At 39.9% G+C, this 113,112-nt stretch overlaps 2 protein-coding genes, 1 non-coding gene and 2 pseudogenes across 3 annotated transcripts in view; 3 read left to right on the forward strand and 2 right to left on the reverse strand.

Annotated features, from left to right (window-relative positions):
• Positions 1–21,058: 21,058 nt before the first annotated feature.
• On the reverse strand, positions 21,059–94,644 carry Chsy1 (chondroitin sulfate synthase 1). Its single transcript, XM_076848855.2, has 3 exons — positions 94,310–94,644; positions 77,579–78,074; positions 21,059–24,027 (listed from the first exon to the last, which is right to left on the reverse strand). The coding sequence occupies exons 1-3, from the start codon at positions 94,642–94,644 to the stop codon at positions 22,438–22,440; spliced, it is 2,421 nt and encodes an 806-aa protein (XP_076704970.2). The 3' UTR covers positions 21,059–22,437.
• Positions 56,728–57,077, forward strand: LOC143393507 (H/ACA ribonucleoprotein complex subunit 3-like; annotated as a pseudogene).
• Positions 81,824–81,942, forward strand: LOC143396151 (small nucleolar RNA SNORA32). The gene has a single exon (XR_013091026.2). It is a non-coding gene; the product is annotated as a small nucleolar RNA SNORA32 (small nucleolar RNA).
• A 516-nt stretch (positions 94,645–95,160) lies between the features above and the next one.
• Positions 95,161–108,322, forward strand: LOC143641537 (mitotic-spindle organizing protein 1 pseudogene; annotated as a pseudogene).
• Positions 108,323–112,780: 4,458 nt separating this feature from the next.
• The window catches only part of Selenos (selenoprotein S), a 10,531-nt gene continuing 10,199 nt past the window's right edge, over positions 112,781–113,112 (reverse strand). The window contains exon 6 of the mRNA XM_076848856.1: positions 112,781–113,112. This exon is cut by the window's right edge and continues 282 nt beyond it. The gene's annotated coding sequence lies outside the window, so the exon portion shown is untranslated.

The raw sequence follows: 113,112 nt of genomic DNA on the forward strand, positions 1-113,112 counted from the left end.
AGGGATTCCTCAGCACACGGTGCTGGTATCTGATATTATAATCTTGGGTGTCCCCAAGAGACTGTGAGCCTTGGGGGCAGAGGCTGGGCCTTCTCCATCTTTATTTCCCAGTGCTGAGCACAGAGAAGTGCTCAGGAGGGATGGACCTGGAGTGAGCCAGGCGTGTGAGTGACAGTGGGATGAAAGAGGGACCCTATCCAGGTCCCTAAGGCATGGGGAGTCTCCAGTGCCAAGTGTGTCCCAGTGCCGAGCACAGCAATGGCTGAGGCTGAGGCGGAGGCTGGGGCCTTCCAATCTTACTCCCCACCAGCAGAGGGAAAGAAAGGGCTGATACAGCCCAAACTGAAAGATGTGACATTGATCCAGCCCCAGACACAAGGCTCTCTCCTTACAAGCTCATTCATTCTTCCTAACTATAAAGTCTAACTCTTTCCATTTTACAGATGGGAAAACTGAGACTCAGAGAAATGAAGCAGGTGTACAACTCTCATCTCTGACTCGGGTCTACCTGGAGTGCGAGCTCCTCCCCACCTCATAGAACGTCACCACAGGTGGAATCAACAAATATGGAGGTGGTCAGTGTTGGGCTGTACCATCTCCACTTGCAGATGGAAAAGTGGAGGCCCCGTGGCAAGTTACAAGTCGCGATCATAGTTGGTTGGGCGGCAGCCACCTCCAGACTGGCACCAGCTTCCCACCTCTAACCCAGCTTGCCACTCTGAACTGTTCCTTGTATCATCTGCTTTCATAACCCTCACCCATGACATAGGAATCATAACAGCTTTTAACTCATGCAGTTGTTGAGATGAAATGAAACATTGTTCAAGAGCTTAGATCTGCCATTCCTCCCCACCTCTCTATAAAAGTGAGCTGTTACTTAGTTTCATTTGGAGCCTCCCTTGGGCTGAGCTCTGATGCAATTCAAAGAAGCAAAAGTGGGACTCTAAAAGCATGACTGGGGAGGACATGGACATTCCTGAAATCAGCACCAGCAAAGACAACCAACACAGTACCATTTCTTCCACAATCCCTTGGTACGGGAAACATTTCTTTGTTTTTCAAATAAAAAAATTCAAAACTCTTAAAAACAATTGTCTTTGACAAGCAAGGAATACTTGAACTCATTCCCACAGTGCAAGTCCAGCGCTGCAGCGGTCTCCCTGCAATCCCCCCACTTCAGTAGGGGACTCACTTCCGTCTGCATGCCTTGCCTCCACTGGGAAGTTCATTTTCAGTGGGTCATGTTCAGGGTCACCCAGGGGCTGGGAGCTGAGTCCTTCTCTACAACTTGGGAAAGGATTGGGTCTTTGTCCACTGTGGCCACTACCCTAGGCCTGTGCCACCAGCAAGGAATTCAGTCTCCAGGTATATCGTGCATAGCTCCTCTGCACCCCCAAACCAGGACACTGAGCTACTGACAAGATGAAGACTGACCTTGTGTTGCTTGAGTAAGACTCCAATACCTATATCCCCTGCCCCTTTTGTGGTGGCCCCCTGTTACAGTTTAGATCTGAAATGTACCCCCACCCCCACCCCCCAAAAAGTTCATGTGTTGAAGACTTGGTTCCTGGTACAGCAATGTCCAGAGTGGGGGGCGGGGGGGGTTGAGAAGTGATCATATCATGAGGGCTCTAGCCTTATCAGTGGATTAATCCATTTGATGGATTGATCATTTGAATGGACTGATGGGAGGTAGTGGAAACTAGGCAGGTGGGGAATGGCAGAGGAAGTAAGGAGGTCACGGGGTGGGGGGTGCTCTTGGGGACTGTAGCTAGTTCCTGGACACACATTCTCTTCTCTCTCTCTCTCCCTCCCTCTCTCCTCTGCTTTCTGACTGCCATTAGCTGAATTGCTTTCCTCTGCCACACCTTTCCACCATGCTGTTTCTGCCTCAGAGCCAGCCAACCATGGGTTGAACCCTCTGGAACCCTGGAACCCTGTGCCAAAACAAATCTTACCTCTCCTAAGTTGTTCTTGTCAAGTATCTGGGTCACAGCGATAAAGAGCTGACTAACACACCCCAGTTCCGGTCGAGCCACTCTCTTCTCCCTCCCTCCAAAGCACTAGCCTCCATTCTGTTCCCTTCAAGGAGCCAGCTCACCATTCCCTAGGGGCTGACTCACCAAGGCCAGTGGCAACCCATGGGATGGCTCAGCCCCTTCTGACCCCCGGGGGCGGCTTCCCTTTCCTAGGTTGGGGGTGGAAAACCAAAAGGAAAGAGCCACACCCCCAAACCAACCAGACACAGGTTATTTGTTCTGGAGTCACTCACCTTTTCCCACCCTCCCTCTGGAAGGGCCCCGGTGGAACCCCGAGTTCCTGCCAGGCCTCTGCCCCAGGCTGCCCCGGAGGTGTGGGTGGAGGATGTGGTCTCCAGCTGTCCCAGGGGACTTGGTGGAGGCCTGGGCAGGGAAGGGGATGCTGGACGTCTCCCTGGTCGGTTCGCATCAGCTACCTAAGGGTACATTTCCTGTTGAAGACTCGCCCTGTTATACAAGGTACAAACAGCAAGTGTAGACGCAGATGTCCCAGGGCAGGGTGAGCAGGGCCTGGGAATCAGAACACATGGAAAGTCATCTCCCACCTCTGATTACTGGAGATCCTAGAGAGAGCACCCTTCAGTCTGAACATGTAAGAAAAGAGGTCAACTCTGAGCTGAATGGGCATGAAAAGAGGAAGGGTTAACGGTGTTACAGTTGGGATTTGAAGTTGGATCCCCTGAAGGCTCATGTGTTGGAGGCTTGGTCCCCAAGGCAGCAATGTTCACAGGTGGGGCTTTTGGGTAGTGACTGGATCATGAGGTCTCTGACCTCATCATGGTTCATAATTTAATGGACCTTGGGGAGGTGCTGGGACTGCAGGAGGTGGGGCCTAGGTGGAGGGAGGAGGTCACTGAGAGGAGAGGGTAACTCTGGGAGGGCTTATCTTGTCCCTGGGCCTTGCTTTGCATTCTTGCTACCTAGCCCCCATCTGCTCTGCCACTTGCTCCCAGCCATGATGTCGTGCCTTGCCGAGGGCCATAGTGATGGGGCCAAGAGACAATGGTTGTTCTTGCCAAAATAAGTATCCTCCCTTTAAGTTGTTTTTCTGAGTCAATTCAAGGTACCGTAACCAATTGCCATAGACTGGTGCCTTTAACAATAGACGCTTATTTCTCAAAGTTCTGGAGGCTGGAAGTCTAAACTGGAGTTCCCAACATGATTGGGAGGCGATGACAGCTTTTTTCCTAACTGGCAGATGGCCACCTTCTTGGTGTGTGCTCATGTGACCTTTTCTTAGTAAAGGCAGAGAGAGAGAGAGAAGAGAAGAGACAGAGATCTGTTTTCCTCACGAGAGGCCCCACCATGGGGACTCCACCCCACCACCTCATCTAAGCCTAATCACCTCCTAAGACCCCACCTCCTCATAGCCTCACACTGGGGGTTAGGGCTTCAACATATGGATTTTGTGGGGAACACAGACATTCACATGCTCACATGCACATACACGCGCGCGCACACACACACACACACACAAATGAAAAAAAAAATCAGCGGCAGAATGAGTTGAAGATTCAGGTCCTTTGGCGCCCCTTCTGTGCTCTGATGGCTGGGTCTGCTACAGAACCTGGGAGGGGTGATCTTTCATGAGCTACAGGCAGCTAGGAGGGCACCACAGGGGGAACAGCACCTCTAAGGCATTAGGAAGCATGGTTTTGAGCAGTGTTGGGGCAGGATGCAAAAGGAAGGTTTGTGAAGTGGTGTGCAGGAAGAGGTGCTAAACCATTTTGAGCATATGGTTAAGCTGAGGAAGAAGAGGAAGAGGAAGAGAGGAACAAATAATGAAGGGGACCCCGTGCACAGTCTCCAGCACAGAGGGAGTAATCTCCAAAGAAGTATTAAACAGAAACCCCTTGTCCTGAAGGCCATTTCCCGCCCAGCCAGCAGCCCCTTCTCAATGGAAGGTGAATTTCCTCTCCTTCCCACTGGCTTTCCCAGAGTCACCGTGACCAGTGTGAATTGCAGAAGGACCATCTGCAGACACAAAGAGGGCAACATCTTCTGCTGGAGAAAACCAGCCGGCATCTCTGGGGCCTGGCCAGGAGGAAATCTAAGCTTTGGAGAAACCAGCAGGGACAAAGGCACCTGCCAGGAGGGAAATGAGAAACTCTCACTGGGAACCACGTGGCTCTGCTCCCAGACCTCTGGCCGCAGATGACCGCTTATCATTGAAGGGGACAGTCGCAGCAGTGAAGTGGAGCCAGGCCCTCCTGAGGCTGGCCTCTTGAGAGAGGTATTTCCGGCACAGAGAGGCCCAATTTTCCAACTGGGGACACTGCAGCATCTGTAAGAGAAAACAGGCATGTGTCCCAACCCTGAGGCCCAGCCTTTGCCAATACAGATAAAAAGATCTGTTTCTCCTGGGGCCTCTCTCTCTGCTCTCTGAATGCTTTCTAAGGCTCCAAATCAGCTCTACCCAGCATGATAAAGAGGTGTGGGAACCCCAAGCCCTAGGGACTGGCTCCAGCCAGGTGGCAGGAGGACTTGGCCAGACAATGGTAGAAGGGGAGGGGCCCAGGCAGGGGCCTCCTCTGCCCCACAGAAGAGCCCCAGATGGCGAGGAATTTAATGGGTTGTGTATTGGATCCTGGATCCTGGATCCTGCTACCAACAAGATAATCACTTGGAGGAATATTTTCAGATGGTTGATGTCAATGTACTCAGTGTCAATGTGTGGCCTCAGACAGGACCCTGAGGGTCCTGGCCTCCAGAAGTCCCTTCTTAGCACAGCACTGATTACTGCGTCCATGATTTCTCTGCAGAGAATTTCAAGTTTCTTTCTCCCCATTATACACATTTAAAAAGAAAGAAAGAAAGAAAGAAACTTGAATAATACTGTCATGAATTAAATTGTGTTCACTTCCCTTTCAAATTCCTAACACCTAGAACTTCAGAATGTGCCCTTATTTGGAATAGGGTCACTGCAGATGTAATTAGTTAAAACAAAACCATACTGAAGTAGAGTCACCCTAATCCTGTACGACAATAGTCCTTTAAAAATGGGGGGAGGATAAGGACAAAGGCACAGAGGGAAGACAAGACACAAGGAGAAGACTACCTCCCCCAAGCCAAGGAGAGAGGCCTGGAACAAATCCTTTCCTCAACCCTCAGAGGCACCAACCCGTCAACACCTTGGTCTTGAACCTTGACCCTTCATGACTGGGAGTCCCCACATCTCTGTTGTTAAGCCAGTCAGGTCATGGTTCTTGTCCAGCACCCCAAGTGCCCTCTATTAAATGCCTTAGAGCTGGAAATGCCTTGAGCAGTTCCCGTTTCTTACACTGAATCCTGATTGATTACAATAATTTGGTAAGTTTTATTTTTAAACCTTCTTCAGAGAAGTTAAATGACATTTACTCATTCCCTGTTTAAAACTATAAAATAACACCTATTGGTTGAGGGCTGGGGATATAGCTCAGATGGTAGGGTGTTTGCCTAGCATGTACAAGGCCCAGGGTTCAATCCCCAGCACTACTAAAAAAAAAAAAAAGAATCTATTGATTGAGGAAAATTTAGGAATTACTTGAAGAGTACACAAAAGAAAAGAATCCCTGCTAGCAACTTTTTAAAATAGTTATTTTTCAGTTGTAGGTGGACACAATACCTTTATTTTATTTATTTTTATGTGGTGCTGAGGATCAAACCCAGGGCCTTGCATGTGCTAGGTGAATGCTTACCACTGAGCCACAATATTTTTGAGGTCTTTCCAGGGAGTCTTTTCTCTGTGGATATGCACATTCCCTTCTATGCCTCCATGATTATAAATGGAGTTCTATAACTTTGATTTATTATTATTTATTATCATTCCTATTTATTATTATTTATTATTATTCCTATCACAATGTGAACATTTCCTGATATTGTCGTGTTGCCTTTAGGAAGAGCATTTTGAATGGATACAGAATGCAGTTCTGAAGTTCACTTTCTGGTTTTGTTTGTTGCTTATTTTGTCTCCCTGGGATTGAAGTTAGGGCTTCACTTATTCTACCACTTAACTAAATCCCTCATCCCATTTTTAAACTTATTTCTTTTGTGAGATAACCATAAAAGAGGCCATTAACACACATACAGTACAAATAATAATTATAATATGAATGTTGGGCAAAGAAAGCGTGTTCGTTGAACCCCAGATATACTTATGCAAAATTTGATCACTATCTTTGACTTTTTGATAATTCTTTCCTTTTCTTGGTTATTTTACATCTCTGGATTCATTTCTAGATGATATTGTATGGTTTCACTTGTTTTTGAATTTCTGTAAATGAAAGCACACAGTATTGCTTTTCTTTCCCTTATCTTTGGGATTCATCTATTGCTATATGTAGCGATTGTTTGCTGGTTTTCATTGTTAAGTAGTATTTCATGGTATAAATATATACCTTAAGTTTTACCCATAAGTTATTCATCCATTTTTGCTTTTTGTGGACATTTGGGCTGTTCACAATGTTTGGTTGTTATGAGCATTTTCTTTTCTTTTTCTTTCTTTCTCTCTCTCTCTGTTTTCTTTATTATTATTATTATTATTATTATTATTATTATTATTATTAGGTGTAGAACCCAGGGCCTTGCTCATGTTAAGCAAGAGCTACCACTGAACTACATCCCCAGCCCTATTGTGAACATTCTTGCATTTGAATCCTAATGTGTATGCCATTATATGCATTTCTACTGAGCAAATTCTTTGGAATAGTATTGCTGGATCACAGAGTATGTGTGCTGAACTGGATCCGATAGTGCCAAACTGGCTCCCATCATCTTTATACCCATACACACTCCCAGCAGCCGTGCATGAGTTCGCGTTCCTCTATATCCTCAATGACACCACAACGGTCATCAGACTTGAAATTTATACCAGTTCTGGGGTGTGTGATGGGAGCTTGTTATGGTTTTGATTTGCAAACACCTGCTGACTCATGAAATTGATCATCTTTTCTGGTTTATTGGCCATGAGAATTTCTTTTGTGTGTTTGTGTGTGTGTTTTGTACTGGGGATTGAACCTAGAGGAACTTTGTCACTGAGCTACATCCTTAGCACTTTTTACTTTTATTTTTTGAGACTGGAACTCGATAAATTGCTGAGGCTGGCCTCAAACTTGAGAGCCTCCTGTCTCAGCCTGCGGAGTCAATGGGATTACTGGCATGTGCCACCACACCCAGCTGGGGATTTCCTTTGTAAAGGAATTTGTGTTCAAATTGTTTGCCCATTTCCATGGGTTTGCAGTGTTGTTCTTATTGGCATGTAAGGGTGGTTTTTTAAAAGTATTTTTTTAGTTGTCAATAGAACTTTGTTTTATTTATTTATATGCAGTCCTGAGAATTGAACCCAGTGCCTGAAACACACTGAGCCTATAACACCAGCTCTGTAAAGGTGGGTTTAAAACACACACACACACACACACACACACACACACACATTTTTTTTTGTTGTAGGTGGACACAATACCTTTATTTTATTTATTTATATGTGGTACTGAGGATCGAACCCAGTGCCTCACACATGCTAGGCAAGTGCTCTGCTGCTGAGCCACAACCCCAGCCCCTGCTAGGGGGTTTTGAATGTTCTAGATTTAAGTCCTTGGTCGGTCATATGTGTTGCAATTATCTTCTCCCAATCTAAGGCTTGTCTTTTTGTTCTCTTTAGCCTTTTGATGGACATGGATTTCTGTGTCTTTTCCTTCATAGTTACTACATTTTTAGGGTCTTGTTTAAGAGACCGTTCCTTATCCCAAGGCCTAAAGGATACTCGACTTCCTAAGTTTTATCTTCTTATCTTTCAGTGTCAGGTCTTCTGTCTCCCTATAATTATTTTGTAGGTGGCATAAGCCCAGGGTCCACTTACATCCAGTTGTTCCAGTACTACTGTTGAACACTCAGACCTCCGACACACCTGCATGCCACCTCTTGGCCACCTTTGGTATCCACCAACACAAAGACCTGTTTCTGAGCTTTCTAGTCTGACCCATGCCTCTGCCTGCCCACCCCAGGCTTCATGTGAGCAGGCCCTTATGACAGAGGGGTGTGGCACAGTTGTGTTTTGGAAATAAGTGTTTCCCCCACCCTACTAATCCCTGCTGCCCTTTGCTGCTTCCTCGCTCAGAATAGGAGTTATAAAACATCCTTTTCCTCAAGGGACGACTGCAAAACATCAGATGATAAAAAAAGACAACAAATATAGACAGTCCCTAACTTATGACAGGGGGGTGTGATTTAATGTCAGGATATAACTCCATCATAAGTCAAGGGCCATATATAGTCAAGTGTTTGACTTTTTAACTTAAAAAGCAAACATGTAAGTCAGAGAAATCATCTCACACCCCTGAGATAAAACCCTTGGATGCACAGAAGCAAGGGGACAGCTTAGAGATGGGCCACCTGTGTCTGGACCATTTCTCCTGACTCCAAGGGTTTGGGGGAGCCTGAGGGCCGTGGAAACTGTAGGGTTCAGGCTGTGAGCTAGACTCCAGATTCACCCGTGTGTCTGGCAATGCTGGGCAGGGAAGCAGAAGAGATCCAGAAGGTGGCAAAGGGTTCCTGGATAGGACAAGGGGTACTACCAAGACTGAGAAAGAAGCCTTGTAATGGAGTAGGGAGGACATGGCAGTGATTGTGGAGCCCCTGGCCAGAGACCAGTGGCCAGGACATCTCCACAGTCATTCCACCCCACACTTCAGGCCTCCAGGCAATGCAAACTAGAAGTGGTGAGAAGGGAGCCTTGCCTCGTTTCCAACGGAGGGTGAAGGCCTCCCTTCCAGTCAGTGCAAGAGTCCCTTCTCAGGTCTCTGCATACATGTCCCTTATGAGATTGAGAATGAATCTACCTCAGATGAGTGGTGAATTCCATTTAGAGCCTTTTCTTCTTATGAGATGTTTATATGATTTTTTATTTTATTCTATTAAAGTGATACATTTTTTTTTACTTGGAGACAATTATTTTTCATTTTTATACATGACAGCAGAATGCGTTTCAATTCATTGTACACAAATAGAGCACAGCATTTAAATTCTCTGGTTGAATGTGATGTAGAGTCACAACACTCATGTAATCATATACGTAGCTAGGGTAATGACGTCCGTCTCATTCCACCATCTTTCCCGCCCCAGGCCCCCTCCCCTTCTCACCCTCCCCTTTGCCCAATCCAAAGTTCTTCCATTCTTCCCATGCCCTGCCCCCATCATGGATCAGTAACCTGATGCATTCTCTTGACTGATCTTGGAGTAAGTACCACAACAACCCACCATTCCTGGCCCAACCCTCCCACGTTGCTTGACTCAACTGCTAACATTTTTACTATGGTTTGACTGTGTCTCCCAAAGCTAATTCTCATGGGACAGTGTTGATCAGTGGGACTTTTAAGAGGTAAGCAGGTCACCAGGGCTCTGCCATCACAAAGGGATTAAAGCTGTTATCTTGGGAGTGAGTGAGGTATTCAGGGAGTGGGGTTTCTGGTTTTTCTCCCTTCCCTCCCTCCTTTCCCCACCTTCAGTGCACAAGCCCCCCGCCCCACTTCCACCTTCTTCCAGGGATGACTCAACGATCCTTGACTTGGACTTCCAGCCTCCAGAATTATAAGAAATCAATCTCTGTTCTTTATACATGGTCCAGTTTCAACTACTCTGTCATAGCAGCACAAAGAGATAATTTGATAAGGAGTTTTGTGTCTATGTCCATAAGAGATCTTCTCCTATGATGGAATTTTCCTGTGATGTCTTTGTCAGGTTTTGGTATTGAGATTTGGCATTTTCTCCTCCTCTATTTCCTAACAATGTTTCTGGTTTTTTTTTTTTTTTTCATTAAATCTTGATAAAATTCATCAGTAAATGAAGTCATCTGGGCTAGATTTACCCCTCTCCCCCAAGGACAGGTGATTTTTTTTATAATTGCAAAGTAAATTTCTTATTACATATAGAGTTATTTGGTTTATCTATTTTAACTTATGGCAACTTTGGTAAATGAGTTTTTTTTTTTAAATAAATATGATCATAATATTGTCTTACTACTTTTTTAATAGCTAGCTCTAGGATCTAGTGGTGATGTCCTTTTTTTCATTCCTGATATTGTTAACTCTTGGTTTGTCCTTTTTCTTTCTTTCTTGTCCTCCCCCTCCTCTTCTTTTTCATCCTGGGAATTGAACGCAGGACCTCATGAATATTGAATCAGCACTCTACTACTGAGCCACATTCCCAGTTCCTATTCTTTTTTTTTTTTTTTCTCCTAATTAGGCTTACAGGGTTTTGCCAATTTCTTTACTTTTTACTTTTTTTTTTTTTTTTTTTGCTATTTTCAATATGTTTTTAAGTCTATCTAGTGAATTCTTCATTTTAAATGTTGTCAGAATATGAAGTTTTTTCTATTTTCTATTTCTCAATGAAGTTTCTCAATATAGCTTATTAAGACAACATTTCCTGTCAGTCCTTGAATCTTTTTATAAGAGCTGTTTCGAAGCTCTTATCTACTAATTTGAACAGCTGGTTCATCTCAAGTTTTCTATTGCCTGATTTTTTCCCTCGACTATAGGTCACATTTCCTTGTTTATTTACACAGCTACTAATCAAAAGTTAATAATGTTTTCTGTGGTGGCTGGGCAACTAGCAGATCTTGGGAAGAAGCCCTAGTGCAAGTGCTAGTATTTATAGGGCCTCATGTAAAGAGGATCTAGGGTGAGGATGTGAGTTCTAAAACTCTATCCAAGACACTAAGAAACCCTGACTAAGAGGGAAATTCAGATGATCTGTTGTATAAGCTCTGGATTGTGTTATCTTCCTCTGAAGAGAATGGATTTTAGTTAAATTCCTGAATGTTAAATTTCTGATAGATCATCTTGATTTTATGAAGACATTATTAGGGAAGGTCTGTTTTGGTACATATAGTTTAGGTATGCCATTGGTCTTATGATAAATATGAGACATATTCTTTGCTCCGAATATATGGCCCATTTGGGGTTTCAGTGGAAATCTCAGGGTGTTTATGAAGCCTCTCTAACTTGATGGGACTCTTTATTCCAAATACTGACTCCTCTGCAATAGGAGCTAATCTCTAATTAGCTTTTCTCAGCCCTCCAGCTATTGCTTTCTGATAGATTCCTTGGAGACTCCTCTAGGCAAATATATGTAGAAGTGAGTTGGAATCAGAAGGAGAGTGAATATGCAGATTTGGGAGTTCCTACCAGTCTCCCTGCTTCCTGGGACTTATTCCTCTACTTCAGGGACGCTGGCAGCTTTCAATTCCATCTTATGATACCTCAAGCCAATAATAATAATGGAACTTTCCAAGTTCTCTGTAGCCTGGTGAGCACCATCCAGGGAAGGGCTATATAAATAATATTCATTTGCTCCAGTGCAGTTCCCTTGTTTCCAAAGTCAGATTCTCTTTTTTCTACCTGATCTTGATTATTTTGCAAGGCCTTCCAATAGTTGTTTCTTTATATTTTGCTTTTTATTGTTTCTACTTTTTTCTGTAGTTTATAATTGCTATTTGTGAAAGGATTAGTTTGATTCAAGCCACTCCACCACTCCTGAAACTAGAATTTTCCAAATTCTGTGCATTTTGAAAAAAAATTATTTTATTGAATCTACACTAAATAGCATGTTTACTGAGTGCTAAGGTTTGAATGTGTCACCCAGAGTTCCCTGTGTTGGAAACCTAATCCCTAAATTCATAGATTGATGGGATTTGCAGATGATGTCTTTGAGAGGTAATTCCAATTAGAGGTGGTCATGAAGGTGGGACCCCATGATGGCGTAAGGCTTTCTAAGATGAGGAAGAGAGAACTGAACTAGCATGCTTGCTTTGTCTCAACAATGTGATACCTTTCCACCATGTTATGATGCAGCAAGAAGACTTATCAAATGCTACCACCATGCCCTTGTACTTCCCAGCCTCAAGAACTGTAAGCTAAATAAATTTCTATTTTTTGTAAATAATCTGGTCTCAAGTATTTTGTTATAGTGACAGAAAATGGACTTTAAAAAATTTAACCTTTTAAAAAGCAGAGGAAATAAAAATATATAAACTATTTATGAGCTCCCTAGTTCTAAGTTTTGAAAACTTCCATTCAAGGAGCTTCCTTTTTCTGATAACCCATGAGTCATCTAAGTTGAGAATCTTAAATCTTTCTGGCAATTAGGGATACACTGCATTTTCTTTTTCCACAGACATGGATTCTGGAATAAGTCTGATGTGGTGTTGAATTTTGGATCTGCCATTTATAGCTCTGTGATCTTGGACATGTTACCTAAACTCAGCACTTCTTTTTTTTTTTTTATTATTGGTTGTTCAAAACATTACAAAGCTCATGATATATCATCTTTCATACATTTGACTCAATTGGGTTATGAACTCCCATTTTTACCCCAAATACAAATTGCAGAATCACATCGGTTACACACTCACCTTTTTACATAATGGCATATTAGTGACTGCTGTATTCTGCTTCCTTTCCTATCCCCTACTATCCCCCTCCCCTCCCCTCCCATCTTCCCTCTCTACCTCATCTGCTGTTTAAACTCAGCACTTCAATTCCTCATCTGCAGCTGAGTTCAGGAATACTGATCTCACAGGGATTGATTCACAGTAAATGAAGTGCCTGGCACTTCCTAACTGCTCCATAAATGTTAACTTCAAGGTTCCAGAGAGAAAACAATCCATATCTGTGAAATAAGGTTCTTGTTCTTGTACTGGAAGCTGTTTGATTGTTTTCACCTAAAAAATGAAATTCCCAGGCTGTCTTTATAGAAATATTTAATTTTAGCTATTATATTCCTTTAACTAATAACTCAGCCAAAATAAAGGGAACTAGTACTGGCTGCACTCCATGACCTTCCAGGTTCCTGGGGGTTCCCAAAGATGATTGAGTTGGTCTTGACCACCTTGATATGGTGACCAGGCAACCAGCAGATGGAGACCCAAAGTCCCCAGCTAAGAGAGGAAACACACCTCAGCAAGTGCAAAGGGGGCCTGGGATTGGGATAGGAAGGCACAACCAAACGTGGAAAGGCCGAACTGAAAGGGTAGTGTTGCTGGAATCCACAAGTGGACATTTAGGCATAGGATGCCTCTTGGCCATCTTGGATTCTTCTTCAGTAGAGGGAAGGGGTGAATGGGCTGCAGTGATGGACAGGGAGTTGTTGAGCACAGAGGAGATTGAAAAAGCATGCAGAGGCTACTCCAGCAGAGCCTAGGGCAGCCAGGCCACATAACCTGGGATTGAACCGGTGCAGTGTCTAAGCAGGAAAGTCAGATAAGATTTGTTTTGTTTTGCTTTAAGGAAGGGGCTGGACTGGAGGAACTGGAAATGGGCAAGTCATACTTTTGTCAATGCAGCTTTGTCTGGATATAATGGGGTAGGGGAGGGGCCATCCTGGTGACATTAACTGGATTTGGCAGCTTTGATGACTCACCAGATGTGGGTGTGGAAGGAGGTGACATTTCGGAGTGGAAGGTGGAGATGGTGTGGAAAATGGCATTATAATTGGCCTAAAGGGACAAGAGAATCAAGTCCAATTGATTCTCTATTTAATCTTGGGAGGTGATGGAAAGATAACTGTTCTTATTTTACAGCAAAGGAAGCTGAGTTCTGGCCCACAGAATTTGTTCACAATCACACAGCTGCAGCCAGGCAGATTGGCCCAGAACCTGGAGGAGTGTCTGTGGAGTTGATCCAAACCAGTGCTGTGCTGGTAAATCCAACTTGGAAAAAAAAAAAAAAAAAAAACTACTTTGAAGCATTTGCCATTTCCTATAGTGTAAATACTTCATCTCAGTGGATTTCAGGCTCCTGGTACGATGTCACTAAACATGGAGTTGGGAATCAGTGTTCATGAGCCAGTCCTAGCTGGCCAGGGCCTCTGGCCGACTTGCTCAAGTCAGCCTGGTTCTGAGGCCCGTCTCCTACCTCAGTGCCAAAGCAAACATCACAATCAGCCCAGTTCTTTGTCTTTTTATTCACTGCCCTACACCTTAAATTCTCTTGGACTTATGTAACCACAAATTGGTCTATAAAATGGGGAACAGGGAAACACCTAACAGTACCGTAAAATCACTATCCTTCATCCTGTCTCCAGCCTGAGTTCTTCTACTTTGGGATGTACAGTTTAGTTGATGCTTCTGGAGCCATATGCAAGCAGCACACCCCATGGAGAGGGGTGTTTTGCTAAGAGCACATAGGAACAGTGCGGCAAGCTCTCATCTAGTTTTAATGCTGGCCTGAGGACTGCAGACTGGCAAAATTCCTAGATTAGCAGTAATGGATACCTGCTTGCCATTTAGAACCCGAGCACAACACTTTCTTGTCACAAGTAGGAACTGTGCTTCTGATGTCACAATCTGCAAATGAATTTCAATTTGCACAGTATTATCACCAAAGTTGGCAGCTCTGCATTCTCTCAGACCATTCATTTTAAGACAGTCTGCAGTGTTTTAGTAACAAACCCATGAAAGTCGTATGTATCACATTTTCTCTTAAATCTTGTGGCCTGTGGATATTTTTCTTTTAATTTGAAACTGACTGCTGTTGAGGCAGAAGAAAGGCAAACACATATAGTTGGGAAATCAAGACGAGCAGAGTCTTGCTGTCAGTGGACCCCTTGGGGGAGAGAAATGGAGAAATTTGGGACAAACTCGCCTCCCGAAGCAACTAGGGGGCTGTGGAGTGACTTGGAGGAAAGTAACTTGGAGGTACAGTTGGTAGGAGTGACTTGGAGGGAACGGTCACAGCATCTAGCCCTTGGCTAGAGGGGAAGGCAGTGAGATGGGACTGGAGGCCACTGGTCCAGGGCCATGAGGGTCCCTGAGACTGATATGAAGTAGAAGCCCACATCTTCCTCACTCCCTGGGGGATCTGGTAGCTGAGACCTATCTCCTCAACAGGCAGAGGCCAAGGCTGCCCAGCAACTCCTGGCAGACCCACAACAAACCAGTTAGGGTTGCACAGGGCCTTCTGATCTGCCCTAATGATGGAACATACAAGTCACACCCTCCTGAGGACATGGCCCAGACAGTGACTGTGCTGACAAACTGCCTCAGAGAAACTGCTCAACATTTTGCTGGAAGGCACATCCTTTCGGGAGAGAAAGGCCCATCCCCAAATCTAACTTTACGGAAGGCCCATGAATCATAATGCAAACCCCTCATTACCAAGTGACAGGCTGGTGAGCCACTTCAGTCCTTTGGGATCACTCTAAGTTGCTAAGTTACATCTATTAAGAGTTGCTTCCCTGGAGTCCACGGCCCTCTCAGAAATCCCCACTTCAATGATGCAGGGGTGGAACAAGGACCTCTCCTTGTCCTTTTCTGCCAGGGGATGGGCTGGTATCTTGCCTTTACCACCTGCACCCCCTATAAAAGCAAACAGGGAGTCTTCAAGAGCTGGGACTCTAGCCCATAGCCAAACACTACCTTCAAATCCAGTAATGTGCTATGGCTTCTAAGCAGCACCAAAGCCAGATAAGAAATTATAACTATTTTTAATATTTTTTTCTATAAATACATCATCCATCTTCAAAAAACTTGCCTAGAACATGTCAGTAGTTTCATCTTTGAACATCAAAATTCATTTCCCTCTGTTTGCAAATGTCTACTTTTCCTTACCAGAAAATCACTTCCGGCTCTCCAGGGGATGCCTGGTATTTCTGGTCCCATCTAACCTTTATTCAGTACTCTAGTCGCCTTGCCAAGTCTGGAAAAAGCTGCCCTTATCTTGAGCTGGCAGCTTCGGTCCATGCCAGGCCTAACCTGTCTCCTGGGAGGAGGCTCATCACTCCCTGAGTCATCAATATATCTGTCTGCCCTTTTTCTCTCACTCTGTTGTGACTCAAGTTTTACGGCCACAGAGCTGGGTTTGTGGAGTTGCCATTTCCTGCGGATGAGGTAAGCAAGATACTGTGCACAACATTCCCCCCGTATTTCTTGAAGGTCATTTCATTGTTCTGACTGGCTTTTAAAAGTCTTTATTAGAAATGCTAGGTGGTATAAAATGTCGACATTGACCAGAAAAATCCCAGATGACTGTGTCATGTCAGGAGGTCCAAACCCCAGTCGCTCAGCCCTAGAAGTGGATGTGTCGCCTCTGGAAATCCATCAGATGACCCAAACCTCAAAAAGGACCCTGTGCAGAAGGTGCTCCCTATGGCATTATTCAAGATGGGAGTGGGACACTGGAGATAGCCAATATTAGGGGAACCTTCAATTCTAGGAAGAAGGCAGCCTTTAAAGACGATTTAAAATTATCATTGTGGAGGAAAGAAAGTTCAAGATGCCAAACTGTATGTCCACCATCACAACAAACCGTAAGGGAGTATGAGACTGTTGATCTTTCCCTTCCCTTCCCTTCCTTTCTTCCTTATATATGCCATTATTTCTTATTATCCCCTGGGCTTGGTTCCGGGATTCTACCCTGCCTGCCACCCCACCCCTTCAGATACCAACATTAGTGGAAGCTTGTATAATAAAACAGACCCTACACACATCCTCCTGTATACTCTGTAATACCTAATTCAACATAGATGTCTTATAAATAGTTGTTAACACTGTATTGTTGAGAGAATGATGACAAAGAACAAAAATATATTGTCATAATTTTTAAAGCATTTAATTTGCCATTAATTTAGTACATGTTCTGTACAGACATAATTCTTTCCTCCAAAGATTTTCAATGGGAGGTTGGTTGAATCCATGGAAGTGCAACCCTCAGGGAGAGGGTCAACTGTATATGTTCTTTATGGTGTGGTTAACATTGTCATTTACAAGGCAGGAAACAGAATTCATGAACAAATCTGAATTGCTTCCTTCACAACAGGACTGGGATCATTTCAAAGTGCATTGTTAGAAATGGTTCATTTCTAGCCTCTAAATTGCAGGAAGGGAAGAAGGCTTCAGGACATGTTAAGCCTGGCACCAACACTGCCCTTGGTAGTTCTGAGAAGTAAGCTTTTGCCTAAAGGAAGACTTAAATTTAATTCATAATTAATGATTTTAAAGTCTGACTAGAAAGGTTTCATTTTTCTCAATGGGAACACACATAGGGCAGCTATCCAGGGACCCCCAAGGGGAGTGGCTTCACACAGACACGGCAGTAAGTTGTGACAAATCAGCAAGAGAGAGGTAGCATCGAAGAGCCAGCTTAACTGGGCTGGACTACCTTATGGAGAGAAATTCATTCCAGATAACAACGGCTTCATTTAAGTAGATTTCAGAGCTTAATTTGCACCATTTAAATGATTAAATTAACTTACATTTTCTAGTTAAAAAGCAGCTAGGCATAACTATTCTTGCTTTTTTTTATTATTCTTTTTTTTTTTTTGGTATCAGGAATTAAACCCAGGGGTGCTTAATCACTAAGCCACATCCCCAGCCCTCTTTTATTTTGAGACAGGGTCTCACTAAGTTGCTCAGGGCCTCAATAAGTTGCTGAGGCTGGCTTTGAATCAGCGATCCTCCTGCCTCCCGGGCTGCTGGGATTACGGGTGTGTACCACCATACCTGGCTACTCTTGCCGTTTTAAATAAAGTATAGCTAGAATGTTACAGGACAAAATTTCATTTTTGTGTAGATAAGCATGACATGAAGATCTTCAAACTGAGGTGCAATTAATGACAAATTAAATGCTTTCAAAATTATGACAACATGTATTTAAGTGGTTTAACTGCACTGACGACAAGCCAGCCCCTGGCCTAGGTGGCCCTGTGATTTCTGGTTGAAGATTTATATCCATTCTAACCTCCACTTCTCTGCAAAAGACCAAATAAAACTCTGAAGCATAGGAAAACTAAAACGAGAGGTTTTTTCCTTCACATACAATGAGTTGCTGTAATCTGACCCAATGCATTGTGATTTTTCCATTTTTAGTGCATTTATAACAAATTAGACTAAGCAAATTTGTTGTAGGCATTTGCCTTACAAATGGAACAGGAGCCATCCTTCACATTCTTAAATTACCATGAGACCCACCCAGGCAGGTGGCAGCCCTGTGCAGCCACCTTAGCCAACAGACCCCCAGCTGGCTCCCTGGTCGCGTGGCACATAAGCTCCTTTGCAGCAGAGATTACAGCACTTCATACAGGAGTAATGCAGCCTAATCCCCCAGGGCAGGCGTCTGGGCAGGTGTGGGGAGGGCCTTGGTTCCCTTCATGAAAGACAGCCTAAGAAAAGCCTTCAGGCACTTGGGATTCAGATAAAACCCCTCAGCCATGGGCAGATGGTTCAGTGGACAGGAGCCCTGCAGGTGTGCCACCTTTCTGAAGAGCAGGTCTTGAAAGGCAATACCCCAGCAGCAGAGGCAACATGTCTGAAAGTCTGTAGGTCCCCTTAACCGAAGTGTGTCCTTAAGGAACAGGGCACAGCAACTATGCTTGCTTGCACATACATTTGAGTTCATGAATGCAGTGACAAATGGAAGTGGCTGCACAGAACACCTAGATTTCCAGGTGATACTCAAGGGCACAAGGAGACAGCAAAACCTCACTGTTGGTTGGCTTGGGTCAAACAGCATGCCAAATGTTGGGTATGTGAAAGTGCGCATTAGCCAGGTCCTCCTGCATCTTTTGGTCTGAGAAGAAGAAATCACACGTCCACTCCCGAGCTGTGTCAAGGCCAGGCTTTGAAGATTTCATAATAGGATGTGGTCAAAAGGTTGGGCAGGAAAGAGGCCAGGGCTCCTGAACTTGAATAGGAAGCCCATAAAAGGGGTTTCCACTCCCTTCTTGCTCTCAGTCCTGAGTGAAGGGGATGCTCTCTCCTCACTCCAAGTGGCCTGCCTGCTTTTGCAGCCCAAAGGGATGTCTCACAGTTTGTGTTGTGTGACACCTGGCCTTCTTCTCTAAACATGAGGGTCTTAGGGTGCCAACGTCCATGCTCCCTATTATCCTGGCCCAGAATACCAACCAAGTGACCCAGCCTTACGATGAGGCTGTTCAGGCCCACTCCAGGCAGGGCCCATGACGTGTAACCATAGTGCCCCAAAGTCCACTGCCCTGCCCAAATACTGTCACAGAGCCCCTGGGAAGCCATAGTTGCTTCTGCCCTATAGTTCCTTAAGAGGCTCTTGCCAAGATTCATGTACCTAAGCCAGTACACAGTTTTCTCTGGTTTGTATACATAAATTTATAAAATGCCGCCTATTCTAATCTATGCATAATTCACTCACACACCCTGTAGTTCTTTGTAGGGAGGACCTAAGGCTAGACAGAAAGGGCGGCTTCCGTTTTCATGCCTTCATGCATGGTGATTTCCTCCCCACTTTTTAACCCTATTCCCCTATTATAATAAGGGTTGAAAGGTATATTTGGGTTTGGGGACATTTGCTTTAAGGCAGAGAAATATTAAGAAGACAGTAATGCATGCTAACACCAAGTAGGAAGAAAGTGGTATAAACAGCTTCCCAAGTTCAAGGGGAGAAGGGACTATTTTTTTAAAAAATTTTTTTAATATCTATTTTTTAGTTTTTGGCGGATACAGCATCTTTATTTGTATGTGGTGCTGAGGATCAAACCCGGGCCGCACGCGTGCCAGGCGAGCGCGCTACCACTTGAGCCACATCCCCAGCCCGAGAAGGGACTATTTAAGAGTGGAAGCTGCAGATCTCTGCCTTCCAATAGTGGCCAAAACTTGTGGGAAAGCCACAGGACATTCTGTTGAGAAGGGATCCAGGTAAGGAAGGGCACAAGGTGGAGAGTAGCACCATTTTTTCCTACACACTGGGGAGCACCAGGAAAGAGACCCATGCCTGCCCCCCAGGAGGTCTAGAAAGGGAGCCATTTTCACAAAAGCCTAAGAGTAAGTCCCCCAATCACAGCCACACAGGAAGGGTCCTGGATGCCATCAGAGTGAACAATGGGGTGTTCTGGCTGCAGAGGAAAAGCATGGAGAGAAAACACATGCTGGAGCAGCAGAGATGAAAGCCCCCAAATCCGAAGCTGGGATGGCTGGAGGAAGTGCCCTGTAGAATGGAGATTGATGGACCTGGGGGTGGAAGCCAAGCTGAAGAGGGCCTGAGTGGCAGTGAGGTTATGGACTCCACCCACTGGCAGAAGGAGAGCCCTGAAGTGACTGAGGAGCAGCAGGAGAGTGGAACCTGGAGGCCAGCAGGCAGCATCCAAGCATGCTGGGGGTGGGGAGCTGGGACCTGAAAGTATTCCTGGAGACAGCCCTGAAGGGAGGCAGCACTTCCATGGATGTGAGGAGGACGGGCAGTCACGAGAGAGGGAACAGGAAAGGAAAAGACAAGTTTAGCCAGGTGTCACCAAGATGCTGGACAGATAGATGGACATTCAGCTTTATATGTTTGTTGCTCATGTCCCCACCCCAAATCCAAATCCCTACAATTCTCTGTGAGGATAAACAGGAGGGATTTACATGACTTCGACATCAAAATGTGGATCATGCTCTTCCTTACTGGAGAATAAAAGTATCTCTGCTTTTCTTCCCAAGAAAAAAAACTAAACACTCCCACAGAGTAAATGGCAATTAGGCAGAATTACAGCAATTCTTTCTGTGAGCACGATGTCATTATGCTGGGATTTAACTGTCATTACACTGTAAATACCTCTCCTGGGAGTGTAATTCTCATCCAAAAAAGCTTGCTACTTTGGCATCAGAGATCAGTTTTTAAAAATTTTGAACCAGATAGCAACTCTATACAAGTTATTTTCTAGCTAGAATGGTCCTAAAAACCCCAAGAACGTATATGCACAGTGCTAGTTAAACACTAAGTTAGACAGAAAGGGCGGCTTCCGTTTTCATGCCTTCTAAGTTAAAATGCAGATTCAAGGGAGCTTGGAAGGTGCACTTGTATTGTGGAGACTGACAAGGACCTGGTCTGTTTTGAGAACACCGAGTTAGCAAGCAGATGAGGAACAAAGGAGAAGAGTCCATTCTAGGAAAAACAGAGGAAGAGACACTTGAAAATGAGTTTCATTTCACTCCCCAACTGCAGCCCATAGAAATACTTCCCTCAAATAACTCAAAAAACTTTATGAATCTGTGTTTAAGTTTTTTTACTCTCCAAATGTAATACAATTCTTCAGCTAAAACAGGAATAATGAAACAAAATGGTTCTCAAAAGTACAATAGAAAAATATTGTTCACTGGTTTATTTTTCCAAATGAGCAATAGGCTATTTACAAATAAGCAGATCTCCAATGATGTGTATTAAAATGGCAAGTCTATCAACTGTTTGAAATCTAAATGAAAAAAAATTAAGGCACATTTGATCTGTGAGTTAAAAACAAACATTCTGGTGTAATGACAAAGTCATTTCACTTTTGTCCCCAAAACACATGAGCACCAAAATTGTCCAAGAACACTTAATATTTAGTAAAACAGGAATGTGAAAATTAAGAAAGGGGTAAAGTCTCTTCAAAAGGAAATCTTTGGAGATCGGTTTACTGCAAATAAAACATACTACCCACACTCCTGGTACACATAAATACTAATACTAACAGGTACTCAAGAAATGGCAGAACTCTAAACAATGGATATTAAATAAATTAAAGGTATTCAGATGTCAAGGATGAAACAAACAGTAATTAAAGAATGAAGTAACCATCTCCACAACAGAAAGGACGAAGGGAATGAAACCAAATACACCTCCCCCCATGTTTTCATTAGGGTGTTTTTGTTTGTTTAGTTTGCATACATTAGAATTATTACAGTGATTCTTCTTCATCATTTTAAATATTAATACTTCACCCTCTAAAGAGAAGGGTCAGCAAGAGAGAAAATGCCAAACACTTCTCACAATGTGGTGCCAGGCCTGCTCAGGCCACGGCATCCCGGGAACCACCCCAGCTCTGGCTGTGCTGTCCTCACTCCCGTTGCTTGTCAAAGCTACTTGACCTTGAAGGGTAGAATACAGTGTGGGGGAAATAATCAACTTTGGAAAGCTTTGCTGAAGATGCTGATGCTGATGATACAGATATTATCACATTTACTTATTTTACAACTGGAACTTGAGATGGCTTTAAAAAAAAAAAAACTTGTGTAAAAAAAAGATAAAAGGTAGAATCTGTGCAAGGTTAACAGTCACAATAGAACATTTACCAGAGTTACAGTGTTTTTTTTGTTTGTTTGTTATAATAATACTTCATAGGAATGTTCATGTTTCTGCCATAGGACTGCAGAGAAGGGGCCAGGAAAGGAAACATAAAAAAACATAAAAGGTTTTGTTCATCAGGGATATTTCAAGTCAGAATTAAGCAAGTCTGCTACATAATGTTCAGCAAGAAGATGTATTCAAAGGCAAACATTGATCACATTTTTGTTCAAAAAGCTCAATCTTAAAGGAGTCCTATGTACGAAAACCACTTGGAAAATATATCCTTGTATGGACTTCAAAAACTGATCATACAAAAATTTTTGAAAAATAAATTAGGTAATTAAAAATGTCCCTTCCAGCAGAGCTGGACATCAGGCTGTCCGTGCAGAGCCATTATTATTGCTTTTACTGTAACCTGGATCGTTTTTCTCCAGCCACATTTCAGCTAACTGCTGCGTGGACCCATATGTTGATGCCTTGGACCCCAAGCACATTTTGTATTGTTTGGGATCCAGATTAGGGTCACAGAAGACAGGGTGGTGGATGTGTACCACTCCTACCTCCTGGCTTCTGAACGTCTTCAAACCTGCCTGGACAACCTTGTTGAAGAGGTCCACATCCTCCAGCCCCCAGCCTTGGATGGAAACATCAAAGCCACCCACTCGGACAAGATCTCCCTTATAGATACAAGTAATGCCAAACCCATAGTTTCTCCAGAAGCCAGTTTTTTGAGTAAAGGCAAAATGGTTGTCACTGGGAACTTTCCCACTATAAACAATCTTTGGATCATACTGGCTAAAGATGATTGGGAAATATATTTGTTGGCCCAAAACTGTATTTGCTCGACACCGTTGCAGGAATTCGGCAGTAAACACAAGGTCAACATCACAGAAGAAGAGCAAAGATTCGTTATTAAACTGTGAAGATCCCACTTCGAGGGCCAGAGCTCTTGAAAACTCTCCAGACACAGGCAAAATCTGCATGTCAGCTTTAGGGTACTTAATGCGATAATCTCTCATCAGTTCAACTTGTTTGGCCTTATCAGGGTTGGAATCAGAATTGAAAAGCAGGACAACAAGTTTGACGTTCTGATTTGGGATGAGACATGTCTTCTCAAAGTTTCCCATAAATCTTACAAACATGTCAAATCGTCCAGACAAAGGGATCAGTATATTTATCTTTTTATCTTTGGGCTCTTTGCGTTCGTTCTTGGACCCAGGGAGCTGGAAGGGAACAAGCTTCTTCAGGGAATTGGAGAGGAAGGATAGGGATCCAGAGTCCTGATTGATTCTATTGGCCAGCTCCTGTGCATCTAGTTCCTCATGCTCCACAAACTGGATCTTGCTGAAAGTCTGCTGTAGGTATGCGTGCCTCCTCACGGGAACTGTCATCTTCTTACCTTTGTGCTTCTTGTACAGAAGCAGCAGGTCCAGAATGTATTCTGCCCCGTACATGGGGTTCACACGGCGGTAACCATACTGGATCTCCTTGAAGTCGATGATGCGCCCCCGGGTTTTGGCATTGGCATTGATCATTTCCATCACCTGCATGACGATGTCATCCAAGGCTTCCCTCTGGGCTGAGTCCATTCCTCTCCGGGGGGGCTGACCATCGGCAGCTGAATACAAATACTTCCCAGTCAGAAACTCCCATTCCAGAATCTCTTCTCGTTGGCGGGCCTGAAACCGCATGAAGGAAGGGGGTATTCCCAACTGGAGGTCCTCCTTATGAATCTCTGTGTTACTGTATTTGCTCATCAGGACAATTTCTCGGTGGAGCTGTATTGTGCGATGACGCAGCTCAGCAATTTTGCGACTGAGCATGTAACTGTGTAGTCTGTACTGGTAGGGTGGGTTTTTGTTCGGGTGTAACGTGATAGCTCGGTGAATCTTACTGTTATGGAGATCTCTGATGTACCCCTTCTTGTTCTGTTCATAATTCTCATAAAAAAGTTGCTGCATCTGTTAAGAAAAATAATTACAATTTTAGTCTTGCATGACCAAGTGTCCCTCTATGCTTATAATTTCTTATATACCTGGTAACTATAAAGACAAAAATCTAAATGTTAGAAATCCTTCGAGATAGGCAAGAGCACACAGATGGACCTAGATAAAGCCCAATTAACAACAGTCGAATGAGATTAGAAGAGTTAACAGACATAAACTGCTTAAAGAAATAAGTCTTAACAACTAGAGTTGGCCAATATAATTTTGCAGGCAGAATTATGGTTTTCCCATAAAGAAAAAGTGTAAACTTGAGGGGCTTGGGCTATAACTCAGTGGTAGAGCACCTGCCTCATATGTCTGGGCACTGGGTTCAATCCTTAGCACCACATAAAAGTAAATAAGATATTAAAAAAAGTAAAAAGTGTAAACTTGAGATTGCAGTTACTAAGTAGATGTGTCTGGAAAGAATGCCACTTTTGGTCCCACTAAGCACAAGACACGCCCCAAAGAACAAGTCACACTCACTGAAGACCAGCAGAGTAGGCCGTGCAGCCAGCCACCCATGTGCAGGAATAAACCTAATTGATTCCTAAAGGAACAGGAGAGCCAAGAGAGGCTCACAAAACCTGTTGCTGGGGCGGGGGGATGTGTTTTCAGGGTGAAAGAAGGTTCTGCATGGTCTCTGAAAGTAGGCGTGATTTGAAAACACTCTCCATGTCTGCCTGCTTGCTCAGCATGGTCTCCAGCACCCACAGGCCCAGGAGCTCAGGAAATGCTGACCCATTGGGAAGGGTGCAGTATACATGGAGCCAAACTCTTCTTTCATCCAAAGACACAAATTTTGGGGGGAACATAAGCTTAAGGGCCAGCAGCCAACATGGGGCTTGTGTTCAAATTAGAAAGGGCTTAATTCTTCAGGACATTCAGTTAAGGAGATGATGAATTTTTTCAGAGTCTTCTGGAGTGAAGAAAATTCCACCATTTCCCCTCAAAAAAGGAGAAAAAGACCATTAGAAGTTGGTATCAGGTAATTTAAGCCTGCTTTTTTTCCCCTCTGTGATTCAGTTTTTTATTCATGTTATAAACTAACTCTGGATATGTATAATATGGATTTGGGCTGACCAGTTGATCTGCCTTTGGGCAGTCATTTTTTATTCTTTTTTTCCCCTGCTATGGTCATAATAACAGAAAAATACGAATTAGCTACTACATTCCATTTTCTTTTAATACAGAATACTATAATTTACCAATAAATACAAACAATAGGAGTAAAAAGGGGAATACTTCCAAAGAATGGCTTAAAAGAAAAAAGAGAGCTCAAGGGTCTACCAGTTGTGTGGTGGGCTCCAAGCACCTACACAAACTGTGTCTGATAAATGCTGACTCTTCCCCTCCCAAACACTCATGAAGTCTGGTGCAGGGATCAGACTGGGGTCGCAGTGCCCTCCAAAGTGTACCATTGTTTCTGACTGCTTCTGCATCCTGATCCACACGTGAGCATATTCATGGAATTATCCACTAAAGTCAGTGTTGAATTTTATAATTAATTAGAAAAGGCAATCCAATTTTTGTTCTTTTAAAAAAGAAATACAAGATTTGAACGGGGAAACAGATCTTACTTATCCTAACAGGACAAACACCAATTGTGACTTTTGTGTGTTAAGAGGAATTGAGACACAATTCAGGACCCACCCCCATACAGCCAGCAGTTTGCTCAATGCTACTCATGGTAGAGTGGCAGCAGACACTTGTTATACACTTGTGTACCTCTTCTTCTAGGTACTGTAACTGCAGGGCAGAAAAACAAATCTCTGTTTTAAAGCCCTGAAGTAATCTGGAGCTCGACTTCTTCAAACCCTGGATGGCTGGGACAAATTGGAGGTAACTGACAAAAACAACACTAAAACATCTGGGCACAGTGATGCACTCCTGTAATTCTGGCAACTCAGAAGGCTGAGGCAGGACGATAGCAAGTTTGAGGCCCTTGAGGCCAGCCTCAGCAACTCAGTAAAACACTGTCTAAATAAATAAATAAAATAAAAAGGCTGGGGATGTACCTCAATCCCCAGTTTAAAAAAGTAATAAGATAGGGCTGGGGATGTGGCTCAAGCGGTAGCGCGCTCGCCTGGCATGCGTGCGGCCCGGGTTCGATCCTCAGCACCACATACAAACAAAGATGTTGTGTTTGCCGAAAACTAAAAAATAAAATATTTAAAAAATTCTCTCTTTCTCTCTCTCTCTCTCACTCTCTCTTTAAAAAAAAAAAAAAGTAATAAGATAAATGTCCCATTATAAAATTTAATGATCACCATAATCTTTCTTTCCACTTTGCTCCTTATGTGGGTCACAACGGAAGACGTTGCATGAACTCTTTGTTGAAAACACCTTTACTGCTCACTCATTTTCCAGTTTGGCTGGCTGCTGAGTGCACACTGTAGGGCTACAAGGTGGAAACCAAGTATAATCTGAGGATTCACAACAAAAGTTTGGGAAACTTCTCTGCAGGTGCTAAAAGAAACACAGTCATTTCACAATCCTATAAACCCTAAAAGTAAAGGGAAACCTCTGAATAGCTGCTCCCCAACTCTGAGAAACCATTCGTCCTATGTCACAGGAACCAGGTAACTGAACCATCGGACCTCAAGATGCCACCCAAGGGCACTGCCACGTAAGGAAAGCTCCACCCCAGTGAAGAGTAGTATGGGCCTAAATGCTCCAGAACTGGGGACTAGTACAGAACTACTGTAGAAGTGGGAAGCTAGAGACCTTATATATATTTGTTTAAATTATGTTATTTCTATTTCAACTGATTATAATTTGCAATTTTGACAATGAATGTGAAGAACTATAGAATTTTTGAAAGCCCTCACTGCCCCCTCATTTCCAAGGACATAAACATATTCAACCATCTATATGGTTTTCCAAAACTAGGTGAAAATACCCTAAAAACAAACAAACAAACAAAAAGCCTAGGAATAAATCTAACCAAGGAGGTGAAAGACCTCTACGAGGAAAACTATACAACAATGAAGAAAGAAATTGAAGAAGATACAGGAAGATGGAGAGATCTCTCATGTCATGAATGGGCAGAATTGATACGCTAAAACGGTCAGATTACAAAAAAACATACATATTCAATGTAATCCCCATCAAAATACCAATGACATTCTTCACAGAACTATAAAAAAAATCCTAAAATTCTTTGGAAGAATAAAAAACCCAGCATATCCAATGCAATTCTAAGCGCTCCCCACCCCCACCCCAAAAAAGCAACGCTTGGATGTATCACAACACTTGACTTCAAATATACTACAGAGCTATAGAAACAAAAAATGCATGGTACAAGCATAAAAACAGACACATAAACCAAAGATTCAGAATAAAAGACCCAGAGACAAACCCACACAGATAGAGTGAATTTTGACAAAGGTGCCAAAAACATACATTGGAGAAAACAGACTTTTTAACAAATAGTGCTGGGAAATCTGGGGTCTATATGTAGAAGAATGAGACTAAACCCTTACCTCTCACCCTTAACAAAAGTCAACTCAAAATGGATCAGAGAGGGCTGGGGTTGTGGCTCAGCAGTAGAGTGATCGCCTAGCACGGGTGAGGCCCTGGGTTCAATCCTCTGTACCACATAAAAATAAATTAATTAATTAAAGATATTGTGTCCAACTACAACTAAAAAATAAATATTTTTTAAAATGGGGGGCTGGGGTTGTGGCTCAGCAGTAGAGCGTTTGCCTAGCACATGCGAGGCGCTGAGTTCGATCCTCAGCATCACATAAAAATAAATAAAATAAAGGAATTGTGTCTAACTACAACTAAAAAAATATTTTTAAAAAATGGATCAGAGATCTAGGAATTAGACCAGGAACCATGCAACTCCTAGAAGAAAAAGCAGGGTCAACACTTCGGCACAGGTAATGACTTTCTCAATTGAACCCCTATAGCTCAGGAAATAACGCCAAGTTAATAAATGAAATGACATCAAATTAAAAAGCTTCTGAAAAGCAAAGGAACCAAGTATCTGAAGACAGACTCCACAGAATGGGAGAAAAGCCTTTGCCAGCAACTGTTCTGACAGAGAATTAATATCCAGAATATATAAAGAACTCAAAAACCCCTCCAATGACTTAATTAATAAATGGGCACAGACACTTCTCAAAAGAAAAGATAAAAATGGCCAACAAATACTTGAAAAAATGTTCCAATATCTTTAGCAATTAGGAAAGTGCAAATCAAAACTACACTGAGATTTCATTTCACTCCAGTTAAAATAGCAGTAAACAAGAATACAAAGAATAAATGCTGGAAAGGACATGGAGAGAAAGAAGCACTTTTACACTGTTGGCAGGACTGAAATTTAGTACAGCTACCATGGAAATCAGTACGAAGGTTCCTCAAAAACTAGGAATGGAAGCACCATGTGACCCAGCTATACCACTCTTCAATATTAATCCTAAAGAATTAAAGTCATCATACGATAGTGATACATGCATACCCATGCTTACAGCAGCACATTTCACAACAGCCAAACTATGCAGCTGAGATGTCCATCAATGGGTGAATGGATAAAGAAAATGTGGTATACATATACAATAGAGCTTTATTTTGCCATGAAGAAGAATGAAATTATATCATTTTCAGGAAAATGGATGGAACTTGGAAACCTTGAACGAAATAAACCAAACTCAGAAAGTCAAGGTTCATATCTTTTCTCTCATTTGTGGAAGCCAGAGAGGAACAAGGAATAGAAAAGGGGGTCAAGGAATCCCATGAAAATCAAAGGAAGATCAGTAAAGTAGAAGGGGGACCAGGGGAAGGGAGGAGAACTGGGAAAGGGGAAACACTAGGGGATGATACTAGCCAAATTATATTGTTTTATCATGTACATGTACAAAGATGTAACAATGAATCCCACCATATGTATAATTTTAATGCACCAATAAAAAATATGGATGAAAAGGGTGAGAAAGGCAGGTGCTATTCCTTCCCCTGCTCAGCAGACAGCCTGTGCTGTCAATTCCATTTCCCTTGCATCTCAGACCCCCTCTTTCCTCAGGCCCCACTGGGTCATGCCTCAGTCTTCATTCTCAACACATTAGTAAAAATGGTACACTGAGAATATAAATCAAAGACTTCTGGCTAAAACAGGAGTGGCAGAATTCACATGATTTTTCTATTCTCATTTCCCAAACACCTCTAAAAAGAGAATAAAGAAATATAAAAGGAATAAACCCTAGGGGCCAAGAGAATGGACCAAGAGGAGACAGAACACATAAAAATGCTCTCAGAACTTGAGGACATGGAAAGTGAGAGAAGATGAAATCTCACTTTCTGCTCTGAGGAGAAAGCCAACCACTTGTGTGGACCCCAGAAAGACCTGACTATGAGAGGGATGGGCAAGGCCCTCTATTGAATGCAGGGAAACTAGATGTAGATCCCCAAATTCCCTTCCCCCTCCCTCGTGACCACTGTACGTGGGCAATGGGAGGAAGCAGGAGATACCCAACATCTTCAGAGATGCTCCAAGTTAGGATTCTACCACTGAGATGATGAGGCTTCTGTCAAAATGCATGGGTGACTGCTGGAAGCTATCCATGACCCATATGTGAACTGAGCCGTGTGCATGAACTAAAGTGATGTTGATGTCATCAGGCAGGAAAGCCCTTCCATATCAAGAACTCCCAGTGGCAACCCTGCTGGTTTGAGAATGCTTGATTCATGTGGCGTCCTACCTATCTCCACCTTAAGTTCAGCACAGCACCCGAGATGGGGTGACCAGAGGGAGCCACAAAACCTCTTGGAGATGGGTGTGGCTTGCCAAAATGCCAATCAACCTGTTTACTACAAGACCTCTGCCACACTGAATCAAGACTCCTCTCACTGAAAACTTATCTCTGCCATTAATGTACTCCCCCTTAAATATTAAGAAGTGGGGCCATTTTTCAGTTGTTTAGTTCCAGCTCCTATCAGGATTGGTAGACCTATCAGGTGCTCCCCTTTTTATATCTAATTTCTGGCTCTGTCTCTTATTCCTTACTAATTATTTCAGACTTTCTATTTCCCAGGCAGCTCACACCTCCAGAGCAAGAACCTACCCAGCAAGTGCTGGTCACCTGTGATAGGTGATTGTCTACAAGTTACTGTAACTAAATCAGGATTGACAAATAACAAAAAGTGGACATTTCAACATTTACAGTAGGTATTCCTAAATACAACTGTGTACAAGTATTTCCCACTTCTTTGCGGTTACTGTCTTGCTAAGCATATAACTCTAAAGTTGTTTCTCCAGAAATCAAACATGAGCATCTATGTTGTTATAAGGTATAAGACTCAATGGAGGGAATGAAAGTCTCTGGAATTTAGCAGAAAGGACCCCAGACCTCATCTCCCCACTCCCTCCAGCACTCATAACCCTATTCCCCACGTCAAGCAGGAATCTGGTAGAGTCTTTTCTGGATCAATCAAGTAGTCCCATAGAACTGTAGTCCTCCAACAAAAAGTTAATCAAAATGTTGGATAATTGTAGCCAAGATAGCAATTTGAAAAACTTCACCTACAAAGCCCCCAGTCAGCTTTTTTAATACTTCACTCTTAAAAACGTATCAATACCAAGAATCTTCAGACAGTTAAAGAGTTCAAGGTTCTAAAGGGAAAGATAAAGAAGACAAAGAACAGAAAGCTTGGTAGAAACAAACAGTTTAGTGAACAGAAGAAAAAAAAAACTCCTATAAAAATATAAACTATAATATATTCAAAAAGAAGATACTGCATCCATGTTAAAAAAATACTACAAAAAAGAAAATCAGAGAACAACAACAACAACAACAACAACAAAAAAAAAACTTTTGAAGTTAAATATAAGATAGGGGAAAAAAGGAGCTGCACTGGAAGACAAAGTTGAAGAATTCCCCAGGAAATTGGTGGCAGGGGGTGGGAAGCAAAACAGAGACAACAGGAGAGGGGAAAAAAAAAAAAAAAGACAAAAAAAAAAAAAAAAAACAAAGTACATGGAAGAGAAAAAAACAATATAAAAAACTGATACATAATTTTAAGGACCCTCATGCCCGGGTTAAACTCTTAAGTACTCAGTAGGAAAAACAATCCAAAAACTGCCAAAGACTCAGAAACTGGAATAGCTCTGGACATAAGACAACACTGCAGGACACTAAAAAACAATGCCTTAAAAAATGGAAGGAATGAAAATCATCCTTAATATACAATTCTCTTCCCAAACTATTCATCAGGGAAAAAGAGACAAGAGAGATTTTCAGATATTCAAGGGCTCAGATTTATCTTGCGTTCCAGTTTTCCCAGGAAGCTGCTGAAGGATATGCCCCTATAGGGCACAAATCTGGGAAGATTACAACAAGGAAATGAGGGGTGCACAATCAAAAGATGACCCTGTAAGGAAGTCTCATGAAAAGTGTTTCATAGCAGACCAGCACGGACTACAAGGCTTTGATGATTACCAACTTCATCTTCAGATACAGCTCAGTGCCTGACATGTTCATAAGATGCTCAATATACATTTGACAGATCAATAATGAAGGGTTAAGCCTTTAAGCATAGAAATATTAGGAGACTGTTGAATAATTTCAATGTCAAACGGCTGATGAGGACTGACATGATATATCATACATAAAAAATAACAAATGGGGGCTGGGGTTGTGGCTCAGCGGTAGAACGCTTGCCTAGCACGTGCGAGGCACTGCGTTCAATCCTCAGCACCATATAAAAATAAATAAATAAATAAACAAAGGTATTCTGTCCAACTATAACTGAAAAAAAAATTAAAAAAAAAAAAGAAAGAAAATAACAAATGGGGAAAAGGCTGGGCTCTCCTGACCAAGAAATAAAAATCAGAAGCACATTTAAAGAAAAAAGAAATTAGACAAATGATGTTATTGTTGTTTTTTTCTTTTCTTCTTCTTCTTCTTCTTCTTCTTTTTGGACTGCCCATTTTACTCTTAGCTATCAACACACAAGATGTGGAAGGCAGGCTCCAATGGGAAGCGTCCGTAGAATGCATGCACAGTGGGTGTCCAATCTTCTCTGTATGACTGAGTACCTCTTACACACTTACAAGAATACCATGTCCCCAAACATTTTCAGGAACATATTTTTCAAAATGTTTTAGAGGCTGCCTATGGGGATTACTTTTACAGTGACTGGAGTCTAGGTAGGCTTCACCTGAAATAGTATATATGCTAAGCACATCAATATGGAGAAAAGCATTTATACAGGTTTATGGAAGCCTTAAAACAGAATGAGAATTTTAAATTACAATAAAGTTGTTGAAAAGACCTTCTGGCTAAAATCCAAAAGTTTGACAGAAAAAAAATGAATAAGAAGTCTGTTGCAAGACAAAAATAAGCAGGGGTGGGGAGGAACGCTGGAGAAACTTAAGGCCAATGCTATATCCAGACAGGCTAGTGGCTCATACTGTCTCAAAGAATTTATTTCCTATACCTACTACCACTGCTACAAAACAAAAATTTTAGATAAAGAAAGAATGAACAGAACACACATGTACTGGTCTTAAAAAAAATCTTAATGTAAATGAAAGAGCAGGCTTTCTAAAAGTAGCTAAAGGGGATGGACTAAGAACAGTGAGTAGATATGATGTGAGGATCTGCACCTCCCATAAACCACACTGACAACCACACCACAAGCTGCCTACACTGGCTTCAAGCAGCACCTTCAGGCAATTAGTGCATTTACTACCCCCTCGATTCTGTACAAACCCTCATCATGAATGGCTCTGGTGGTGGAATATGATGAAATGAGAGAGGACAAGGGAAAAATCAAATAGACTCTTCAGATTTCAGAGAAAGATTTTCTTTGAGAAAAACATTTACAAATCATCTTCAAAATTAAGAACAAGGATTATAAAATATAATTCAAAGCAAAAATGCCAAAGATATATTAAAACCAAGTTAGAAAAGAACTCAGAAATTACTTGTAATTTCTGAAAACGACACAGCTTGGGAGGCTGAGGCTGGAGAATCTTAAGTTCAAAACCAGCCTCAGCAACTCAGCAAGGCCCTAAGTAACTTAGTAAGATCCTGTTTCAAAATAAAATATAAAAAATAAAAAGGGTTGTGGATATGGTTCAGTGATTAAGCACCTTTGGATTCAATCCCTGGTACCAAAAACAAAACAAAACAAAAACACCTGACTGTATTTAACAAGACATCCTGTGGGTGAGATGAAATTAAACTATGTGGTCATAAAAACTGTAATGAGAGATGACTGGTCAAGATCTTTTATCCATTTTCTCTCTTTCCCTCATATTATGGCTAACTCAATGCTCACCCCAAGGTACCTCATTAAGCAAGTAAAGATGCAGGGAAGATTTAATTTCTGGACTCCAGGCAATTTCCTGGATTCAGAGGATGAAACCCTCAACTCTCAAGAAGTATAATTGTATGACTATATCAAAATTTTAGCAATTTTCTGGTAATAGAAATAAACTATTGTTTCTCTAAAAGAAAGTTTAGAATAAAACAATTTCAAGAAGAAATGTTAAAAAGAAATAAGGCTGTATGAAGATATTTACTGATTTTATGCTACTACCAAGATGTATGTGTACTCTGAAGTCACACCTTCTGCCCACTACTCCTGACTTGGCTGAAGCTGCAGCATTAAAAGCTCACATCATGGAGTAAAACTACATGGGGAGCATTAAAAGGTAACAACATATCCCTGGGATGTTTCTAGCCCACAAAATAAAAGGTTAAGGATATGAGATTCTCAACAGTTAATTTTATAACTGCAGGAACAACAAATATGTAATAGCTAGTTATAAAGGATATTTTGAATAATACCAACTTTAGAATTTTAGGAAGTTTATTATCGCCAGGTAATTGAATCATCTATAATTCAGCATATTGTTTACAAGATTGTAAAACAGTTAACAGAAGAAAACACAAGTTGATGCAAATAGGTATTCCTTGCATTAAAAAATAACAAAACTAGGGGCTGGAGTTGTAGCTCAGTGGTAGAGCACTTGCCTCGTAAGTGTGAGGCACTGGGTTCGATCCTAGCACCACATAAAAACAAATAAAGGCATTGAGTCCATACACAACTTAAAAAAATACTTTAAAAAAATACTTGAAAAAACTTTCTAAGATAGGATAGTAGGAAAGATTGTTTAATTTCCAGTGTTCAAACAGTCCTTATTCTTTGTTCTAAGAAATACCTCCATAATCTTTTATCTCTGGGAAAGCCATATCCCTTAGTGAAATATTATAGGACGCCGAGTCATTCTATGGTAAATCTCAGAGGTCATGCTATTCCCAAGGTCATGCTATTCCCAGGAACTTGTAGACCAGCTGGGAATAGCCTTGAACCACCCACATCTAATCTTCCTTAACAAATACTTTCTAAGGTCTTCGATAGCAAATGTGCTTTCTGTTTTCTGCAATGAATGCCAACATTCTCATTAGGTCTTGTCCTTCCCCATTACAGTTTACATTACAGTCTTTCATTAGATAGTTCCTTCACATGAAAACACTATGGCAGCCCCAGATCCCCAACTCCTAATTCAAATGTGCATATGCAGTGTTTCAATTCATTCCAAGGAATTTGTTTTCTCATCCTTTTGTTCTGAAAACTGGTTCAAAGAAAATATAAGTTGCCTATATGTCAACAGATCAGGTGGTTTTAATAGTCAGAGTTACAAAAGTTTATATTTAAATTAACATTCTCATATTGCCTACAGGTGGGGCTTCTAGAAAATTTACTGTCCAAAGTAAGAACTTCTGAGATGAAAGTGGGGGTCTGCTAATAATTAGGCTGACCACCAACAGAAACTGTGCTGTCCCTAGCTCTAGTGATATATGGTTACCCCACATATTCCTATGAGGTCTCTCCTAATTAGGTTTTGCATAAGATTTGCCAATTTTCATCCAATTAAGTTCAAGGAGTCAGTATTTTGTATTTAAAAAACTCCATTCATAAAAACTAAATTTTTCATGGGAATTAAACTCAGGCTCTATGCTAAAAAATGAGAACTATATAAATGAGTCTTGAATGGTCAGTGTCCAATTCTGAAATCTAAACACTGTCAAGAAAAGCATGGCCCATTTCAAAGCAACTGAGAACTGATCTTGGCAAAGGTAAATAAAAGCTGCTGGTAGTAATTTAAGGCTTCTGCATAAGACAATATTAGCAAAGTGACCAAACTGAAATAGGATTTTGCAAGTGGATATTCCCTGGTTTGAATAAATCAGCAAGGTAGGACACAACCATTTTGAGTAGCTGGAAAACTGCAGCTAAATTCCCATCTCTCGCCAGGAACAGAGGCCCATACCTGTGACCCCAGCTACTTAGAAGGCTGAGGCAGGAGGATCACAAGTTTGAGGCCAGCCTGGGCAACTTATCGAGAACTTCTCCAAAATAAAATAAAAAGGGCTGGAGGTATAGGTCACTGGTAGAGCACTAGCACATACAAGGCCCTAGGTTTAATCCTCAGTACCGCAAACAAATTTCTATTTTGTTCCTTATACGTGCCTGACTTTAGGGCAGATGGTTAGTTGAGCTCTCTGAACAACACTGTTTTTGTTTTTGTTTTTTTAAATTCTGCACACACCCCAAACCAAATAGATAAAGTAGCAGATATGGCAGTGTTATGTAGAATGAATATATGCAGAACTCCTATACAGATAAAGTGCCAAATATTCACTAAACCCTCATGTGAAAGGCCGTGAGAATTCAAAAGGCCATGTACAGAGAACACATAAGCATGAACTCAACAGAGCAGGCAGGGAGCAGAATCATTTTCTGGCCCTGGACCTGCTAGGAAGGGCCTTCTCTCTAAAGCCATATTTTTAAAACCCATTCCCCTCTAGCCCTAGGATCCAGTCCCACTAGCCTCCACTTATTCTCTTCCAGCACTGTCCTAACTCTAGTCAATATGGGAAAAGGTACCAATGTCACACTTGACCCAGAACATCTTGATTTAAGCTCTAGTCTAGGAGATCACCAAAAACAAGTTAAAACAAAAGTAAACTAAAACCAAACTTACCCAAGCAAGTCAGGTGTAAGCCAGAAGGGATGAGTGGGGGAGTGAGGATATAGTAATAGAGGGCTGGTGCTGTCAGACCTAAGGGAAGTTAGAAGTCCGGCTGTGTGTGGAAAGTCTCTTATAAGTGTTAGTACTCAGTTCAAATTTGGAGAGAGAGACAAAGAAGGGTGGAAAGGGGTGGGGGACACAAAGCCAAAATAACTGTGTGAGTCAAATAGAGCCTACAGTTCATTTCCTTCTATAATTTTTGTTTTTATTTATACTTGATCTGTTGTAAACTCCAATTCTACATAAAGACACACTATGGTATTTTAACTTACAGTATTTATCAAAAAATAAACAAACAAAACAAAACACCTAAAGATTCAAAAGAATTTGGATCACTAAAGCCTAGTGAGTTAAGTTAGGACAACCCACTGGAGCTATAAGGTGGGGCTCAAGAGTTAAGGTCTCCAACATCTGACATCTTCAGTTCAAGTCAAGTCTGAGGGGGAATTCTCATTTCACAGTTATTACTCCAAGGCACCAGTTCTTAAAAGTTTTCTATCACAAAAGATCACAAAAAAAACCTGGCTAGAAAGGGTTATGGGCAAAGTAGAGTAGGGTGGTGGTGGTAAAGAGCGCTATTAAAGCTTTATATTTACAGTATTAAATTCCCAGAGAAAAAAAATACAAATAGTTTTCAAAATACAGGCAACCAACATAGGCACATGCATCTTAATACAACTACAACAACATACAACTACATACAACTAGAACAACAAAAAGATAGGCTTTGTCAACAAAAGTAGCTGGAACAACTGCATACTCACGTATCAAGAAAGAAAGAAAGAGAAATAGAGGAAGACAGAGAGAAAGAAAGGAAGGAAGGAGTGAGGGAAGGAGAAGGAAAAAGGAAAGGAAAAGAAAAAAGAATCGAGGGACTGGGGATGTGGCTCAAGCGGTAGCGCGCTCGCCTGACATGTGTGCGGCCCGGGTTCGATCCTCAGCACCACATACAAACAAAGATGTTGTGTCCGCCAATAACTAAAAAATAAATATTAAAATTCTCTCTCTCTCTCTCAAAAAAGAAAAGAAAAAAGAATCGAGACCCAGAGCTAGGACTCTTCACAAAAATTAACCCCAAATGGATCACAGACCTAAACATAAAAGCCAAAACAACAAAATCAAAGCACAATACAGGAGAAAGTTTAGATGACCTTGGGTTTGGCAATGACTTTTTAGATGTAACACAAAATACAGAGTCCATGAAAGAATGAACTGATAAACTGTGTTTCACTGACAACTGAAAAGACATGTCACAAGAGAAGACAAGTCACAGATTAAATATTCACATAGACTTATTAGGCAAATAAATCTTATTTATATATAAAATATACAAAAAATTCCTAAAACTCATTAAGAAAGCAAGAAACCCAATTAAAAAGTGGCAAATGATCTTAAGACACACATCACCAAAGAGATATACATGTGGCAAATGAGGATATGCAGAAACATCCTATGTCATTAGGAAAATGCAATTCAAAACAACAATGGGATACACTATACACCTGTAAGAATGGCCTAAATCCAGAACCAAATGCTGTAGAGGGTATGCAGCAACAGGAACTCATTCATTACTGGTGAAAATGCGAAATGACAGTCACTTTGAAAGAGTTTGGTAGGTCTTTACATAACTAAACATACTATACAATCCAGAAGTTGACTCCTTAGTATTTCCCCAAAGAAGCTGATAATATGCTCATGGATGTTTACAGCAGAAACAACCATGTCCTCCACTAGGTAAATAGATAAACAAACTGTGGTTCATTTAGATGATGGAATAGTATTCAGCCTTAAAAACAAATGAGTTACTAAACTATAAAAAGACAAAGAGGAAACATAAGTTTATATACATATTACTAAGTGAAAGAAGCCAATCTGAAAAGGAAACCTCGGAAATAGTAAAAAGGATCAGTGGTTAGGCCAGGCATGGGGGCACATGCCTGTGATTCTGGATACTTTAGAGGCTGAGGCTGGGAGGATCACAGGTTGAGACCAGCCCAGGAAACTCAGCAAGAACCTGTCTCAAAAGAAAAGTGTGGGGGGCGTGGTGCTGGGGACAGCTCAGTGGTAGAGCACTCACTCACCCAGGGTTCAATCCTTAGTTAAAAACAGTGGTTGCCAGGGGTTAAGGAGAAAAGAAGGATGAAAAGGCAGCTCACAGAGATATTTAAAGCAATAAAACTACTCTGTATAAAAGTACAATAGAAATTTGTCCAAATCCATAGACTGTACAACACCAAAAAATTTGTCCAATATAAACTGTGGACTGCGAGCAAAATGATGTGTCCAAAGTAGCTTCACTGTTTTTAACAAAGGACTGCTGTGTCAAAGAATATCTATACTAGGGGAAGCTGTGCATGTGTGGAGACAGGATAGTAGGGAACTACATTCTCCTTAATTCTACCTCCCCCATTCTCAGGCTGTAGGGCCCAGTGGACAAACTGGCCTAAGGCAAGACAGGCACATCTTGTCGCCCTCCATCCCGACTCCCACTCCCAACAAATAAGGCAACAAGAGCTATAAGAATGAGACTTTAGAGTATAGATAATCAATATTTTCAGATAGATGCAAGAGGAAAAGAATCCTCAAAAGAGGATGCCCTAGAATTCTCAGAAATTACACTATCTTTCCCTATCTGCTCTACCAGACTGAAGTTCCTTGAAGTCTCTTGAGGTCTCACATATGATTTCTGTAGCTCCAACACTTAGCAGACCCTGGCATATAACAGATGCCCTTAATAGACATTTACCCTAAGGACAGAATGTTACCAAGAATTTTAGTATACTAAGTGAATGATCATCCTACATTTCCAAAATAACCTACTACTTCACCTGAATAATCATTCGACATAATCCTTCCTTTAGGCAATCTGTTTTGAATTGTCACTAGCTCTTTAACCCTTGAAAGGCATCTGATTAAAAAATAAGTTTATTTCTGCTTTCCCATTGCTAACAATCTGTGTGATTTCATAACATCAATGAGCTGCAGCAAACACTTAACATGCATAGACTAAATGAAATTCTAAGGGCTGGGATGTGGTTCAAGCGATAGCGTGCTCGCCTGGCATGTGTGCGGCCCGGGTTCGATCCTCAGCACCACATACAAACAAAGATGTTGTGTCCGCTGAAAACTAAAATAAATAAATATTAAAAATTTAAAAATTAAGGTATTTCCATGACTGTCCAATGTTTAGTAGCTGGGAATATTCATTTCTTAAATAGATATGACACCATTATTCTGTGCAAGGAGCACTTCTAGGAGCAAAAAGCAGGTACAGTGGTCAAGTCACCAATTTGACTATCTACCTCAGGGCAGACAGATGCTCCTTACTGTAAATGCAGCTAGATCCAACTTCCAAACTCTAGGTCATGTGGCCATCTCTCTGTACAGGCTCATGGGGAGGCTCCAGTTCATGCACACACATGTGCACCCATGTACTTTAGTGGTTCAATCAATAATGATGCTAGAGAGACTACTTTAAAATTTCTGAACAAGCATAAGAGTTCCATAGAACAAAATTTAGGTTGGAAAAAGCATAAAAGCAATCAAGAGAGCTGAAAAGTCCCCCATTTAATGTGTACACAACACACATAGTCCTGGCAATAAAGGAAGATGATCTTCCACACTAGGATGATGTGCAACTTCAAGAACCTTCACTTTTTAAGAAAACACACTCTCTTGGTTGTGGAGATGATGCTGTAGTCAGTTTTGTTTTGCGAGTAGGTGAGAGCACCATGTCTCAGCAACATAGGGTACCAGGAAAGGAAGGACTATCATGGAGCACATTTACACCTCCCTGGTGCCCACTTACTCTCTCCTTGGGTACAAGCAGTCAGCTGGCCATCTTGGCCTGACACCAGAACAGAGTAGGATCCAGAGGCATTTCATGAAAGTGGAGTAACTCAAAAGCACTAAGTGCTTTTCCTAGGGCCCTTTGCATGTGGTTACTAAATCTTCCACAGGAAAGTCATTACTAGAAGTAGTGGAGTTAAGTAATCTTTAAATTAGAAAAATAAAGAATGGGTAAATTGTGCTTTATTATTTACATTAATACACAGACTGCCAAGTACTATAAACTGAAAGGAAACAATTAAAAAGTTCATTCAAGGCAAACCTCTTTCAACTAAACATGTCTACTCCTCTGTTTCTTATTCTATTCACATGTGCCCATACATTTTGTAGGGGTCCCTCACCTGAGAAACAGTGCAGTAGGTCAGGCAACACTTTAAAAGAATTTCAAAATGACACTTCATTATTGCAATTTAAATTATAAATTAACTTATAAATTAATTTTAGTTCTGAATTATATAGTCAGAACAACTATCTTGCCATCAGTGTTGCCTCTACATTCCTTGTTTCGTATTTGATATTCTGCATCATTAAATAAAGTCATATAATAATTAGGTGCTAAAAGGAAAAGAATGAGAAAGCTGCTTCTAAGCAAATACAGTAGTCTTTAACCTATTACAGCCAATACTTCTTGCTCCCACCTGGAATAGAATCACTGATGTACATGATTACCTCTAAGTCCCTGAACAATCCCACTTTCTAACCTTGCCTCCATTTCTAAATTAAATCCCAAGCCCTGACTTTGACTCTGTGTGGGTTTGGTTGGGAAAGGATGACGGTGAGAGTCACAAAAGGTAGGAGGATAAACAGTGGTGTCTTAAAATGTCAAATTCTATTTTTAAGAATGTACTTCTGAAAAGGAGGCCAAAAGGACAAGATGTTAACTACTTTTTAAATAATTTTTTATTTGTTCTTTTAAAAATGACAATAGAATGTATTTTGACATATTATACACACATGGAGTATACATTCCCATTCTTGTGGTTGTACATGACTGGAGTTACACTGGTCATGTATTCATATATGAACACAGGAAAGTTATGACAGATTCATTCTACGGCCTTTTCTATTCCCATATCCCCTTCCCTTCCCCTTTGTCTAACCCACTGAACTTCTACCCCACCCCAGCCCCCCATCCCCTGCTTATTGTGAGTTAGTATCCACATATCAGAGAGAACATTTGGATTTCAATTTTGGGGGGGATTTCCTATATATATATATAAAACTTAATTAGAGACAGGGTCTTGCTAAATTGCTGAGGCTGGTTTTAAACTTGTCATCCTCCTGCCTCATCCTCCTGAGCTGCTGGGATTACAGGCATGCATCACCATGCCCGGCTCTTATCTACTTCTTTATTCAGAGTTTTGAACAGATTCTGGAAGATGTGTCTTATAAGAAGGATTGGCTATAAGAAAATAAAAGGGGAGATAATGAACAAAGGATAGTCTTACAAATAGCATTCTATAAGGTTACACCCATAAACCATGTGATTCTTAAAGTGCCTTCTTGTGGAAATAGCTACATCACTTGTGATTACTATTTTTAAATCTTTTTTATCATATAAAGCAATATATATTACCATAGTGTGGCTCTGGAATATTCCCCATAGGTTCACAGTGCTAAAGCTTGGTCCCCAAGCTGGGAGGTGGTGGAACTTTTAAGAAGTGGGGCCTAGTGGGAAGTCTTTAGTCATGGGGGACACACCCTCAAGGGGATATCAGGACCCTGACCTCTTCCCCTATCTCTTTTTGCCTCCAGGCCACCATGAATTGAATAGGCCTCCTCTGCCACAAGCTCCCACCATGATGTACTGTGTGTATCACAGGTCAAAAGCAACAGGACCAAGTGACCTTGGATTGAAACAAAAATAAAGCCCTTATTAAGTTGATTATTTCAGGTATTTTGTTACAGTAGCAGAAGGCTAATACATACATTCATTATAAAAATACTGGGAAAAGAAAGTACATGTATGAAGACATGAATTGGTGTGAACATACATTATATACAAACAGAGATATGAAAAATTGTGTTCTATATGCGTAATAAGAATTGCAATGCATTCCACTGTCATGTATTTTAAAAATAAAATCAATTAAAAAAAAACCCAAAAACTAAAGTGCCTGTTTGACTATAAAAAAATAAATAAAATACTGGGAAAAGGAGGAGACACTTAAAATCCTACTGTGAAGGGCTGGAGATATAGCTCAGTTGGCAGAGTGCTTAATTTGCATGCACAAGGCCCTAGGTTCAATCCCCAGTACTAGCCCCCCGCCAAAAAAATATCCTACTCTGATATTTGCAAAATAATTCATTCAGATGCAAAACTAATTATACTCTCTGTAAAGTATACAATGTATGCATACTTATAAATATGTCAGAGTAATAACTATACACTTCTGAGCATCTTATTTTCCTGAAATAGCTAACATTACTGATAAATAAAATCAAGTTGTTCTATTTATCAATCAGGATCAACCCAAGAACGAGATACTAAAATTTATAAGCTAAGAGAACAAAAAAATTCATAGAAGTGAGAAAGGAAACTTAAAGGCTAATGGCAAAGCAATAAGTTATGTGTCAACTGAGACTAAAAGTACAATTTTCATTAGCCTCTCTTTAGCTAATATGTTACGTATAAATATAAAAATAAAAGTATATATAAAATAAGCATATGCTAACTGAACAGTAGGAATATTCCTAACCCTCATAAGAATGAGTTGTACTAGAAGAAATGAAGATCTCTTTCTTCTTCTTCTTTCCCAGTCTCTTGATGGGCACTTTCTTATGCCTCATTTATATGAACAGGTGTCAGAAGGGACTGTGCCCATGCAAAAAAAGGATGTGTGTTGGGAGAGGTTATTCATTCATGGGCAGAAACAGAAAAATTCAGAGAGGCAAATATATATATATATCAACTCCATTCTTACTGCTTAGAGCTAACCACTGTTACTACCTTAGAGTAAAATTACTAGGAAAAATCACAACAATTAGCCATGACCCTAATGTTATCAAGTGGTATTCCATATTAAGATCCATACCTAAGAAAGTACACTACAGAACAATTAGCCAACATAAGCAGTAAAGTCATAATTTAAATCCCTTGTTTTCTTTCCAAATGTCTTAGTCAAACACACAATATACTACATTAGTTGTATATGACCCTAGCAATTCACATGAACTACAGGCATATTCCTAGAATAAAAAGAAACAAAGCATGTTTAACTATTTCAGTCTTTGTTTTACTTCACTTCCAAGTATGTTATCTATGCAAATATTCATGAGTCACAAATGTTGCTCTATTTCATGAAAGTAAGTAGCATTATCCAATTTGAGATTTTCATTCAAAATATTGAAAAAACTGACTTGTAAGTTGGTTATTATGTTCTTTCTGTAGAGCTGAGGTTAAACATTGATAACTAATGATAAGGCATTCCTATGCCCCTCAAATATAAGTCTAATCACAAATGCATACCCAAACTCAAGAATTATGGCAGGGAAAACCACAACATGAGGCTTTAATAAGGGAAGACACCCTAAGAGAAACTTTCTCATCTGAATTGCTATGCTACTTTATACCATATTTCAAGAGTACTCCAAAGTGGTTATATCTATTGTGTAGCCAGAATAATTTTCCAGGAAGAATTTAGGTTAAGTATCTAAGGATACCTCAAATTATGGCATTTATATGTTAAATTATAAATTAATATAATAGTAAATTGTAATATAGCACACATAAAACCAAAACTACAAATAGAATATCCTGCTTACCAATTTCTAACAACCAAGGACTCTAGCCAATGGAAAATGTTTGTTGAAAGTCTAATTTGATCTCAAATAAGAAGCTTTTTAACTTAAAAGCCAATTACACTGCATTGTGCAATTATATTTCTTAACCTTCTGACCCTGGTACATTGCCTTGAATTCCAAAAGTGAACTTACACTTGTAACTTGAGAAAGAAAAATCCAGTCTACAAGAGAACAGGCTACTTGGGATTCACCATAGGACACAAGAGTGTGACCTCATGAGATCTGTCCTCCTTTTTCTGTGTTGACAAACTGTGGCCTAACTCCAGCTGTCTGACCTTCTGTCAAGTTAGAGGTACGACCATATACACAAGTCCTTTCCTGCAGAGTGTGAGTGGAAGTGATATGTCCCCAATCGTCTCTCTAGGGCTATAACCTCAGCATAGTAACCATGTGATCCATCTCCATCAAGGACAATGCTACAGAAGATGGCAGAGAAGCAAAATGGAAGAACCTGGATCCCTCAACGACTGTGAAGAACAGAGTCCACAACATCCTGGAACACCTGGAACAGCTACCCTGTTACAGGCTAGAGAAATTAACATCTATCTCCACTGTATTTCTCAAGTGTCTGCTGTAGGTAGCTGTTTCGCCCTTTCCTAAGTCATGCAAGTTACAAATTTGCTATTGAATTAAATATATCTTAAATATCACCCAAGAATGACATTTCACAAAAAAACTGCAATAGTTACTTCTACTCTTTGAGCAGCATTTTACATATTATTTCATGTAATTATGTCCCATCCCAAGGTATTGTAGGTATTGTTCCCACTTTACAGAGAAGAAAATGAACTCTAAGAAAGTGGTTTCCTTGATAAAGAAACAGCCAGGGGTTACAGATTCAAGATCAAAAATATCATGTCCACCTAGAGCAGGGGTTGGCACTCGATGCCCACAGCTCACTTAATTCAGTTACTGTTGAAAGCTGCTTTTGCACTACAAGGCTGAGCTGAATGGCTAGGACTGAAACCATAGACTGTAAAAATATTTACCATTTGGCCCTTTACAGAAAAAGCCTACTGATTTTGCTCTAGAGCCTTTGGACATGAGCAGACTTGGCTGAACTGAACCACATTCCATAATGTAGTGTCCCTCTCCAAGCAATCCACATTCCCATTCAGAGCTCAGCTTCTCCTAGCTCTTCAGCTCCCTGATGCCAAGCCACCATACTTGAGTGGTCGTGACTGCCTGACACCAAAACACCTTGTGGCATCTGTCAGTGCTATGCCTCTGGCTTCCTACTTTTCCAATTCTAATAGAATATCTTACTTTAAAAAAGTAATTTCAGATTTTAAAAAGTTCTAGAGATTAGTCTCACAACGATGTAATGCACTTAATACTACTGAACTGTGCACTTAAAAGTGGTTAAGAATGGGGCGCATGAATGTAATCCCAGCAACTTGGGAGACTAAGGCAGGAGGATTGCAAATTTGAGGCCATTCACAGTATATTAATAAGACCCCAAGCAACTTAGCAAGATCCTATCTCAAAATTAAAAAAAAAAAAAAAAATTAAAAAGAAGGGCTGGGGCTGTACCTCAGTGGTAAAGCACCCCTGGCCTCAATCCTGTACCACAAAACAAATAAACAAAATATGTGGTTAAGATGGCAAATATTGCATTACATGTATGTTACGGTTTGGATATGAAGTGTTCCCCCAAAAGCTCCTATATTAATGCAGGAGGTAAAATGATTAGATTATGACAGGTGTGATCTGGTCGCTGGATTAATCAATTCGGTGGACTAATAATTTGAATGGACTAACTGGATGGCAACTGTAGGCAAGCAGGATGTGGCTGAAGTAAGTGGAACACTGGAGGTGTGTCTTGAGATTTGAATTTTGTTCCTGGTTCCTTGTTCACACTCTGCTTCCTGGCTGTCACATCTTGAGCAGCTTCCACCACGCCTTTATGCTATGGTGTTCTGCTTTAATTTGGAGTTGGCTGACCATGAATTGAACCTCTGAAACTGTGAGCCAAATAACTTTTTCTCCTCTAAGTTGTTGAGGGATATTCTAATCACAGCAATGAAAAGCTGATAAATATATAGTGTGTGTACATGTATATATACTTGAGTGGGGAGGGTACTGGGAACTGAACCCTTGTGAGGCTAGGCAAGCACTGAGCTATATTATATCCCCAGGTCTTTTATTTGAGATAGGGTCTTGCTAAGTTGCCCAGGCTGGCCTCAAACTTGTGATCCTCCTGCCTCAGTTTCCCAAATAGCTAGAATTACAGGTGTACACTACTACACCAAGCTACTGTGCATATTTTACCACAATTAAAAATAAAATTTTTAAAAGGTCATTTAAAATTAAAGTTTTATGTTAGTCCTCTAAAAATTAAGTACGTTTTATTCAAATTAAATGAAAACCCTGGAAGTTAACACTAAAAACAGAAAAAACGATGCATGAAGTTCTGCGTGGCCTTACTTTGTGGTATACATTCATCCTACTTTGGTCTTGTGCATAAAAGGCAGTTTGGAGAAACTAAAAACAGACATCACTCCCTAAAATAGAACCCTCGAAGACCACAAACAGCCCCAGTTCATTTCATCCCTGTGTCTAACCAGCGTTACAGCTGTACCAGCATATATGAGAGTAACAAAGCTCTAGAAGCATCATTCTGTATAAGGTACAAGAAATAGAAAATCCTTTCATACAATTCAATTTGCACAACGATATTTTGTGAATACCCACCAATTAAATAAAGTTAGGAGATACCCTATGATAGCATAAAATAAGTATATATTTTTTTAAATTCCATATACTCATGAACACTGAGGCACCAAGATGACAATGTAGGCTGAATAAGACAAAAGTCACTATATGTAGTCATTTCATGAATCAGTTTACTTCTAGGAATCATTTTTAAAATTTTTGTTCTTATGAGTATCAAAGTAGAACGTAAGAGAAGTCTTTATACAAAAACACTACCTATAAACAAAGTCACTTGGGTGTGTGGTCCCACCAGACATAATATGACTGTAAATACAATGCAGAGCCTGAACAGCTGGCACCTGCTTTGCTTCTCATAGGCTGTGTGTCCCTAAGCAAGTCTCTTGACCAAGCTTGTCTCAATTCAGGCTAAGCAAAGATTACAATTTAGGGTGAATTGTTAATGTGAGTAAGATTAAGAGGACTGTTTCAAGATAGTTCAAAGGCTGTTCTGAAGTAGGATGAAAACAGGCTTTGATAAGAACACCTGGCTGCCCCACCCCATTCTAGCTAGGTCTGACGCTATGGCAGCACTGTGGCTGGGCTAGCAGGTTCTCCCCAGCTGTACATGCCACATCAGCCTCTCTGTGTAAATCCTTTCTCCAAGACTCAGTCTTTCCCTGTCTCAGCAGGGTCTGGGCATCTTCTGTCATACATTTCCAGGGTGTGCCAATAGGGATATAAAGAGGAAGAAGGGGATGAAGGAGATGAAGACAGGCAGATCAAATTCCTGTAACTGTTCTTACAGATTCTCCACAAGAGTCACACAGCAGCAGCATTTGGGATGCTGACGCAAGTTCCCAGCAAAAACCTACTATATTCTTTATATAACAAGGCCCGTATTTGGAGAAAGAGTCATCTATTCCTACCCTGTTCCCCAACCTTCCATGAATATCAACATGAAGGTGCTATGGCAGGAGGTACCATCTCAAATCTTATGGACCAAGGTGGAGGTCAAAAGAGTAGAATAGAAAGGATACATAAGCCAGGTGCAGTGGGGCACACCTATAGATAGCCCCAGCTACTCAGGAAGCTGAGGCAGGATGACTACTTGAGCCCAGAAGTTTGGGACCAGCCCAGACAACACAGCAAGACCCCACCAAAAAAAGGGAGGGGGGAGGGGGGAAGGGAGAGAGAGAGAGAGAAACAGACATTAAGAACAGGAAGCAAGTTAGTGGGCAGCAGCCCCGGTCTAACTCCTTTGTGTCTTTTTGCAGCTAATCTGACTCACGTGGTAGATGGACAAGTGGGGAGCTCTCTTCCTGTAGGCTTCTGGGCAGGTGAAGAAGGTAGACAGGAACGCACTAAGTCAGAAGAACTAAATTTTAGCAAGGGGTGCAGCTGTGAGTGACTGGATTACAAGAGGTTAGGAAAACCAGCAGCAGGGAAGAAATGCAGACAGGCGTTCCCTGGCAGCTTTGGTAGCCCTAGCTGGCAGGGGCTGACCCTCTCCTTTTATTCCAGCTTATGTATTCTTAGAGAAGCCAGGCCAATCAGATGGAAAATAAGAGAAGTAAGACCTGCCGCCTTTCCTGAACTATGCCCAAGAGAGATTGGGAGCCTGCCTCTATGCCCTCCCAGTGGGGGACCAGGAGGAGTCAGAGAAATGTCAAGCCAGCAGCCAGCCAGCTGGAGAAGGGCCTGTGACACACAGCTGAGGAGGAAAACCCTCAGGCCTCCGGATACACTTCAGCTTTCAACCTGAGCTCACATAATGAGCAGAGAGTGCAAGCTGTGAGCTTCAGCAACTTTAGAGGTGGCTGATGCTGTACCAGAATCCTACCCAGTGCTCCAAGGAGGGAGGAGGCAGCAGGATTTGAGAGTCAGAATGAGGCTGATGTAGAGACTGAGGGCATCTCTGATCACTGATGGTACACGCTGGTGTGAATGGGAAATGGCTCCAACTTAGATTTGGTACGTGTGTGTGTGTGTGTTTGTGTGTGTGTGTTTTACCTTAAGGAAATTCATTTAGGCCAGGTGTGATGGTGCACATCTGTAATCCCAGGGGCTAGGAGGCTGAGGCAGGAGGATTACAAGTTCAAAGCCAGCCTCAGCAAAAGCAAGGTGCTAAGCAACTCAGTGAGATCCTGTCTCTAAATAAAATACAAAAAAGAGTTGGGGATGTAACTCAGTGGTTAAATTCCCCTGGGTTCAATCCCCAGTACAAAAAAAAAAAAAAAAAAAAAGGTTCCTTTATAAATAGTAGTTTGTTATGTTTAGGGATTTGGGAGGAGTTAAGATTTGTAGTTAAGACTACAGGATAAAGACTATAAATTGAGGATAAATAATTTAATAGGTTGAAAAAAAGTAGTGGTGAGGCAAATTGTTGCATTTAAATTATCAAAAACCAATTTTGGGGGAAATGCCATGGTATCTGGGTTTTATATGAACGTAGACTTTGATTCCCTATATATCCTTAAATTAAATTCTAAACTAATACATAGACATATTTATGGAGTATCATGTGATTTTTTTTAAAACAAGTATACACTGTATGTTTAAATCAGATTAAATGTATCTATCTCCTCAAATATTTTGCTTCTTTATGGTAAATACATTCAAAGTCCTTTCTTCTAGCTTTGAGATTCTTTACATTTAAAAATTCATTATCACTACTATAGAAGGTCACTTATTTCTTGAATAAAATTACTAGGACTGCATTAGTCCTTTTGGGGAGGGTGTGTAATATAACAAAATACTCAATCCTGGGTACTTATAAAGTTTATTTAGCTCACAGGTTTGGAGTTTAAAAGACCAAACATCACAGCACTGGCTCTACTAAGGGCCCATTATTGCATACCTCATGGTAGGTGACAACACATGGAAGGAGTGCATTCAAGAGTGGGAACAAAATCACACTGTGAGACAGGAAGCCAGGGCAGAGGAAGAGCCCCATCTTGCAGCCTCCCAATAGGCCCCATCATCTCTCAATGCTACCACACTGGGGACAAAAAACTTACAATGTATGACATACTTGAACCATATTCAAGCCACAGGAAGCACTTGTTAGCATATAAAAATTAGGAATATGTGACAATTGGATTCAGTAACAGCATTTTTAAGTAAACAAAACAAGATAACTACAGATCAATCTTATTAATGATTGTTAACCCCCAAAACCGAGGTGTTTTGTTTGTCTGTTTGTTTTGGTACCAGGGATTGAACACAAGGGTATTTAACCGATCTTTAAAGTAGAATGTGCTGGGTTCTAGATGCCAAAAGGCCCTGAAATAAGAGGAAAGTGAGCACAGAATATATAACAGCTGAATACGCATCCAGGACACACTCAGCAGACTCCGACCCCAATCTCAACAGCCACATACCTTTTCCCTTTGGGCCATCCAGTCCAAAATTTGAGAAGACACACTGACTGTATTGATGACATAGGACAGAGAGACACTATTCAACTTCAATATATTGGCTTCTCAGGTCACTTCTAAAGAAAGCAATTACCAAAAGCCCAAGTATAAAGCTGCTCAATATAAAAACTGCCATCTAGTAGAGTTGTAAATACACAGCATGATAAATACCACAGTAATTAATTTAGGTAAAAACCACCAATGGATGCTAAAATTAGTGGATGATGGTTAGAAGAGAAATCGGATATCTCAAGGTCTCAAAAGAATTGGTTTTTAAGATGTTTATTAATTACAAAGATAAAAAAACAGTTGTCTTAAGACAACCTGGCAAGTGATCAGGATTAACACTACCCATACAGACATCACAGAAACCATTCACTCCTGATGTGATGTACTGAGAAGGACATAATGTCACTTGACCTGAGGGAAACTGAGACAGAGATAAATGTAAACTGAAGGACACTCTGCAAAATAACTCAAGGTCACAGACAGCAAAAATAAGGACAGGGTTTAAAATACTTAAGAGACACACCAAGGCTGCATGGGATCCTGAACTGCACCTGGAAAACTCGGAGGTTTTTTTTTTTTTTTTACTATGAAAGACATTATTGAGATAACTGATGAAGTACAACTAATATCTGTTACAATTATATTAATGTTTACTTCCTGATTTTGATTACTGCACTGTTTATATAAGTGAAGGTCTTTATTCTTATGAAAACATACTGAAGCTGGGCACACTGGTGCACATCTGTAATTCCAGCAGCTCAGGAGGCAGAGGCAGGAGTATTACAAGTTCAAAGACAGTCTCTGTAACTGAGTGAAACCCTGTCTCTAAATAAATAAAAGGCTGGGATGTAGCTCAGTGGCTAAGCACTCCTGAGTTCAATCCCTGGTATCAAGAAAAAAAAAAAAAAAAAAGGAGGAGGAAGCAAGCAAGCACACTAAACACATGATTAAGTATTCAAGGGCAAAAACAAGCATTATACCTAAAACTTACACTCACAGTTCAGGGAGAAAAAAAAAAAAAACATACAGAGAAAAGGATAAACCCAATGTGGTGTCAATAATCAAGACATCTGGATGAAGAATTTAGGGGAATTATTTTCTGTTATTTAAAATTTTGAAATAATTTTACTTAATTATCAAAAGAGAGGCTAGTTAAAAATGATCATCTGGGGAAGTTACAAATACTGTCATTAGAAAAACATCACAATATAAAGTTTTTTTGTAATATTACATATTATATCCACCAGCAAATCATGAAATTATAGTAAGAGACTTCTTAGAAGCTCTTAGACTATTCAAAGAGATTTTCAGAAATATAAAAAGGTTGTTTTTTATCTTTAATCTGTTTTATTAAAGCTTAAAGCTTCAATATTTTGTCTTTGGGATTTTTCTTTTTCTCTCTCTCTCTTTTTTTTAAAACATAATCATCATGGTAATACCTCATTATATGCTTTGAGGTTTCCTGGACAAAAGCCTGTTACTATTTCTGACCCTAATTCATCCTTTTTGCTCGCTGTGCTGTGGGCATAACATCAATTTATTATAACCAATAATTTACAGTGCCTCCTAGTTGCTAAATCACCACTATATGCATAGATGATTCAGAGGGAAAAAAACAAACTAGTATATACACTAAAACCAACCTACTCAACAGTTATTTAAGAAAAAACTTGGTCCTTAATTTCCTCTCTAATATAAACACGATACTTATTAATCTGCAGAGATTATACAAAGCTTCCCAAACAAGGAGAAAAAAATATACAGCTCTAATAAACTTATATAGCTACTTGTTCAAAGAGTCATACTCAAAATTGAAGGATCCTGTGATAAAAAAAATCTATAAGAGTCTAACATTTTTGTCCATGACTATCATCATTAGCATTCTAACATCTAAACATGCAAATACGACACTTGTTCTGCTCTAGGTGAAAATTTTAATTTTGGAAATAATCTAATAATTTGTTCTACCTCCCATGCTCTTAATATGGTATTATTTTCTATTTCAAGTATTGATAGCTAGTAAAATGCTCCATGCTTAAAATAATAATAGTTATTTTTTATGTATATCACATAATATTTGCACTCCTAAATGAGAAGTTTCATTTCAATCACAAACCCACATCTGTCCCCTTTCTCTCTCCCTGGGGCAGCCTCAGAGCCAAGAGGGATGATTTAGGAAATGGGATAGAGGTCACAGAGACAAGATGTAAGATTAGACAGACAATAAACGGAGAACATGTCTCCAATCAGCAGGAGAACCAATTTCCAGGTTTGTTTCTCAAGAGGCACATGATCCATTCAAGGAAGCAGCTCAGCCGCTGAGACCCAAGGTAGAGGACAGGATGCCTCACAATGTTGCAGGAGCACTTCCTCCTCAGCTGGTATAGCAGCCAGCAGGACTGCTGGAGATGGTCTGCTACAGGAGATGGTCACAACAAGGCTGTTTCCTGTGCAAATGCTCTGGAAAGAAGCATTATGTAAGATGACAGCATACAAATAACACTTCAGAAAACAAATGAACACTCATCGAATTATGCACTGAAAGAATATGGTGTTTTATGGAAAGTCAGTAAACTATGGAATCTAAGAAGCTAGAAAAGACATCATGAATAAACTGAATAAACTGGCTAAAGAAGCAAACCAGACTTTATCAATTTGTGATAGAACATGTCATTTCCTCAGTTTTTTCTTTTTTTTTTTCCTCCTAAACAGGCATATTCCCTGATAGCAGAGAGTGAATATTCCATGGCTTAGGTCATAGTCTAAAGCAGCTCTCCAATAAATATTAAGGTTATTGTTTTCAATCTTAAAAATTCACACAAATCTACATGATATTCTATGATATCCATGTTTATTTCATTATAAACATTACTCTGTCTCCCCCAAATGTCGGGTAAAATGAACATTCTAAGAATTTGGGCCATGTTTATCTGCTACCTACTTGACTCTATACTGGCACAGCTACATACTCTCTGGAGAAACCTGGTTCCAAATTAAAATTTTATTTAAGAGAAACCAAAGTAAACCACACCACACCACACCACACCAAACTGAAGGAAACAAGTAATATTTGAAGGGGAAAATATTAACAAGATATCTGAAACAACTTTTTTTTTTTTGGTAGAGCTGGGGATTGAACCCATGGCCTTGTGCATGCAAGGCAAGCACTCCACCAACTGAGCTATATCTCCAGCCCTGAAACAAATCTTATCTAACATATTTCTCCTGATAAATGTATTTTATATTAACACAGCATATACAATCCAAAAAAAAGTAAGAAAGAAATCACTACCTAAAATGGGAATTAAAGGCTTGTCTTCTATACTACATTTTTGGAAATTAAAAAAAAAAAATCTTTGGCTGAAAGAACAGGAAAGAGTCACATCCATACAAACCTTCAGAATGGTAAGAATTAGTATCATCAAATGCTCCTCAACTTAGCCTAACAGTAGTACTTTAAAAATCACTCATTTGAATTTTCAGAATACAGCTCATGATACCAGCCGGCTAGCTATAATAATAGAGCACTTCACAAAGTATATTTTCCTTAAAAACCTAGTAACTTTTATCACATTCTCCATACATGTTAATCTGTCAAACATTAAATGCCTCATATAGTAACCTCAAAGAGGAATACCGAAATGATCAAGACAAGACCCAATCTACTAGGAAAAAGACAAAGCTGAATGTCTGGCACAGAGAAATAAATACCCAAGAAAACAGATCTTCAAAGAATATAATATCAAAATAGAATTTTTTTATTTGGTGAAATTTCTCTACAAGTGTTCAAAAAACTCTTAAAATAAGGGCCACACCGACATGTGCCAGAGTTAGGTATCACCTGGAATTAGGTAACTGAAATTAAAAGCCTATTTCAAGAGGTGGGAGATATATTTCAGTGGTTAGCATGAGCTTAGCGTGTGCAAGGCTTTGGATTTGATTTCCAGCGTGTGCATGCACACACACACACACACACACACACACACACAAACACACAAGCCTATTTTAAGACAGATGTAGGCTTTTTGCCCAACCAACCCCAACTTTTCTGAAGTAAAAAGACACTTGTGAGCTGGGATTGTGGCTCAGTGGCCTTACATGTATGAGGCACTGGGGTCAATCCTCAGCACACATAAAAATAAATAAATAAAATAAAGGTATTGCGTCCATCTACAACTAAAAAAAAAAAAAAAAAAGGAAAGAAAGAAAAAAAACAAAACACTTGTGGGCTGCTAAGGCAAGAGGACAGTAAGTTTGAGGCTATAGCTCAGTGGTAAAGTGCTCCTGGGCTCAATCCCCAATACCAAAAACAAAACAAGACAAAAAAAAAAAAAAAAACCTCAAAAGGCACTCCTGGGATCAAGCAAGACTAAGGGAGACAGGCACAAAAGCCCAGCAGTGGGTGTCAGAGCCCAGACTGAGAAAGGCTCCTATGCATGCTGGGAATGGCAGTGCTGGTTGAGTAGTAAGGACAAGATGGCACCAGTGGAAGAAATGTGGCACCAACAGGAGATTGCACACATTCAGCAGAAATTGATGCACTAAGTAAATCTCCGAGGATGATGAGAGCTGGTTTTCTCAACTGTCTAAGAAAGGAATTACAACATGGAAAGAAAGAATAAAGAACCCTTTGATAGTGAAATGGAATTTGAGGTATTAGTATGAAATTATGGAGATACACACATACTTTTCCTAGTTCAATCCACTGAAGAGGCCTGCAAACAGCAACAACCCAACAGAAGTGAGCATACCTTAGGGCCATATTTTGTCTTCTAAATATTTTCCACTGTAAGGAACAAGGGTCTTAGAGAAATCAGGACAGGAAAACATAAGAGTATGGAACATCTTACTGTACCAGAAGCAAGAAATTGCTCAGATAATATAGAAACATATCCAGAAAAACACAGAACCCTCACAAAAGGACTGGACAAATCTGGGATATTTAAATAAGAAAATATAATAACAGAAAGAGATTATAACCCATTGAACAAAATAGGAATGCAAGAGTCTATATTCATACAAACACATACATGAATAAATAAATGGGAAGAGGAATAAACTTTACTTACAGCTAATAACAGTAGAAGCAATGGCAGGATTATAAAATCACCAGTTGGCAAACATCACAATATTAATTTATTCAGTCAAGAAACATCAATAGATGCTAAAACATAGGTGTGAGTTTGAAGAACAGGGTATTTATATAGCCTTAAAGCAGCTCTCCACAAGTGTGCTTACTAATTATAAGAAAAAAAGTAACTTTGCGGGCTGGGGATGTGGCTCAAGCGGTAGCGCGCTCGCCTGGCATGCGTGCGGCCCGGGTTCGATCCTCAGCACCACATACAAACGAAGATGTTGTGTCCGCTGAGAACTAAAATAAATAAATATTAAAAAATTCTCTCTCTCTCTCATCTCTCTCTTAAAAAAAAAAAAAGAAAGAAAGAAAGAAAGTAACTTTGCAATGGAGAAGCCTGGCAGACACCACCAATAGTGAAACAAAGAAAAATCATGAACTGCTAAAATTCAAAGAGAAGACAGTGTCACTTCTGTAACATTTCTGCCTAAAATGCATACTATATATATATATCAATTCAGAAGAAAACAATTTTAAAAATCCAAACTAATTAACATTCCACTGGTCTGTAGTCTTCAAAAGTATCAATATCATAAAACTCAAGTCTGAGGACATATTTCATATTGAAAGTGAATAAAAAGACATAAACACAGCATTTAAAAATCCATTCATTTTAATAACATTTCAACTTATATACAGATTTGTAGAAAAATAATAAAGAGATATCTCCCTGTATTCCACGAGACTTTTTCTATTTTAAATAAAAAGAATTGAGTTTAGACTGGAATTATACACATTCAGTGTTTCATTGGGGGAGGGGGAGACTGTTAAACAAAAATAACAAATACAAGGTCAGTAGCTAAGCAACAATAAGACATGTTTACATGAAGTAAACAAAGAAGAAAAAGCAGTAAAAATGAATCTTTCTATACTTACTTTATTTAATTTCCAGCATAGGTTATAATCAAATCAGTAACTTTTCCAATTGCTAAGTATTATCTCAGAACACACACTAGGGGCTCTCTTCAGTTTATTAGTAGGAGAGGACTGATACGGGCATAACATTATCAGTGTAAAAACAAATCTACTGGAAAATGTAATTCTTCTGCCCTGAAGGACAACTTAAACAGCAATTTCAACAAAGTATAAAAGTGTCTTAAACTTTGCAATGAAAACCCTTTAAGGTTAATCTTACAAGTTAGTACTGTCAAAATACTCTCAAAGTACTTATCTTTATCTAACACTGTTATTTCTCTTCCTACCTACAGGCTAACCCTCATAAACTTTTGAGTGCTGGGCTGGGGTTATGACTCAGCGGTAGAGTACTTGTCTAGCATGCATGAGGCACTGGGTTTGATCCTCAGCACCACATATAAAACAAAGTTATCATGTTCATCTACAACTAAAAAAAAATTTTTTTATTATAATTAAATGACTGCAAAGGGCTGGGGTGTAGCCCTTAGCACATGCTAAGCATGTGTGATGCCCTAGGTCCTAATCCCCAGTCACCCCCGCCCCCCTCCACACACACAACAGAGGAGGAGGAAAATGGAGGAAGGAGAGGAAAACTATGTCTTTAGAACACAATTGAACCAGAATAGACCAACTCATAAAGATGAGGCAAGTTTGAAACAGCTCAGTCCCTGTTGGGTGTAAGATAACCTGTTCTTATGTTCATTGTCAAAAGCAAATTAATGTTCTCACTGGAAAACACTAATCATATCCAGGGACTTGCAATGTTTTACACACAATGTTTGCAACTGAGTCAAAAGTTACTAGTCATGGCAAACAGACTTGGAATCTCAGGTTTAAACGTGGTCATGTTTCTCCAGTGTCATCTCAATGAGCAAGGAGATCAGGTCTACACGCTGAAGAAATTTGACCCTATGGGACAACAGACCTGCTCAGCCCATCCTGCCTGGTTCTCCCCGGACGACAAATACTCGAGACACTGAATCACCATCAAGAAATGTTCAAGGTGGGGCTGGGGATGTGGCTCAAGCGGTAGCGCGCTCGCCTGGCATGCGTGTGGCCCGGGTTCGATCCTCAGCACCACATACAAACAAAGATGTTGTGTCCGCCAAATACTAAAAAATAAATAAAAAATAAAAAAAAAAAAAAAGAAATGTTCAAGGTGCTCATGACCCAGCAACTGCGCCCTGTTCTCTGAGGATCCCTTAAATTTCATGTTTCATCTGTCACCTGCTCGTTTCGGAGAATCTATAACCAAACGCGTCAATCTGTGAGCCATGAAGCTTTCTTGCCACCCATGCCCTTTGGAATCCGGTCTCCTCTGACTGCCTTTGATCATGCTTGTATGAGGCCATCAGGTGGCATCCTCTTTAAAGGGAACATGTTTTTCATGTTTTGAATTATTGCCACGTTATTAAAGATAAAATGATTTTTTAAAAAAGTTACTAGTCATGCCAGTATTAGACCCACAAATGACTGAAAATTGGGATGGAGAGGGCAAATACAAGAAATCCATACCGACTACATATAGACTTTAATATAAAGTGATTAATATGTTCAAGAAATAGGTGACAAAGTGGGGAATTTCAGCAGAGAACATTAAGCTACTAAAAACACCAAATGGAAAACACCAAACTAAAATATTCTGCTAAAATACAAATAAAACATAATAGGTTTAATGGCAAACTGCAACTGAAAAGAATATAAATATTATCTCAAGGAAAAATACCTTAAACCAATAGTAAAGTCTAGATAATAAAAGGTATATTGAAATACTTAGAGGAAACATGTACCAATGGCTTCGATTTACCTTCAAATACATCAAAAAATAAGATGGCTGGACATACACATAATAAAGGAAGTAAAACACAGAATCTAATAAAACACAGAATCTAAGTGTGTATATACAAGCATTCACTGAAAAAAATATTTCAGCTTTGATGGAAATTTTGCAAAAATTTTTGAAAAAAAAATGAAATTGAAATAAATTTTCCTGACAAACAAAAACTGAATTTATCAACATCAAGACCTGCTTCACAGAAATTTGAAAGAGTTAATTCTTCTGAAAGGAAGAAAAGAATCACAGATGGAAGAACAAAGATGCATGAAGGAATACAGAATAAGAGAAAGGTAACTATAAAGGTAAATCTAAACAGAAATTAACTGCATGAAACAGTAATAAAGATGTCTTGTAGGATAAACACACATGACAACAGCCCAAATGGTGGAAGGAGTAAAATGGAGTTGCAGAGTTCTAAAATCCTTGCATTTCCTGGAAAATGAGATTTACTGTCTTTAATAAGTCTAAACTGCATGACATCATCTGTACTAGTTAAATACTAAATAAATGGCAGAGAAGAAAAAATAAACACAAAAAAAGTAATCCAAAAGAAGGAAAGGGAGGGAAAGAGATTTAGAAGAGGTGGACTAATAAAACACAAGTAGTAAAAATAGTATATTTAAACACATGTGTCAGTTATTATATTAAAAGTAAACAGACTGAATACTCTAAAACTATTCCTGCCAAGTATAGTGGCGCATACCTATAATCCAAGTGGCAGAGGCTGAAGCAGGAGGATCACAATTTCAAAGACAGCTTGAGCAATTTAGCGAGGCCCTAAGTAACTTTAGCAAGAGACTGTTTGAAAATAAAAAATAAAAAGGGATGGGGATGTGGCTCAGTAGAAAGTGATTTCTTAGCAGATGCAAGGCCCTGGGTTCAATCCCTAGTACTATGCAAAACAAAACAAAACCACACACACACAAAAAAAAACTATTCCCAAACTGAAAAAAAAATACAAAATGTGCTGTCGGGGCTGGGGATGTGGCTCAAACGGTAGTGCGCTGGCCTGGCATGCGTGTGGCCCGGGTTCGATCCTCAGCACCACATACAAACAAAGAAGTTGTGTCCGCCAATAACTAAAAAATAAATATTAAAAAATTCTCTCTCTCTCTCCCCGCCTCTCTCTCGTAAAAAAAAAAAAAATGAGAAAATATGTCTCTGACAGATCAGATCTTGAAGCAAGGCAAACTTCCATACCAATAAATATTTACTAAGTTCCTACTGCAGTGGGTGATTTCCTAAGATTTGGTGTTTTAAAAACACCAATGTAGTTAAAAAAGCAAAAATACTCAGAAGGAAGTGGCAGTATAGCTCACTCTTCATTTTCCATCCAAAAAGAACTAGCTCTTGAGATCCTAAACACATAGTCCAGGTATGATAAGTAGGTTTCCTTTGGGTCAGTCCTGAGTGACCAGGATTCATCACCTGCAGGGTTGGAGGCAACAGGTGGGGAGGGACTATGAAACATGCTGGGTACACACATCAGGCACGTTCGTGTGCACGCTCAGCACTCATGACTCCACCTGCCCACCTCAGCCTCATCTTACTTTTACTGAAGATGCAGCAACTCCAGGTTAATGGGCACAGCACAGCACAGCACATCTCACATCCCACTGCCCTCCCCCAGCACCAAACACCTACCTACCAGGGCCTGTGCAAAAATTCAAGGAACTTATTTCACTATAGATTCTATCACAAAAGTACTTATATGCCCTTTTTGCAGGAAAGCAATGACCAAAGCAAGATCTCACCCCACAAATTTTTTGCTTCCATCTGCCATGTTAAAAGAAAATATTTTTTTTTCAATTGGGTACATCCATATAATTTTAATAGATGTTTATAAGCTTTGACTTATATGTAAAGACCTGAAAATACAAGTATATTATAGCCTATAAGTCAGCAATTAAAACCTTAAAAGTTTTCTAGAGCACACTATCAATGAGTTTACAATGCCAGGAAGATCAAACTTAGTTTGAAAGGCCACAAAAAATGAAGTTTACAAAATTTACTAGAAACTAAGTAAGCTCTTCATGAAGTTGCCATGGCACAGAATCTTCTATGATTTAAAATATATAGAAAAGTAAATTCTCCCAAAGTTATTTTTTATAATCAAATAATTTTCACCTGTAAACAGACTTAAGCATATTCTTATACCAGCAATCTCATTATATGCCTCTTTGTCACTGCCATTTGACCTTGGACCTTGTTTCTTGTCCCTTGTATATGACCCTGTACATGGTCACAGCACAGGGACCTCATCCTATGTATGACCTTGGCCCTGTTTCCTCATTCCCTGGTATGTCTGTGCTGTACAGTCTTCCTCCACAAGGCTCTGAGCAGCAGTCACCCCACACTTGGACTTGTCCCTGCCACCCTGACTTGGGTTTCCTGCAAGACCCTGTTCCTAGGCCTGTTAGTACTTCTCACTGACATGATTACATATGGTATCTCTCTCCTGGGACAACTCCTTGGAAGTGGGATTCTTGTCTTACTCATCTTTGATCCTTCTTGATTACCTCGAATGTTTTTACTCTATATTTGTCTCTACTGTTTCTATTTTATGACAGTATAAATATATTCTCAAAAACATTCATTCTTTGCAAGGGTACATTTAATTAAACCATCAATACTTTATTTTCCTATGAAGGGAAGGGATTGGGCTATGAAGTAAAAACAGTCCTTGCTGGGGCAAAATATCCAAATTAAAGCAAGGATAAAATAACATTCACAGGCTCTACTGCCTGACTGCCCTCAATTTAGTCGACTTTCACTAATTGCTTGGGCTCTTCTCAGAGGACCCTACCTTGCCACTTGAGCCTTTGAACCTCTTTCTCAACCTTCAAGCACCAGTTCGGATCCTCACGCTTCAGCCCAGGGGGATCGTGCTCATATTGTCACAGATTGTGTACTTGTTTTCATGTGAGCACCACAGTTGTAACTAATGAAATAATCACCTTGCACAAGGACAAAATTCCACAAGGGCAGAGACCTGTGTATTATCCCCCTGGGTCCCCCAGTGAAGTACAGTGTAGGTACATAATTATTTGCTGGATGTTGATTTTGAAAAGCACTTAATGGCTTACAGAAATAAATAAATAAATAAATAAATAAATAAATAAATATGATTCACAAATATATATTTTATGTGTATATGTAATATACACAGAAATACATACATGTTCTGTCTTTCTTAAATTCAAAAATGGCAAGGATAGGTATGTTTACTCATCTTAGTGCTCTTGCCACACAGCACCATTATCACACAAATTTACCTGTTGAAAACTCAAAGTGGATCAAGGACCTAGGCATTAGACCACAGACACTGTGCCTACTAGAAGAAGAATTAGGCCCAAATCTCAATCATGTTGGCTTAGGAAACAAATTCCTCAACAAGACTCCTAAAAGGCAAGAAGTAAAATCAAGAATCAATAAATGGGATGACTTTAAACTAAAAAGCTTCCATAGCAAAGGAAACAATCCAGAACATGAAGAGAGAGCCTATAGAATGGGAGAAAATCTTTGCCACCTGCACCTCAGATAGGGCATTAATTTCCAACATATATAGAACTCAAAAAACTTAACACCAAAAAACAAATAACCCAGTCAACAAATGAACAATGAAACTGAACAGACACTTCACAGAAGAAGAAATATGAATGGTCAACAAATATATGAAAAAAGGTTCAACATCACTAGCAATTACAGAAATGCAAATTAAAACTAAGATTTCATCTCACTCCAGTCAGAATGGCAGCTATTATGAAGACAAACAACAATAAGTGTTGGCGAGGATGTGGGGAAAAAGGTACACTCATACATTATTGGTGGCACTGCAAACTGGTGCAGCCAATATGAAAAGCAGTATGGAGACTCCTCAAAAAACTAGAAATGGAACCAGCATTTGACCTAGTTATAGCACTCTTCGGCATATACCCAAAGGACTTAAAATCAGCAGCTGCAGTGACACAGCCACATCAATGTGGATAGCAGCTCAATTTATAATAGCTAAGTTATGGAACCAACCTAGGTGCCCTTCAACAAGTGAATGGATAAAGAAAATGTGGTAATATACACAATGGAATATTACTCAGCCATAAAGAAGAAAGAAATCATGGCATTTGCTGGTAAATGGATGGAGCTGGAGAATATCATGCTAAGTGAAATAAGCCAATCCCAAAGAACCAAAGGCCAAATGTTCTCTCTGATATGCAGATGATTACAAGAGGTGGTGGTGGGGAGGTTCACCAGATTGGACAAGGGGAAGTGGGAGAAAGGGAATGGGAAAGAAAGTAGAATGAATAAGACCTAACTATATGAATATACGACCAGTATAACTTCACGTCATATACAACTACAAAAGTGGGAAGTTACACTCCATGTATGTTTGTCAATATACACTCTACTGTCATATATAACTAAAAAGAACAAATAAATTTTTTTAATGTATCTACTTAACAACAAATGAGTGAACGATTCATGTACATCTCTTCTAAATCCTTTTAGGTTGTTAATAATCATCTAGGTATTAAATATGGAATGCAATAATCTATTAGCTGTTTAGACTTGTCTTTAAAATATTTGCCATTAAGGATAAGCACTCTGTATTAATATTCTAGATGCCTAAGGCACATGAAAAACCATAAAAAATAGAAAATTCAAACCAACCTCAAAGATCAATCCAACAATTTTCCATATCCTCACAGAGTTAGACAAAAAAAAAAAAAAAATGGAAAGAGCCACTTGTCTGAATTATAAACAGAAATACAGAATCAAATAAAAGCCCCTCCTGAAACAAAAAGTGCTTCTATGTAACTATTAAGATAGCTCAAATCCAAAACACTGACAAAGTTCCCTTCTGGAGAGTATGAAGACCAGCTGGAACTCTCATTCACTGCTACTAGGGATGCACAACAGTAAGTCATAGTGGGAAACAGTGTGGTATCTCCAAGCTAAACAGCATCTTAGCTAAACTCCACAATTACATTCATGTATTTACCCAGTGATTTAAAAACACATCCACACAAAAACATGCATATAAATGTTTTTAAGAGCTTTATTCTAACTACCAAAACCTGGAAACAACCAAGATATCCTTCAACAGCTGCATACACAAACTATGGTACATGTCCGTAACATGGAATATTATTCATCTATAAAAAAGAAATGAGATATCAAGCTACAAGAAGACATGGATGAATCTAAATGATAAGTGAAAGAAATCAGTTTAAAAAAGCTGCATACTGTGTAATTCTAATTATATGACATTCTAGAAAAGGCCAAACTATGGAAGAGTGGTTGCCATGGTCTTGGTAAGGGGTGGGGGGAGAGGAGCACTGAATAGTGAAGTGCAGAGACTTTCCAAACAGTGAAACTACTCTGTAGAAAAGTTAATGGAGCCAGGTGTGGTGCCAAATGCTTGTAATCCCAGTGGCTTGGGAGGCTGAGGCAGGAGGATCACAAGTTCAAAGCCAGCCAGAGAAATTTAGTGAGGCCCAGAGCAACTCAGCGAGACTCTTGTTTATAAATAAAATGTATTTAAAAAGGACTTGCAATGTGGCACAGTGGTTAATGTGGCTCAGTGGTTAAGCACCCATGGGTTGAATCCCCAGTACAAAAAAAAAGAATAAATTTACCAGTGAATATCTGATAATGCATTTGTCAAAACCCACAGAACTTTATAGTACAAAAGCAATTTCAATGTACACAAACATAAAAAAATCATTTAAGAGGTCAAGGAATCCCAGGATAGAATGCAGACTGGGAAAAAAAACCTAAATGTATTATATATATATATATATATATATATATATATACACACACACACACACACACACACACACACACACACACACAACACCTTCATTGAAGAAGGTGAAGGGAGAAGGTTGCTAAGTAACCTGGAAAATGAGTAGAGACTTCAAGATTAAAGGCAAATGAAACGGTACATAAGCACTGTAGTCTGGCTGGTGAAGTTGTTTCCCATAAGGATACATGATAAAATTCCAAAACCACAAAGAATGAATACTGGATTGAAGAATTAAGTAGATAGGTGGCAGATGGTGAAAGCCAGGCTTCTTACTGCTAGGGTGGGAAGTTGGCAATAAAGAAAAGGGAGGAAGCTAGAATGACCCACCTGGTAAAGATTAGAGTTGGAGAGCAGAGTATGGATTCATCTTTTCACTAAAATAAATGCAGATGGTCATATACTATTATGGTTTGGATATAAGTTGTCCCCCAAAAGCTGCTGTGTTAATGCAGGAGGTAAAATGATCAGATTATGAGAGCTATGACCTAGATGAATCTATTTGATGGATTAATAATTTGAATAGATTTCTGGGTGGTAACTATAGGCAGGTGGGGTTACTGGGGGCCATGTCTTGTCTCCCTGGCTCCTCCTCCTCCTCTTTCTGCTTCCAGCCACCATGAGGTGAGTCAAAATAAGCTTTCCTCCTCTAAGTTGTCCTGGTCAGGTATTAGGTCACAGCAACAAAAAGTTCCTAACAACCACATACAGAGAAATTTACAGATCTGCCTATATACATAGGTTAGTATACAAATACACCCAGTACCTAGGTCCTGGTTTCTAATAGTATTCTCCAAAAAAATGGATCCTGGGATCCTTAAAGAAACTGCTGATTCTCAGACTGGGGCAGGAAATACACAAGATGAGCCTGGGGCATCTTCTAGTGTCAGAAGAAAGAAAGTGCTATAAAAGAAAGGCAGGTTCAACTGAAAGAACCCCCAAAAGCCAAAACTAGAACAATTTTATCAACAAAATAAAGTAGTATATAAGCCACAATACAAACTAAACATCCATGAATCCACATCAATAGTCATAAGTAACTAAACAAATGGGGGAGAATAGACAAATCTCCTGTACAGAAAAATTCTAAATTATGTAGCTATTCCACCCTGAAGGAGGAGAGCAAAACTCCCCCACTCTAGTGTGGGCTATCCACAGAGACTTCCTCTCCAAGAGCACAGAATGCAGAGTGGGGAGGGTAAGAATGGCTTTCTAACGGAGAAACCTGACCAACCTGACCCAGCCAGGTGAGCAGGGACAACATCAACAGTGATGGGGCTCAGTGGTTAATCACCTCTGGGTTCAGCTCAGTTTAAAAAAACTACTACTGAGTGCTTCTCCTGTGCCAGGTACTTAATACAACATACCTGCAAGACAGATTTAGAAGAGATGCAACAAGTTTAAAGAACATGGTTCTCTATAGGTGTGCAGCTCCATGATGGGGCCATAGAGCCCTTGTCCTTATATCTTGAGGGGTCACACTCTGGGTGGCATTCTGTATTTGTTTTGAGGCTGCTATAACAAATTGCCACAGACTTGGCGGCTTGAAAAACAGATACCCTCACAATTCTGGACATTACAAGTCTGAAAGCTGGCAGAGCTGCCCCCTCTCTGAGAAAGCCTGGCTCATTCCAGTTCCTGGTGGCTGCCAGCATTCCTGAGCTCATGGCTGCATGACTCCTATCTCTAATTTTTTCACATGGTTTTGTAGGAGGGAGGGGGACTAGAGATGGAACCCAAGGACACTCTACCACTGAGCTACATCTCAACTCCTTTTTAAAATTTTTATTTCAAGACAGGATGGATCTTGCTCCCAGGCTGGTCTCAAATTTGAGATCCTCCTGCATTAGCCTCCTGAGTAGCTGGGACTATAGGCATGCACTGCCACCACGTACTACTTCACCAACCTTTTTGTCTTCTATCCCCCTCTTTGTCTCTCTCAACTAAAAAAAAAAAAAAAAAAAAACTATGATGGCATTCAGGGCCCACCAGGATAATCCAGGGTAATATCCTCACCTCAAAGATCCTCAGCTTAACTCTATCTCCAAAGACCCCTTTTCCCAGTAAGGCACTATTTACCCAGAACTTGATATCTCTGGGTGGCCATTATTGAACTGACTACACATGATATCAAATGGATTTCCCTTACAAAATTAGAACAGAGAATTAATATTTCTGAATGACAATGACAGGTTTTTTTCTTTCTTACAGGGATTACCACCAAATACACATGAACTCAGCTGTTAATGTAGAAAGCACCATCCTCAGCTACAGAGGTCATGAATGCTTTCATCAAGGTCAGAGAATTCAGAGGGCTTAAGAAAGAGTCTGACCAGCATCTTTAAAGAGACTGTACAGGAATTTTAAGACTAAGAACTTTAAGAAACTGACCCAGGAATACTAAAAACTTCCTAAGAGAAGATCAAATACCTCGTTTGTTCATAGGTTGCTATTCACTACTTTAAATCCATTTAAGTTACTACTTTAGCAAGACTCTAACCAATCAACCAACAGAGTACCACAATACCTAACTGTTACCTTGAACATTCTCGTAAATGTATGCGCACACTAAAAATATCCCAAAGAAATACAAGAACCCTAAAGATTTTCCTTTTGTCTAAAATTCTTCACAACTAAACTTTATGGATTCTTTTTAAATGAATACTGGTAATATTTGCAACAACGAAAAAAAGTTTGCTATATTTCGAGCGCAATATTATAAAGAAAACATGATCATTACAATTATAACTGCAGGCCCTCCAGTCAGACTGCCTGGACTCAAATTCTGAATTTTTCTCTTCACAAGTAGTACAACCCTAGACTAGTTATGTGACCCTGTTTTAGGGAAGAGAAAATTGGGTTAGAACACACTTTAAATAGGTTTTCTCCATATAACAAAATCAAAAGATATCCTTTAAAACCTCATCTACCTCTAAGAAATTCTTTACTACCAGGACTTAACTGAATCAATTTTCAATAACTTATCTCCTAAACTTAATACTGATTTCTGCCTTCCTGTTAAGACCACATAAAAGTTCTATCAATCTATAATATCTGTTACAAAATGACTAAGATTGCCTGGTGATCATTTAGCTTTCAGTCTATTAGGGAGTTTTATAGACCAAAGATTACAAAAGAAAGGCTGACCCCATGGTACGTTTCTAAAGCAACTAATAAAGGGTGTGAAGATGCTTCTTGGGGATGTGTTTTTTTCTATGGGAGTGAGGGGCTTATGTCTTTAAAGCTAAACAAAACCATACAAGTCTAAATCAATAGAGGGAGTATCAAATTTCATAATAAATAGTCAAACACAGTGATGCTAGCCCATGGAAAGCTGAGGCTTGAAAAGAATCAGTTCAGGAATTCAAGATCAACTTGGACAACACAGCAAGACTATTAGGGGGAATAAACATGATAAATAAAAACCTCTACAACACAGGCTCCATAGCTTACAATTCCAAACAAATAGCAATTAGCTTCTGTGGGGGGAAAAGGGAGCAATGCTGATCACAGCCCTCTGTGGTCCAATGGTCTTCAGGCTAGTACCCAAAGTTCTATTATTCTCAAGCACTGTTCCGCACACCAGTCATCAGCAGATAAAAAAAAGTTTCCCTTCATTATTGTAGCACACCTCCCACACTATCCACCCATACCCAAGGATTCTCTCTTTAAAGAAGATAATGTTCAGTTTGAAAAAATCCTCCCACATTACCACCTTCCAAGCTAACCAAATGTTAAGTGTTCAAACATTTCAAGCTCAAACTAAGCAAATGGAAATCAAAGGTATAGTTTTCCTTCTATCTTACTGGCCTCCCCTGTCTCCTTTGTGGGTCCCCCTCATGTCTGACCTCTAACCCGAGAAAGCCCCAGCTGGACCTCAGGATTTCCTCCCCTAGACTTCCCTCAATCCCTAGATGATATCATGTGTCTCTGGCCCTAAATAACATCTCTATGGTGATGACTCACGTTTGTATCTGTAGCCTGAATTTCCTATCTTCCTCTTCCAGAGGAATTCCACTCCTCCAACTGCTTGGGCAACTTTTCTCTGTTCCCATGTCCTATCAGCTCTACCTGCAAAATTCATCCACTGACTAATCACTTCTCACCACTCAGCTGCTAAACAATCTTCCTGCTCACATACCAACCAGAGAAGCAGGGGACTAGTTTGCAAATGTTAAATCCCTGCACGCCCCTGAACCTGACTCCCAAGGCTTTCCCCCTACTCCTCCACCCCTTAGCTTAATACCCAATACTCTCATCATGGAGAGGTCTCGTAAGATCCAGTTCCTAACTCAAATGCTCCAGCCACCCACCTCCTGGTCCTGATAATGCACATCACATTCCCTCTGCCTGAAATGATACTTCCCAGATTTAAAAAAAAAAAAAAAAAAAAAGATTCACTTCTTACTCTTTCAGCTGGTCTAGCAGCCCCATTCCTCCACTACTCAATCCACTTCTAGTGCTTGTACTTCTTCAGAGGATTGAGTGACACTTGCTGTTATGTATGTCTCTGTCTCCTCATTTTGTCTCCACAGATAAGCAGATGCATATTGAGAGCAGGAGTTTTGCTGGGCTCACTCCTGTAACCCCCCCCATGTCCAGAGCAGGCCTGTCACACAGCAGGCACAGTTTGTTTTTAACACATTAACCATTAAAAAGAAATCTACATTTGCATTACCTGGAATATTTTGACAACCACACTCATCTTGCTCTAATAAACAATAAGAATTCTAAATTTTTACAGTATTCATTTATAAACACCTAAAAAGCCAACAGGTATACCTCCGATATTAAAGGAAATAGAACTTTATTCATCTTGCTGCCTTTAATAAACCACACTACACATAAAACAAAGTCTTATGTTTTTAAAATCAGGGTTCACGTTGCAGGAAAATGCAGACATGAAATAAACATGAAAGAGAAAGTAGTAACTACAATATTTTTCTATGAGAGGAAGATTTTTTAAAAGAAAGAAAGAAAAAGCTTTGGAAATAAGTTCCAGAGATCAAAGAAAATAACTCTATACTGATTTCTTTACCCCCACAAAGGTTCAGTGAGAAGAAGTAAAACACTACAGGGTTAAGCTTGATGATGTCAGTAAGAGGGTTAGCATTAAATTGTTGAGTGGATGTTGAAGGATTCTTGCTAGCCAAGGAACAATTTTGCTGTAATAGTACCGTGACAAAATTTTTATAGTAATACCACACAGTACATTATAAGCTTGCTCAAATGATAAGCTCTTTTATTAGGGTTAGAAGTCTGCAGCCCTCTCAAACAAAGACCTTTCTGTTTTAGATTTCCTAGAAGTCAATAAGCTGCAAATCACATCCTGTACAATATCTACTCGAGTCACAGAGGATCCAGTCTTCTATTGCTTTGCACAGTTTCCCATGGCACAGGGCAGCCCAGAGGATACAGGGGCAGGCAGAGAAACATCCCTTTTGTGTTCAAGTAGATGTCTCTGGGTTCTTCTTTTTAATCTTGAAATCACTTAGATTATAAAAGTTGTAAACACAGTGAAGAAATTCCCCGGCCCTGTTTCACCCAGCTTTACTCTTAACACCTTATTTAACTATGGCACACATATCAAATGAAAAAATTAATATTCATATAACACTATTCCCTGAAGACTTTATTTACACTTCACCAGCTTTCCCACTCACGTCCCTTTTCTCTTTCAATCCAGGGCCCCAGGCTACACTGAGTCATCATGTCTCCACTCTGAGCTTCTCAGTCTTTCCTTGCTTTTCATGACCTTGGCACTTTGGAAAAACAATGGTCACACCTTATAGGAAGTCCCACACCTTGGATCTGATGCACATTTCCTGCGGACTAGGCAAGGGTTATGCTTTCAGGGAAGGCTACTAAGGAAGTGAAGCGTCCTCACTTCATCATACTGATGAGTACACTACTTGAAGATGACTTATGAGGTTAAGGTAGGTAAGCCATTAAGTGAGCCAAGACAAGTCTACAGGTTAAGAGGAGGGAAATTAAGTTCTATATTCCAGGAGGGAAAATTATCAAAGAATTTGTGATGTTTATAAGCCACCATAGTAATTAATTCTTTGTAATTACTTTTAAAAAAACTAATTAGTTTGTTAGAAAAATCTGAAGTTATAGTTCATACAAACCCTCAAAAGTTGTCTTAAGAATGATTTATAGTCAGTGTACATAAACAGACATTTGCAAAATCATCAACTGCAGAAACAAACAAAAAAAGATATTTTAAAATATCATTTAGTTTTAGCTTTAAAGTGTCAGTTTAATCTCTAGTCAAAATGTCTTTGTTTCCATCATCTCTGATTTCTTCCCTTGTTCTTACTTGAGGTTTACTGCTGGCCTCTCATCCACACAACCCACTGCTGTTAATATGGCTGGAAGAATAGGAAGAAAGGGGTAGTGGTGTGTGTGAAAGGGTACCATTGTGATTTTGTCTATAACAGTTCAAAAATCCAAATGCCTTTAAATAGGGTGACCCAGGCTATCAAAGTCTCTCCACACTGTCCCCTTAACTCATCCTCCCCTGCTCTATCACCCAGCCCTTCCTTGCTTTCCCGTGTTTGAGCAAAAGACAACTAAAAAGCTTAAAAAGAAAAGCTAGGCAATGAGATGTCCAAATGGGACTCTGAAAAGCTTCACTGAAAATATTGGGAATGTGGAAGGCCACACTCATAAGTATGGTTAAGAAAGACCTGAGAAAGTCCTAAGTTCTCATCTCTGGCTGACCTTGAGGCTCTGCATAAGAAGGAAGTGAAGACTAAGGCAGAGTTGTCAACTGCCTGCCCATTAAGGGCAAGCGCCAAAAGATATGCAGAGCTCTCTGAAAAAAAGACTGGGAGAGGGGCTGCGGTTGTGGCTCACTGAGAGTGCTTGCCTAGCATGCCTGTAAGGAACTGGGTTCCGTTCTCAGCACCGCATACAAATAAATGAATAAAATAAAGGTCCATTAACATTAAAAAAAAAAACAACTGGGAGACTTATCAGTTCAAGGAAACTAAGGAAATCTCTGCCAAAACATTAGTTGAACACTAAGCAAACTGAACAGAGACTTCAGTGGCACACAGAAAAGAATAAAGACTTTATGGAACTAGTTCTAAAAAGTCACTAAACAAATAGCAAAAATGTGACAGAGACGGAAAAGAACCTGATTTACAAAGTCATAACAATTAAATGATAATAAATGCTCAGTTTACAACAAAAATTATGAGACATGGGAAGAAGTAAGAAAATATAAGGGATAGAAATTATTACTTTTTAAAAGATCCAATCAGAAATTCTGGAATTGAAAAGTACAACATCTTGCTGGGCGCAATGGCACATACCTGCAATCCCAGCAGCTTGGGAGGGCCAGGCAGGAAGACTGCAAGTTCAAAGACAGCCTCAAACTTGACTGAGACCCTAAGCTAAGCCCTAAGCAACTCAGTGAGACCCTTTCTCTAAATTAAAACACAAAAAAAGGACTGGGAATGTGGCTCAGTGGTCAAGTGCCCCTGAGTTCAATCCCCAGTACAAAAAAAAGAGAGAAAAGTACAATATCTGAAATTCAAATGGGCAGAAGAGTGAATCCGTGAACCTCAAGGCAGGTCAACTGATATTATCCAGTCTGGAGACTGGGGAAAAAAAATTGAAAAGAAAAATGAATCAGCATATACATGATGGAAATCGGGGGAGGGGGGCCACAGTGCAGCAGAAAAAAATACTTGGAAGAAATATTGGCTGAGAAATTCCCAAAATTAATGAAAAGCAATCCACATACATAAGCTCAAAAAATTCCAAGAATGATAGAGAGATCCACACCTAGGCACATCATAATCAAACTGGAGAACAAAGAGAAAATCTTGAAAGCAGCAAGAAAAGCAACTCATCACATAAAGGGATCATCATCAGTAAGATTAACAACTGATTTCTTATAGATATCATGGATGGCGGAAAGCCTCCATTCAAAGTGCTAAAAAAATACTGCCACCAAAAAAGTCTGCATCTAACAAAATTATCCTTCAAAAGTGAATCAGAAATTAGGATATCCCCAGATAAAAACAGAATTCATTATTAGCAAAACCTACCTTAAGAGAAAAAGTAAAGGAACTCTTTCAGGCTTAATGAAAGGACACTATACAACAACTCGAATCAATATGAATAAAGAACCCAATAATGGTAACTACATAGGTAAATAGAAAAGACAGCATAAATGTATTTATCTAATCTGGTTTTAAAAACCACTGCATAAAGCAATTTCTTTTTTTTTTTTTTTTTTTTTTTTTTATATATTTTTTTATTGTTGGTTGTTCAAAACATTACATAGTTCTTGATATATCATATTTCACACTTTGATTCAAGTGGGTTATGAACTCCCATTTTTTCTCCGTTTACAAATTGCAGAATCACATCTGTGTTGACGGGCAAAGTATGGAGATATGATTTGTATGACAACAACAGCACAAAGGTGACTCAGGTGATGGATCTGTCCAGGAGCAAAAATTTTTGTTTACTGTTGTTATTAAGTTGATTTTAATCTTAACTAAGTTACTAAGATATTAATTAAAACCCTCAGGGAAACTACTAAGAAAATAGCTTTTTAACAAAATATAGAAATAGAAATGACAAGAGAATTAAAATGCTACACTAGAAAATATGTTAAACATAAAAGTACTGAAAAAGAGCAGAACTTCAAAAAAATACAGAAAACAAATAGCAAAATGGCAGACATAAGTCCTACCTTCTCAATGATTACATTAAATGAAAGTGAATTAAACACTCCATTTACAAGGCAGAGCTGGCAGAATGGACTTAAAAATTATTCAATTATATGTATCTACAAGAAATACACTTAAGATTCAAAGATACACTTTAAAAGTAAAAAGGCAGAAAAAGATCTGCCAATCAGTGAAATGGTTATGTTAATATCAGACAAAATAAACTTTGGACAAAAACTGTAATCAGAGACAAAAAAAGGAATTTTACAATAATAAAGGGACCAATTCATCAGGAAATACAGTACATACAAACATTCCTAAGTATATTTAGGTACTGTTTTTATATACCTAAAAACAAATCCCCAAAATGAAGAAAAAATTGACATAACAGAAAGGAAAAAGAAAATTCAACAATATTGTAAAGTTCAATACTCTACTTTCAATAATGACTAGAATACTAGGAAAAAAAATCAACAAGGAAACAGAAAACTTGATCAACATAAAGCTACTAAACCTAACAATCATCTACAGACCATTCCACGCAACAGCAACATTCCTCTCAAGTACACGTGGAACATTCTCCAGGACAGAACATATGTTAGGCATAAAAACATTACAATTATTTTAAAATAATTGAAATCATACAAAGTACATTTGACAATCACAATGGAATGAAACTAGAATTCCACAGCACAATGACTGGTCTCAGACTGCTGTGTTGCTCATTTTCTTTAATTTTTCAGTTTCCCTTCATGCCTTTCCTGCTCACTGCTGATAGTCTTTGTACAGTAGTTCCCTTTTAGGGGTGATAATTTGCCACTTCTAATCTAGTAGATTCTGAATAGCTGAACTTCGAAACCTCCAGAACAAAAGAATAAGGCTCACTGTAAGCATGAGAAGTACTGTAAAGCATTAGTGTGTGGTCTGTGGTACATCTACTCTGGCCACAGGGTGGGGAGCTGCCAGGTTCTCTGGTAGGTGAGATGGTTGGGCAGCCTAAATGAGGAGGAAGCCAACATGAATCATCTCCATGACAACCACCAGTTAGGAGATATTATTTCTTCTATTAGTAAATAATAATAAAAAAAAAAACAGGTTTCTGATGTTACAATGTTCAATATGCCTTTATAAATCAGCCAAATAAAGATCTTTTCTTCTTTATATATTTTGCTGTAAACTTTGGTTTCCACAGATAATGTGCCTTGCCGAAAAAAGAACATCATCGATCTTGCCTTCCTTATAGTTTCTTTAATTTAAAATCAGTATCACGGGGTCTCATACTTTACTTTTCTTCCTTTTTGGGAACATACATATCTTTGTCTCCTCAACTTTGTATAGAAAGTCTTTGTGGAAGAAAAAGAAAGCCATTCATGTTTCAATCTTTTGCAATTTTCCTACTAGTTCAGAAGACAGTTCTTATTTACTAGCTAACATCGAGCATCACAACTGGTGTACCTTGGCATACAGGTATATTATGAACAAGTTCAGGTGTGCCCAGATTGCCATTGCTCCAGGTCTGGGGTGGTATGGGGTTAGGGGTGGTTGCAGCAGACAGGGGCTGGGGTAGAAGCCCTTGAAGTCAGTCTCCCAGTGTGTGAGAGTACCATGATGTGAAAAAGGTTGGGAAGTGTTATGCTAAATGACTGATTAGAAAAACTGCTGAAAAGAACTTAAGGGACATTTGTAAAAGGTGATGAACCAAACAGAAAATGTTCCAAGAAATTTAATTGAAAAATAGCAAGCTGTAAATAGTATATTAACATGCATTCATGTAAAAGGGGAAAGATACATAAACTAAATGGTTTGTACATGATGTGATATACCCTGTGACACCTCCTGGTGCCTCTCTGCACACTGAGGAACTGACTCATCTTAGAAACCCAATGAGAGAGAAGTGGAGAGATTTATCCTTGTAAACTCTTTCCATTTTGAATTCTGAACCATGTGACAGCATTAATCATTAAAATCAATAACTTTTAAAAAAAGTATTAAATCCATCTATGCCTCTCTCCAAATTTCTTTAGTAATAATTATCTTACCCCAAATGTCTTTTTTTTTTTTTTTTTTTAACAAGTCAAAGAGTGTCTTAAAATAAGTGAAAGATTTGGGTGCTGGTTACCCAACTGTGTTCAGTTTGTGAAAATCCACAGAGTTCTACACTTACAAATCTATACGTTTCTTCCACAGGAATATCCCAATTAAAAACAAAAACATAAAACCAATAGATTATGTGGGTAAATGTTCTTTTTGTTCCCTTTTTAAAAGAACAGAATTAATATTTGCTTAAATAAAACAAGTTAGCTTTTCAAATTTTTTGATCATGTTTCTCAGAAAAATCTTGTAAAACTTGAGTTAATGATGCCAACTCCCAGTGACAAGGGCAACCAGACCTTGCTATAGATAAATTCTGGGAAAGTCTATAGGAGTTTAACAGTCTCGAGGCCCATATTCTCAACTTTCCCATAAATTCTGTGAGTTTAAAATTATTTCCAAGTAAAGTTTTAAAAGTCATTTATTTATTAATAAATAACTACAATTGTAATCAAAATAAGCTTAGAAACAAATTTGGGTTTTGATTTTGATGGTTGTGCCTCATGACTCATGAGTCACTTAATTATGTAGATATTATCCAAGGCATTATTTCTATTTGTGGAAAAAAAAAATCACATCTTCTGGCTAGGTTTACAATTGAGCAAAATAAGTGCCTTCCAAGACCAAAGCTTAACATAACTGTCTTTACCATAAGACTCTACCTCACAATTTTCTTATGTAAGCTTTAATGAAGAAACCAGATTTACAGGATGTTTAATGAAAATTCCTTACCAACATGAAAGATTCATCTTGTCTGAATGGTGAACACAATGATAAATTCTAATAATTTACAAGTTCTTAAGGCCTTACCGAAAGAAAAAATCTAACAAAATGGTAAATATCCCAATGGACATGATTCTTTAAAATGATAATGAAGAACCACATACGTAAGGCAAAATTTTAAACATACAGAAAAATATATAGGGGAAAATCTTTGTGACCTCAGGAAGGGAATAATTTCTTAAACAAGATTATCCCCAAAAAAGGGAGAGTTGGGGGAGAACATCAAGGAAAAGAATGATAAATTAGATTCACAATTTGCCTATAATAAAAATTTCACAATGAAGATAAAAAGACAAGTCATGGTCTGAGAGAAGACACTGTTCAAAATAAAGCACTCCAACAAAACCCTAAGACAGATAACATTCCAACAGAAAAGTGGGCCAAAACTATGAACAGGCAACTCACAGGAGAGAAAAAAGAACAGTCAGCACTGCTGGTAACAGAGCCACCTGGCCTAAGACCAGGGAGAGCAAGCCAGCAGTATCTAGTAAAAGCCCTGTCATCATAAGGCATTTATGCAAAGCAGCAGAAACACCCTGACTGACTGCCCCACATTCCCAGGGAGATCCTCCCTACTGCTGTTGGCTGACCCAACGGCAAGGCAGGGAGAAAGGGAAGCATCTAAGGAGAGAGCTTCCTCACCAACCAGGTCCCCTTTTACTAATGAGGCCATTTGCAGATGTGTCAAGTCTAAGAGGTGGCTCCAGGCGTTCACACAGGATGATCCCAGGCATCCCTGTCTAGAGTGTTGGAAACCTTAAAGTTATATTACTTTTAAAAAAGAAAACTATCCCCCAGTCTTCCAATTCCTGAGTCCCAGGACACTACTTTACAACTATATCTTGGAACTGGTGCAGTATCAAAGTTCTTGATTTAACTCAAGATACTGGCTCTAATGGTGTCTATCTACTTAGCAGTATCTAAGATGCAAATATAACTACAGTAAGACATTTTGAAAAACAATTCTCTCTCAGAAGTAGGCACATCCTCTATAAATCTACCAACAAGGCTCCCTTCTCAGAGATAAGGGTCAGGAGAAAGTGTCCCAAACTACCCAAAGCATTACATATTTTAGCACAGATGAAATATTTTAAGGCTGTATCTACTTAATTAAGGATGGAGAAAATGCAGAAATACTTCAGTATTTTGCTTAATATAGCATGAAATCCCCAAATGGCCTTCCTCTTGCAAAAATCCATGAAAACGAGATCCTCCTGGCCCAGCCAACAAAATACCTACATAATGGAGCAGGTGGGAGGAGTGGTATAGGTACATGAAGATTAAGGGATTCATTCAGATCACACCTAGCACTTTAAAACACCCTTGCAAATTTAAAATTAAAAATTACACGAAGACCATTTCCTATGCACTTGAAAATGTCTACCTCCCTAAAAGTTCAAACAAAATTAATAGAGTGATTATAAGACGTTTAAAAGCAAGTGTGGGGAGGAAGGCAAGTACAGACAAGAACACCAGTTCTTCACACAAGTATTTTAGAAAATTAATTCCAAAAGAGGTAACAGTTCACATTAGAAAGTACATTCTTTTTCTTGGGCAAAAGGCCTAGCAATTTCCTCTGCTCTTCACAACTATAAGTAGTTTATCGATCTAAACACAACACAACCGAAACCATTTTTTTCACTGTTAGATCCTGCAACTGCAGGCAAGAGGTACACATCTGCCAATAAAAACAGAAAAAGTAAAAAAGCTAACTCATATCATCTGGAACTATTAATTAGAAAACAACCACAAGTAGATTTCCTTCAAAAAGCTCAGGTTTTAGAGAAAACAAACCAAAAAAAAAAAACAAAACAAAAACAAACAAGTTTCATGTGCATGTCAAGGTAACTCAGAAACTGCCTACCACCTCATCTGAAAGGAACTACATTATAAACGTACAGGTTATAACAACTATCCAAAAAGTCAAGGTTCAAAATATTTGTTTATTTATGGTGTTGGGGATGCAACTCCAAGCCTCATGTATGCTAAGTACACACTCTACCCAAGCCCTAAAGTTCAAAATAAATGCAAAGTCAAATGCTGCTATTTTTTTCACATTACTAATCATTTTGTAAATTCAAAACATGTAAATTTCTACTCTGTGTAGGTCATCATGTCCAGATTAGAAAGGTCAATTTTATCTGTGGAGTCAGCAGAAATCAGATAAAATGATTTTCTAAAAAATCATGAAAATGTCACTATGACCATCAGCAAACTACTAGTGTTATTTAAGCCCCAAGTGTCATTATTCATCAACCAAAGTATTATGACAAAGGTATGGAAGGCATGCTTCAAAAGCTAAGACCAAGAGAAAAGGTATTAAGGGGATCTCAAACCTTAGAAAGAAAAAAAAAACCTGAGGCTAAAAATGTATAATTTATACTAATTTTAACCCTTGAAAAGGATCACCACTAATTTCCTACAACTGATTAAGAACTAATGACAAAATTAACAGTCTTTCCTATAATAAAGATTTCTGCTCTTACCTCATAAGACCAAACACACTGTACGCCTGCAAACCTCCGGACACATCTTCCTACTTCCACATCCTCGTGTGTAGTGTACATTTCCCGGAGACACTTGCCAATGTGTGGTACCATTCTCCGAAGCACCTCCCGGCTCATGATCACACCAGGCCCCCCCATGCAGAAGTTTTCACCAGGCTCAAGGGCCAGTTTCCCCATTTCTTCTGTGGTGCCCAGTCCTGTCTGCCCGAGAAACAGGGGCTCACTGCTATTCAAACTCCTCAGGAAACTCTCCAGACGATCTCCTTTGATGTAAACATCATCATCTGCTCTCATAAACCATTCATACTTGTCCAAGTAGTGGTCATGCATGTACTTGAGCATCATAAAAGACTTCTTCTGGGGCGGGTAGGAGTCATCCACGCCCCGTAGTGGCACTATTGGAATTGGTATAGATGTGTCTGAACCCTCACTAGAGAAGAACTCCACTTTCCCAGGAATTGTCTTGGACCATGTTCTGGAATTAAAATAAATATCAATTAGAGAACAGTTTGTTCCAGGTTTATTTTTAGAAATTCACATATCTGCTCATTTTGAACCACTACATATGATTGCTTGATTTTCTTGGTTTGTTTGATTCCACTTAATGGAAGCCTAGGCTCCCAGATACTGCAGAATCCAATTTTTTTTTTTTTTTTTGGAACTACAAATTGAACCCAGGCATGCTTAACCACTCAGTTACATTCCCAGCCCCCTGCCTTTTTTTTTTTTAATTTTTTTATTTTGAGACAGGTTCTTGCTAAGTCGCTTAAGGCCTTGCTAAATTGCTGAGGCTGGCTTTGAACTTGTGGATCATCTTGCCTCAGCCTCCCGAGATACTAGAATTACAGATGTGTACCATCATGCCCAGCTCCAAATTCATTTTTTTAAAAGAACCCAACAAAAACAAAGGATGAAGTGTTAAAATAGTTGCAGTTCAGTTTCACTGAAAACCAAACTGCCAGACATCAACACCTGGATAGTCAGGTTACTTTCTGATATATCAACTCCTAATGACCAACTCTTCAACTCTATAAAACAAGCTACAAGAAGTCAAATTGTGGGGCTTGGGCTATAGCTCAGTGGCAAAGCACTTGCCTGGCACATGTGGGTTCGATCATCAGCACTACATAAAAAATAAAGATATTGTGTCCATATATAACTAAAAAAATATATTTAAAAAAAGAAAAGAAAAAGAAGTCAAATTGTGGTGTATACCTATAATCCCAGCAGCTTGGGAGGCTGAACAAGGAGGATTGTGATTTCAAAGCCAATCTCAGCAATTTAGTGAGGCCCTAAAAAGCAACTCAGCAAGACCCTGTCTCTAAATAAAATATAAAAAAGGGCTAGATATATGGCTCAGTGGGTAAATACCTCTGGATTTAATCCCTGGTACCAAAAGAAAAGAGTCAAATTATTCATTCAGTAAATTTTCTCAGAACACTGATTAAGTGCCAAATATGTGCCAAGAAAAATGAATGTGATGGTGAACAAAACATCACCCAACTCATTGAGCTGACATTAGAAGCGAGACATTATGGGACATTCACTCATGTACATATTATCAAGAACTAAAATAAGCTCTCTGAAAGAATCATTACAAGTGAACAAGACCTGTAAGACAGAGAATGCTTCCCTAGAGAGGGTGACCATCAAGGACACCAAGGCAGACCAGGATGCAAGAGCGTGGAAGTGCGGAGAGTTGTCAAGTAGGGAAAACTCTGCAGGTCCTCCAGAGCCTGCCAGACATGTGGGCCTTTATACTACAAAAACCACCAGAAGTCACCAAAGGTAATGGAGTAGAGGACAGATGAAATCCCCAGAAGCAGAGTAGAGGGTTGAAGGAAGCCAGAGATAACATAGGATCAAGGAAAGACTAAGGATCAATTAAGAGGAAACAAAAGCATCCTTATACCAAACAACTGATTTAAGGCTATCACATGCCCTTTACCTTGTACTTAGGCTATCTACTTAGAACTGAAGTAATTTACTACAATTTATTTACATAGACTACTTTCAGGAAATACATATAATGGAGAATAAATGAAATATAAGTTGAGTATCGCTTATCTGAGATGCTTAGGACCAGAAGTGTTTGAAATTTGGAGTTTGCTTTCTTTCTTTTTTCTTTTCTTTTTTTTTTTTTTTTTTTGATTTTGGAATAGGTACACAGACTACCAGTTGAGCAGATCTAATCCTAAAGTCCAAAGTGCTCTGAAATCTGACCCTGGCAGAATTGAACACTGCACTCAAGTTTCATCATGTATCAGAGCATTTTGGATTTCCACAGTAGGGGTGCTTGATGTGTAGTAAATTTAATCTTAATGAAATTAAAAAAGCAGTTTCCAAATAATATTCTCCTCTGCTTTATTTTAACTTAACTGCTAATAATAGTATTTGTACACTAAAAAGTGACTTGGCAGATAAAATTAAACATACACATCTTTAGTGCAAAGTCTTAAGAGAAAAATATCTGAAAAGATGCTAAGCATGGTAGCACACACCTGTAATCACAGAGGCTCAAGAGGCTGAGGCAGGAGGATTCCAAGTTCAAAGCCAGCCTCAGCAACCTAGCGATGCCCTAAGCAACTCAGTGAGACCCAATCTCTAAATTAAATATTTAAAAAGGGTTGGGGATGTGTCTCAGTGGTTAAGTACCTCTGGGTTCAATCCCCCGTACCAAAAATAAAAAATTAAAATAAATACAAATAAAAACTAAAAAGGATTGGGGAGGTAGTTTAGTGGTTAAAGGCACCCCTGGATTCAATCCCCAAAACCAAAAACAAACAAACATATAGATATATAGATAGATAGATAGATAGATAGATAGATAGATAGATAGATATAGATAGATATAACTGAAAATATATTCCAAACCTCTGGGAAAGAGTATAGAACTAGCAAAATTTAGAGAGGCTAAACAGTGGATAAAGAAGACTGTCACTGTTTCTTAGTCTATGTATCTCTGTATTAAGGGGAAACTTTCATAAATATCATATCACTTAGCTTTGAGAAAAATTTAACTGTGATAAAATACACATATCATAAAATTTAACATCTTAAGCATTTTTAAGTATGCAGTTCAAACTGGGCATTGGAGGCATACACCTATAATCCCAGCAATTTGGAAGGCTGCAGGAAGAAGGATCACAAGTTTGAGGCCAACCTCAGTAACTTATCAAGGTGCTAAGCAATTCAGCGAGACCCTGTCTTAAATTAAAAAAAAAAAAAAATTTTTTTTAAAGGAGTTTGGGATGTAGCTGAATAGTAAAGCAACCCTGGGTTCAGTCCCCAGTGCCAAAAAAATTTAAAAAGTATACAGTTCAGTAGAATTAGCTAATTCACATTGTTGTGGTGCAACTATTACCACCATCCATCATTTTGCAAAACTGAAATTCTTTTTTTTTTTTTTTTTTGGTGGTGGTGCTGGGGATAGAGCCCAGGGCCTTGTGCCTGGGAGGCAAACACTCTACCAACTGAACTATGAAATTCTAAAACATAGTATTACTTTTGTAATTTTAGAAACAATTTACAATAAAGTACTCTTGGAAAATAAATTTTCAATGAAGTAGTTGGTTTCATTTCTCAATCAAAATCTTAAAAATACATAACAACTTCACATTTCTTTAAGCAAAAGAAAAATCTGATGGGATTCAACTTTCTGCTAAACATTTCCTTTTCATCAAATCTAGAATGTAAGATGCACCATTTCATCTATCAAGAAAAAAATACCGCCAATCATAATCCCATCATGCCAACATCTATAAGATGCATCCAAATTTCAGAGATGTTAAAATGTCAGGGGAGAAAGTGCATTTTTAGAATGGATACAACAAAGTAGTTGCTAATGTTTCCCCTTAATGCCTTATGGATTTTAAACAGAACTACTATTCTATACCACTTTTTATTCTTTAAAAAAAATTCATAACTCTGCAGCATTAAATGCTATATCACATACATTCATTTTCACAAAAACTATTTTCCTTAAAAAAAAGAAGTAGTGGGGGGGTGGCGCAATGGCGCACACCTGTAATCCCAGTGGCTCAGAGGCTGAGACAAGGAAAATTGTAAGTTCAAAGCCAGCCTCAGCAATAGTGAAGCACTAAGCAACACAGTCAAAGCTAAATAAAATTTAAAAAATAGGGCTGGTCAAGTGCCCCTGAATTCAATTCCCAGTACCAAGAAAGAAAGAATGAGCGAAAAAAAGAAAGAGAACTATAAGAGAAATGGTCATTACTAAGGCTTTTAGAAAGCAGTTTCTCATTTGCTGTGGACATGACCATAAAAAATTCCCACTAAGTTTTCTATCAGCTACTTTGCTAACAGTCAACCTATCAGGAACATTTACGTATACTTGTTTTGTCTATGGTCTAGACATAAATAAAACTGCAAGTCACATGAGATGTTCTATGTTACAAAACATTCAAATTCTCACCATGGTAGATACTTAGCTTTCTGTGGCCTTACAAATCCACACAACACTCACTTTTTTACACCAGTTTGGTGTAGAGCTAACTCTGATGTGGCTCCAGAACTCACTCCTGATCGCTCTGTCTTCTATATTCTTATTTTTTTTAATATATTTTTTTAATTTTTTTGGTGTAGATGGACACAACACAATGCATTTATTTTTATGTGGTGCTGAGGATCACACCCCGGTCCCGCCCATGCTAGGTGATCACTCTACTGCTGAGCCACAATCCCAGCCCCTATATTCTTATTATTAAAAAAAGAAAAAGATGGGGCTGGGGCTCAGAGGGAGAGTGCTCACCCTAACTGGGTTCAATCCTCAGCACCACATAAAGTAAAATAAAGACATTGTGTCCACCTATAACTAAAAAATAAATATTAAAAAATAATAAAAAAAGAAAAAGAAATATAGGAGAGAAACCAAACCCACCCATAAAGGGACCAGTCCCTTGGCAAATGTGAATGAGCTGCAACCTAAACAGAATGTATGACAAATCCACAGGTGTTCCTTTGATGTGGTCACTTCTGGAGGGGCGATGACTTCCCAACATTCTTCCAACCTCCAGAAGGTGATGGCAAAACTAAACTAACCTCATTCAAGTTAAGAAATCTGACTCAGCTGGGTGTGCTGGTGGCACACGCCTGTAATCTGGGAGGCTGAAGCAGGAAGATCACAAATTTAAAGCCAGCCTCAGCAACTTAGTGAGGCTCTAAGCAATTTAGCAAGATTCTCTCTCTAAATAAAACACAAAAAGGATTGGGGACATGGCTCAGTGGTTAAGCACTCCTAGGTTCAATTCCCAGTACAAAAAGAAAAAAAAATCTTACTGTATTCTCTTTTTTTTTAAATTTAATTTTATTTATTTATTTTTATGTGCTGCTGAGGATCGAACCCAGGGCCTTGCACATGCGAGGCAAGCACTCTACCACTGAGCCATAACCCCATCCCTCTGAATTCTCCTTGTATAGAAGTGTTGTTTTGTTTGGCAGTTACGATTCTTTAAAAATATAAATAATTTCAGTGCTTGACACATAACAGAGGTAAATAAATGTGTGGAATGAATACTAACCACTCACATATAATAAGTGAATTAAAGATGACACATATGTGTTTGCAAAAGGGCAGAAATCATTTCCAGATAAACTTCTCACCACTTTTCATACCCCAAGTCATACTTCCTACAATTCCAACCTATAGAAAACTGACTCAAAGAACAAGAAAACAATTATCCAGAAGGAAAATTCACAGGTTCACTGGAGTTGAAATATACTACTATCCATATATTTCTGAAATGTAATTCAAAGCTAAATATTCTGTACCATTTTATGACTGATTTTGAAAGGATGAGGAAAAACAGCTACTTAACTTCAGCTTGTTAATACATATGGTGCTTCTAAACTGAAAGGAGAGTACTAAAAGCAGACCAAGTTCAAAGTAGTGCTAAAGTAGCCAACCCAAAAAACTATGAAAATACAAAAGTACCATAGTATTATTTGGAAGCTGAAGTAACTAATTCCTCACTTCAAAGGAACAACCTATTAAAGAGGCAATCTACACTGCATGGGCTCTGGGATCATGATGCTGGGATAAGAATCCTGGCTCAACTTTGGTAAATTACTCTGTGCCTCAGTTTCCTGACCTATAAACTGGGAATAACAGTATCTGCCTTATCAAATGGTTGCGAGGGTTAAATAAATTGTTACATGTAAGGTGCTTAGAAGCCTGCCTGGCACTATAGTAGTATCATTTATTATGAGGGTAAACAGGAACTTGTAAATTGTAGTTAAAGAAAAAGTGAGAGAGACAGGGAAGTGTAGACCAAACACAGAATAGTCAGTTGCAAGACTGCAAACTGGAATGAAGCTATTAATGCTTCTCACACATCTGGCTTAAAACCCCAAACCTTCAAGCTATGTACTTTATTAAAATTTTGTTTTATTCTCAATCTCAGAGTTACAAAATACAAGTCGTACAAGACTTTAAATTTTAGGTATTTCTGCTTAAAACACCAGACTCTTTAATATTTCACCTGGCCCTGCTTCCTCACATGCCCCGAGACAGAACCCAGGACAGTAAGCACTAGCAACACGCCTATCACAGTTGCACTTAATGTCTCAACTATGATTTCAAGTGGTGTAATTTGTCCAAGAAGAGAAAACAATTAATTTTAAAAACAGATAATCTGGGCTGGGGATGTGGCTCAAGCGGTGGCACGCTCGCCTGGCATGCGTGCGGCCCGGGTTCGATCCTCAGCACCACATACAGACAAAGATGTTGTGTCCGCTGAAAAACTAAAAAATAAATATTAAAAAAAAATTCTCTCTCTCTCTCTCTCCTTCTCTCTTTAAAAAAAAATAAAACAGATAATCTAATCTTCAACCATCTTTAAAGGCCCCTCTACAGTCTCACAGTAACTCCACCCAATTATTATCTGCTACCTTTTAGGTAACCCAGAAAAAAACAACATGCTGTCCTTTTCTGATCTAAATGATGGTGTTTTAAGGGACATCTCTCAACATGAAGTCTTTGTAAACCCTCCAATCTTAAGAAATTGTTATCTGTTCAATTAGGTAATTTTACCTTAAAGAACTCCACCCGTGAATAAGTTCTGGAACATAATTCATAATTCACCCTTAGGGAGGGAAGGGGCACATTAATAATTTCAAAGAATTTAAGGAAATGTTGCTGACCAAGCAAGTTGGCCCTCCTTCTGTAATAGAAATAGGCAAAGGTCTGTAGTTTCCACAAGTAAATGGCAACTTGACTATTAACACATTTGTTACCGGCAGTTCTTAACTGACACAACAGGACATTTCCAAAGGCCCTTGCCAGACAGTTCAATTTTCAATGGCCTGATACCCAACTCTTCCTAAAGCCTAGATAAGACAACTGAAACCTGAGAGTGCCAAGCAACTTCTACATTCTTCTAGGCTCTAACCACTACCCCTACAACAAGTCAAATCACAGTTCAGTAATGCTGCTGGCCTAATCCTAACTTAGTAGAATGTCTGTGTCCTGTGAGGACTTGATATCATATTCTCCATTTCTATTAAATGACATTGTTAGGGAAAACTACATAAAATTCATTTCTGTGTAACACTATATCTATAGCACAACCACTGTCCTGGGTAAATAATCATAAGATATGGTCAGTTTAAAAAGCAGGATATATATATTTCTGATGCGGCTTTCTAGAAGAACAAATATATACATACAAAAATAAGATAACATATACCTCCACTCCAAAATAGTTACTACAGTTATTTCTGGATAGGGAGCCAGAAAGTCTGAATTTTCTTTGCTTTTTTTTTTTTAACTGATTCATATATTTAGAATTAGGGGAAAAAAATTACCTGGAGGAAAGCTTTGGGCTAACAAGCAAATAAAGAAACCAAAAGATAAGGACAACAGAAAATTTTACTTTTGTAATAAAAACCTTTCTTTATTTAACAGGCAAAAACTTAAAAGAAAAACTTAAAAAAAAAATTGAGTTCTTTGTTTTAAAGTTTCTAAACTTAAACAGTTATAATTGATTTTTATTTTAAAAATGCTGTGAGAGTTAGTTTCAAGTTCCCCAAAACCATTATTAAGCATGTCATTTGCAATTTACAGAGTGGCAAGTCTAAAAGGACTCATGAAAAAAAAAAATCACCTCAGATAGGGCTTCTTGGCCTTTTGGTTAAGTTCAAGTGTAAAATAATTTTAGAAGTTGAGGTCAAAGAATGAAGGGAGAACACAGGTGTTCCCTTGTAGAAAATTTGGATACTAGGAATTAAGTGTACATATATTCTTCCCTGTTTCAGAGAGGATTTATGACAGACAAAATTTAAGAGAAAAAGTGAACAAGAAAATGAAGCTAAAGAAAAACAAGAGTAGGAAACCCAGAGCAAGGCATAAAGGGCAAAATCACTGTAGGAGCTGCCTGGCCCAACTCTACACCCAGGACAACCCTGGATCAGTCAGGGGACTCTCAGGGTACCCACTCAAACTGCAGTCAGCTCACATGCTGAGACCTGAGTGCCATGACGTGACCTGTGCAAGTGCCAATGGCAGGCCCAAATTCAGCTATAAGCTTTCCAGACTTCTGGTTCCAGCTGGCAACCCAAAGTCACAAGTTGGTGTCCTATTGTTCTGGGTTAAGTGTAAAAACTATTTCAGATACTAAGACTTGGGAAATTCCTCCCCCTGCCCAGGTCCATGGCAAGAAAGCAGGACAAATGTAGGGTATATCTGTATAGAAAGAAGTTTCATGGAGGAACAATCTCATTTCAACCCCCCCTCGCCCCCTCTCCCCCAAAACACAGATTGTGTGCTTTTTATTGCCAAAAGGATCACCAAAAGGCCTTGCAGACACTTCCAGGCTGAAAGGTGATTGACTAAGGCCTCTCCTAGGGCTGAAGGTGTGCCCTCAAACAGACACTGCCAGCATTATTCATTCCATTATTTCTGTCTTCTGCCAATAGCAGAAGCTCTGCATCAAATGTACTTACAGTTTCACCCTTCTGAATATGTGGTTTCCGGGTATGTGGCTTCCTCTTTTAAAATCTTTTAACTGACTCACTGTCCTTAAGATGTGTCTTTTTGGAATAAGTGGAGAGATTATTTTAAAAAGAGAAAACACTTTTGCTCTTTACTGACAATCCTAAAAAATACATACTTACAAGGAAAGCAAGTACTAAACAGCATTTTTCTTCTCAAGTTGTTGGCAGGGTAGATTACAACTTCCCATCTCAACAGTGGCCTAGGCACTCCCCCAGAAGACATCTCTAAAGTATTAAGAGGTAAGAGTAACCTGCTCTTGGAGCACAGGTTCACAACAAACAATGGGAACACCCCTAATAGAGACCTTAAATATACCCTCCTTGAAACATAAGAAATAAATTCAGAATGTAAGTGACAGAAGGCAAATTCTAATCTCCTGATAGATTTCTAGAACTTGGAATATTGCAGAGATACTTGGTATAACATGTAAAATGTTGCTGTACACTTAAAAGTGTAAACATACAACTAACTCTAAGGGATATGTATGAACAGAGAGCACATTTTCAAACCTGCTTGAATCTCGTTTTTCTGGATTACATTCCTAATTGGCCCCAAGTAAATATAATTTCCTTTGTTCTTGGGAGAAAAAGAAGATACATATGAACAAAACTTAAGTTTCCAAATCTAGGGGGGGGGTGGGAATCAGTGTTTAAATGCAAACGATAAAAACCACTCTGAGGGCTAGGGATGTGGCTCAAGCGGTAGCGCGCTCGCCTGGCATGCGTGCGGCCCGGGTTCGATCCTCAGCACCACATACAAACAAAGATGTTGTGTACGCCGAGACTAAAAAATAAATATTAAAAAATTCTCTCTCTCTCTCTCTCTTAAAAAAAAAAAAAATTCTTTCTCTCTCCCTCTCTCTTTGGGGAAAAAAAAAAAAAAACACCCTGAACTTATTCTAGCTGACCCTTTTGAAATCAGTATTGAGGCACTACCTTGAATCAGCCTGCTTATCCACAGCCAACAGTTACCTTTCACTGAACAATTACAGAGTGAATTACACTCACTCAAACTCAGAAGGACTCTGTGAGGTATGTGAAGTATCATTATCCACAAGAAGGTGAGACTATGGTCTAAATCTAAGTAACTAACTTGCCCAGCATCATAAAGCTAATAAGCATGGAAGCCAGAATGCAAACAGTACAGCTCGACAGCCCCCACAGGCCAGCCTATTGGCTTCTTATCCCATACACTTGTCACCCAGATTATCACCCACATTTCTTTTCCAGTCTCTGGGCCACTGATAAGGCTGAGGAAACAGCCATCAAAGATAAGGAGAGCAGTCTTACACACACTTCAACCACTCCTACCCGACCTTTGTCTGTCTGGCTTGGTGACAATAAATCCAGGCAAAATTTAAGTGTTGGGGTCAGGTTTTACTCTCAGCCAGAAAACCCGATTCAAATATAACCTTCTGAAATCTGTTTACTATTCAAAATCCTGCTCACTTCTTTTGGGGCATTATCATCAGTAAGAGACACAAGTTTATTTACACCTGTGATCAACTTACAAAAATCATACATTCATGACATTGATATCTAGTGTTCAACAATCCTCAGGTTTTTGGTTCACAAGCACCAACTTCACATCAAGTAGGAGTAAACTGTCCCTTACTTTTAACCATCCAAAACAAATCTGTTTATATACAAAATAAATGCTGTGGCAGTCAGTGCTTCAAAAATGACAATGCATTAAGTTGAGAAGGCAGACAGACCAATTTAATACATTTAAACAGCAATTTAGTAAGACCCTGTCTCCAACAATTTAAAAGGGCCGGAGACATAGCTCAATGGTATAGCATGCTCCTTGGTTCAACCTCCAGTACTGGGGCGGGAGGGGGGGCGGGGGGTGGGGGGGGAATCAAATTCATGGTTCTTCCCAAGAGCTGTCAACTCCTCCCCACTCCAATATAGTTTTATTACAAACAACTACTGATTATAAAACAATTCGAATATATAGAATATAAAAAGTCTTTTAGCAACATGGTGTATATATTATTTTACACTTTCTTATCTATACTACACAAATATCTAAGTTTAGTTTGATTATAAACGAAATGGGCCTCATGCTGCCTATACTATTTCATAGCACAGTCGTGCTCAAGTATATTTTGAAAAAAATATTTCAGCCACACTGCTTTTCCCTTTCTCTCAGTGCTGGGTGGGGATGGAACCCAGGGCCTTGTATATATTAGGCAGGCACTCCACTACCAAGCCTAGGCCCCAGACCCACACCATCTTAATGGTATGAAATATAGATCACAATACAATTAAATCAATTCAATTAATCATGATCCAAACTTCCTGATGGACATCTAAGGTACTTTAAATATCTTTTTCAAATTTCAAATTTTCCTTTGGAAAACTTCTAAATGAATTGCTAGATTTCAGGAGAGATGCATTTTAAAGTTCTTGATAAATATTGCCAATCACCCCCCAACCCCGTCAAATAAGTAACAATTTGTCTTTGGATTTTTGCCCATTCTCGAAATAGTTAGGCTGTCAACTGATCTTCAGAAACTCCAAACACACCAAGCTACTCTGCGCTGAAATACCACCAATAGCTCTGGACACCCATACCACAAAACCCAATTCCTTAGCCTGGCCCTGAATGTCCCTGCCTGCTACTCCGTCACCCACAGCTCAACTCCAATGAACTGTCCCTTTCACATCCATCATTTCATTATTTCTTCATATTTCATGTTTTTAGGAAACATACTATTGTGTCTCAAAAACTCCTAATCATCCTTCAAGATTCAGCAGGAAAGAAAGGGTGGGAGTGTGGGTGAGACTGCCCTGATCCTCTTCACGCAGTGTAAGCCTCTTTCTTCTGTACCCCCCAGTAATTCGTTCAGGCACCTCCCTCATCATCCATCATCATTCATTTCCTTCCCTGAACTAAATTATGTTCGGATTGAGGCCCAGCACTGGTAATCTACTTTTAATAACTAGCACCTTAACTCATGGACAGAGAAAAGTCAAACTGCCATATGATGAGAACACAACCATTGCTATGCTTGGAATATTCCAATCGGAGACAACAAGATCTCAAATCACGATATTTAAAACTACCCTCATTTTCAGGACCACATTTTTCACTAGTCTTTTTCTACAGGTAATACACACTTGAAATGGATTGTGCTGGAAAAGTTCACTTAGAAGTTATTTGATTTTATATGTAAAAACCTTCCATATAAATGTCTGCCAAACAGAACTGCATCTAAGAAAGTGAGTACTGCTCTAAACTGGTTCAAGATAAACATGGTGAACTTAGCTCAAAAAGTAAGGAAATGAACTCTGAGATATAAAAAAGAGGAGCAGTTCATTAGGGTTGGTAAAAGGAACAGTCTGCCTTCTTTCAAAGTACTGGGAAGAGGTCATTAACTGATTCAATAGTACCTTGAAATAAGAGTCCTGTATCCACAGCTGGTGTTTCTCACCATTTTTTCCCCACAGTCCCCTACAGACAGACACTAATCTTTATAGGTACCCTTTATCACTCTTGGGCAAAGAAGGGAACCAACCAAGTCTTTCTTCTGAGAAAGAAATAAGCAAACTGTTGCCCATCAGGCCCAGGAGAAGCAAGAACCAAGACAAATAAGAAGTGTTGGATTAGCTCAGTGTTCTGAGATTTAAATGAACTAAACAACTAAATGTGTATGCTATTTTTTGTAATCAAAACTTTGACAAAAAATAAAATAAAAATATGTACACAACTGCCCCAGCAAGAACATGTAAGTGTAGCCAAGAAATGTCTGAAACAGATGACAAACAAAGGGGACTTTGTCTACCGGATATTAAAATATTATTCAACCTCAAATAATTTTAATGGGTGGTACTGGCATAAGAATAGACAAAAAATATCAATAAAACAAAAGAGGAAGTCCAAAAACATACCCAAGAATTTTGAATATGATGAAGATGGTATTTCAAATTGGTTGGGAAATGAGAGCTTACTCAACACATGGTGCTCAGACAATATACTATGTGAAAGGAAAAAAATGAAGTGGAGATGACTTCTATCCTTTCTAGCATTAGAAAAAAAATGTTACCTTTTCAAATCTCCCTAGGGTAATAGTTTTCAGAACTTAAGGAAGGAGTTATAAAATCAGGGAAAGACAGACTGAATTGCATAAACAGTTAACCTCTGTTTATCAAAGAACATATTAAGAAATTTTTTAAAATGGAGAAAATTTGGATTGCAGTTAGTAACTCAAGACATGCGGAACAAGGCATTTCCACAACATGCTGATAATCAGCACAATAAATTATTTTAGGGGAATCATAGTATTTTAAAGTGAAATTACCTAGAATACAAATAACTTTGTAGATGAGTCAAAATAAATTATTTGCTGTTTATTTGCAGAATCCCAACTACTCACCCTTTTCCCTGCTTAAATGCTTGAGTGGCTTTTTCATTCACTTAGAATAAAATTCGGAAAGACTGGACACTGTAAGCCCATTTCCCTTTCTTTTACCGGCCATGTTTGGGTTCCTTTCCAAACTATTTCCTGCCTTGGATCTTAACAGTTCTTCCCTTTGCCTCACATGCTCATCAATGATATTCAGACAACCTGTTCCTCATTATCAGACCAAACGGCCTAAGTGCACTTTTTCTAAAGCCTTCCCCAACTACCTAATATAGACAGGGCACCTCCTAGCCCTGTCCTTACTCTGTTCTATTTTCTCCACAGTGCCCACCACTAGCTGAAACCCTCTTTTTAGTGTCTGTCCCTCCCCCTGGAACAAGCATCTGTACTGCTATGTCCCCAACCTCAGCGAGTCTAGATCCACAGGGGCCATGCATGTATTTGCTTTACAAAGGGATGAATTCAAAGTGTAACTGAACATTTTGATGAACCAAGAATACTCCTATGAACTCAAATGCTATGTCTCTAGTCATAGTCTATAGAAGTCAGATCTGGCTGGTCTCTGATCTACTGCACTTCGAGTTTTATTTTGCCTCCTGTTTAAATTCTATATTTTGTCTGCTGCTACCTATCACTGCCCTGCCATCTCTTGGTGGTACCTACCCTTACTACAAGCATTTGGCAGGTCTAGAAAATAAAGTATGTAAGGACGAGGTTGTTTTATCATTAAGATGCAGTAACGTTAGTGCAGACAGGCATATCTTCTTGAATATCTCAAGACATTTTTAGATCTTCTATGGATTTCAAACAGTCCTTGGAAAGAAGAGGTTGATAGTTACTAGTTTCTAAACCTAAATTTTAACACTTTCAGTATCTTACAACCCACTACCCTCTTACTAAAAGTGTTAGCATCTCCTTCATCCATAAGTTAAACAACAGGTTTAAAAAAAAAAAAAAAGTGAAAATTTTTTCCTGAGATTAAGAATAAATTTGCTTTCCAGAAGAAATATAAAACTGAGCACACCCACTTGCAACTATGATTTCACCTTGTATTAGAAGACTCGAGATTCAAGTCTACTTAACATACAAATCTGTACATGGAATTTCCAATTTGAGAGTTCAGTGTGGACTTTTGGCCTACAAAGCACAGCAAAACTGTAATCATAAGTTACACCCTATAAACTCCATCCCAATTCAGGCCTTCCCTGAAAGTTCCTTAAGGTTAAAATTGTCTTGTGCCATCTCCTGAAGCCAATCTAAACACAGGGTAGACAGGAGGGGCAGACACTCTAACTGGTAAGGTAGGCCCACCCTTAGACTCCAAGTATGCCGAGTTTTCCAAATTAGAGACATAAAAGCTATGCAAGAAAGTTGAAGGAATGACTGCAAACCTCTGGTAGGGGTCTTCATTTCTCAGAAAAGCAGAGGTGTCTCAAAGAAGGAAGAACCCAGGCCAGAGGGCAAACTGTGTTTTTACTTTCCCCAACTGCCTATAAGAAAATAAACAAAATCTTTGTGTGTGTGTGTGTGTGTGTGTGTGTGTGTGTGTTTTTTAAATAAAAAGGAGGAGGAGATGTAGACAAGAAACCAAAAGTCAGAATGTCAAGCATGGACTTTGGGAAACTATCATGGAGGGCAAACTAGTAATTCTGGATTGCATTACATTTTAAGTATGCTGGTATTTGTTGGGGGCATCTGACAAATTACTATGGTAATTGTCCCTAGAACTGTGATTTCACGTGGCCAGCCATCAAACTGTAGTCGTGTGGACTCACCAATTTCTGATGTGGATGTTTCTCTTTACCCAAGTAAATCATGGTACACCTAGGAGAGAACCTGATCTGACAGCTCCCAAACTGATGTATTAGTCTATAGTTATAACACCTAAATTCTTTTTACTTGTTCTATTTAGATATACATGACAACAGACTATATTTTTTGATGTATTACACATATATGGAGTATAACATTCTCATTGGGATTCCATTTTTGTGGTACAATATGTAAATTTGAAGTTTTTCAACTGCTCAGAACTATTCTTGGCAGAATGTGGAGTCTGGACTTCAACAAGATAATGGAAACATGTAGGAATGGGGATTAAGTCATTCAAAGGGCAGTCAAGCTCTTTGACCTTGTTTCTCAATACTTCCTCCTTTAAAAGGAAGGAAAGATCTGTATATGCTAGTCCCATTACAATATCTAATGCTTGAAAACATAAAAGAGCAGTACTGGATTTAAAAGCTGAAGTTACAAAGGCATTTAAAACAGAAAAAAGAAAGAAAGAAAAAGAAAAATCAACATAACAAAACCCCCAGCAACTATTACAGCCTTGCTCAGTACTGACTGATCTAAAAGTTCATTCCCAAAACATTCGAGCTCTAAAATCATTCCTGACACTGGCTTGTTTTTGTGGCCTGATGAATTCCAGTGTTTTCTATATTTCACACATAAAGTTTCCACCAAATCCCTTTACTAAGTGTACATCCCTCTCCTACTTTAAATTCACTCCACTACAAATCTGATTCTAACCATGCCGGCCATTCCAAAATCATCTCCTTTCTAAAGACTGCTTTGGCTAATCCCTTTGTTAATCCTTAACATGACTACAGCCACTTTTATGACTCATTTAGCCAACTAGGCTTCAGTTACTGGATAACATGCATGTACCATAATTGATGAGCTAAAGAACGCGGGAATGCTGCCTTCCAAGGAATTTACCATGGGAAATGATTTTTTTCTCCAAGGCTCTTTTTCTCTCTGCTTTTCAGACCGGTGTGGTCAAGTGCACAGTGGGCACCCCCTTTCGTTCACCGGAGTGCCTTCAACTGTGAAATCTAGAAGTATGCTATGGAAAATCTCTAGCCAGATTAACTTATATGAGCTCTAGCTGTGCAAGAGCAAATGTGCTCATTTTAGAGAATCAAATTATAACCTCACTTGCCACCACTACCACAGGTACTGGGCTATGAATTTTCCTACAACCTACAACCTCAAGAGACAGACGCATTTAATCAGGCCCATTTAACAAAGGAGGAGGCTTGGACACGGAAAGCTGAAGTGCCTTGCAAAAGGTTAGGACGAGGCACACCCACAGAGTCATCCTAGTCCATCCAACCCCAAAGCAGAGCTCCTGAGCCTTGTGCTCGCTATCCCGCCGCCCGTGATATCAGCTGCCAATGTCGGTCATCTCCTGAGAAGAACACCTGGATCCCCCAAGAAGTCTGGGAGCTTCGAGTCTGATAACTAGACAAGGGCAGGAGCCACTGAACAGGTAATGTGGCGCACCGGGATGCAGAATGCAGGAGGCTGTATCCAGAAAGGAAGGGCTCACCTGTAGGCAGCCACAGCGCGGGTCTGCAGGTATTTCTGGGCAGTCATAACTCCCACGAAGAGAAAGTTCCTGTCGCGCGGGCCACCATCCGGGGCCGAGCCGTGCAGCCACAGCTGCGCCCCCCGCGCATTGCCGCGCACTCCGCCGGCCTGGGACGCTGCTGCCGCCGCCGCCGCCGCCTGCCCGGGCCGGCAGCCCTCGAGGCTGGTGCGGCGCCGCGGACCCGCTCGCTTCAGCTCCGAAGCACGGGGCAGGACAAGCCGCGAGGCCAGCACGAAGCCCAGCACGAGCCCGAGCAGCACGCTGAGCCAGGCGCGCCGGCCGCGCGCGGCCATTCCCGCGCCACTCCGCCCGCAGGGCCGCTGCCGCCGCCGAGGCTCCCCGCGCCCTCAGCCCGCCGCCCCCGCCTGCGGAGGCCAGCCCGTCCTAGCGCCGCGAGGCCCGGCCCGGGCAGCGCCGCGGCCGCCGCGGGCCCGCCGCGCCCATCGCGGCCCCCGAGCCGCCCGCAGGCCCCGCGCCGGCGCTTTGTTCCGCACGCCCGCCCCCACCTCCGCGGCCTGCGCCTTTAAGAGGGGACCATGCCCAGAGCGCGCCGGCGGCGGCTCGGGAGCTAGGCGGCGGCGGTTCCTCCCGCTCGCGCGTGGAGGCGCGGGGCCAGCGCGACGGCAATAGCAGTGGTAGCCGGGCCAGAGCCCCTGTCCCGCCCAGCTCGCGTCCCCCGGCTGGCTCTGCTCGGATTGTGCTGCGCCCGCCCCCGTCCTCTTCGTGGCCGACGCCGCCGCCGCAGCTGCACATCCTCCGGCTTAGCTCGCCATTGCAACAGAAGCCCCTCACGTCACGCACAGCGCGTTATGAAGCGGCTCCGGCGGCTGCGAACCGTGGCCCCTCTCGGGATCCGTCCGCGCCGAGCGATTGGCGCAAAAGTGAATGGGGGGCGGTTCACGTGGCCAAAGTTTGATCAAAAAAAAAAAAATTAAAAAAGCCCACGTGCCCCGCCCGCCGGTGCGGTTTGCGGCCGGGCGGAGGGGGCGTGGGGCCGCGTCTGCCCTAGAGCTGCAGGCCTATTCAAACGCCGGCTCCCGCAGCCCGTTATCCGCGCCGGCGGCCACGCCCCCGCCGGCCCGCAGGCTGACTGCGCCGGGTGGGAGAACTCGCCTCCGTGGGCGGCACCGCGGGCAGTCCCTCTGCGCACCTGGGCGTCGCTAATGGACATCTCCCGGGCGAGTTTTGCAGAAGGGGCTTCTTGGCCCCAAACTACACGAACCGCACGTTCCTCCCTCCTACTCTGTCCTCGGATAAACCCCACTGCCGCGCCCTGCCCGTCAGCCCGGCTGACCTCCCCGCTCCTTTGCCTGCGTCGCCCCATCCACACTGTATCTTTGTTCCCGCCGTCCTGTGGGCAGGAACCGGCACGTATAGAATCAACAGCTGGGGAGCCGTTTGGGACGTGCAGGCTTGGAGAGTTAACCAAGAATTCAGTTACCTTGAGAGAAAGAAGGGAGGGAGGGAGGAAGGAGCCACACTTAATGCGCAGGCTCTTCATACAGTACTAGCATTTAGTAGATGTTGAAGAAACGGCAGAAGATGTTAATACTCTGGGCAACAAACCACTACTTTTATTTGTAGTCTATGTGGGCAGATAGCTGATTAGTATCGTTCATCTGAGTCTTTGTCAATATTTTAATAGTTAATCTACAAAAAGGGTCCTGGATTTCTGAAGACAGGTTTTGGGTACCTGCTCCTCTAAGCTAGATTTTAAATTTTATACATTTCCTTTATGAAACCTCAGTTAAAGCTACAGAAACTGAGAACGTGACAATTCAACAAATGTTTGCAAGTATCAGTCCTGTTACTTAGTCGCCAACATATTATCGGGGTTTTATAATGAAATTCTCTAAGAGCAAAGTATTTTTTAAATACCTTTATTTTGTTTTTATGTGGCGCTGAGGATCAAACCCAGTGCCTCATACATGCTAGGCAAGCATTCTATCTCTAAGCCACAACCCCAGCCCCAAGAGCAAAGTATTTCTTGGGCCTGAGGGGCTCTCATTTAATTAAGTGAACCCAGCAATTTGAGACAGAAACTAAGCATATTTGGGGATAATCATTGAGTCTCTCTTCATTACTAATAAGACCAAATAACTGAGATATTGACATAGTTTAAAATACCAAGCTGTGAGAAATGCAGACACTTTCTTTTTAACCGAATGGTGGTCGCTCTTGTTTCTTCTTTGGAGTACTACTACTTTCTTAGACTTCTGTGATTTATGTCAAAAATAGTTAATTACTCACTTCCCCACACTCCCTCCTGAGAAGTGATCCACATCCAAAAATAAAATACAATTATGCAGTGAATACAGGATTCTAGCAATGGTCTTGAGAAAAATACAGAACATACAACCATGAATTACAGGCTCAAAAACCATCGAAAGAGGTTTCCAGTAAGACCATAGACCACAAATGCTGGGGAGTCACCAGAGCCCCCCAAATTCAGCAACAGCCCCATAATTCAAAATGATTTATGTAAGACATAAATATGGCAAGTTGTGCAGGCCTGTAGACATTCAATTTCATGACATAGTCAATGATTTCATAACCTGCTTTGGACATGTCTTTATTTCCTCTCCTAAATTAAAATCCAATAAAAAGTACAGAAACATGTGAAGGGAATAATATTTTGTCTTCCACAACTTCCCAATTCCTAGAAATCTCTGGATTCCTAGGTGCACATTCGGCCTCACCTACAGGTTGAATAGTGGAGGCCCTGGAAGCTCCTCACTCACAAGTCTCCTCACATTCATTTATTTTTAAAGATAGGGAGAAGACTGGTTAAGATTTTGTAGGTGTTTCACCACAGTACATTAAGAAAAGTGTAATGATGTTTGTTGGGTTCTTGATTAACAGCACTGGGAACCATTTTTGTTATTTTGGGGGTCATTGACCGCAAAATAGGAGTGGTGTTGACCATAATCAGATACAGGCCCACATGCAAGGGAAACCTGAACTGTGAGCATATTCCATGAAAACTCCTAATGGCACCTGAGAGGCGGCTGGTGCTGGATGGGGGAATCAGGAGCCTGGGAAGGGCTCTGACTTCTAAACAGAGTCCCATTTAACCAAGCTCAAAGAGTTTCAGGGTCTGACAGTCTCCTTTTCTTTAAATGGATCTTTCCAACAGATCCAGTTAAAGTCTCCTAGTAGTGAGTCTAGACTGATATTGAGAAATTCATTTTAAAAGGTTGGATCATCTACTTCCTTTCTGTTTGCATGTCTGTGATTCTCTGACACATAATTAAAATTCACCTCTACCTACATGACTGAACATTTTCTCACAAATTGCAACTTTGTTCCCACATGAAATACATTTTCCCCTCTGCTGCTAATACATTGAATGCCTGTTGCAGGTATAACATTTCGTGTAATTTGCAGCAATTTCTTGGAAACTCTTGGTAAATACCTCAATTGTTTATTGGCAGCAAGCCTTGAACAACTGACAGAGTTCCCTGTAAGGGCTTCTTGAAAAACACGGTGTCTGGACTTGAGCCTCAAAAGAGGGTCCCTGGAAAAAAATGGTAATCATTTAAAAAAAAAAAAAAAACTTTTAGAACTGCCTCTTTTAAGAAACAGTGAATTCTGAGAGTTGTAATAATCCATCCTTTCAGAAGGTTCTCTTCACTGCCTGCAAAGATTATCTGTAATGACCACTTTACTAATATTACCACTTAACCTCTATTAACCCAATAAAATTTTGCTTCATTATTAACATTGCTATTAAATTGTCGGGCAAGATCCTCATTACCTTTTTAATTTTTTCAATTTTTCCTTCTAGTTGCAGCATTTCCAGTCAGAGACAGGAAAGGGCAAGTGATTATGGGTTTTACTCTGGCTTCTCTCTCTAGAACATTCTTCAGTGTTTCATGCTTCCTTGTTCTGCCTATCATCTTTGTGCATCATCAGTTGTGTTTCTCACACAAGCATGTGTGCATGTGCACATGTATATTAGAACAGAGCCGGAAAGAAAAAATTGAGCATGGTTCTGCACACTGGCCGGGTGAGATGTAATCTTACTAACTAGAAACGGCTGCCGCCAGCTCAGGCACTCTTGGGAAACAGCCTAAACGTTCTTTGGGAGATAACCTCCTTGCCGTGGCCAAGGACAGTTTGCTTCTAGCCTAAGACTTAATCCTTATGTCACAAAGAAGTTTGACTTTCCCATCTGTTGCCAAGAAATGCCATGAGTCTTTACAGCAGGGTCAGAATTTCTGCAGCTGGAGGGTTTGCACAAAGACATAGCTTTCATCCACAGGAAGGACACCCCCCTCCTTCGCACCTGAACCCTGGTGCTGGTCAGCTGGCCAGCATGGCCACCTGAAGGCTAACCACAGTTGGGGTCAGGTCTTGTAGAGACATTCCAGATGTGTAGCTCAAACCCTCTTTGTTTTACTCAAAGCTTAATGAAGCATCAAATCACTTTGAATTCAAGCTGCAGAAGAAGGTTTAAGCTACTAATTGAGACAGCAGTAATTCAAATACACAAACACCTAAAGTAAAATGCAAGGATAAAAGAACATTTCATCATAGCACCCATTAAATCACCCCCTAGTGCTTCCCTGATCCTTTGCACACCCTGTTATTCCGATATCATGCCAGCACTAGGGTCATAAATACTCTTATCACTCATCTGATGGTTGATAAGGGCTGTTGCCAGCCTGGCAATGAAGGGCTCTCTAGGAATTCTCACTAAGAAAGGTATGATGAAGCATTCTGTCATGCAGTCTGTACAACTTGTTTGGAGGGCATTTTATCATCATTAGCAATTTCAAGTGCATTAAATTTAGAGCCCACTTCTGAGAATTTATCCTCCAGCCATACCAGTACAAAATGACACTTGTACAAGGTTGTTCTCTGTGACTGTGTGTGGAATGAATAAATAAACTATGGACTAGCCTTTGGAAAATGAAATGCAGGTGTTTCTCTATTTATGACAAAGATACGTCCCAATAATCCCATCATTGGTTGAAAATATTATAGGTGGAAAATGCATTGAATACACCTAACCTACAGGACTTCACAGCTTAACAACGTGGCACACTGTGCAATGTCACTTGTTTCCCCTCCTAATGGTATGGCTGGCTGGAAACAGCAGCTCCCAGCATCCGGAGAGAGGACTGCACCAAAAATCACTTGCATGGGAAAAAGATCAAATTCCAAATTCAAACTAGAGTTCCCATTGAAAACACATCACTTTTGCCCTATCATAAAATCAAAAATCTTTAGTAAACCATTGTAAACTGGGGCAGTCTGTGTTCTGCAGCTGTGAAACAAAGTGAGCAGGCTCTCTCTATAGCAAGATGGTGAAAAATAAAGGGGAAGAAGAAGAATGCTTTCATCTGGGCATGGTGGCACACCCCTGTAATCCCATCAACTCAGGAGGCTCAGGCAGGAGGATCACAAGTTTGACGCCTGCCTCAGCAACTTAGTGAGGCCCTAAGCAATTTAGTGAAACCCTGTCTCAAAAAATAAAAAGGGCTGGGATGTGGCTCAGTGTAAATCCCCATACTGAAAAACAAAAACCAATAAGAATGTTGCTAGTGTTTTTATAACAAAATACTAGATGGACGCCTAACAAAGGGAGGATCTATAAGGAGCCAGGGGGAATGGGGTACGGGAGTGTTTGAAGGAAAGATGTGAATGAGATCTTCCAATGAGTATTTTTAAACATCAGTTTTGCTTTTTTTTTTTTTTTAATATGTGCTTGTATTACTTAAGCCAACAAAGACAAAATGATACCAATTTTTCCACACAACAGATTTCCAAAATATTAACAGTTTAGATCATTAAGATCACAGATTCTATCTGACAGCTGTTTTGTGTTACAGAAGTGGACACTAGGACAGAAGAAATGAAGTCAGTGAGCCACATGGTGAGTGCTGCCACCAGCCACAGCCAAGGAGCCCAGAATGCATCAGAGCCTAAGCAAGTATCTCCATAATACTTTATTTCAAGTTTTGTCTCTCACCCCTCAGTAGCTAATTAAAAATGAAGTTTCAGAGAACTAATTTAAAGTTTTGTTTCATAGTTTTCTTAATATGTCATTGTTAGGATTCTTCAAGCATGGAGCCCCCTTGAATAGTAAGAGCCCTCTTGAATAATCAAAATGCCTATATGGGTTGAGCATCCCTAATTCAAATATCCAAAATCCAAAATGTTACAAAATCTGAAACTTTTTGAGGGCTGAAATAGGGCTACAAATTAAAAGTTCCATAACACTGAGCTTTGTTTTATGTACAACATTATTTAAAATATTGTATAGAAACATAAATGAATTTAGCCCCATCTCCAAAATATTACTATATATTAAAAAACAAACAAACAAACAAATACACAAACACTTAGGTCCCAAACACCACTTTGGATAAATGTACTTAGAATCTATTTCTCTATTTATTTAATACTTGCTCCTCCTTGTATTTTATTCTCGGGCCTTCCATAATCCTAAGGATTTATGGTAGTCTTTTTTTTTTTTTCCTTGTCTTTTTTCCTGGTGCTAAGGATCAAACCCAGGTCCTTGTGCACACTAGGAAAGTGTTCTACCCACCTTCCCCATCTGCGTCTTATTATTTTCCCCCTTTTAACCCTTAAACATTTTTTTTTTTTTTTTAATCTTTCAAAATTTGTTAGGATAGTACGTTGAAAAAGGGTTGGGTCAGGACAGTGCTAGAACTTTGTGACAATGGCGCCCTCTCGTGGTATATATCTGTTCTTGTTAAGTGAGGATTTCTTTAATAATCTTGGACTCAAAAGAGATCAGACACTTTATTTTATGGTTAAGAATAGCCTATTTCTAATTATCGCTTTCTCCAGTGCTTTCCAATGTTATATACTGGTTTTCAGTTTGTGTTTATCTGGCGATAAACACAAAGTTGAGCTAAAAAACTTTACTGACTTGGGCAATTGGCACACACCTGTAATCCCAGCAACTCAGGAGGCTGAAGTAGGAGGATGGTAAGTTTAGAGGCCAGCTTCAGCAACTTAGCAAGTCTCTAAGCAACTTAGTGAGACTTTGCCTCAAAAAAAACCCTGTGTACTGGAATCTACTCTTTGCATCATGAAACTGAATGATGTTGGAAAAGTAGGGCTGACTTCTGCAGGTTTAACAAGCACCCCAAGTGATCCTGATGCCCAGATTGGTATGATAGCCATGGATCTCTTCTTTCATGTGACAGATGGGCCAGTGATCTCCCAACACCTGAAAAATATCAGCCCATCTAAGCTTATTGTACATGGCTGTGGATGCTTCTTGAGAAGTTTGGTCTTCCTGCACTAGTCTGGGACCACAAGATGCAACTTTCATACAGGAAAGGCTGTCTGCAGGTCATTGCTGCATATTTTTTAATACATGGATTGAACCACTCCACCACTGAGCTATACTCCCAGTCTTTATTAAATTTTATTTTGAGACAGGGTCTCACTAAGTGCCCAGGCTGGCCTTGAAATTGCAATTCCTGCTTCAGCCTCCTAAATAACTGGGATTACAGGCATATCCCACCATGCCCAGCCTCACTACAAAAATTTTGAGTTTCCAAATAAGCATTACATGGCTGTGAAAAATTGGGAGGTTTAGCCAAGCAACAGTGGCGCATGCTTTTAATCCCAGAGACTTGGGAGTTTGAGGCAGAAGAATCGCAAGTTCAATGCCAGCATCAGAAATTTAGGGACACCGTGTCCCAAAATAAAAATAAAAAGAACTAGGGGTAGAGATCAGTGGTAGAGTACCCCTAGATTCAATACTCAGTACCACCCCAAAAAAACTGGGAGTTTTGTTGATATGTTCTACTGATGTTGTATGCCCTGCCAACATCAAACAGTATCACAATTCAAAAACATCACACAGTATCACAACATCAAACAGTATCACAATTCAAACAGTATCACAATTCAGAATGCCTTCCCCAAGCCCAGAAAATCCTGATATTCATGGGATCTGAGCAGGCATAGGGTGAGGAGGGGGTGGATTTAAAGGTCAGTGAGGTTGTTCACATCATTGGACTTTCATCAGCCTCAACACTAGTGCAAAGATGATAAGCCCATCTTTGTCCCCTACAAGGGGGGGGGGGGGCTTTCATTTGGTTCTGGAACATTCCCCAAAGGCCCATGTGTTCAAAGTTTTGTTTTCAGCCAGTGGTACTATTGTGAGGTGGTGAATCTTTACGAGATGGGACATAGTGGGAGGAAGTTGGATTATTGGGTGTATGTCCTCAAAAGAAATTTGGAGATCCTAGTGTCTCTTCTTCCTCTCTTTTCTTCCCAGTTGTCACTCACTCCTACCATGATATATTGTGCTGCCACAGGCTCAAAGCAGTGGGGCCAAGTGAATGAAACTTTCAAAACTTTGAGATAAAATATACCTTTCCTCTTTAAAAGTTGATTTTAACTCAGGTATTTTGTCACAGTTATTGAAAGCTGCCTAACACAGAAAGGCTATTGACCCTTTTTAAAATTTTTTTTTTTTTTAGTTATGGGTGGACACAATGTCTTTATTTTACTTCACGTGGTGCTAAGAATCGAACCCAGTGCCTCACGCATGCTAGGCGTGCACTCTACCTCTGAGCCATAACCCCAACCCAAGGCTATTGACTTTTTTGAGATTTCATTTTTAAAAATTTCTCCTGAAAAATGATACTTTTAAGCTGTTAGCATCCATGTATTGTCTCAGTGGTATAAGCTCTCTGTGGGGTCTTGGAGTCTCTGTGAGCTTTGCTCCCTTGATATCATAAGCTGTCAAAGAAGTGAAGCAGGGATGGGTTGGCCTGGAATATGTCCCTCATACGTGTCCTGGGGAGCTCCCGTGGCCAAGCCCACGCAATACAACTTTCCACCTTGCTTCTAGAGTCTGCCCTGTGGCAGGGAAGCAGATGGTCTTATTACTATCAAATATTTAAATTTTAAATTTCTTTTTTGGTGCTGGGGATTTAACCCAGGAAAGCTTTACCCCTGAGCCATATCCTCAGTCCTTCATTTTTTTAATTTCAAGGTAGGATCTCATTAAGTAGCTGAGGCTGGCTTCAAACTTGCCATCCTCCTGCCTCAGCCTTCAGCAAAAGCCCTCATTACGGTCCCTAGGAAAGACCTCAGACCCCAACGCCTGAACACTCTGGGCACTCTGAAAATGTATCCCACCTGGTAAATGGGAAGGAAACCTCCAAAGAACACACTTCTATCATCACAACTGGAAATGGCCTAAGGCACAACTGGCCCTGGTATTCAGCTGCCACCGCTAGAGTGGCTTAACACCATTTCAGCAAGGTTGGGATTAACAGGAGGAATTCTACTCAACCAGTATCATTTGTTTCTTCTCTACATTTTCTGTATTTCATGACATTTTCTGATTGATTAGAAATGGTTTTGAAATGAAGCTTCATGCCATTTAACTGTAAATCAGAAAAAAACACCGAAGCCATTGAAAAACACATTTAACCTGGCATGGGGCAAATGTCTGTGATCCTAGTGCCTCAGGAGGCTGAGGCAGGAGGATGGCAAGTTTGAAGCCAGCCTCAGCTACTTAATGAGACCCTACCTCAAAATTTTAAAAATGAAAGGACTGGGGATATGGCTCAGTGGTAAAACTCTCCTGGGTTCAATCCCCAGCACCAAAAAAGAAATTTAAATTTTAAATATTTGATAGTAATAAGACCATCTGCTTCCCTGCCACAGGGCAGACTCTAGAAGCAAGGTGGAAAGTTGTATTGCGTGGGCTTGGCCACGGGAGCTCCCCAGGACACGTATGTGGGACATATTCCAGGCCAACCCATCCCTGCTTCCCTTCTTTGTCAGCTTATGATATCAAGGGAGCAAAGCTCACAGAGACTCCAAGACCCCACACAGAGCTCTGACCCTTCCCCAGAGCCACCCATCACATCTGGGCCCAGTTATTTGAACAGAAATAATTTTTAAAAACAATATTATTGAGGTACAACTGATATCAACTGTATATGTTTAAAATGTAAAATTTAGGTTTTGACATATATATGCATGTACGTATATATATGTCATATAGATAGATAGGTATCACCACAACTAAAATCATGACCGTTTCCATGGTCATTCCCCCAAAAGTTTTCTTGCACCCCTTTATGCTTCTTCCATCTCTGCCCATACCTCTGTTCTCAGGAAACCATTGATCTGTGCTCCATCATTATTGGTCACGTGCATGTTCAAGAGTTTTGTATAAATGAAATCATATAGTATATACTCTTTTGGGGGGCTCTGGTTTCTTTCACATAGAAGAAAATACCTTGAAACAACATTTTATTGCTAAACAGCCTTCCAGTCTAATAAAGTACCACAGTTTATCCATGCACTCATTTATGGACATTTGCACTGATTTCATTTGGGGCTATTAAATGTACAGCTGCTGTGAACATTCATGTCATTTGCTAGGCTTCATATGAACACATGCTTTCATTTCCCTTAGGTAAATATTTACCAGTAGAATGGCTAAGTGGTACAGTAGGTGTCATTTCACTATTTTTAAGAACTGTCAAATTGCTCTCAATCTTCTTTCTTCCTTTTCTCTCCACTCCCACCCCCATCCCTATTCAAACCCAGGGCCTTGAACATGTTAGGCAAGTGCTCTACCATTGAACTATATCACTCACTGCCCTGTTTTCCATTCTTAACAGGAATGTAAGAGTTCCAATTCATCCACATCCACGCCAAGTGTTCACACCAACACTTGGAATCATAAATATTCTTAATTTTAGTCTTTCTAAGAAGTATGTAGTGTTATCTCACTATAGTGATATGATTAGTGACGTGGGCTTGAGAACCATACCTTCACAATGGGATTGGGGACTGGCTTACTCAGCTATTGGAGCAAGCTATGGGATACTAGTGGCTGACAGTGGCATCAGGGGCATTCAGGATATCCCTGTTGGCCTAGGGAAGTAGGCAATAGGAGATCAAAGGACAGTGAATTAGGCACAGTGGCAACAAGGGAATCACAAAGACCCATGATGTCAGATGGCTGCTTCTGATGACCCTCAAGTGTATACACAGAGAAAAGGACAAATTGAAGGCAGATTTTGTCCAATGTAGAACACAAGGGGAAGATCAGAAAGCCCTGATGGACCATCATCCTCTGCAGCAGTTGGAGAAAAAGGTTGGAAGCCAAAATTAGGCCTGAGTAAGAGTTGCAGAGAACTTTGAACCTTTAAATCCATTTGTCTCAGCCTCTCACCGCCCAACTCCTACAGAAACATCTTTCAATTAATGCACCTAAGGTAGCTCCCTACCACCTGATGCTGACCACCCTCAGGCCTCATCTCACAGCTCCTCACAGCCTCCAGGATACAGAAGGAGTTTGATCCCAACATCTCTGGTTGAAAAGCTTGTTGTGGGAGGCCATAGCTAGACACTAAAAGTGTGGCAGGACCCCATCTACCCACACTGGTGGGAAATGGGGAAGAATTATGGAGGGGGACTCCACAGGTGTCAGGAGGTAAAGTAAAACAATGATAAAGTTTGCTGGAGCCAAATTTATGGAAACAATTCAGGTTTACTGTGTTGATAGGAGCACCTAGGATGCTTACATCCTAATGATGTTTACATCTGCTAAGTCAAGGTGGCCTCAGGTCAACACCCAAATGACTGGCCTGAACAGACTGTGGATAAGTCCCTGCAGCTCATATAAGTTAGTCTTCTGGTGAAAGAGGGGGTGAAAATGGGCTTGGAGTGCCAAACTTGAACTGTCCAGCATGACCTGTCACCCTGTCCTCAAGTCAGGCTTTGCTCTGATCAGTTACCACCAATGCAGTTCAAGAATGTTGGTGCCCCCTTTACCAGCATCTTTTCAAGACTTTGCTGAAAGAATGCCCTCCAGGCAATCTTCCATTATTAGGATGTGTCTGAGCATGTTACATGTAATAGATGCATGCCACTTTTATTCTTCCTGAGCCTTTGGACTGTATCTATATTGTTAACAAGATATAAGAGAAATTTCTATAGGACAACTACATTTCCTGTAGGTCACTGTATTAGTTTCCTATGGCTTCTGGACAGAAGTGATAGGCATTTGGGAGCTCTTAATTATGTTTTTATGGAGGGGGGTGAATAGGGATTTAACCCAGGAGCTCTCCCCCACCAAGCTACACCCAACCCTTTTTGTTTTGGGGGGAACAGGGTCTCACTAAGTTTCCCCAGGTGGGTCTCAAACTTGCAATCCTACTGAGTTGCTGAGATTACAGCCTAGCCCAGAGCTCTTAACTTTTAAATGATAGACGAATCCCCCATCCATCTTAATCATGGAGCAGCATTAATAAATTGTTGGGCAAAGAACACATAAATCTTCAATGGAAACTTTTAGGTAGATGGTATTGTGTCTTTGGCCAAATGATTTGAGAGAGACTTGAAGAATCATGACTCAGGGACTCTTTGCTGCCCCTCTCTCTCTCCATCCTACCATCTCTGCTGGTTCCTCCTCATCAAACAGCATTACTAAGTCTTTCTTCTAAGGAGCAAGGTCAGGCTGGGCACCGTGGCGCATGCCTGTACTCCCAGCAGCTCAGGAGGCTGAGGCAGGAGGATTGCAAGTTCAAAGCCAACAATTCAGGGAGACCTTGTCTCTAAATAAAATATAAAAAAGGGTTGGGGATGTGGCTCAGTGGTTGAGTGCTCCAGGGTTCTATCCCTGGTACAAAAAAAAAAAAAAAAAAAAGCAAGGCCACATCAAAATAAGCCTTGGTTCCCTCTGGATGAGCGGTCTCTTAATGTCTGTTCCTTGCCCTGCCAAGTGCACTGAAGATGCATTCCTGGGTCCATAAATTTCAGACTTTAGGGATGTTTGGTTCATCTTACTTGATAGCACTGGACATATTGTATACACGCCTCTCCTTGTGACATTCCCACCTCTTCTATAGCATTACCTACTGGATTTTACTCAAATGACTGACCACACCTTTCTTCTCTGTGGTATCCAGTCTTGAAAATATTTTCTGTATTCTCTCCCATCTTTTTGTCCATTTGTTGTTAAATCTATCCTGCTAACTGTTCCTAAGGTCACTTGTGATGGTAAGTGTGATGGGCTTGAATCTCAACTGAAGTTATCCTAATATATATATATATATATATATATATATATATATATATATATTTTTTTTTTTTTTTTTTTTTTTTTTTTTAATTACCCAGAGCACTCTTCAAAAACAGTATTCATCTGGCTTTGGGCCTCCTAGATTGTGTGCTTTTCCCTTTTCTGACCATTCCTCAGTCTTGCTTTTTTCTGACCTTCCTAATCTCTACCACTGGTGTGCTTCAGAGCTCAGTCTTTAGACCTATTGTGTTTTTCTACCTATGCTCAATCTCATGGGGGGGGGGGCTGAAGGGACACCCCCACCCCAGCCCTTTCAGCTCCAATATTTGACATCTTCAGGAAGCCCACAGACCACGTTGGGATAACTGCTGTGTGCTGCTCAGCTTCCACTCTCCCTCTGGGGTAGAATCATCACACTTCCTTGTAATCACATCTTTCCCCCAATCCAGAAATTTTGCTGGCCTGCAGATGCATCTTGGATACCTAGAATGAGCTGATATCTGTGAGTGCCCTACCTTATGGAGGCAAGAAGGTAACTACCCCTCTAATGCCACTTGATATAAGTGGTGATGTGGACTCAAGTACACAAATGCCTTTTCTAGAGATTACACAGGTAGCTCCGCCATGGCAGCGGCGCTGGGTCGTCGGCGGCGGCGAATCTGAATGCGGTGAGGGAGACCATGGATGTTCTGCTTGAGATTTCAAGAATTTTGAATACTGGCTTAGATATGGAAACACTGTCTATTTGTGTACGGCTTTGTGAACAAGGAATTAACCCAGAAGCTTTATCATCTGTTATTAAGGAACTCCACAAGGCTACTGAAGCACTAAAGGCTGCTGAAAATATGACAAGCTTACTTTCTGGAGAGATCCTGATGAGATATGTCAAATTCCTCAAGAGGATTTGAAGATTGCATTTTAGTCAAGAATGTACAGTGAAATTACTACATGCAGCAGTGTAGAAAACTTTTCCTTTTAAAATGAACTATAAAACCATAGCTTTATAAATCAGTGGAACGTGGCTTACAGAGAGTACGAACTATCAAATGTGTTTGCATCACATCTTTTTTTTTTAATGGCCCTAATGTTTTGCATTGCTATGCTTATATTTATGTATTCCTTATAGTTCTGATAGCTTTAATTTTCTAAGCAGTCTGTCTATCAGATGTGCACATCTGCTGTGCCTGGTGGAAGTATAGTGGAATCCATCAGTATTGACGTGACGTAGTTATGACTTGTTGACATTTCCATTATAAACTTTAATTTTGAATTGTTTATGCATAATAACTGTTGATTTATGTTGTATCAGGCTGAAAGTTGACAATTTTAGCCACCATGTAAGAATTTGTATTTAAACTCCCTGTGTATACCAGAATTTTGTTTTTTAAAATGAGAACATAGAAAATATTTCTTGTAATCTTCTCTTTAACAAAGAATATTTAGTTTTTTAAACAGTTTTTGGGCAGTTAATAGTGTGAACTAGATCATTTTGTATTGACTGAAAAATAAAACTTCTAGAAACTTAGATTTTAAAAGTAATAACAGTGCTTAACTTAGTATTGTTTGTAGTTTCAATCATTTACAACGAATATTAGTTGGGAATGTTTTTCTAAGTTTTATATCCTATAAAGGCCTAAAAATAATGTGTATAAAGTGAAACATAGCCAACATGCAAAATTCCTTTTTACTTTTATTACATAAAACTAACTGGAATTCTTATCTAATAAATATGATGAAGATATATAATAAATCACTAGATAAGTGGTGTGTTTTAATGAATATGTAATATTTTCTGAAGAAATAAGGATTTCTAGTCATTAAACAAAAACTAATGAAATGTGTATCAGGAATTATAAGTTTACCTTTCTAAAATAATTTTGTGTGTCATTATTTACCCTTAAAGTTTTAACTCATCAAAATAATTCAAAAATAAATTTTAGAAAATTAGGATGTTATTGGTTCTGTTTCTGTAACAAAATCTCAGTGGAATTTTTTGCAAGGCTAATTGGATTTAATTTCATTGTTGACTAAATTTTATATTTTGTTAGATACCTTTTAAATGAATGCTATTCATTCTTCACTAATGTTTTTTGTTGTTCATACAAGCTGAAGTGGTTTTAATAAGATTTAGTGATATTAGGTAGCCACTTTCTCTTTTTTTTTTAAAAATATTTATTTGACCATTATGACTTTTAATTCATGGCATCTTTACCAGTAAACTGAAAAGGTCTATTAGCAGAACAAGTTGGGAGACAGTAAGAATTTGTGATAAGCATTTGTATGAAACTAAACACTACAAATACTGCATGTTATTTATAAATCAAAGAGAACATTTATTCTCAAACTCCAAAATGTGTATGCAGTTCTAGGCCATAAGAGTTGATAGTTTTGTATGATTTTATAGGTTAAGTTATTTACGTATGAAGCAGAATAGGAAAAAATATTGAGAAAAGACTATGTTTACAGAGGCCTTCTTAATGTGTCATATTTCTTAAATGTTTTTTAGTGATACTGGGGATTGAACCCTGGTGCATTCCACTAAATCACATCCCCAACTCTTTATTTATATATATTTATTTGAGATTGGGTCTGGTGATATTGTTCAGGCTGACCTTGAACTTGTGATCTTCTTGCCTCAGCCTCCCAGATAGTTGGGATTAGGTGTGTGTCACTGCTGCTGGCTTTATGTATTAGTATCTTTTTAATGAATACTCCAGTAATATTTAAGAAATAAAATAAAATGATACAATTCTAATGCTGTACATGTTGACAATGACAAAAATAAAACCATATTGGTGGTTAAAAAAAAAAAAAAAGAGATTACACAGGTAGACATTCATGGCTTGAGATGAAACGTCATTGTATCATAACCCAATTCAAATGCTCCATCTCAGAAAACTACAGTGGCAGAAGAGATGTGCTGTAGAAAATAAGACTCAAGCAGGCCTGGAGATGCTGTAAACAGCATAAGCACAGTTCTGCCCTGCCCTGCAAGCCTTGTAGTTTGCTGGGGAACAATGCTGGATGATGGCAAACATTGCATGGTGACAGAAATGAATGACACTGGGTATGGTGACAAATGCCTGCAATCCCAGTGGCTCAGGAAGCTGAGGATCAGGACAATCACAAGTTTGAGGCCAGCTTCAGCAACTAAGCGAAGCCACGATGTAGCTTTTTAAAAGTTTATTTATTGTGGTGCTAGGGATCAAACACAGGGCCTTTTGCATGTGAGGCAAGCACTCTACCAACTAAGCTATACCCCTAGCCCAACTTAGCCATTCTTAAAATAAAAAAGGGGCTTGGGATTTAGCTCAGGGTAAAGTACCTCTGAGTTCAATCCTAGTACCAAAAAAATAGTTGTCTGATTTAGGAGGACCTAACAATGTGGATTCTGTAGCCACAGATTGCACTTTCATGAAATGTAGGAATTGGAAATGTTAGTAAGTAATGCAGAGATGAAATAATAACTGTCTTAGCTGCTGCAAGGAGGTACCATGAGCAGGGTGGCTTATAAAACAGCTTCTCACAGTTCTAGACACAGGAAGCCCAAGATCAAGGTGCTGGCGCAGTTAGACACTCTTCTGGGTTGCAGACAGCCAACTTTCTCCTCATCCGCCTCACATGGCAAATAGCTCTGCAGGCTCTTACAGGGGCACCAATTCCCATTCATGAGGGTTCCACCATCACAAGCTGATCACAGCTCAAATGCCATGCCTCAGTACTTTGGGAATTCAGGATTTCAATATAACATAAACAGGTAGGGGTAGTATAACCATTCAGCCTATAATAATCACAAACCAGGGGGATCTAGTGTTCAGTGTTTGTAGCAGTCCTCTATCTACTTCCATGTGGGATCCACATGGTCAGGTGAAAACAAGGCCTTAGCAGTGTCCCTGTTGCCCCCCTCACGCCAAAATCCCACAAATTATTAAGAGCTCCCAAATGTCTACCACTTTAGTTCCAAATTCTGTGCTAGAATGTAGTTTGTTCCTATTTACTACAAACTGTGTGTCAAGAGCTGACTTTCACTAGACTGCAGCCAGAGAGCTGATTCTGCTATGCACAAAACCCTGGCCTGTATCGCTCTACTTTTAAAATGTATAATTGGAACTCAGATCTCTCCGAACTGTCGTGGTTTTCATGCAAACTTCTTTGTTTGTAACTGCTTTTTACATACCCTGCTCTGCTTTCCTCAACTCTTCCCTGTAGCATTTCCAAAGACATTTTAAGTCCTATGTGACCAGACTTTTTCCCTTTATATGCCAGGATAGACAATCACAGAATATTCTACCTGCATCAGATACTCAATAAATGTTGACTATTTATTTTTAAGAATTTAACCTTTACTTTTTATTTGTTTTTATGTAGTGCTGATCATCAAACCCAGTGTGTCACACTTGCTCAGCAAATACTCTACCACTGAACTACAACCCCAACCCAAATGTTGATTAATTTATGAGACCATTTCAGAATACTTTTCTGAATTAGCACTATTCTGAAGTTTAAATTTTTTTTTTGGGGGGGGGACAATGGGGACTGAATTTAGAGGTGTTTTGCCACTGTTCTATATCCCCAGTCCTTTCTTAGAGATAAGGTCTTGCTAAGTTACTGAAGCTGACCTTGAACTTACAATCCTCCTGCCTTGGCTTCCAGATTCATAGGGATTATAAGCATGCACCACCATACCCAGGCCTAAAGTTTAATTTTGTTCCTTCTCATGATAACCTCTACAGTAGGGGTGGTCCATAACCTATAGCATGTAGACCAAATCTAGTCCATGAGCTAGGAATATTAAAAAAAAAGAAAAAAAGAAACTTAACCATAAAACCCAATAACTATGTAGTCAGTGAAGTCTAAATTATTTACAACTATCTGGTTCTTTTAGAAAATTCCTGATAAGGGCTCTCACAGAACATAATCAAGGGCTGGGATTGTGGCTCAGTGGCAGAGTGCTTGCCTCGCACGTATGAGGTACTGGGTTCAATCCTCAGTGCCACATAAAAATAAATAAATGAAATGGAGGTACTTTTCCATCTGCAATTAAAACAATAAAAAATTTTTTTTAAAAATTAAAAAAAGAACATAATCAATAAATCATGGCAAATTGGGAATGACTCATAGGGCTCTTAGGAACCTGGTCAGCCTACAAGTTATCTTGAATCAAGATGTTTCTTCATCCTATTAATTCAGTAACTAAACTACAAGATCCTGATATTGGAGATGAGCCCAATAGAATCTGCCAACTTTCAAAATTGCTGTAGCTGTCTACCATTTGTGATTCTCATTTCTGGTAAGAAATAGTAAGTGAAGAAGTTAAGTACAAACATTTGGAGTCTGAATGTTAAAAAGCTGCTTAATGTATAATGGACAAATTCAAGCGCATAAAGAAATTTCCTTAAATTTAATAAATATGCTAAAAATGTCATTCTTTGTTTTAAATATTTACAATTTCATTTTTTACAAAGTTCTGTACATAAAAATAAATATACAGAAACAAACCCCATCAACCATCTGCATCAGTAATCCTCACTGGTGGGCTCACCATTTATAAGGAAGACATCATTCAACGCAACCTGTCACAGAGACTGTCCTTAATTAGGAAGGACTTCCAACATAAAAGATCATTGCTGAGCCTCTTTTACCAAGATTGCTATTTAGCTAGAGGCCTTCTATCTACCAGCTAGTAATGAATCATGAAATCAACAATTGCAAT

This window comes from Callospermophilus lateralis, chromosome 3 (genome assembly GCF_048772815.1).
Source record: "Callospermophilus lateralis isolate mCalLat2 chromosome 3, mCalLat2.hap1, whole genome shotgun sequence".
In the NCBI taxonomy this organism is placed as follows: Eukaryota; Metazoa; Chordata; class Mammalia; order Rodentia; family Sciuridae; genus Callospermophilus; species Callospermophilus lateralis.

Bases quoted from the DNA above. Each gene is read 5' to 3' on its own strand.
- Chsy1 (XM_076848855.2), bottom strand. From the start codon at position 94,644: ATGGCCGCGCGCGGCCGGCGCGCCTGGCTCAGCGTGCTGCTCGGGCTC. The intron at 78,075-94,309 runs GTGAGCCCTTCC...TTTTAATTCCAG, and splicing joins CGCGCTGTGGCTGCCTACAG to AACATGGTCCAAGACAATTC. The intron at 24,028-77,578 runs GTAAGAGCAGAA...TTTTCTTAACAG, and splicing joins AGTGTGTTTGGTCTTATGAG to ATGCAGCAACTTTTTTATGA.